The sequence below is a fragment of the Rhopalosiphum padi genome, chromosome 2, assembly GCF_020882245.1.
Source record: "Rhopalosiphum padi isolate XX-2018 chromosome 2, ASM2088224v1, whole genome shotgun sequence".
NCBI classification, from domain to species: Eukaryota; Metazoa; Arthropoda; class Insecta; order Hemiptera; family Aphididae; genus Rhopalosiphum; species Rhopalosiphum padi.
Window position 1 is genome coordinate 1,779,228 of NC_083598.1, and position 119,432 is coordinate 1,898,659.

Consider the following 119,432-nt stretch of genomic DNA (forward strand, 5'->3'; position numbering starts at 1 on the left):
GTGTATGTGTATTTAATGACCGAGAAAACGATCGAAAAGTGGTGTTTTTGTTTTTGAAGTGTCCTCGATTTTCACCCACTGCGATGAGAAAACACTACAATCACCACAGTCCGTTTAAATTACTTATGTTTTCTTTTTCCTCCATTCGTTACAATATTAAGTTTTAATGTATAATCATTAGTCTACGACTCTGTGTACACACGGTAAACGTTTTATACTAATAACGTTATTATAAGGTGTATTTTTGGTTGACGATACTGTTATTTCTTAAATTCTTAAATGCCATTATGCACATAAACAATATACAATAGACGGCCGCAGCGTTCTCTCAATACTCAACCTATATAAGTAACAAACATCTTATAATTAAAGCATCACTTTCGCCAGTCTTTTATGAAAAACATTTTTAACCGTATTTAAAATGAATACTCATTAAAACTTGTTTTTGACTCTGAGGAATGTTTTTGACCGACCGCCTGATTATAATAAATATTTTAAGAATACAAAAACAAACTATATCCGTAAGATCGTAAAATGTAATTGTACATTGTATGAAAAAAAAATAAACAACAAGAGAATAAGTATCTATAGGTAGTAAACATTATTCCGAAAGTTTAATCATTTAGGCAATGAAGGGCATTCTTATAGAACGAAAATAAAATTCTTTCAAATCATAGCTATTATCCTATTTGAATAATTATGGCTATATAGATACATAATATACTTTTATTTTAGTTAATTTAACTTAAACTCATAATAGTGTAATAAATCATATTATTATGATCTATATGACTATATAATACATACGCACACAGTATTGTTGTACTATTGCTTCGATTCTGGTTAGACAATCGCAAATAGCAAAAAAAATAAACCAATAACAAAACATAATTAATCGGACCAAAATATCCGATATAGCAATGTCCTACTGTAACTATACATGGAAAATTGGAAATACTTTGAAAATATCAACACCTGTTTTTAATGCCATACTTTCGTAGACTTTTTTTCAAATCATTATCAGTTATATTTTTTTATTTATAAAAGGTAGGTAAGTACTAAATAATAAATATTACTTAAATCCTAGTCGTTAAATATTTATAATACATAATACAATTAAACCATTATTAAATAATTATATAATATATAAATACTAAAGATGTTACAAACTGTTTGATTTTTAGCATTTTAATAAATCACTAAATTCTAAAAGGCTTTCTACGAGTAATTTCTTATTTTAGAGCCATAAATTTGAGAATTTCTTAAAAAAAATCGGTTTATCGAAAAATAAGTATTTAAAAAATATATGTTGTATAGTGTATACTCTACATGTACCATATGCGCGTACTGAGAAATTTATAAATTTGTAAAGTTCTTACAAGAATACATTGACAAACCAACGTAAATTGGTCGAGAAGTGTTCTGTCTTATGTTCTTATTATTCTGTGGTTCTGTCTACATCGGCGATAGCCATATATGTAGTGGCGTAGTGCACATTGTAGATTTTATGTATAAGTGTACAACAATGAAACCTCTAATAGTAATAATAAACAATAGCGGACACTATAGAATAATTAAATAGGTATAAGTTCGAATTGCACTGATTTATGTCGAATTGTACTTAAAAAGGTAATGTTTAAAATAAATTCGTTTCGATCATTATATATACATAAAACATATTTAGTATTTACTAAAGAACATAAGCGGACGGTCGTAGAATAGGTATTTAATTATATTTTTAATACCTAAAGTTCATTGTTTTTATTTTAATAATTACATATATAGCTATAATTTATATAAAAAAAAACTGTAAAGTAAAGTATAGGTAATCGCTCTACTGTACAGTAGTTGTCAAAATGTACCTCGTCATTGAGTAGGTCATTGTAATGGATGTGTTAAATTTGAATTCAATGATAAATCATTGTACACGATGAAAAACGATTTAGAGCAATTGAGCGAACTAGTAAACAGTTTAACTTTTTGGTAATCAAGGTTACCTAACAATTAATTTAATAATAATAATATTAAAAATGTTTCCAATTTATAATTATATCAAATTTTTGTGTTTTCTTTTTTGTAATTCCCGATTAATTTTAAATGTATAGAAAATCTTTTACTTTTGACTCCAATTAGTACTAATTAAATCTAATTTTCTATACCAGAAACCACTTTCAGAGAAAAAAGTTAAAGTATTTTTTCTACTGTTAAAAATGCCTTCAACCACAAGAATAAATTAAAACCCACATAATTGTAAAATCAATACATTCAAGCATTCAACGCTTAGCTCATTATACATAACAATAAAATTAAAAAATGTTCATTTTTTCAAAATTTGTGGAATATATATAATGTAGCCGTTTTAATACTAAATTAATTATCATGTCATACGTCTTGCAATATCGATAGCTAAAATTTATAATACCCATGGAATGAACAGATCGAATCGAATTCGAACATTAGCGGTTTTGTTCTAGATCGACCACCCTTATTAGTTATTAATACACATCCACTTTTAAAGGTTATTCTAACATCTAACTTAAGGCATACTTATAGGCTTTATCATAAGCTCTGTTTTTGATGACTTGTTCGAAAAATAACTAATAAAACAACTAATACAGAAATCCGTAACAAACCCTATACTTATATTAGATAAATTTTTTTCGATGTAAAGATGTGCTGAGAATATTTTGCTTTAGAAAAATTATAAAAATACTGACAACTATTGTCGATAGTGGCCACCGGAATTGTTTAAAGAGCTATCAAATGTATAGGTACTATATATTTATTCTAACAAAGTGGGATTGACTTTAAAATTACACCACTCAGAACAGAGGCAAAATACCTACTAGGAAATGATAAAGAAGCATTTTTCCCTCCTCAAACTTTATCAATCATAACTCAATATTTTTTAATTTTGGAAATTTGATTATAATTACTGAATGATCAAGAACATAATCTAAGAACTTTGCAGTGTGAAATGCAAAAAATGTACCAATAGCCAGCCATAACATTAAGGATTATTGCAAAATAAATTGATACTTTTTGACTAAAAATGATTATAGAAAATAACAATTAAATAGTTGATAGTTTTTTCTTTAATACAAATTTAAACGAGTATAATTCAAAAACATTATAACAATTTTTTCAATCAAAAATGATTGGATAAAAGGAAATTTAGAAAACAAAACAGATAATATTAAAATACTTAAAATGTTCAAATAGTTCAAGGAAATTTATAATTCAAAAAATGATCGCTTTCGACAATACATTTTATTAAACGTATATCTTATTTTCAATAACAAATCTGTAACATGTAAAAATCAACAATCGGATGCAATTGCACTGCGCTCTTCAATTCCCCAAATTACGTCCCTGAATAATAGGTAATAAACGTTGATTACAGCTATTTTAAGCATATTGAGCTAATAAATAATAATATTGACTTACTGTTGTTAATCGATAATCATAATTCACAATATACTTAATTATATTATGTTTATAGCTATAAAAGATACTATGGTTTAAGTATTTTGAAAAGTTCCATAAGTAATTATACAATTATGTGTAAGTTATAAACGTGGTATTACTAATTAATGATTCTTCATTGTTCGCCTTATTCGCTAGCAATATCGATCCTAACAACCACATTATTTAGTTAGGTCTCTTCCCCTCACCTATCCAATCAAAACAGTTTGAACTTTGGATCCCCACCATTAAAGCTGGACTGGGACGCACGGTTTATCCGAACGTGACAATATAACTGACAACCGCCATAATAATTTCCGGTTTTAAATTTAAACAACAGTGACATCATAATTCACAATATTGTAATTTATATCAATATTTTTCTATTATATAAAAAAAGGTTATGTATGATGTTTATATCGTTCACATAATAAATCATCATGAGGACAAACAAATAAATAATAATTATTATTATTAATTAAATACCTACTATAAAAAAATGTTTATAATTAAATATTTTAAATTACATATATTAGACTTCAAGATGTAAAAGAGGCGATCCTTATATCATGCGTGCGGTGGGTGGGACCCCTCTAGGGGTATACGAGCGAAATTATCAGGGAGCAGAGCCCAGTTTATTATAATATTAATTTTTATTTAAAGAATAATATAGCTATGCACCGGAAACAAATGTCTACATGATCCATATTATGAATTAAATCACATGTCCGGTTTTTGGTCATTTACCTCGTTCGTGTTCGTCGATCGGTTATGCACACGCGTTCGTTTTATTATCACGATGACTGTAAATATAAGCGAACAAATTCATAAAATTATTTTTAGCCACAGTGCGTTGCTTCTTCTATACAATACAACCTAACCTTTAAACTTCTGAATTCTGAAAATATTACGCAAATTGTAATACTTATTAAGAGGACGTCAGCGCAATATTTGTTTTTTTCTATCATAGATCCACGAGCAATCTATAGATAAATAAAATGTATTCATGTTTTTTGAGTAATCTTTAGTAAGCCAACTTTTTACAAAACATTTTACAAAAATTAAAAAAGGATTTATACTTTATTATTATTTAACTATTTATAATCGAATTAGAAAAAATATTTAATTTATATGAATAATAATAGATCGTTTTGACAATATTTAGATAAATCGATGAATCATAACCTTAAAAATATTATTCCTTACAATTTTTGTTATTAATTATTTTACTCTAAAATCATTCAAAAGCATAATAAAATATTTTTTTCATTTCTTGTTTTTTGTTTTACTCTATATTGCGCTTGGGCTAGAAAGAAAACAGATAGTGCTCTGATATCTTCTTAAGCGTTTGAAATGCATACTAAATTTGTGATTTTATATAGGTACTTAAATGTTAAATTATATGGGAGTTTCTTAATATTTCTATATTTCTCTACACACCAGTACACCACACTGTTCAACTGTTGATATTGTTAGCAATATAGGCGAGGTATATCAAAAAAACAAAACATATTTTAAAATTACATAATTTAAGAATAATTACCTACTTGAAAAAACCTACCTAGTCTAATTCCAATACCGCGAAGAACATAAATAAGTAATGCAATTTATTTGAATTTTTGTTACATATTTGATATCTAATATCTATATTTGTAATAAAATACCTAAGGAAAATAATTATAAGCCTACTTTAAAATGCACTATCAACACATATAATTATATTTTAACAAGTATACAGTCAAGTAACATGGGCACATGGCCCTTGTTACCAACTATGTAAATCGTAAATGTATCGTGTATTTGTGTCTTGTGTGTGTATATGTCCCTAAAAGTAACGCGGACAACGAATAAATAAAAACACGATTACCTCGAGCGAGAAAAACATTTTATCTCTAAAAAACGATAGTTAACATCGCGCGCACGGTCATATTATAGTAGGTAATACGAACGATCGCGCGGCAATCGGTGACGATGACAACAGTCAACAACGTCGAATGTATTTTGGCATTATAATTTATAATCTATAGAGTTTTCAACCTTGGAAATTCGGCAGCACCGACGGGTCGTCTTTGGGCGTTATAATATATAGCTAGGCGGATACTTCATTTCATGTTAAGAATTTTTAACGACAATTCACATCGTAAATAAAAATTTAAAGAATTGTTGTTTTGATACAACGTAGGCGGACAGAGTGGACAGACCTATTGACCATCATCGGTGCGTGTCTGTGTGCGACACTACGTGAAATCCAAAGGGATTGTATTTTTGGGCGAATATTACGATTACCACACGGAGACATAATATAGAGGTATACGTAAGTTCTTACAGAACAAAAATATTCTCGTATTATGAGTCATATTATGTAAATTCTTGTATACGAATAATAAGAATGTAAAATATGTAGGTTCTTATAAATGATCCAAAACTACGATGCTCCTACGTGTAAATTAAAAATTTATGAAAATATGCAAATTCCCTTTCCATATTATTCAGATTTAGGACAGAATCAAGACCAAGCGGTTGTAAGTAAAAAGTATATTTAGATTACATTTAAGTTACATATTGAATATTCTATTATTATAATTAAAAAACCAGAGAAGTAGCTTTGCTGTGTATAGTAAGTTTCCAAGTACTTCGTTATTGAGAAGGTCATTGTAATAACGGAAGTATTAAATTTGAATTTAATGATAAATCAGTGTATATGATGTAGATATACCTACAATGAAAATCCATACCGAACTATCCATTGCATACTATTATGCAATAGTTAAATTTTCTATTGGTAAATAGTAAATAGTTATCCGTTAAAAAAAATATCAGGTCAACTTAAACCAGAGAACATTTTTATCGATTCGGGTCGATTCGGATTAAATACCATCATCAGATCGGGATTGGTCGGATCTCGGATTGGATCCAGTGAAGATTTGGGGAGGTAGATTTCCATTCATTTATATGTACGCCACTATTCTCTCATAAATATTTATCTTTACATTTTTATACATCAGATAATTATGTACCTTCTACATATCAAAAGTCTATTAATTGGGCTTATATTGTTAAACAATCTCATATAAATATAAAATATATATTTGTGTTGTATAAATTATGGTATAATCACTACAATATACAGTATAATATAAATAATATAACAAACAAACCAATTATAAATTTCAAAAAAAAAAAATAGGTAATTTAATAGGTGTATGTGTGATGTATCACTAGGAGGTTTAGCCTCTTGGCTCCCCTGGACAGGTTAGTGAGTAAACTAAATAAATAACAAGTTATTTAAAAACAATAAAATATAAAAATACTAATGACCCGGTTTCACAAAACTTATTAGACAAGTAGATATAATTTTATTTTATTTGAAAAATAAAACAAGTAATTTCTATGTAAGTATCTTATCTTACTCTTAGATAACATAGGACTACCTATGATATTATAATTTATAATACACAAATTAATCAATCAATTTTGAAAAAAAATAATCAAAAATTACACAAAAATAGCTCGGAAATTTTAGGTTAAGTTAGTAATTTCTACATGTTTTCAATTTATATTTGACCATGACTAAAATCCATTACAATGGTAAAATTAAAAACTAAAATTTAAAATTCATCCATTTTTAGAATTTTGTATCTACATTTTAGGGTAAAAAATGGCATTTTTTAATTTATAGGTAAGTATATAAATTTTTTTATTTATTTTATAATTTTTATATATTTCTAGTGGTAATACACCGTTATCTCTTAAATAATTTAAAGGTTTTATATTATGTTTTGTATATTTAGTGGTGCAACTAGAAAAAAATTTCGAGGGGGAGGGTACATAATTACAATATATTATATACATAAGTTATTATATTAGGCCTCGATGAAATTTCGGAAGGGGTTACAACCCCTTAACCCCCCCCCCCCTCTGGTTGCGCCACTGTGTATATTAATAAATTGTTTGCGTGTTTTAGAATTTTTATTTACATAATATTATTATATAATATAAAGCATTATATTATTGATTAATTCTATAACTTTCAAGACCCCTAATTATATTACCATGTAAAATATTACAATTTTAAAATGCTCATAATATTCCTCAACAATTTAATTATCAACAAAAGGTTAGGTACGGGATACTCAATACTATTATATTCTTACCTTTAAATTTGATGATTGAAATTCACTAAAATATTTAGCTAACAACAACACTATTTCTCAAAATTGTCGAATCATATAGATTTTAATAAACATTTATAGGTGCCTATACTGATTATCGTATACGGTATACATACACGATACACGATTCCGCAAATTTTTTTTTTTTTATAGGTATACGGTTCTAAATGATTTTAAATGCAACGTTGCCATACCAGAAAATATAAAAATAAATATATTATTGCTAAATGCTAAGTACATTACTACATTAGTGCATATAGTATTTTGTGTAATAGACATTTATCTATTTAATATTTTAGTTTAGACTTTATATATTGTAGAACTTATCGTATTATAATTTATAATAATGAGAGCAAACAAATGTAATGGCAACGTTGCACAAAAAATCATGTGGAATCGTGTATGTACTATGTAGTACTTAGATCTATATAAATATTAAATATGCAGTTATTAAAAACTTTAATAACCTATCGAATCGATCACTTTCGATTAAACCAACACAAAATTTATTCTGCTGAATGAAAATGTATTATGAATGTTTGAAAGACGGGACGACACATCATGCTGCAGTACCTTCCTTCCTCCCAACAATTTGTGTGTACCATAATATGTGTTAATATAACTATAATAGGTACGTTTTAAAAGACAATTTTTATACATTAAAAAAATATATATGAATCGTTTAAGGCAGGTTAGATATAGCATGAAGTATTCATGAGACACACGTCGTTTTCACTTTTACAAGAAAAATAAATTTTTTTATCGGTTAAGTTTAACAATCTTAGTCAGAATATTTCAAAATGCATACAATTTTAATTGAGTATAAAGTACTGAATAGTTTTTTTTATGCATTTACAGTTCAGATAAACAGAGTAATATGGCAAGGAGAAGGGGAAACAAGTTTTTGTACTCGACACAATATTATAATATATATTTTTTGTAAAAATGTTATGTTATTTTTAATTTACAAATAAAAATAAAAAAAGAAAGATCCTTTAAAGGCAAAAATTGAATTGCAAAATAAATGTATTTACTATTTACAGTAATAGCAATATAATATTTTATAGTTTAAAATATAGAAGTCAATATTACTATTATTTTAGTAATTTGTTTCGACATGATCAGTTCATCAAGTCACGCGATTTGAGCCCCACGCCCCCACCACATATCTATCAAACCTTTAAAATCCAATACTGCAGTGGGTAGGAAGTTGTTGTTGTTTACTTTATTTTTTAATAATATACAAGTTTGATATAAGGAAAATTAAATTTATATTTACCCATCTATCTAAACTTATACTGCTGCACTACACGATAATTTGGTAAACACTAACGTGGCACCCACTCGCTAAAAAAATATAAACGTTTAGTAGAGGATAAAATATTTATAAACGTGTTGAAATAACACGAATTTGCAAGCTTTAGGTACTTAAATATAGAAATGTAAGCACTAAATTCTACTAAACCTCCGCCTATGCACACCGTATACTCGTATACAGTAATTCGGAATTTTCTTGCGTGGGTTTACCTTCATTCCGCAGACGATAAAATAAATAGTTATAACACTTATAACTTACAAGATATAATAATATGCGCTTCCTCTCCATTTCACACTTGTACAAGTAGTACCTAGTACCTACCCGATAATTTCAGCGGAGGATTTAACGATTTTCTGGCCATATATTTTTTCGCTGACCAAAGACTGAATTCAATATCTTGAATTCATGATACCACCCTTAGATCGGGCCACACAAAAAAATGTGTTTCGTTCTGTTTATAAGACCGATACAAAAACACTATACCTTTTATAACCGAAAATCACGGTTGCGCACGATGACATGAAATATTAGTTATTATTTTAGAACAATACGTAGGTATACAAGGAAACATATATAAATGTAAAATAATTCAATAAATCAACAAAAAATAATTATTACACAAATAAAATGGTTTATTTTTTATTTAAAATATTATTACATAGTACACTAAACAAAGACTATCTAATAATAATTAAAATATTCTTTTTTATTTAAAAATGATTTAACGCTAATGGTTTTCTTTTTCGTAACAATATTTTGAATATATGTAAAATATCATCAATATACTTTTAAATTTTTCATTAACACATAATATCGTAAAAGAGAAAAACTTAAAAAGACGTCAGCCTTATTATTTTTATATAAACATTTTTTTTTTTTACAAACAGTGCGTATTTTTGTGGTTTCACTCTAAACGCCAATCTGGTAATTATATAACAAAAGAAAAAGGGAAGGGTATCAATTATAATAATTATATAATATTATTATTACTGGAAGATGTGTACCTATAAATTATAGTACGTACGTACTACGTACAAATCTCGGTAGACGGACAATAACCGAGAATATATCGTCACAGACGATAATACAATAAAAACATAATTTAAGAAGAAAATTACATTAAGTTTATAATAACAATAATATATAATAAGAATAATATATATTTATATAATAATAATATATAATGATGATTATAATATAATAATTAATAATAATAATAGATTGACATAATAATATCACAACATTGTATAACTCTAGGACATTCAGAATTGCTCGATAAAAAGACGTTAGATGAATATATTTAAAATAATTTTACATAGTTTTTTTTTAAAGTTTTAATACTGAACAAACACTGGATTGGAAGCTTTATATATAAAAAAAAAAATATATAAATAAACGATTATTATGTTATGCATATTTCATATAAAATAAATTGTAATAACTTGCGGTACACACGTGATATTATATGGATAATATAATAATTATATTATAATCCATATTTATCAAGTAGTGTACGCGCTTTAAACGAAAAACTGTTGATGTTTTTTTTTTAATAATCGTGTGGTTTACAGACTATAGTAGAGAGATGGTGCGTGCGCGCGTCAAGACGATGTTCATCTTTTTTCGTAAATGTGTTTCCTCGACGTAATATTATAATATTTATAATTATTTACACGTTTTAAAAATCGGAATGTTTATTACAAACAATGCAATGTTATAAATAAGATGTTTAATTTAATTAAAAATTTTTTTGTTTTTTTTTTTTTTTTAATTTTTTTTTGAGGGGGGAAGTGGAGAGTTTAATTAATTAAAAAAGATTAACTTCACACACAATATTTGTAAGGGAGACAATTAATAATATTATATAAGAATGATATATTATAATTATACGATTTAAAAACTTCGGCTTAATACAACCGGTTCATATCATTTATTTTGTATTTTTGTATTTTTTTTTTTTTTTTTAGTTTAATGTTTTCCCCGCAATACGCACAATCTCACCGATCGAGATATTATCACAAACGCGTGATATAATATTATAACATTTTTAATTTCGAGTAAAACAACAAATTTTTGAAATTGCACGGAGTATGCACGTGTTGGTGTGTTTGTATGTGTGTATATTATATATACAAATATATTAAAAAGAAAATAATAAGAATAAGTCTCTCATACTCGAGCCCAAATATTTTTTCTTAGGATATAAAAAATTTAATCATGATAGAATTTGAGGATCGATTTGAACTCTATTATTACAAGACGTGTGCGATAAAATGCATACAATATTATTAACCGTCTAGTGTATTACCAAATTATAGATACATGTATGAATATATATTAATATTATTTTGTTTGTAAATTTAATATTGGATTAAAAAAAAGTAATAATATAATAACAAATTTGGTGTTTCATTTGTCGACCGTTCCGCTCTGTATACTGCAGAATGTATTTCCTCTTTTAGTTCATACGATATAAATATATATAATAATATGTAATAGTCAACGATGGCTGCCAAAACGCAAAAAATAAATTGTAGCCAATTAAGTACGTAATGAAAGTAAGTATAATTTTTTTTTTTTTTGTTCAACTTTATAAAGACTAAAAAGCCTAATACATTTTTATTAACGGAAAACGTACGTAAAACTCGAATGCGTTATCATAATATATTAGACAACAATTTAAATAAATTAACAGACATTTAAAGATAAATCGTTCAAGTCGTACGTACAATATACAAACGTGAAAATTTGTTCACTGGGTCGGCGCCGTTACGCGGGTGTCAAAAAAAAAATTGTTGAGATGGAGGGGGCGGCTTGCGGGCGAGGCAGAGTGCGAGAGACTTGTTTTTTAGAGATCATGTATATATATAATAACATAATATGATGAACATTTTGTTGTTAAATTGTTAAACGTATCATTTTTCTAAAAAAAATTAATAATAATAATAAAATTTAAAAAAAATCAAATTCAAACACACTTATGAAGGGCAATGTAGTTGTGCCGGCAATTGGCTGTGGTGTCCGATGGACATGGTCAGCTGCGGTTGTGGATGTGGATGGTAATAGTAGTACATGCCTTGACCGGCCATCAGTCGCCACGATAGTTCGGCGATCAGCGACAGCGTCTGATGCCTTTCATGTATCATCAGGCACACGGTGCTCTCCTCAACCACCTGTTTCAGCACGTTAAGGTACTGGAGCTTCATATATTCCTCTTGAGGCGCGCAAAAGTGATTTTTCAAATAGTTCTCCAGCTTGGCGCGCTGCTGGTGTATATCAGAAAAGTCGATGAAGAACCTGGAGCACATATACCGCTCCAGCTTTTTGGTGCCGTCACCGTCGTAGTCAGGCGCGTAGTTGCGCAACAACAGGTTGCAGTACTTGAGCAGCCCGCCGCCCCGGATTTCCTCGGGGTTCCTGGTGACTATCAGCTTGTTCTCCAGGTGATACATGGCATCCCGGAAGTCACCGTACACGGATTCGCCGACTACGGTTGGGTAGAAGCTCTCGCTAATCGGCACACCGCTGGAACACTCGTAAAACAGCAGCAGCGAGTCGAGTACGATCTGAAACGAATCGACGCTGAACTCGAACGGCCTCTTCATTCGGTCGACGAACTTGAGCTCGACGTTCCGCTGGCCCGGCAACGTGCCCAGTGATATAAGCGACCACCGGTCGCCGTCCTTGTTCACCTTGACCATTTTGCTCACGTATGCCTCCTTGATGCTGCACGGCGTCATCCTCTTGCGGCTGACTCCTTCCGGTAGCAAATCGACCAGTGCCCGGAGCACAGCCGACTTGACGCGGTCGAAATCCCGGTTCCCGGACAGGCTGATGTTGAATATCAGGTCCAGGTCGTTGTATGGCTGGGTGTCTGTGGTCAGCACGTGCGAAGCCGCCCCGCCGTTCAGTCTAATACTCCGTACTTGAAAGCACGTGTCGTCGGCGTCCGGCGACGGTGCCGCAGACCGTTCGGTCGGGAACGCAACGTCGTCGTCCTCAGGAGCTGCTTGAGCGCGCAGTCGGTCGCGTACCATCGCCACCAAGTCGCGAAGGCGCACCTCGAGCGTGGGGAAATTTCCACGGCCGTGGATGCTGACCGTCTCGTCCATCACGTCGTTTAGTCGGGCCACCTGTTCGTAGCTCAGGACGGCCAGGCGGCTGAGATCGGTTTGTTGTGCGCGGCCACCCGGGGTGGCGGCGGCTCCGCGATGGCCACCATCGCACGTGGATAACATGGCGGCGGGTCGCACGTGGTTGAGGTCTGTCGAAACGTTTAGACGTCCGTTCTGTAAAAAAAAACACACAGTTACGGTTAACCGAATCGAATAGAAAACACCTATTTATAAAATATAATAACATGTAATTGCGGTGTGTAAACCTTAACCACACGGCGACAACGGCTTAAAGGCGATTCACATAAGTAGGTATGTTACATCATTGAACAGTGGGTTGTTCAAGGGCAAACGAACAAAGGTCGACGTTACACTATTGTAATATATACTACTGTAAGAAAGGTCGATTTCGAAATCATCGCCCGAGTGGAGCATGTGCGTTGCCATATGTGTCGAGTCGTCGAACCTCACACAACACGTACTAACTACAGGTACAACAAACAATACTGGTGACGTATTAAACTGAAACCGACAGGTGTAAGGCGGGTTCACGGGTATGTTTTCGTCTAACGTGTCCAAAAGTCAAACTCCAAAAAAAAAAATTCAATTCGGAAAATTCTCCGATGGACCGCATGGTTAATGAATAATACCATATGATTACCACGGCCAATCAAAATACGAAAAAAGCCACCCGACAGAAGACGTAGCTATAACCCCGGGCTAGACGAGCGTGAAAACTGTAATACGCGTTGGTTCACATATTTATTAACGATACGTGTTTACGCACGTCGTGTTGACAACGATCGGCGTTGAGTCCGCGAATGACTATAGGCACAGCAGCTGTGCACACTGCACACCGCCGGCGACACACGGTTAGCGGTGTAGGTTACCAACAACTATAATACTTGTTACGATGACAGACCGTGACGATCAAATACGCAGAGAATGATGCGCGTGATGACGTTACAGCAACGTCAACCGAAATTTGCGTTTGCTCAGATCGACGAAAAACAAAAAAAAAATACGATCGGTCCGGTGACGTACCGATCAGTCGACACGCGTACAGATTTGGCAGATATTTTTTCCACCAACAAATCGTGACGAGTGGTGCCCGACAAAACGTCGAAGCGATTGCGGAATCATAAGATTATTATTACGTCGAAATCATGTATTGTTTTTTTTTTTAAATGCAATAACGCATAATATAGGTACACTATAAAATATTATAAAAATAACCAATATAACAATACGCTGCAATAATTCATAATTTTTTCAGCAAATTGTTTACTTGCCATTTTATTGTTTAGACCGACAACATCGTAAACAATACGATTTTTAATTTATAAATAACAGACAGGTAGAGGTATTAACGAATATTTTAAACAACAGTGATGTTTTTACCAACATTGAGGCGAATTTTATAAAATTATAAATCGAACGGAAGAATTACGTTGACAAATCTGGACCATTGTGCTCCATCGACCTATAGCGAGCACATTAAGAGTCAAGGACGACAATAATACAGATTTTATTTTGGTCAACGTTTGAATTATTGATATATTATCACGATCGTAGTACCTACCTAAATATACAATATGTAAATTGCAGTAAACAACCTTATGTTTGCAAAATTACGCAGCTAACGAATTAGGAATACAATCTGCATACTCGCTATAAAAAAAAAGGATTTTGAACAGAATAAATGCCTACCTAATTTAAATCAAGACAATATATTATACATCTATTTTATACAGTATAAACGTTTTTAATAATTATAATAATCGATGGGCTCTTCTAATCAAACTTGTTAATTTATTTTTTTGACATTTCAACGATAGATAACGGAAAAATCACGAAAATACAAAAAACATGGTAAGGCACTTACACGCGACCTTCGCATATGGTCCGATTATATTATCGCCGTAATCGAATTTCCGGTAACCGATAAAATAAAACACGGGAAAAAAAATATCGACCATTCACGATCCGTTTATAAAACGAAACATGTCACACACACGTAGATAATGTTAATATTATTATTCAAGAATACTATAGTATCAAGCAGCGAGATATCAATACTGCTGCAAGTATAATATTATTGTTGTTATTATTATCGTGGTGATAAACCGACGAAAACGAAAAAATTCACGGCAGGCGGCGAGGACGAGGTTTTATCCGAGAGCAGCAGCTGCTCGCTTACCGTGGGCGCGGCGGCGACGAACCTTCTGGAACATTCTATACGCGGCGCGTCCTGCGGGGTAGAGGGAAGAGGAAAAGCCCTGTGGGAACGGTACGAATTCGCGAACGTTCGACGGCGGCGGCGGCGGAGGGACACCGCGTGCGCGGATATTTCGATGAATGGATGCATATCAAAAATAATATGATATTTAATTACTTTGTACTTAATTTAAAATTTGCAAGAGACGTGAATATGAAAATGTAAAAAAAAACAAAAATCGTAAATCGTCGTACTTTGAGGTATAAGTCTTTTTCCATCATACTAAGCGACCCAGTCCCTGTGGCGTCGTCTTTGCGGCTTCTGGCGTGCGTGAACTGCACGATTTCGAGAAGAAACAGAGTAATGTTCTCAAACTCTACCTCCTCCTGCACCGGTGCGCGGTGGTGAGCTGTTTTTGATCGGCAAAAATAACGTCTATTTGATGAACGCACCACACGCGGCTCGGATCACTGACGGCGGCGGAACACGTAAAAATACGAGTCAGCGACGACACGGCAGCGGCAGTAGCAGCAGCAGCGGCTACTTGGCGACGAGCGGACCGGAGGGCGCACACACACAACGCAACGATCGGCCACCGCAAACGAAACGGAACTACTGCCGCGGTACGGCCGATTCGCGATCAGTCGTCGCCGGCGACGACCCGCGCGCTGATCCCCACCTCCCACCAAATGCAGTGCCGACGACAGCGACACCACCACCGCACTCGGTCGGGTTACCGCCACCGACGCGTTTGGTATTTACCGTGTGGACCGGTAATTATTGTACACGAATCTCTGCCGGCGACCGAACGGTGCCGGCCACGCGGGTGTTTACCGCGTACGGTCTAAAAATATCGTCCAAAGGGCAAGGCGAAACGGTAGAGCGGCGATGCCAGAAAAAATAAATACCAGCCGTATATCTAATTACTAGATAAGTCTTACCGTTTTATACGCCAACGGCAGGCACTGTCTAGTACAATACAGCTGCGGCTACCCATCGTAAAACGCGGCGACTATATAATAATTATCTATCGTGGGCGTGGGTGTGAATAGGGTGGTTGAGGGAGTAAAAACGGGTTAACGGGGTTAAGACCAATTGATCTGTGAAACTCGACTTTGTATATAAAATAATTAGAATTTCAAAATGATATTATAATGTATTATAAATATTTGTATTGCTTTTTTTGAAATAAAACTTCTACCAGGGGGAGGCCCTTTGTAAATCTATTAACAAATGCCGCGTAATCGCACCGATTATAATTTATAATTTATCATAAACGCAACGACTTAAACGTAGTTAATGATTTAACGATTTAGTATTATTCGTCTTCGTGATGAGTCTACTTATAGGTACCTATATAATTAAAATAAAATGTTTTTAAATCAAAACAAGTAGGTAAACTATAAAAAATTGTAATAGGTAGTTATTATAGCTAAAAGCAAATTTTGAACATTAATTTACGTCACAACTTTATGTCAATACAAAATTATTTATAATATTTTATGTAATTTAGTATTATATATTAAAGATATCCCAATTCATTTTTTTTTTAACTCATAAACAATTGATTTTTAATTATACAAATTGTATTATTGGGATTAAAACAAATTTTGAGTTATGTAATCTAAGATTATTTTGGATAAAACTTGGTTTGTTACTTATTTCAGCAGTCAATTTATGTGGTATCGTGGTATTAGGTTAAAAAGGTCACACACGGTTATTTTATAATTTATCAAACCATCATGGTACTATTAACCAACATCATATTGTATTCATGTGTATTATATTTAAAAAAATTGAATCATTACCTACAGTATTTTTGAATACATATTACAAAAGACGGAATATAGGGAAAATAGTGACGTAAGCATAAAAAATGCGCTTCGTTTAATGAAGGAGGAACAGGAATGAAAAGGGATGAAGAGGGATAGTGGTGGTTTATGTATTCCTTCCTTTTTTTTTTATTATAATCCCAAATGGTCTGACGCCAACGGGAGTAGCGTGGGCGTCAGGCGATATGACGTCATTTGAACGACGAGATCTACGTCATAGTCCATAGGCAACACTAACATTCGGGTCGGGAGCTATATTCCAAAATTCCTTAAAAGTGCATTTGCATTAATTCTTTATTATTCAACTGTTATCTCTATATTATAATCATTTTGAACTTGATTTATTATAATATTGGTTTTGTTGAATTTCTTGATCAGCGATGAATACTTTATTGTTTTTTCCTTTGTTTAATTTACACAAAAACCCAAAATGCTACTTTTTTTAAATAAATAAAATATATATTATGTTAAATATCCAACATTTGTCTAATTAATTATATAAAATAATTATAATCATTTTGTGGCTGCTGTAGATCCCCTAAAATTATTTAAACCCATATTATTTAATTAAAAATATTTCTTCCATAGCTCATGTTAGTGATACATTTTACAAGATCATAATAATAACCATTAAAAATACGGTAGTTTATATAGATTATAAGTACTTTAGTACTACTAAAAGTAATAAGTTAAAAATAAATGATAATAATTTCAACGAATAATTAATAGCCTCTTAATCTAATAAAAAAAAAAAACACTAATTTTAAATGTAATATTTTTGATAGATACTTTATGAAATATTTAATATCAAACACAAGTGAATATATTTCTAAATTGAGGGAGGGGATAACCAATTATTATATATAAAACGTGTGAATAGACAATTATTTAACGCCTTACGAGTACTCAAAACAAATTTGATAATTTTTGATATATGAATAGATTTATATTTAAATTTATTGGTAAACATTAAATCATCTGTTCAGAATTTCAAACATGAGATATTTAAAATGATTTGTGATGATACTTTTACACGAGTAATCAGGCCAAATTTAATTTAATTAAATCTTCAAACGTTTCATAATATTACTGCTACTCATTATATTCGATAACCCTAATTTAAAAATGTCTTTGTAGAGTAATAATGATTAATCAACGAATATTAGCTATTCAATTCAGATTTGTTTATATATAAAAATTGTACCAATTTTTATTCAAAAATGATTATTTACAAAAAATTTCTGTACAGCTATTTGTATGTTTAATATTGGTATTACTAGGATTAATTTACAAAACATACCATTAATATTGCTTAAGAGTTTCAAAAAGTCCTAATGTATTTATATGCAATTATAACTGAATTAATATAAAATTATGTAAACATTTAACAGTGTCATAAAGCTCTAAAGCAATAATTTGATTTGCATAAAGCAAAATGTATACAATTTTTTAATGTGGTACACAATTACTTGAATACCTATTTTTGTTACATTTTGGTACACTTATAAATATGAGAATAAAAATCAAATAATAATTGGTTATCTATTATAAGTTTTAAAATCAACTACAAACATTAAAATTCGAAATTCGAAACGAAATAGTAAATTCTTGTAAGATTATAATAAGATCAAATTCTATAATGTAACTGTAGAAATTTCTTTATTATAATTTATATTATGTAATGTGAACATTTTATTTAAGTATTTTAGAAATATACTGAAATTTAAGGAAATCTAAAAAGCATATACCTAACAATTTTCCATGTAATATATGATTCGAATTTTTTACTAACAAGTTAGAAATATCAAAAAAAAAATTTTAAACATTAAAAATTGAAGAATATTGGACATCAAAACATTTCACAGACTAATCAGTAATCATAATATTAATAATTTGTTTTCAGTTAGTAACCGTTGCATAATAATGTTCTAATATAGTTCTCAAGGTTGAAATGTCAAACACAAATTCTTTTATCTCACCTAGTGAACTTCACTCACATATTTATGAATTCGACCAAAAATAAAACCAGGTTGATAGTTACCAATAAAATACCTAGGAATAATAAAAACAATCACATTATTTTTTGAACTACTCTTAAGGGGAAACATAAATTTGGGTCATTTAGATTAGATTACCTTTAAATATCTTTCAGAAAAAAAAATTAATTAATTGCTTAACTAATATTCCTAACGCTAACACTTTTCTTAACGATTGTTTTTACTTATAAAAAAGAATTTCAAAGAAAATAAATAACTTTAATACTGATAAAACAAAAATGGTTTTATATTCATACTTTTATCACTGTCATCTAATAAGCACATTATAAAATAATTTTTTTTTTGAGTCTAACAAGTTTTTAAAATAAAATAATAAAATATGAGTAAGTAATAAAAATATATTAGTGAATACTATTTTGAAATATTCAGATATTTTTCGAATGGTAACAGATTGTTTATTTATTAGCTTAAGAAAAATCGAATATTGTCCTATTCAGTAAATCGTTTAGAATCTAAATTATGTTTGTCAGATTAAATAAAATAAAAAGAATCAACCAAAACATTCCTCTAGGGATTGGAATTCCTAATGGGATTAAGAATCTTTATTATTTATTAACGTAATATCAGTTTCCATATAAATAAATCCAATCTGCCAGTAATTTAAATTTTAAATGTAAAAAAATGGGTGATCCACACCATACAACATTAATAATAATAATTAATATAAGTAATAACACACGGTTGAACAAAAATAAAAATGCATATTAATTTTACACTTTTAAGTTTTAATGATTTAATCCATATCTTAATACATAATGGAAACAGTTGATACTTAATACATACATAATGGACAAAAATATTTCTGAAATTTAATCGAAGTGCCTTAAAAATAGATTTGGAAATATTAAGTGGGATATGTTCTATAAGACTAAAATAGATATTAAATAATTTTAATTGTGTATATACACTAATATACGTCTATATAGTGCATATATATATATATATATATTACACAAAAATATAGTTTTAAAGTGCAGTCCAAACTCCCAAACCAATATGCCGGAACAAAATTTATAATATAGAATTTAATTTAAATTTATTTTCATTAAAATTATATGTACGTTTTTACACAAATATGTATTCTACAAAAATATAACATATTATTAGTAAAAATTGCTTTAAAATAAATTAATGAGTATAAAAACTTAATATTATGCTTGTTTGTACATTAAAATATTTAAACTTATTATTGTTTAAGAAGAGGAAGATTATTAAAATACCTAATCATAATAACCCTATATATAAGCTTGTTTTCTCAAAATTAAGACATTAGATGAGAACAATACAATAATAATCATTGTTAGTAGTCACATGGCAAAGGATACGCGGAGTGCAGAACTTTATTAAACTATGAGAATTGAGATGCTTCAGTTGATGACATGTACAGTAATACAAATATTAATTGATCGATTTCCAATGATGAACATATTAGAATCAAATAGACCAAAATATTAATATTTAATGATTATATTTGTAAGCAATAATACATTTAAATAAAAGTACGTATATAATACGTATTTAAACATTAATATTTTATTTTTCGACAAAGCATGTGTATTATCTAAGTAAAATTATTAATTAGTATAAGCGTCAAAAAATGTAATTTTATTAAATAAATAAACTTATACCCGTATAAAAATAATTTTGCAATATTTTAATGTTAAAATGTTTAATTTCTGATTTTTTAACCAGTATAGGTATCATTATTAATTATTTTAAATTGTATATTATATCTATTATCCCATATATTTAATAAAAATACATCAGCAAACCTAAGATTGCAGAACAAATAAATTACTAAATAGGTAGGTGGTAAACTGAATTATTAGATTCAATCGAACCTATTGTCAACAACTAAAAAGTGACTCATGCTAGGTCATTTAAAGAAAACTGTTTGGTATCGTCGCAACGGTAACATTTAAGGTGGTTCTCCTCCGTCGATTAATTGTGGGGGAGAGTGTGTCCACCAAGGTCTTCGGGAGAACGTGCGTTATTACACAATCATGCGTTCGAGTTAATATGCGAACGGTTTATTAATCTGAATCTCCGATCACTCCCAACTTAAATAAACATAACGCATTAAATATTGCATAGAATGTATTTTGAACTTATATATATGATATATGATATTATATTATAATATAGATTATACATAATACACGTAATATATATATTAATATTTAAAATATACCACTAATTTTTAAGAAATAGAAGAAAAACTAAAATATATTATATTTATTTTATTATAATATAAAGAACCAATGTCAGGGTAGTGGTTTAGTCTTTCAAGAGAGAATGGCCACGGCCTCGAAATACCTGAACAGTACCCGTGTATAATCGGCGGTTAAACGCATGCTAACTATGCGGCTCAAAATTGATGTAATTGGTGGTAAAGGTTTTTATTATTGCAACTATCTCCTATGAATATTTAATGTTGCATAAGGATATTCTATAATTTAAACATGAAATATTTAATTTCATGAATTTGAATTAAAGAAAAAAAAATTCAATAGCAATTAGCCACGTATTTTTCCGGATATATTTCAAATTACATTATGTTTTTATATCGTCATGCAATTTTGTTTATATTATGATTAAGTACAATAAATATAAAGATGAGTTAATTTATGTTGAATATTTTAGCTTAAATCGAAAATGTTATCGTCGAACATTGTTATCAAATATGGAGTTGGGTATCTAAAATATGCGTAGGCGTCATAGAAAATAAAACTCATTTAAACCTTTTGATGATACTTTCCCCGTTGTATTTTCATTGTTAATATAAATTTAAGGAACTGTATAAGTAGTGGGTGGAAAACTTGTATGGAACGTCAACCGGAAGGAGATGACCCGTTTTCTTTCCGGTGGCGTATATCCTAGTTTTAATAGTTTTGAAACCATCAAATTATATAGTATTATTTTTATAAATGAAAATCGCAGAATTTATTTAACATTTAAATTTTAATAAATAACCTCAGGTTTTATTGATCTATTTTTACAAAAACTGATTGATTTAATAAGTATTTTTGTTCTAGTAAAAATTTTATCTTTGAAATAATTTTGAAACTTTCGATTAAGTATACGTATTGCAATAAATCAACTCTACAGAGAATGTACTATATACCTGATATTTACGTGCATTTTATTACAATCGAGGTCCCGCGAATAAAAACGAATTTCTGAAGGAATGACCTTACTGCGTCATTGGGTACAACACAGATCTGCCAAAAACAACGTGCTATTACGTTTTTTTGCCTAATGTGGAACGTCTCGAACGATTCAGTATAATAAGTATACAAGGTAAACAATCAATATAATATGTTTATAGGTGCGGTTAAAATTATAAAAGCTACTGGGAAAATACAAAATTAAACTTTCTTTACAAAATGAGGATTTATATATATTTTTTTAAACAATATCAATCATAGCTGATTATAATATAAATCATATAATCATATAATATAATGAATTTAAAAGTGATTTATTTTATATCAATAATTATAAGTTGTAAGTTTATAAGTTATAACTAACCAGTCGTCGTCAATTTTAGGTTTACTTCAACTAAACACGATGGTTGGCGTTTATGTAGACTATAGACAGGATAAAATTGTGTAGACTACCACATTTCATAACATAGATGAAAAACAAAAACTACAAATCAATTTTTCTTTTTAACACTTAACAAATTATTATCTCAAATTCATTACATAATGAATTACTTAAAAATTGAAAACAATTACATAAGTACTAAATTTTGGTATTGGTTCAAATTATACCTATTTCTTAGACCTTAAGCAATAAAAATGAATAGTATTAACATAGGCGAAACTTTTGTACAATGTTATAGAAGAACTTACCTATATATTTTATACAATTAATACTCTGAACAATGTTTTTTGTATTAATATTTAATATACTTAGAAATTAGTAAATGTTTTTACGTATACCGTGTTACTGCAACGAAAATACGGACATAGTACATTATATTAAAACAAATATAGACAAATAAATTTAATAGAAATATAAATTAAAAAATCTATTCTTATTTCTTAAAACGTATTTAACTTATATTATGCACCTTATAATATTATGTATCATTATTGTAAATAGTATTAAAAATATATATGTATATTGTTTCAAATAATTATAAAAACGGTATTTTAATTTTTTTAAATAATATATTATTTATTAAATTATTATGTACCCCAACCCCATCTGTATCATTTTTGAAGCCGATAACCTCTCGGCATTAGATCAGGCTATTGTCTGACCCGTAGTTTTATGAGTATTAAAAGTGACTCGTGTTAAGTCAAGTATAGTATACCACAAATCGTATAATAATATCATGTTTTCAAATTATATAAAATATGTAATAACTATTTATAGATATGAACAATAATGTACAATGTACTAATATTAGATTTTGCAGATTTATTTTTTGATGGTGATAATCGAACTGAGCCACTAAGGTGGAAATGAAAGCAAACTTAAGGTTACTGTGGTTAATAAATAATACTTATAATATACTAAAAAAAGTTAAATGTTAAAATAAATCCACTTTTTATGCCTTTTATCTTATCAATTTTGAATACACCAGATAAAATTATAATTAAACTATAAACAGTACAAACTAATGGAAAAAAAATGTAGAAATGTAATACTACAAATTTCATTTGTTTTTTTTTATCCGGAGTAACCTCAGCCAAATACTTAGGGTGTATAGATGATGATTATTTTAAATGGATTTCATATCGATTGATCAACTAACAATCTAAATTGTAGGTACTCATTTCCCAACACAACCTTTTTTACAGGGAGTATGTGATGAACTATAATACATATAATATTATGTTTAAATTAAAAAGTAGAAATAAAAATATAAAAAATAATGTTAATACTAGTTATTATCTTATATCTAAAAATATTGATTATAAAAACTTAGTAGGTATTACTTCTATCTCCAAGATTAAACTTACAATGTAAAATAACTTATACTTTAAACTACTGGAACTTTTTCAAGTAGGCAAATACAATAGAGAAAATTATTAAAATGTTAAGAAAATATCGATTAACTCATATTATTGAGCTAAATTAGAGGTCATGGCATTTGATGAAATAGTAGTTTAAATAACATATGAGGTATGCTTAATACATAATATTCATAGCTGTCCCTCGATAATTTGCCAATTTTACTATAGCAATATTGGTTAAGTGGCATACCTAAATATACGTATTTACAGTTTACACTAACGTCTATACAGAACAATCTATAAAAATAGAACTGAGAATAATTCAAATGTTTTTTTTGTTTTCTAGTATGTTATGCCTGGCCTACACCAAACTGACTATAATAGATTCCATATAATTTGAATAGTATAAAAATCAAAAACTTCAAAATGAAAATATAAATCTATTAATAGGTATTACAATTATCCTCCAAACTAATTTAACAGTTGCATGTAAATTCATTAAAAATCAATATTTTGTGTTTTTAATAAATAATAATATATAGTATTTACATGACTACGTTGATAATACTTTATTGCTGTATAATATGTAAAAGTTAAGTCTAATACTAATCGTAAGCAAAATTTTAGATTTTGATTCAAGTTTTTTAATAAAATATATATCATAATAATTTCTTAAGCGAACTATTTTTTATTGTATAACATTTTTATATTGAACATTTTTGTGTTTTTAAAATAGATAAATGAAACTAATACAACCATAAAATCACGAAATCTTGTTTTTACTATTATGCAGTATAACAGTAACAGTACCCTCTACCCTAAACAAACAATAACGTTGTTAACATTAACATTTTATATAGTAAATATTTCCATTTAACATTCTCGATGTAAACGCAGTTTCCAATTTGTTGCCGATATTCATATTATACTAGTCGCTAAATTAAAAAAAAAAACAACAACAACAAATTGCTGTTGTGTTGTTTTTTCAGCAGATTCTAAACCTATTATATTAGCAATTACGTGGCAAATTTTAGCTTAATTTTTATTAGAAGACGAAATAAGTTATTTAAGTATATTTTCTTCTTAAAGTTTAAAAAATTAATTTAATTTAATATTTTTTAAGTTATTGGCTAACCAGTAAATCAAAACTATTTTTTAAAAAATAATCTAAGAAGTTATATTAATTATTGATATGAATAGCTAGACTACTAATAATTATCAATACTGTCTTTATTTATTCAGAATAATCAATATTACAAAACTCGTATTTGGGAATATTCTGCCAGCTTTGGTGTACCTAGTAATTACTAATTATACAAGAAAAATTATTTTGATGTATAACGGTTGTTGGGATACTTTTGTTGACGATTTTTAAAGCTAATATTATACTATTTAATAAAATAAAGAATGATATTATGTGGATAGGTCAAGAAATCTTCATTTTTTTTACTACGTATTTTTCAATGCAGATGAATGACAATAATTTTGAAAAATATGAGATACTTACTACTTTTTTAAAATTAAAAACTGTTTTGTAAGTTTCGTTATATTTTGTTGAATTAAAAAAGATAGTAAAAATGTGAGTCTAAATTTTTTTACTACCTAATTTGAACTATTAAGGAAGAACAAAAAATAACCAATAAAATTATGACATATTGAAAATATTAAATTATATTTTATACTTTTTCTTTTTTCCAATAATTATTTTAATCAACTTAGTTTACAAGGTGTTATAACTGTTATAAATATATATTATCTGACTATTAAGTATTACTTGGTAGATAATAATCCTTTTACTCGTGAATAAAATATTAAAATATAAATCTTCACAAAAAAAAACAGTAATAGGCATTAGTAAACATTTATAATTAAACCATTACAGATACTCATATTATATCTTTCAGGAAGTAGTGCAAAATGTCCAACGAGTTTCCCCACGTGTAGTAGTTTATCATTAAAAATGTAATCTTCTTTAACTACCTATGTGGCTATGTAATGGTAATTTAGTAAATAAATTTAACAAAACTGTCAAGTAAAATAATTACAATATTAGTTCCAATACAAATCAAGAATCATGAAATTAAACCATAACAAACATTACTCAATACTTAACATCATAGGCGTGCGTAGATTGGATTTTAGTGGCAGCATGAGATTAATCTAATCCGACTTATTATCCAATAGAATATTGGAAAAATAAGGCTTTTGGCGTACGTTGTTGAAATAGGTTACGTAAATTCACGCTAATTACATGCTAATATTATTGTCGTAGAAAAATATTCTAAGTTGAATTTTTAACATATTATGGGGTAGGACTAGCTTTACTTTTTATTGGAAAAAAAGACCCCCATAATAATCCAACATTTCAGTTAGTAAGGAGAGGGTTGTAGAAATGTTCCAACATTTTTTTTAAAAATTTATTAATATTGTTTTTATTATAATGTACAATTTACATAATTTGTAAAAGTAAAATATTAAAACAATATGGTTGATATAAATAGTCTGCTTATTTAAAAATAAAAGTTGAATTTAAATTAAATAAAACACATTAATCATAGTTTAACAATAATTAAAAATATGTCCACTTCCGAGTTGATAATTTCACCTAACCTTCAGATATCATTAGCGGTGCATTGTGCACCAGTTTAAAAGTAGATTAAGACAGGCAGTCCCGAGGTAAGAATTTGGTAAGGATTCACAGCAAAGTATTTTTATTTAAATTTGTGTAAGTACCTAGACTGAAAACAATTTGACCTATTTATAAATAACTTTTTTCTTTTTCAATCAAAAATGACCTAACCATGTATAGGATTTCCATTGTGAGTGTATATGAAAACGTATACTCGTACAGTATATTATTATTAGACTACAACTTATATAATATTGAAACATAAATATTAAATCGAGCACGATGTGACTCATACTTTCTTATCACATTTGAAATACATCAGCTGATATCAGTGAGTTTTGCAACGGTATTATAATATGAACTATGAACGAACCACCAACCGGCAACCACCGAGAAGCAATAATTTCAAATTATTAATTGTTGATGTATAGGTATTTAGTTGATCGTGACGTTACTAAACGTAAAATAATATAATTAATTCTTATTTGAAATGTATTTTTTTTAATAATTTATACATTGTCTATGAAATCGGTGAAGGTCTTAAACGGTGACCGGTCGTAGTCATTGTGACCTGTTGTTACTCGATAGGGTCTGACTAGATTTCTAGACGTGACACTCGAAAATATAAAATAATAACACAAAAGAATATATTCTTTCGTAACGACTGAAAACTACGGTAACGACAAACAAACAATAATTCAAAATTAAAATATCAATCTATTATTCACTTGAGAACGAACAACGTTAGCATATTATTGAAGTGGCGATTAAAATAATAATCAATAAATAATAATATAGGAAAACACGTGAAAACCCGGACTTGCAGGACCACAAATAGAACTTGTAAGCTAGAAAAAGGAGAAGAAAGCGAAAACTATTCACTAACGCCTACTCCTACTAACCTCCCACCAAGTAAATCGCAACACGACCCGGTCACCGTAACCGGTCCGCGGTGGTCTGCCCCCGGACCGAACCAAACTTGGTCATGCCGATGGTGTACGACCGACATTTATACAAATATGTTAATACATTACGCGACAACAATACTCCACCCGCCGGCCATTCACATATATTTTACTGATTAGTAATTAATAATTATCCTATTATTATTGTCACACGTCACACTGACCTGCATTATAGGTAACGGCGTGCCCTGTTCGACGGATTTCATTTTCGACTGAAAGTCTCTGTAGATATGCCTCCTTCTGTAGAAGGAACAGATACCGTTTCTGTTGCAACTGTGATGATGATAACCGTCGTTCCACATATTATTATATTCTTATGGAAATGATGCACGTCGGTCTGAGGGGAAAAAGGCTTAAGACGGCCGACGATTACAGTTGTGTGGTTCGATTATATTATCAAATAAATTGAATTTATAAAAGTATCGTTGAGCGATTTGGAAAAATAAAACAACAAATACGAAAAAGGTTAACTAATTAAAACATAAAAAATAATTTTTGGGATGAACACGGGTTTTGTTGCGACGATAACGAAAATTAAAATTGCAATGAAGTACAACACTCCGAGTGTTACGATCGTCACTCGTCGATCGGCAAACTTTTATCTTGGATGTCGATTTTTTTTCGTTTGAAAAAAACGTCCGGATTACTCGCACCGCGCTGTTCACCGGCGGCGACGGCTTCGATTGGCGCAGCTTGTGGTCGACCTATCGTTGTCGCGTTGTGGTGGAGGAGGATTACGCGATGTTGCCGGTTTTCCAACGGAGGCCGTGCGTTTGTGACGATAGATAAGGGAATTTACTACTCAATGCCGACTATCCATACGTGACATTTGAAGATAATTTCAAAAATTAGTCACCGTCTGCGATCGCAAACAGAATAAGCCAAAACAGACGGCAATGTCGTAAAAAATGTACCATTAGGTTGTTTAACAAAAATATGTTTTAAAAATATTTTTTAATGTGGATTATTATTTTTTCATCCACGATCCCGCGGTTTGAATGGAGTCTGATAAGTGTTATCAATAGTTTCCTGTTATCGTAAGAAAATAAAATAATCAATCCGAAATTCGAGTGGACGATAACGAATAACGAAATAAGAAAAGTGAATTCACACTCCACCATCCGTTGCCGTAAACGACTCTGAAGTCCGAAGGCTAAGTCTAGACTTTTGAGGCTTAGGTTCGGAACAAAAGTGAAAATGTGAGGCATTTGGAAGCATGTTGGGCCGTAAGCAAAGCATCCGGGCGGATATAATGGCTCCGGACTATGTTCAGGATGAATCTCTAAACGAGAATGCTGAAATTGATTGGGTGAATAAGGTAAGTACATTAGTCCAATCGAACATAATATTTTCTGAATGAATCCAATACGTTTGTTCTCTACAGCTTTGGGTCCGGCGGTTGATGCGTTTTTGTGCGCTGCTGAGTTTACTCTGCGTCAGTCTCAACACTCCAAAAACTTTTAAGGATTTTCCATTTCTACAGTATGCAACGTTCATCTGCGATTTTGCCGTCACTGGTCTGTATACTGCCGAAATGATAGCAAAAATGCACATTCGTGGAATATTAAAGGTATCAGTGATTTTCTTGACATTCTTAGTAATTTATATTTTATTATTGTTGTTTTTATCCAGGGAGAATCACCGTATATGAAAGACCATTGGTGTCAATTCGATGGTACGATGGCATTTTTTCTTTGGGTGTCTGTAATCTTACAGATTTTTGAAATTGTGGAATTTTTACCCGAATTTAGTTACTTATCAATACTAAGAGCACCAAGGCCTTTTATAATGATTCGATTTATACGTGTCTTCCTAAAATTCTCTATGCCAAAATCTAGGATAAATCAAATTTTCAAGTACTTAACCTTTATATATATATATATATATATATATTTATTTATTTTCTAATTATTTTATATTTAATTCTAGGCGATCAAGTCAACAAATCTACAATGTAACACTGTTCTTCCTGTTTTTTATGTCTTTATATGGTGTACTTGGTGTTCAACTTTTTGGTGAAATGAAAAATCATTGTGTTCTTAATACAACAGATCCAAAGTATTTAATTATTTTTAAATATATTTATTTAATTATGTAATATGTTATTAATTTCTCAACAGGCGTGTAACTCTTAATAATTTAGCCATACCAGACTCATTCTGTTCTAAAGAACCAGGTGCTGGATATCAGTGTCCAGAAGGTATGAAATGTATGAAATTAGAGTTATCAAGGTACATAACTGGCTTCAGTGGATTTGATGAATTTGGTAAATTATTATACTATTAAATACTCTTAATGTCTAAACTTGAATATCTATATTTTCTAGCAACAAGTATTTTCACTGTATATCAAGCTGCGTCACAAGAGGGTTGGGTATACATAATGTTCAGAACGTTTGATAGTCTTCCAGCCTGGAGAGCAATTTTTTACTTTTCTACATTAATATTCTTCTTAGCATGGTTAGTTAAGAATGTATTTATTGCAGTAATAACAGAGACATTTAATGAAATGCGTGTACAATTTCAACAATTGTGGGGAAGTAGAAGACATGTTGGAAATAAAACTTCTACTGAAGTAAGATTATAAACATTTTTTATTAGTTTTACATTTTAATTTGTATTATTTAGACAATTTTAAATTTTTATTAAATTGATTACATTTATGCATAATAATGTTTTTTTAGATTTTAGTTAGTGATGAAAATGGTTGGAGATTAGTTACTCCCGAACAGAATAAACATCGAACTTTAGCATCACCATTAGGACATAAAATTCTTAATTCTGCTTGGTTTCGATTACTTGTCATGTGCATTATACTTAGTAATGGAATTGCTATGGCTACAATGAATTTTAAGCATGATGGACGACAAAGAGAAGAATTCTATCAACAATACTATTATATTGAAGTAATAATTTTAAATATTTATTATAAGTAAATATTTAATTTTCTATTTTATTCCAGGTTGTATATACAATAATATTTAACTTTGAAACATTATTTAAAATGGTTTTACTTGGATTTAAAGAATATTTCAAACATTCATACCACAAGTTTGAACTAATGTTAGCTGTTGGAACTACATTACATATTTTTCCACAGTTTTATTTATCAGGGCTAACTTATTTTCAGGTTTTAAATTCTTTATCATTAAAGTAGATAATAAGATAACTGTATTCAAGTATGCATTTTAATCAAGTTATTTTTAGGTTTTAAGAATTGTTCGATTAATCAAAGCTTCACCTATGTTAGAAGATTTTGTATACAAGATATTTGGACCTGGAAAAAAATTAGGTAGCCTTATCATATTTACTTTATGTTTATTGGTCATTTCATCAGGAATTTCTATGCAACTATTTTGTTTTTTATGCGATTTTCCAAAGTTTGAAACTTTCCCAGAAGTAAGTCTTTTATTATAAATTATTTAAAATTGTAATATGTATTATATATTTATGTAATTATATTTTTATTTAATAGGCCTTCATGTCCATGTTTCAAATTCTTACACAAGAAGCCTGGGTTGATGTTATGGATGAAACAATGTTAAGAACTCCTAAAACATTAGTACCATTAGTTGCTGTCTACTTTATTCTCTATCATTTATTTGTCACACTTGTAAGAAAATGATCTATTTTGGAAAATCAGATATTTTTAAAAACACCAATATTTTTTATTAGATTGTGTTAAGTCTTTTTGTTGCTGTAATTTTGGATAACCTTGAACTTGACGAAGAATTAAAAAAATTAAAACAATTACGTTTTCGGGAACAAAGTGCTGAAATCAAAGAAACACTGCCGTTTAGACTAAGAATTTTTGAAAAATTTCCAGATCGCCCTAAAATGACCTCCATACATAAGCAACCATCGGATTTTAATTTGCCTAAAGTAATATTTCGAATTAAACTTAATTATGTATAAAAAAGAAAAATTATAATAATAATGCTATTGAATGCAAATTTTTTTTTTAGGTTCGAGAAAGTTTTATGAGACAGTTTGTTTTAGATAAAAGTGATGAAGAAACTTCTTCAGATAATATTAATAAAGCAAGTGAAGTAGTTAAACCTCCCTTGATCACTCGTAAACAGCATCCTATGCGACTATTATCCAATCCACCAAAAGTGCGAACGGTAACACCAGAAATTCGTAAATCAATTATTTCAAACATAATTAAGTAAATATTTTAGTATTACAACTAAAATTTAGTTTTTAGTTATAATAAAATAATTATTTATTAATCATTACAGTGATTCTAATAACCAACGTTTGCTTTTGGGAGATTCAACATTTTTACCTCCAAATTCTAGTAATAAAGGTGGTTTACATGCTCAAGGCACTGTTAATAATATGCAACATACACGCATGGATCATAAAAAGTACTAATATTTATAAATATTAACTTTTGAACTATTATTAATTATTATTATTGACAAATTTATATTTTTAATGATATCAAGGTCCATGAGACATAGTATTCGTCGGGGATCAATGAAACTCAAACAGACATATGAACACCTTATGGAAAATGGAGATATAGGTGGTATGAATCGTTTAGCTACAGCCACAAGAGCTAGACCTCATGATCTTGATATCAAGTTATTGCAAGCTAAACGACAGCAAGCAGAAATGAGGCGTAATCAACGAGAAGAAGATTTACGAGAGAATCATCCATTGTTTGACACTCCCTTATTTATTGTTCCAAGGGAATCCAAATTTCGGAAATTATGTCAGTTAATTGTATATGCTCGATATGATCTAAAACTTAGAGATCCACTCACAGGAGAAGAGCGTCAAGTTAAATATAAAGGGTTTCAGTAAGTTATATAGTTTATTCTTAACTTGCTAACCAGGGCCAGATATAGGGCAAGACAAACCAGGGCACTTGCCCTGGAAGTCTTGGTTGGAGGGCACAAAATTACTATTAAATTGTGGCATAATAGAGGAGGGCGTTAATTTTATACTTTGCCTCAGGTAAAAACTATGCTAGATCCAGCCCTGTGGCTAACATTTTTAGTTACACACTAAGTTTTTTTTATACAGTGTCAAATTTATCGAATAGGTCAGTGGTTTTCAACCGGTGTGCCGTGAGCGCTCTTGAAGTGTACCATGAAAACATCATAATTAAAGTTCGGATTTTATAGCAAATGCTACTTTCTTTTGCACTGTGTTAGAAAGATAATTCTAATGTATAAATACATTTTGGATTATTCTAATTTCAATGAATTTTATTTTATTTTGCTTTTTTTCTTATTCTACTTAATTTTGATGAAAATTTTAAATTTCATATATTTTTATAATATTCTAATATTATATTATTATTGCCAAAAATAAACTAAATTGTAATAAATTTACAACATAAAATTAAAGTTTTTATCAAAATTATCGGAATTATATTTTTATTATTACCTTAATTTGTTTCATTTAAGACAAAATATTTAAGTAAGATACAATTGTAATACAGTGGACGCCGCTTGTAAGATTCACAGATATAATGTCCAGTCGCTTATTAGACTTAAAATAGTCTGGAATGATCCGAACGTATTCAAATACATTATAAAAAATTTGGTTATAAGACTCAAATTTCGTAAAAAATAAAAAAATTTGGTTAAACTTTAGAAATAAATTGTTTTTCAAAAATTACATATTCTTTTGGGTTATTTTTAGTTTCGTTTCATGCTTTATAATGTATAACAAATTTTATCGCATTTCATATTTTTTGCAATTATCATTATTGTATATATGACTATATAAGCTCGAGAAATATATTTTGGTAATATTAGTTTATAGCTCAAAACAAACCAAAATTACAAATTTTTTTCATAAATTATAAATACATTATACATCTTTTATAATTTTTTATTAATATAGAATAATTTTTATAATATGTATTATAATTTTAATTATTTTATCAGAATTTTTAAATTCAATAATAATTATGCAATATGTAATACTATGTATAAAAGTAAATTAAAATTAAAGCAAAATATGTAATAAAATAAAATTCATAAATATATAATTAAACTTTTTTTTTTCCTACTTCCCCTGTAAGATTCACTTTGTGCTGGTCCCAAAGTAAGTCTTATAAGCGGCGTCCACTGTATAAGGCTATTTTCAATGTAAAAAAATATATTAGCACCCAATAGGATAAGTTTTAGTGAAAATAACTTAACTAAATATATAATAATTTTAATAAATACTTTTTTGCTTTTTTAAGGATTTCTTTTTGCTACAAAATCCAAACCTTAGTCATAATAAAGTTATTTATCTTAGTCACTCATTCGGTTATCTAAGTATTGTTTTTAAGTATTTTATATTAAAATATTAATTTAATTGTCTTTGCTGTAAAGTAATTATGAGACATGTGTTTAAAAATGAAAAATAATAATTAAATAAATATACTTAATTGCATTTTAATTGTTTTTAGTAACTTTTTGGGATTAGTAACTTACTTAGATTGGTTAATGATATTGGTGACCACATTAAGTTGCATATCAATGATGTTTGAAACACCTTTGTATCGTGTGATGGAAACTCCAGCTTTGCAAATAGCTGAATATGTATTTGTTTGTTTCATGAGTATGGAATTGGCTTTAAAAATTTTAGCTGATGGAGTTTTTTTTACTCCTAAAGCATATATGAAAGATGTTGCTGCTATATTAGATATATTTGTTTATGTAGTAAGTTATACATTAACATTTTAAATAAATTATGTTTTTATATTCAATTTGTTATTACTTTAGACAAGTTTAGTATTTTTATGTTGGATGCCAACCAATGTAGCTACAAATTCGTCTGCTCATTTACTAATGATTTGCCGATGTGTACGCCCACTTCGAATATTCTCGCTAGTTCCACACATGAGGAAAGTAGTCGATGAACTTTGTCGTGGATTCAAAGAAATTTTATTGGTTAGTACAAATTATATTTTTATAATCAAGTGGAATTAAATATATTTTTGTTTTTAGGTATCTGTACTATTGATTGTGCTGATGTTTGTATTTGCCAGTTATGGTGTTCAAATCTTTGGTGGTCGTTTAGCTCGATGTAATGATCCAGCTATTAAAGATCGTGCTCAATGTACTGGAGTTTTTATGCGTCAAATTTATGTCACAAAAATGAAAATACAACCAGGAGAAAATGAAACTTATCCTGCCATCTTGGTACCAAGAGTTTGGTAAATATAAAATTGTTATATCATATGCTACCCATGGGTACATTTTGATAAATTTCTAAAAAAAAAAAAAAAACAAATTGAGGAACTATGTATTCACGATGAAGGGCGAACCCGAGGAGGTTCAATTTCGATAATATAGGCTACGCAATGCTGACGCTGTTTGAAGTGTTATCATTCAAAGGCTGGCTGGATGTTCGTGATATACTGATCAGCGCTTTGGGACCAGTAATGTTTGATTTGTTTGCCATGATCGGGCATGCATCTAAGAAACTTGTCATTACAAAAGCTTAGGGGTTTAGCCCTAATATAGAATCAAAGCATGGCTGGAACTGTATATTACTCATATATTTTAAGCCTTAATTTTTTTTTATATTTTTAGTGTAATAAGACAAATAGCTTTTAATGTTATAGCTGTGAACAATTATTTTTCCAATATTTATTGACTATTATGACAGTCTAAGGGAACCTAGATTTGTTAAGTTTTTGAGTTAAAAAGTCAATACCTTTGTGGTTGGATTTTATTTTATTTTCATAATATGCGCTTTCTAGCTTCATTTTTCTTTCTATAATAATTATTTGTTTTATGCTCAGAAAAAGATTGAATTCTTTGTTTTTCATTTAGTGTGAAAGCATGATATTATTTATTTTCATGAATACATAATATTATAAAATTATAAAATTAATTATTTTCTGTTTTATTAGATTCACGCAATATACATTCATATATTTATATTCTTGGGATGTATGATTGGACTCACTTTATTTGTCGGTGTCGTAATTGCTAACTATTCTGAAAATAAGGGAACTGCATTACTTACTGTAGATCAAAGACGATGGTAATCCAAAAAATAAGTTGCAAACCAAATGAATATTTTATAATTAATAATTGCAGGTGTGACTTGAAGAAAAGACTGAAAATTGCTCAACCTTTACATTTACCTCCTAGACCAGATCGTAGAAAGTTCCGAGCATTTATTTATGATATCACGCAAAAAATACATTTTAAGAGATTTTTTGCAGTTATTGTGTTAATCAACAGTTGCTTACTATGTGTTTCGGTAATTTATTATTTTAATATAATTATTACATTGTACCTTTGTTATACAATATAAAAATTAATTTTTGTTATAGTGGCGGGCCGTAGACAAACATACTGAACCTTTATCATTGGTTAGTGCATTTCTGACTTTAATATTTGTAGCTGAAGTAATTATGAAAATGATAGCATTTACTGCTCGTGGTTATTGGCAGTCACGTCGGAATCGATATGATCTTTTAGTTACTGTTCTAGGAGTAATTTGGATAGTTACCCATTTTGTATTCCATGTAAATATTTGAATACATCTATGTTAATATTATTTTAATTTTTAAATTGTATTTACGTTGAACTTTTTTTAATTTCAGAACGAATTATCTTTTTCATTTGGCTATATAGTAGTTGTATTACGGTTTTTTACAATCACAGGCAAACATGCAACACTTAAAATGCTCATGTTGACTGTTGGGGTTTCTGTATGTAAAAGCTTTTTCATTATATTTGGTATGTTTCTTTTGGTGTTTTCATATGCATTGGCTGGAACTATTTTATTTGGTACTGTAAAGTATGGCGAAGGAATTGGCAGGTAATTATTATACTGAAATATATTTAAGAATATATTTTTTTTACATTTTTATTTTTATAGACTTGCAAATTTTGGTTCTCCTGTTACTGGTGTAGCTATGCTATTTCGCATTGTTACTGGAGAAGATTGGAACAAAATCATGCATGACTGTATGATTTTACCACCACAATGTACACCCGCAGATAATTATTGGCAAACAGACTGTGGAAACTATGTAGCTGCTTTAATTTATTTCTGTTCATTTTACGTAATGATCACATACATTGTACTTAACCTATTAGTTGGTAATTTATTTTTACAATATTAATAAGACAACCAGTGTTTATTACAAAACAATATACTAACTTTTTTTGTAGCAATTATTATGGAAAATTTCTCCTTATTTTATTCAAACGAGGAGGATGCTTTGCTTTCATATGCAGATATTAGGAATTTTCAACACTCGTGGAACATTGTCGACGATACACAAGCTGGAGTCATTCAAGTATACAAAGTAAGTTAATAAGAAAATAATGATTACTTTGTATATTTTTTGACATTGCATATTTTGTCCATAATTTAAACTGCATCTGCTAACTGTATACATGGGCGGATAGGCCTACCGGGAAACCGGGCTTTCCCAATGGGCCCCCCTTCGTATTTTGGTAATGGGGCCTTTGGTAATTAGACTGTTTTTTTTGTGTGGGGGCCCCTTTTTAAAATTTCCCGGTAGGCCAAAAATGGCCTATCCGCCCATGACTGTATATGAAATTAACATCTTAAACATCAATAAATTTTTATGCAATAATTTTTTTTAATATTTTTATTAAAACTAAAATGTATTTCTTAAATTAGCAACTACTTAATGTTGTTTTTTTTTAAATGTCAATCACAAAATATTTAAAATGTTTTGTATATAGGTGAAGTTTCTGTTACGCCTATTGAAAGGTAGATTAGAAACTGATCCACAAAAAGGCAAAATGTTATTGAAACACATGTGCTACGAATTAGAAAGACTTCACAATGGACAAGAAGTAACATTTCATGACGTTTTAAAGTAATGAAAAAAAAAAATTAAATACCATATAATATGTATTTATAATTTATTTATTTTTACATAGTATGTTATCGTACCGCACAGTTGATATAACAAAGGCTTTACAACTTGAAGAGTTAGTCGCACGTGAAGATTTTGAGGTCAATATTCAAGAAGAAGTCGCTAAACAAACCATACGTAATTGGCTTGAAGGATGTTTACGAAAAATGAGAGCAGCTAATGTAAATTGAAATGCATTTCACAAGGTATAATTATTAACGTTGATATTATTACAGAGGCAACAAGGTAGTCTATTAGCTGGCTTACGTGCTACAAATGAAATGATGCTTAGAGATTTTGAAGAAAAACAAGCTGCCAACAATGAAAAAGAAAATGAAGAAAAAGATTTAAAAGTATGTTATTTTAGAGAGTTTTAAACAATTCATGTTGTGTCATTATTTGATTTCAGTCTGATACAAATCGTTCAAAGCTTAAATCAACTTCAGGAATCACACGTTCAGATAGTGTTGGCAGTGGATCTGGACGCAAATTTTTGACGCCAACCTTATCAGATCCTTCGGATAAAGAAAAAAACCGTAAAGCATCATACAGGAACTTAAAACCATTGAATATGTCTAATCTGAATGTTTCGACTTCTTCGAGAGAACAAAGAACAAATACTCCTAAAGTTTCAAATGCAGTGAAGGAAATACATGAATGGTGGTTAGATCAATTAGACCACTATTCAGATATTTCATCTAGTGATGATGATAATTATTAATAGATTAACTATTCTATTTAGTTAACTTTTTATTTATGATACTGGATTCACAGCATAAGCTTCTATCATTCGTATATTCAATAATGTACTATCTTGAACTATTTTAGTGGTACAATCGAGGTTAGGGTATAATTATAAATTTTGATCATATACTATTTTTTATGTATTTATTCTTTAGTTTAATGTAGTGGTCAAACATACTTTATTTTTATACCACAAAAATACTCGTTTTAGAATGATTTTTGTTTTATAAATTGGCAACTAAAGCTAATGCTATGAACTCCACATGGATCTTTTATTAATTTAACACAAATTACATACAAATATTTTTAATACTAGCAATGATAAATTAGTAAAAAAATGTATTAGCAAATAGTTACAAAATAATCTATGTCTAGTTAACAAGTTATAAACTAAAAAATGCAACAAATAAAAATGTTAAGTTTTTAAAATTAAAGAGGTAACTTTTTTAACAAAAAAACTGTTTTTTTATTATAAACTCCATTTAGAATTGAATATTGACTGTTTACCAATTATGCTCCAGTTTTGAAACTTCTTAATATACTTAAAAATTAGAATATTAATTTAAAAGAATGTATGAATATTAAACTCCTCCCTTAAAATATTTTATAATTCTCATAATTAGTTAGTTATTTTCTGATTGTCCCTTTTCCAAGTAGTTGACAAAATCCAAGTACCGTCTACGTCCATCAATATAAAGCATTGAATCTAAAAAGTAAATTCATTTTATTATTCTAATGAATCACATAATTTATTATTTTTACCATGATAGTTCTGAGGTAATACTGAATCAACATCATTCGGAGCAACATAAACATGGTAAAAGGAGTTTGAAGTTAAACTTTTTTTACTTTCAAGTTCTTCAACTTTTGCAATAATTTCTACTATCATTACTCTACCACTGGTATAACATATCTAATGAATTAACAAAGAAAATGTAGACATTATTATAACTTAAATAATATATTAATAATTAATACCTTTCCATTTAACTTTAATTTGCTACCAATTGGAACTGGTTTACGAAAAGTAATACTATTAATTGCTTGTAATGTTACTCTTGTTTTGCTGTGCGCACTTGCTACTAAAAATGCGAGTTCAGTAGCAACACGCATCAAATAACCACCAAAAACAGTATTATGTAAGTTCCGATCCTAAAATTGTATTAAAAATTGTTATAAATAACAGCAAAATAGTATTATATTACTTGTTGTTTGTATAATATACTTCAGGATGACAAAGAATGTTAGTCTCAAGCATAGTATCATCCATCCACACACTATTTTCTGGTAGTAATTTATTACCAATTATTGGCTCTTTTCTATCAACTGTTTTCATAAACGTATCATATATAAGTGATTGTTCTTCTGGCGTTGGCATTTTATTCAATATTGAGTTTTGGCGAGCCCTTTTTCTATCCTCGTTTTTTTCTAAATCACAAATTTAATTGATTTTGTCTATAAAACATGAAATGTATTTATATTTAAAAACGTTAAATTTTGTATTTACTTGCAGAAAGAATCATTAGATTTTTTTCACGTTCCCCTGCTGGTACTAAATTATTTACCATGACAGATGACGTATTTGTTGGATCTCTAGCAACAAATACAAAATGAGCTCTGGTGATTCGCTCAAATTTATCATCATTGAATTGTTCTAGCCACAAAGTAACCTCTAATGAAGTTTTGCCAACATGAGTTACTTGACCACTTAGAATTAAATCTTTATCTGGCTGAAATAAAAAATCTTGATTATTATATTTTAATTTTTTATTTTAAACATTAAAGCTATTAGCTTACAAATCGATTAGCATTTATGACAACATCATCTACCAATAATGTTACAACAACATATGGTGTTGGAACATCCAGTGGTTGCAGTGGATTATAAATGTGCTTCATAACAATCCAAACTAAAATTAAAAATAATAATATGATTAATTATTTTTTAACATTATTTTTTTCTTATTTTTACCTGCAAAAAGATCCATATCTTCTAAAAGGCGTCCTATTCGTAAACCTTTGAATGTTGTAGTGTACTTATTTTGCAATGCCAAATTAGTGCTCAAAGGAACTATAGCTCTATCAAAACTGTCCTATAAATATTATGTAATAATTTATTAATAATAAATTATATAGTATCTAATGAAATAATGTATTAATTATTAATTAAATCATAGATGCACTTAAAGTATCAATTTTATTGTATAAATACTATATCATAACTTATTATTATCTTACATTCATAGAGCGAGGGGGTAGATCATTTTGTTGCTTTGGCAGATACTCAGATAACCAACCTCTATCTTCATTTTCATATTTTCCAGATATACCCATTATATTGGATAGTTTTAGTTTAACTTAACAAAATTGAATTGTACTTTAAGTTATTTAATCCAATTATAATCAAATAAGTATTTAAAATAATATAATAATAATTACTATCTTGCATAGTCTGTAAATTAGAGAAGTCTTTTGGCGGTAAATTTGTTTCATTCTTCCAGCGCTTATATATTTGTTGAACATATCCATGTCTTATGTTTTTTTTAAATCTAAAAATGAATACAACCATTATCAATATATTATGTTACTTAAATAAATTTAAAATGTTGCTAGTATTAATTCTTGTTAGTCACAAATGTTTATTACAGATGTTCTTAAACCAATGTGATAAGCTACAAAAATTAGTTACATTTTATAAAATTAAAACTATCGTCAAAAAATATTTCAATATTAAATTTATAATGAATGTATCTACAGGTAGTTGCAACTTTATATAGGTCTGTAATTTATTAAAAAATAAATATTAAAATACATATTTTAATGTAAAACTTTATGATTTAAAAAAGTCTATGTTTAATCAATTTCCATCATATTTATGTTGTTAGAAACTAATACGGAAACACATCTTTTGATAATTAATGTTTATTTTTTATAATTTTCTATTTATTAAACTATTAATATTAAACCAAACAGTTACCTACAATGTTTCTGATTTCTCCTCGTGTGTCATAGGAAGTAACATGATTGTGTATAAATGATATTATCAGAAAGAAATTTCCTAATCTAGACTTAGCTTTACAGTGACCTAATGCAACTCTCTAAAATTAAATTTGTCTACCACTTTACAACTAAAACTAGTTATACAGTTGCTATGTATTATTTTCTATGGTTTCAGATTTAAATAAAGAACAAATAAATGTTCAATAATTAATTAATTAATTATCAATAAACCAATACCTAAGTAATAACTCTCTTAGTCAGTTTAAATATTTAAAATCTTGAAAGCACATTATTATTTATTACAAAATCAAATTCTTATTATCTACCTAGCTTATCTCAATAATATACAATAAAATGTATATAAATCAAATAAAAGGAAACACTTATTTCCGATTATTAGTAATCTGGTTAAAAGTGTATCATTAAAAAATAATCCTAAACTAATTGTTTCCACTATTTTAATTTACAAAATAAGCAAATTTTTTTTCTATTAATATTTTACCATCTAGGTATAATTCTCTAATTAGTTTTTTATCAATTTAATTGTATCTTTATTAGTTCATTTTTATCTACTATTAAGAATATTATAATAATGCCATAATGGTATTAATTAATAAGCATTGAAAAGATATGTTTATTAACAATAAATTATTTAAAAATGCTTTATTTAAATAAGGTCATTTTTTTTTTTAAATGGGCATAAACCACAAGTATATATTATTATGTCAATATGGCATATTAATTAGTCCTGACCAATTTTTAATACATATCTTGTTATTTGACATAAAGAAAATGTCATGGAAACATTATGTTCACACTTTTCTAAATACTAGAACAACTGTTTACTAAAATAATTGATTGGGTAATAAATAATTATTGTAATTAGGTATATACAAATCAGTAATATTATTTATAATCAATGGTATAAAATTATTTTACTCAGAATAAAATTAATAAATTATTTTACTACAATTAATAACTAATAATAGCAGTTGTGTTATAATTAATAGTGTTTGGTAGTTTAATAAAATTAAATAAATTATTAAAAATACTTTTATTATACTTACAAAGACTTTGGAGAAGTCAAGATGTTAACAAATACTTTAGGACTCATTTTATTTTATTATTTTTTTTTATTACGAAGTTATTGATTTACCAATTACTTTTTGCGTAATGATCATGTAAAGGATGAGATAATAATAATCTGTATATCACACCACACCTACTTACAACTTAGGGAATAAATCATGAATCATTATAGTTATACAGTTCAAAAGTTTTTTAATTAGGCAATTAGCCAACACTTGTTAGTTTTAAGTTAAGAGATTATTAACTAAATATTTAACTATAGATTGTACTTTGGTAGTTTGGTTTGTAAATGACGAATAAAATATCGAATGCAAGACTACTTAAAAACGATGGATTGAAAATTGACATAAAATTGCAAATGAAAATTTGTAATACCTACATAGTACATAATATTATAATAATGTATTAGAAATTTTAGAATGTTATCTACAATATGTGCGTATAACCACAGAAATATGACAGTCAGCAAGCTCACAGCTGTACTATACATACAGATATAAGTACTATGGTGTGTAGATCACGTAGAAGTAAGTACTATAGCCTAATATCTACTGCCATAGTATGTTATCAGCAATCTTTGTAGTTTGTTGTAAACATAGATAATAAAGAAATGTATTATGTATGGTTATAATAACATATAATTAATTTATCCATAGTATTGGCTATAGAGAGGCAGAGAGCGTTGATAAAATTGTCATGTGAAAGAGAGTACGAGACCTGCATTTTGCAAGCAGCTATGCTCTATGCTGTCATACAGATATTGAGATATACATAAGTATATAACCATTAACTACCTATGTCCTATGCAATATCATGCATAACTGCTATGTAATGCAAGTAGGTATCGTGATTGCAAGTATACTGAATAGTATTATTAATAAACTTTAGACTTCGACTACAGTTTATAATCACAAAGGTTTAAATCACGTCTACAAAAATATTTTAGGACTGTATTGTCAGTTCTAAGTGTTTTAACTAAGACGCCGCGATGATATTATGATAACCGATGATCAGCGTTCCATAGTTTCCCGGTTGATCCTCGTAAATCGTAATGGTGGCGCAAATTGCAAGGAGGAGGACTTAGATTCCCAAATATGCAATGTATTATGTATATCATTTCAAAAATACATGTACGAATATGTTTATGTTTGTTAAATTTGTTAAATGTTAATGAAATAACAATTATTATTATAATATTTTTTTTTAATATTTTCATAGACATTATTGATATATTATCAATAATAATGTACACGTTTTATATAAGTTCGTCGTACTAAAAAAATAACATCTTTCATTTAAAATGTTTTACACTTGATAGTTGATATTTTTTATAATTTTTAAATTATGATTCTTAATTACCTATACTTTAGTAGGTAATACATTTTATATTGATTTTTTGAAATTTCAGTGCATTGATAAAAGTTTTTGATGCATTTTATATTGCTTTTTTTGAAACATTAAGGATTTTTTTAATGCATTAAACTTGATAGCTCTAATGCAGATATAGTAGGGGCAGCTTTTAGGGGAGTTTAGGTGCCATGCCCCCAAGACATCTTACTCTTTATTTTGTCAAATATTTTCATTAATTTAATTATTTGCCAGAATGAAAAATAGAAATTTAGATTTTATATTATAAGTAGGTAGGTAACAACAATTAAAGTAATTTAAATGTATAATATAAATCTTATGACTAAGGCTGGGATTTCGATGCACTTTTCATTTTTCCTAGAGGTTGCTGTACGATGCTCGCCTGGTCACAAATCCGTAACGTGTAGCCCGTGTAGGTACATTTGAATGAGAACAAGAAAATTTGTTATGCATATTTTTGCATTTTTTGACAATTTTTTTTTTTATTTATTTATTATAATTAAAGTGTTTCAGCATAATTACATGCCATTACAAGTTTGTTTACAAACAAGTTACAAACGGTATTATTTATTTAGTTAGCTATTGATCTTCGTTTTCACTCGAATCTGAGTCTGAAAGAAGGAGATCTTGCAGTAAACGAGGTTTTAGTCGTCGAATTTTTGTTTTGTTTCCCAGGTTGTAGAATCGTGCGTCTTCGGATGAATTAAGTTTTTTGTGGAAGTTTTTGAACTGGATTATTATCCATATTCCAGTCTCGGAGTAGAAGGATTCCAGTATCGTTGTGAATTTGTCTATTCCTCATAAACCATGGGGCTTTTAGACAAATTCTTAAAAATTTGTTTGGAGTATTTGTAATTTGTTGATTTTAGTTGAAGAAGCTATTGGGCAGGCGTAGGTTATCAATGGCCGAATTATGGATGTGTACAGTAAGATGGATGATTTCATTTGGAGGGTTGATTTGTAGTTAACTAATGGGTAGAGAGTGTTCATTTTTGCGTAGCCTTGGGCGATTTTTTATTAATATAAATTTTCCAAGCAGGGGCGGCTCCAGGGAGGCCCTAGGGGCCGCGCCCCCTCTCCAAGACCATATTTCTAAAAAATTACTATTATATAATAATTTTATATTGTTAAAAAAAAAATATAAACAAGTAAACTAGTAAAAATTATAACTAAGCCCCCCCTAATCAAGTCTTTGGAGCCGCCCCTGTTTTCAAGTCAGTTTTTCGTCTAGAAACACTCCTAGGTACTTAACTGAATCGTCTTTATCATCCCATTGTATTGGTTGGTTATCAATGTGAATAGGCTGGGGATCTTTGTATCGTTTTAAGGAAAATATTTTTGCTGCACTTTTTGTTGGATAAGGTTTAGCTTCCATTTTTTTAATTTTAACAAATTTTCTTCATTTTTTTAGAGTATTATTGGAGTTTTTGGGCCCAAAATTCCAACTTTAAATTTTATTTTAAGATTTTACATGCAAACGCGAGTTTTTAATATAATTTTATATATTTTTTTTGTATAACGAGCAATAAAGTAGGTACCTACTCCGTACTCGTACTCATATCTCATATCGGAGAAGAACTTAGATAACGAGTTTGCAAAGTATATTTAGAATTAGGTACTATAATATATTAATCTGTTTAATTATCTGCCGGAGCAATAAAATAGATACTAATATCTGACGATATCGTTCATTACAAGTTATTTTTATTAATTAATTTAAACAAATATTATTTAAAATGTATACTAAATTTATTAAAAATAAAAACAATTTACCTGCATTTTTTAGTGCATTATTTAGAATTTTAGGGTATACTTTAGAGTTTCATTCCCAGCTCTTCTAGTCTTTTTATTACAATCGTCAATCAAAACTACAAAAGTACCTAATATTACAATATAAATTATTTTATTTAAAACTTTTTTGGAACTTTCCAAAAATATATGGTCGATAGTCAAGATTATATACACATTACACCTATTTTTTATTTCAATAATAATAATCTAATATATAAAAATCTCGTGTCACAATGGAAAATATATGTCGCCTAACTCCTCCGAAACAGCTTTGTCGATTTCCATGAAATTTTGTGTGTATATTCATATTCAGTAGGTCTGAGAGAGTGATATGTAAGCTATTTTTCATACCTCTAGGTGTAAAAGGGGGCTCTCCACAAATATTTTTTAACATTTAACATGTAAATTGTATACCTTTATGCTTTAAGTAATATATTGATAATACATAAATTAAAGTGATATATTTATTTTATTATTTTTACTTGCTTGATTTTTAATCAAGTAAGTATGGTAATTGAAATTGAAATGAAAAAAGTCTGAATTTTTAAAACTTTAAGAATTTTTGTAAAATAGGAAAATGATAAAAATGTAACTCAGTTGTAATGAGTAGGTGGATAATTAAGCTAGCTTTAACATATAAAATATTAATGAGAGAGATCTGATATCACACGCAAGCGGTATAACGATTTGAATCCACAATAACGTCAGCGTGAACACTGAACAGTCCCAACATTTCTATTTTTTAACTTTTCTCCAAAAGACCAAAAATATTATAGCTAAAAAATTGGTTGATAGCTTATAAAAAAGGGATTATCAAGTAGATACAAAATGTGAGATTGAAAATTGTCAAAAAAAAAATATTTAATTTTTCACAGTTAAAAAAATAGTTATTTTTTTGCTAGATTTTTATTTAGCGTGGTAGATTACCCAAACTGGAGAACGGATTTTGTGATTTGGGGTTTTGTCAGATTCACATTGTCTAGGAGAAGTGCTGTGAAGATTTTCAGAACTTTATCTTCAATCGTTAACTTACTACAAAGCTATAAAGCTGAAAAACATAAAAAAACGCCCAATAAAATGTGTTTTAATTTTTTTGAAGCTCTGTATAGTGAATTAATTATAAAAGATAAAATTCTGAAAATCTTCACTGCACTTCTCCTAGCCAATGTGAATATAACAAGACCCCAAACAACAAAATCCGCTCTCCGGTTTCAGAGATCTATCTCACTAAATGAAAATGAAAATAAAATACATTTACATTATACATACATGTTGCCATATTGTTGGCATATTGTATACAATTAATAAATTTCTAAAAATTGAAAATCATGAAAGTTAACATGCCGATCTCTGACTTGGCAAGCGTTTTTATTATTATTTATAACCCCAATTGCATTGTTTGTCACATTAAATCTAAGTTATATTCAATAAAAATAGATACCTACTAATACGAAAATACCTAACTAATATATTTAAAAATTTGGTATTCGACGAGTATGATGTTCTCGATGCATTCCGAAACTACTCAACCGATTTTAACGAAATTATGACCAATGTGTGCGATCTTCGTCATAAGATAGGATAGTTTTTATCCCGGTTAATGACCTCTTTACTATGTTTGGGGATGTGCGATTATTTAATCGATTATTCGAATAATAGATTATTTTTAACAAATGATACATAATCAGTTAATCGATTGGAAAAATTCAACTCTAGGTGGGACAACTTCTGTAAAATTGTTATTTCAGAGATATCATCTATACGACTATACTCCAAATCAGAAAACCAAAAATAGTTTTTATCCTTACGCTAAATGTTAGCATTGTGAGCATGTTATATAGGCAACCAAACTCAACACAGTTGCATTTTGTACGGGCGACAGCTAGTATATTTATATATATTATTTATTATATAAATAGTAAATACACTGTTCATTTTTACTCTAAATAATAACTTAATACACTAATTTTTGCTACATTATACAAATACTTTCTGACTATTTTTATTATAGTTTAAATATATACACACCAAAGACTGTCATCTTCTAAGACCGTGGTTAATAATAATCATAAAAATAGATAACGTATTGGACATTGCCCATTAGTTATTGAACAGCTGTGATATGTTTTTTGTTTCATGATTTTAATCAAAGATAATTTCTTATCATTCCGTTTTTTTAACATTCGTTTTACTTCAAAGTTATACTAGTTGTAAATTATAGAATATAGATAATTTATTTAACAATTTTACATGTTATTTTTCTTTAGCTAAAACTATCTTTGTATATTAACGTTTTGCGATATTGTAGTTATGGGACACACTTGGTCGGAATATGTCGCTCCAGAGACGACCCCGTTGAGAGACAAACCATCGCAGTTTGAACCTCATTTTGGTTTTTCGACTGAAAGACGGGAGAAAAGTAATGTATCAACCACACTTTGACGATATAAGTTTTGTCGTGTGTATTGTACAATCTATTTAATATCTAATTTGTTTCTCCTTTAGAAATGATCGCTTCACTAGCAGAAATGGAATCTGCTAAAGTTCCGTTGGATGCCAGAGACTTTTGTACACACATGCTATTGAATTTAAGAGGTTGTATCAGGGAAAACTTCCCATTCAACCATCATTGTCATCACGAGAGAGAAGAATATTATGAATGCCAATATCACGAGTAAGTCATACAACAGCTCTCAACAAAGTTATAAGATTAGAGTTTGTATTACTCTATTTTGCCCTTTAGTTCTTCATCAAGCTATCTGCTTCATGATTATACAGATAAAACATATTAGAAGTCTGATCTGTACTTGTTTAATTTTTGTAACAATTATAAGATACAGTGAGTTCCGCTTAATGTGATTACTGGTTTATAGAATCAACTGTTTATTGGAATTAAAATTGAAAATCCTAAACCAGATATTATGTTACTAATGTTAATTTAACCTTTAATTAGAATCACCAAGTACCGGATAATTGAATCATTTTTAAGAACATTCTTATATCGTTTTAGTGGTATTTTAAACTTTCACTAAAAGAAAAAATAATTGTTTTGAAAAAGTTAAAAGGAGCTATTCAAAAATATCTCAAAAACTATACTTTTTGGTTGTTCCAAAAGTTATAGATACAATGTACAATATGTACATATATTATTATTTATTTAATTTTAAATAATTAAAAATCATGTATATTATATTAACTAAATATGGATTTTAATTTCAGGCTAATATTAAAATGAAATTAGTTGATTCTCAAGTACAATCAAAAAAAGATAGTTTCTTTACTTTACTTTATTTTATTTTAATTCAATTTTAAACATACATATAAATATAAACTCATCAATAAAAAAAAAAAGTGTTTTATGGAATCAACCGATTAATAGAATTAAAATGATCTGAACCAATGTGATCACATTAAGTGGAACTCACTGTACATGAGTTGATGAAATATTGTTTCATTTTGATAGCAATTGTATGATATCTTTTCTGATTTTTCTACTTTTGGATATATTTCTATGAGAATTTAAATATAACTAATTTAAGTGTTTGTAATTATAAATTTTAGTTATTTGGATCGCATGAAGGATTATGAAAGAGAAAAGCGATTATTACAAAGGAGATATCAATTGAGACAAGGTGGTGCACCAAATGCAGAAGAAGGCACTGTCAGTGCTTAAATGGTATTAACATCATTTAATACCTAATTTAGGTAATTATAATTTCTATTTAGAATATAGACTATAGTTACATTTTGTTAGATTTAAGTGTTTATTTAAACTTTAATTATATCGTGGTTGAAAAAATATTTAAATCTAGTGTTTGATATTTAATTTGTTTCATAATAAAATTATTGTGTCAATACGTTTTGAGTATTTTTATATTTTATTTAGTTATACTTATATACATTCTGTCTCAAAAGAGAATAATCACTTTTCGCATATACCGACTGACCACTTCAGCTGTGGTATGGCAAATTTTTCTTCACCTCGCTAACCAATATTTCCCAAAGACAACGTACAGACGTTTACAACTAATATTCCTAATTGAAATATTATCATTACTTCATTTGGAGACTGTCCAATAAATGGTGAGAGATGCGCAAAAATGGACAAAAATTGGTTGGCCAACTGATAATTCTCTTATGAGTGTAGTTTCATTATTTTTTTTTATGTAGTAAAATACATTTATTAGTATTTAGCAATTTTTCTACAACAACTATTAATTTTTAAATGTCACTATGTTAATATTTTCATTATTTTATGAACGGTTTTATAGATTCATATACATAATTAAATATTTTAGGCTGGATGTGATAAGACACTGTATTTCAAACTGATAATTTATATATTTCCAATCTTATATTTGGTAAATGTGTTTGCTAAAACTAGTGCTGTGTGCAAAACATTGAAGTAGGCTATAATCATAAATATAAAACAAATTTTTCAATGTCAAATATCGTTTTCATTATAATGTGGAAAAATATTTCAATCCGTGTTAAATTGTTACTATATCAATGTCTTCTTCCAGTTTTTTTTAATATATTATTATTTATTTTTTTTTTTTTTGTTTTTTGTGTTTCTGTTAAATCAATCAATCTGCAGTTGGATTTAAATCATTAATGTCTAATTCTGTAGCAAAATGTATTATTGAAAACAACATAATTTACGAGTACATTTATTTTTCTTTAAAAATTTTGCATTTTTTTGTTTGTGTAGTGTTATATATCTAATGAAAATTAAACTTCTTAGTTTTCTTTTTTTTTAAAGCATTCATCATTAATCATTATAAATAATAGTGGTTAAAATATGCTTAAAATTTACATTTACATTTGAGAACTATATTTTAGTAAAATATCAATAATATAAAAAAAAATTTCTTTTTATCATTAACAGATAAACGATTTAATTTTTCAAACATTCAACACTGTGTTATTAATACAAACTAAAAACTACCCAAATTGGAATACTTACTATTATTATTTTATAATACTATAGATTAATAAATTTTATTATAATATTTGCCTAGTCAATTAAATTTTGTTGTTTTATGATATAATATTTACAGTTTTTTTTAAAAATTAGATTAAAATTTCAACAAATTTAAATAATTTAATGTATAATGATAATATAAAGAATTTATCATTAAAATTATAATTAAAGAGGACATCGCTTCCGCATGTGTTGTCTCCATCTTCTTACACACATACGACATAGTAAATTTTTGTTCATCAGTTACAATAGCGTGCTTTTAGCTTTGATATTAGAGTGAATTTACTTTTTATCAAACTTTTACGTAAGAAAATTATCTGTGTTCTCTCGTTGGTTTTTTCAATATTTTAATTTTTAGATGAGTTATGAGTATGAAAAATATTAAATATTTCAAAATACTCATAATTCACTTAAAAATTAAAATATTGTAAAAAACCAACGAGATAACACAGATAATGTTCTTACCTTAGAGTTCAATAATAGGTGAATTCACTCTAATATCAAAACTAAAAGCATGCTATTGAAACTGGAGAACAAAATTGTACTATGTCGTACGTGTATAAGACAGAGACAACACATGCGGGTGCGACGTCCTCTTAATACCATCTTTATATATTTACCTACCAGAAATTAAATTTTTGCGCTAAACTAAGTGTATAAAACTAGATTGGTTTGAAATATGAATAAATATCATGAAATTCTGTCTTTAAAAGACAATGAATAATATTTAGAAAGTTGATTTAAATTATTATCACAAAGCTTCTGAATAACATTGAGTTTTATGTTCCAACATTAAAATGCTGTCTTGATCAAATTTCTACTTTTTATTTTTATTTCATATTGTCACAATTGTATTATAATCACATTATTCACTTATGAGCTATGAGTTATGACTAATACTGTCTTATATACCATTTAATATTGAGGATAGTACTAAATTTTAATATTTATTATTATCATTAAAGTATTTGACATTTTATGTTACCAAACATAAAATAATAAGTAAACAACATTATTATACTTTTCTTGCTATATTTACAGTATAAAAAAGTTAAATATTATATGGCAACCTTCACATTTTACTCACCTTCAGTCTTCACACAAGATTTGTAATATTAAATTATAAATAAATTATTGATTGCTTTAAAAAAATATTCTGAACAAAGCTTTATTAAAATCTTAGTTATTATTTATTCAAATATTATGGTCAATTCTATAATACTAACTTTTCTTTATGCTTGTATACATTATTTCTAATAAATAGAATATTTTTATGAATTTAAAGCTCATTATTTTAGCTCTTATAATTATTTTATAAACATGTACAAATACATTTTAAAATAAAAATATGTATACATTTATAAAAGGTTATATTTTAATTTTTAAATTTTGAATTATTTTCTATTATAGGTGCAACACAAAATACACTAATAATATATTAAGTATAACTTTTTTTTAAATATTAAAACAAAAATTTGACTATGTACATTTTAAGTTAATACCTTTTTAACGAACTAATGATATTTATTTATCTACAAGATTAATAATAAAGGGATAGTAAACATTAATTTATAATCAATTAGAAATAATTTAATTTAATCATGGATAAAAAATTGATAATTTAAAATATTTTTTTATACAATTTTATTTATATCCTGATAAATGAGAAAATAAGAAATATCCCTTCGAAATCTAAGGGTTTTCTTACTAGTATGTTTAATAAAAATAAAAATTTATAAAATAAACAATAGATTACTTATAAATGAAATAATCTTCATAATCGTTTCCTATTGGTTTGGAGAATAATTGTATTTATAATTTATATTATTATTATTTATATTTAAGATATAGATAATTTAATAAACATTTTTGGAAGTATAATAAAAAACTTATATAAATTAAAGTAAATATTTTTACACTTCCAAAAGAAAATATAAAATGTATTTATAACAATTTAATAGTTTACAATTGTAAATTATAACATAAGTGATGAAAATTAATTTTGTTTAAACATAAATACATAATACAAATTACACAATATATTATAATATTTATTAAAACTTTTTTTTTCCAGAGAAATATTGAATATTATGAAGAAATCCATGCAAATATATGAGCTATAGGTATGTTTAGAATGTGGTATAGATATTTTGTTCTGATTATAAATGTTATATAAAATGATAAATAAAGCTCACTTTGTATTGATATAAATGGAATATGTACTTCTTAATTTTTAACTGCATCATGAGAAAATAAACAAATTACAGTATAAAATAATAATAATAAAAAAAAATACAAATATATGCATAATATATAGCTTAATAGGTACCTCCACTAAATGAATAAGTTCTTCTAGAAGACATCCCGTCAATAAGTACTGGTTTCAAATGGTGCTAGACAAGTTCAAAAAATACTTCTATGCACCAATACGAAACCAGTATTCACCGACGTTTACCAATCTGAATACACAGCTCTCGTCTTACAAACCATACATAAGATACACTTTGATACGTCCAAAAGAAGAGTCTTGTGAGTACTGTGCTTGTCCGCCTGGAATCCTTTGACTTATATACGCAAAATCGTTTTGTTCTATGATGACCTATGGTCTATTATTGCAGAGGGAAAAGGCGTGCAGCAGCGACGTTGCATAAAATATAACAGTAGGTACTCATTTGTTTCCGTCTGCTTGATTCATAAAAATCATATTATATTCTTGGGTTTTATTATTGTTTTAAAATATCTGTCCTTAAAACTCACCATGCGAGTACAATTTCCTCAGGGTTGATGGGTGGGAACACGTGGTAATGCAAGACGACTGTCGAAACCCGATACCTGGTGGCTTACGGTCTCATACCACCGGTGTCTGGTAACAATATTATAAGGCTTCGTGTGTTGGTCAATGAATAAAACTCGTTTTTCTTTCTTTTTTGTTTTAGTTAAATCTAGCGAAAATTTTTAACTGAACGCTTATTTTCATTGTTCTAATCTTGTGATAGGCGATTCGTCTAACTGTAAAATATAATAAAATATAATAGCCTTGGAAATATGTTAAATAGATTAATAAAATATTAGTATTTTCTGTTTCTTTGTTAAAAAGAAATTCGAAAAGAAAATTTGTACTCGATTTAAGAACCAACATATAATATTTAGTTTTGTTTCGTAAGTCTCTATATATATCAACTGTTAAATTAATTTTATAAAAAAAAACATTAACTGTCAGCTATTTATCTTTAGATAAATAAAATGAATTAGTAAATCTTTTAAATATTGTACACTCCGTATCAAAATTGAATGTAGTTACGATGACGATATAATTGATATGGTTTATTGATTTGAATTACAGTATTACTGACAAAATTAAATAATATAACGCGATACGCGTATATTTTGTGTGGACGTTAAATTCATGGCACACACGATTAACCAAGAGACAACTAACTATTTATTGTCGTCGTTTATAAAAAAAAAAATGTTTGATGTAACGCGTGTATGTCATATTTTGTAGTTAACTATGTATATATGTGATAGGTATCATGTATTATATGTATATGTGCCTATATTTTGTAGAAAAATCGCCAAATTTTCTTATTTCCATTGGATTTGATCATAAATATATATCCATATATACATTTACAATGACCTTATAACCTAATATATACAAAACAGCATTAAACCAATTATGTCCACTGAAATATCTCAAGGCCATCGGAACTTATTTAACGGCTAATATCGATATGTATTTATGTACTTTGATATGTACCAATGTATTTCAGTATACAATGACTAGCCGTTTCTGTTTAAATAACTTTATTCCGTAGAATAAACGTATAGTACGATTTGCTAAAACAAAAACCTATAACGCCGTTTTACAGTGATGGCAATAAGGGTATATAGTTTGATTTTACGATAGCTCTTAAATAACATTAGCTAACGTAGGTCGTTTATTTATGAAAGTTAAATAAAATAATAAGATTAGATTGATTATCTATTCACATAAATTATTTGGTCCGTACGTTAAAATTTAAAAATAATCTATAAATAAATATAAAAAAAAAATTTTCAGTAGTTTCTATAGTGATCTAAAATTCTAAGTATTAATTAAATAGGAATGTATATAATTGTTATTAGTATAAGGATTTTATTTGTTTGGTGTATATAAGACAGTTTTCTTAGTACAACGTGTTCAATATGAAATTTAAAACTTAAAATTCACGTTTTTTCGTATTTTAAAGTCCTTTTTCATTCGATAGCTTTAGACATTTACGGCAATTTGATCAATTTTGTGTACCTATTGAATAAACTTTTACGATAATATAACAAAGATTTATTTTAAAGTGTTTTTTAATTTTACATTTTTTTAACCTCTCGTGTATAATATTTAGATAAAATCTCAGCTACAAGTCTACAAAGCACGTTGTTAAAACTTAACGCGTTTTATTTTTACAAAACATAAACAATATATATTTATATGAATAAAATATTTTGACACCCACTGCAAATGAACGTCTCTTGTGTGTTGATTTAACAATACTTATTTTACGCGTTTCACTATACTCTACACGCGGAAAAACTAAATTATAGCTTACAAAAATAATAATAATAATAATAATAAAACGTATGTGGCGCTCAGGAAAGAAATAATATAATACATTGCTCCACTTCGCTCCGCAGGTAGGACTATAATAAGGTACCTACACACATCACAGACTGCGGTGCTCTCGCGACTTCCCTTATATTATTCTATGTAGGTATACATGTATGCAATTTACGAACCCACCCCCTGCGGGGTTTTTTTATAATCCACAACATTCCACCGGAGCATCGGGCCATTATTATTATTATTATTACTATTGTTGTCGTTGTTGTTGCATGCACAGCGCCGCTCAGAGGCAAGCTCTTCCTACCACCTTAAAATATTAAAATATATTTACCGGGGAAATTATACACACGTACAATAATATAATATGAATTTTTGCTAATAAACTAAACCATAATATTATATAATTTAAAAACTACGTAGTATAACATGATGGGTAATAATAATTTAATTAATAAAATATTTACAATATCGTAGATTTTGGTTCGAATTCGCAACGATGTATTAATTCGCGATCATAAATTATATTATTACTTATTAGTATATCTAATATTTTATTATGACGTTATCTATTTATATTGTATCATGGATATATTATATTATAATAAATCTATTTATATATTATTTTAATATTACCAATGATAAGCGTGATATCCTATGGCCGTCTTTCTTCGGGGGGTGTAAACGCCACCACTAACGACAACGCCGCCGTGAACGAATGAACGATGAGTCGAGGGAGAGAAAAACGGCAGACGACGACAACGACGGAAACGATCGGACTACGACTGAACGGCACACACCGCGGGCGCGCGCACACTCACGCGCGATCGGTTTTTAAGGTTTTTATTCTCCTCTTCTTTTCTCGCTCGCTTTTCCTTCAGCACACGCCGCCGCCGCCGGACGACTCGCCCGATCGGTGCCGGGTGCCTGATGAATGAACCCACACACCCGCCGGAGCGCGCCCGACGACGGACGCATTTCGGTGGGAGTTTCGGACCAACGGGCAACGGCGACAATCGACTGGCGGGAAAATAATGTCGATTATTTTTTTCATCATCATTTCATTATTATTATTTATCCATCGCTTCTTGTTCTTTGCGCGCGCACACACACACACACACACTCACTGAAATATGCGATCGCACGCATATCATATGTTATACAGGTTGATTCATCAAGCGTGCTCACCCCCTTTTTTTATTTAAATAATGCATTTTTTCGGATTATACAAGAAAACCGCACTTTTAATTAGGTACCTACTTTGATTTTTATACTACAGTCTACAAGCAAGGAGTGTCCTGCGTGCATTTATTTTTCAAATGAGTTCAACCGCTTTTTTATTGTAAATAGCAGATGATGTTTTTTAGAAATTTTAATGTACCGAAATTCAAATTCAAATGAGTAGTTATTATACGTTATACTCTAGGTAATAATAAGAATTAAGATTATAGTTCATACTAATGGGAGTAAGTACTAGACTAAATATTACATATAATATGTAAATATATTATGTTTATACTTTTGTAAACCATTTTTAAGGATTATATAGTTTTAATATATCTAATAAATATATATTTAAAAAAATAAATATTAAATATATATTTAATATATCTATTAACAATTCGCTAAAAAAGGGATGTTTTCATTTGAAAAACAAACAGATGATTGTGTTGTCACAGGACACTTTCATGGTACGAAACATTTGAGAATTTAAAAAATGTCATGTAGGCTAAAAGTATTAAGTATACTCGAAAATTCCAATCAAATTAGAATTTGAATAAATGCGTTATTAAAGGAAGAAAGAAGCGATGAGCTTGCATGGCTGATCACCCTGTATATGAGAACCCGCCGAAAAATCGTACGCCGCTTACACACGGGTCCGCGCGCGCGCGCATATTACACAATATATATTATTATTATTATTATTGTTATGGGGGAGAGTATGTGTGTGCGCCGAGATCCCTTTTGGCAGACCTTTTGTTTGCAGTGCGTTCCGGAGTCGTCGTCGGTGGCGGGGATATTCGCAGCTATATTATAATACACTATGTATAGTGACGCGCGTGTATAGTGTTTCGGAGTTCGCTCGCACGAGAAGCCAAAAAGGGGTGTGGAAAGGGCGACAGCGAGAGTTAGTGAAAAAAAAATAAAACCGGTAAAATAGCAGCACCCCGCACCACTAACCTTTTGCGTGCTTATATAAATTATGTATTAAAGTATTATTATTTACATACATACTATGTATTATATATTATATATACATAAACTTATCACTACTGCTGCGGCGAGGATCGTCGGTTTCCAATATATCTATTTAGATTCTAGATCTATTGACTATTTGTAATTCACGGGGGAGAGGAGATCTTAGAATATTATAATTTTAAGTTTCTCATTATAAAATATTATACTAGTTAGTAATTTATTTTTATAAATATATTTCAGCAAGACGTTTTTATAGTACCCACAAGTATTATGGCTCTATCTAATAATAATAGTAATGCATTATGCATTACATGATAAATTGTACATTCAGAATAATCTATTTTACTGTGTTGTTTTTAATATTTTATTGGTGACTAATTATTACACTTGAAGGTAAAAATATTTTTTAAAACCTTTTATGGGCTTTTGTGATAATATTATTTTTATGCAAGTTTATGAGTATTTTAAAATTTTGAAATGCCTATAATTAGTTTTCAAATTAAAATATCAAGCAAATCATTGGTGGAGCTAGAGCTCTAAGTAATATCTTTACTATTTAATTTCAAGTAAAATTACTGTAATTTTAAAGACAAAGTAAAATGGATTATTCGAAGCGTAAAATGTACTATTGTGCGTTATAATATAGACAGTGACAACACATGCGGGTTCTGGAGTACGACGCCCTGATAAGAATTATGAATACGTAACTTTAACCACCTATATTTTTAAGAACATAAAAAAATAGTATACTCATACATTTATTAAAATGTAACCTTTTTTATTAGTAGATACACGTAAATGTAAATATATGCGAAAATCATTCATATTATATAATTTTATTAATATTAATGTAATCAGAAATAAGTTCACAGTTTTAGAAAAATGAAGTACCTACAAAGAACGGAGAAAATTATTTTGGTATAGGCAGATTTACTATTTAGGTATGTGGTAGCCCCTGGACAGAATACATTATGTGGGCCCCTTACACACATAAATACGGAAATATATTTTTTACTTATTAAATTACATTTATTATCATATTAATTAGTAGTAGTAACAATTAACTACTTATTTAATAATAAATAATTACAAAAACAATCAAATCGAGTATAAATAGTATAAGTAATATCATCATAATATTTTTCCTGTATTCTAATTTAAATATCATACAATTTTGGGGGCCCCTGGGCTGCAGCCCACTCAGCCTCCCCTAAATCTGGCCCTGTATATAGGGAGCTAGCTCTCTTGAAAACTATATTGAGATATTCACACGAGATAATATATAATTTCGTATTGTGATGTAGACAATCATTTTTCAGAACTATTTTCAACTCACCACCACAAATTGTTTGGTTTTTAATTTTGGTACATGTTTAGTCAGTTGGTAATATACCACGTATTTTTAAAAAATTGTGCACATCTCTTCATTTTGAATTATGTGTGATGTGTCGATATAAATAACTCATAGTTGACGAACTCGTACTAATAATTAATAAATAAAAAAATCACAATAAAACCATATATGATCGACACGACTCACAAACACACACTAATTTTTTTTCGTATAAATCCTATGATAAATTATAAAGATGTATAAATAAAATACAATTTGGGATTTTGATAAAAGCTTAATCATTTAATTGCAAAATGATAAAGTATATATAATATATCTAAGTTTATTATACCATAAGATTTATGGTAGATATCATACTAAACTATCATAAGATAACGCTAGATAAAATATTTACGGTAGATAAAGCATATTGGACGAGTACCGACCGACAATTATCATACCTGTACATACTCTATATTTTACCTAAATATATGTTTATTATTTCAAATTTTAGCTGACGAAATTTCGACGGGCATCCGCATTGATCCCGCATCGCCCCCCTCGTATCCGCTACTGCGTGCCTATGTAATGTTTTCAAAATGTGTAAAAAGTTTATTAGATGGAAATTAAAAAAATGTAGTAAAAAGTTTACATTCTTTCGATATTTTCGGTAATATTTCTATATTACCAAAAATATCGAAAGAATTAATAAAAAATTAGATAATGACAGATAAAAATCAAAACAAACCTAATATAAATCAAAAATGCAATGAAAAAGTTAAAAAATTGAATTCATTAGTACTTAATTCAAATTTTTTGTTAAAGCTATGTTTTACAATAAGCTAAAAATAATACCCTATAATTATATATTTTTGTGAACCACTTATTCGTAATATTTTATTACCGATTACTGCACTCGCAGAAACAGGCATCTACTATTTATTCATATTCTTCCATGACTCCATGTTTCTACTGTGGTTGTGTATGTGTTAATGTACACTATACATTAAATAATTCACCAAGCATGCTCACCTCATCCCCACTTTTTCATTTAATATAACTTATTAAAATTCCGATTTTTTGAAATTTTTAAATATACGTATATAGTAGACGATATTTTCAAATTCTTGAGTTAATTTGTACTTGTAATTTATACATACAAGTATAATGTAAATCTATACAAAGTTAAATAACTCAAAAATTGTTGGAATTTTGATTTTTATGTATAAAGATTATCAGAAACATTATTAACTAAATAATTTATAGTACAAAGGGTATCATTTGGAAAAAAAACAGAATTTAGTATTTTCACTGCAGGACATTTTGAGTAGTTTAAAAATCTCACGAATTTGAAAATATGGTCTGTGTATATATATTTAAAAATTCCAAAAATTAGATGTTGGATATAACTACCTAATTAAAAATGAATAAAGAGGAGTAAGCATGCTTGGTGGGTCAACATTTATATTGCATACTAATGCTATAGATTGGAATATCACTATGGGTTTATGTCTGTTTCTTCTTTTTTTAAGTGTTACGATCAATCCACAGCTTCTATTGCACAAAATTTCTTTGTTTCTTTGTGTTTTTATGCTTCGCAATCCTTTAGCAGTTAAATTTATTTTAACCAACTACGTATTTACCATACATACAGATATATTATATAAATTCAAGCCCCCTTCCTTCCCGCAACTATAATGAACTAACCTATTATAACACACATATTATAATTTCCATTATTCGTTAATATTAATTCGGTAGGTACGCGTTTCGGGAGTTTAATTAATTGTAAGGTGACTATTTAAATGTTAAATCCTATACTTTGATATTTTTAAATTCTTATTTTGTTGTAATAATTCAGAAGAAAATAATTGTAATTACATGAAGTTTTTATCAAATATTTTAACTAGAATTCCTCGATGTAGAGATGACATGATTATACACATTGTATAATTTTCAAAATATTTTTACTCTTTTGATCTATATAACATATAAACATTAAAATTTTCAATTTTTTTATTTTCTATAAATATTGATAAAAAAATTACATTCAGTTAAAATTCTTGAAAATGAATAGGTACGTTTCTTTTTGATTATCATTATAGTCATTTAAAAATATAAAGTTACGTAGACACAACATTTTGAAGTCCGTGAACAAACTATGACAAAATTCGTTAAATTCACGAAAATTTCAAATTATTTTGTAGTTAAAAATGTATGAAATGTTAAATTTTTATAGCTATTAAGACTTGAATATTTAGTACATGATTTATTATAAGTATAATTCAGACTATTACCACATACATATAAACACAACTTTTTTTTTGTGTATCATTTGAAGTTAAATTTTGTACAATATTAGATATTTAAATGAAGAATATTATAAATTACAATTTTAGTTAATTTGTTGTAAATTAAAAATATTATTCGTGAGTAATTTAACATATTTAGGGTACCTATTATTAATTACTATTAAATACTATTAAAATACATAGAATCGGCAAAAATTAAATTAACCTATTGTATTTCTATTGATTTTATAATATTATCAAAGTTATTAGTAAATCAATGCTATTAGTAAAATAAACTACTTTCTTTGCAATATAAATATATCATGAAATATATTTAGTTATACAGATAGGCTGGTATAGACCGTCTTCGCTCGGAATCGTTTTTCGTTTGCAATGATTTATCATTGAATTCAAATTGTACACATACCTACATAATTACAGTAAATTATTTAGTTATGAGGTATACACTTGACAGCACCTACTGTGCAGCAAAACTATTATTTGAAATTTTAACCAGCAAGAATAATATATACTATACCTACAGTACATTTCCTGTGAATATTTCATATTATACTCTCATAAAATCTAACACTTTTTTTACATATCATCATATTAATTTAATAATGTATTTAAGCATAATAATATTATATTACAGTGCCTATTGCCTATTATAGGTATATACATTTTTTTACTTTTATTATTCCATGTTAGCTGTTTACCTATTACCTTTAACCTTAGATCATACATGATCTAAGCCTTTAACCTTGCAACTATGTTTTTTTAATCGGCGTTTTCTTATCTAATCGACATAATATATAAGCTGTATTTGTTTTTGATTTATATTCATACACGTACTTGTATCTATACGGTGTATATTATATTTTTATTATAATTTTGAACTCGTATATTGTACTTAATATTTATATAAAAAATCTTGCTTGGCTAATAATATCTCCCTATATTTAGTGATTAGTCTTAGGTTTAGCAATTCAAATATGACGTGTAAAGAAAGATTATTAAATAATACCAGATATTTGTTTAATATCTAAATAACATAATAAGTGTATATAACAGCTATACACTCTCTCCATGTCCTATACAATATTATAGTACAGTTTACTAGTTATATTTATCTTTAATTATACTTATAAATAATGTATAGTACTCTTTCCTTTACTGGTCGAAATATACAGTATATGAAGTATAGTAGTATACAATAATTGAATTAAATGCATGCATTTAGAATTAAGCGAAAATAATTTAAATAATATCCGTATTTGTTGTCTCTGTCTTATAGATAAGTGCACAACAAATTTAAGCTCAGCTGTTCTCGTTTAACTTTGTTAGTTTAGTTACTAGAGTGCATTTACTGACCAAACTAGTTAGGTTAAGTTAGGTTAGGTTTCAATTTTTAATTGAATTATGTAATTGCATTGCGTTTATGTTAAATATAATAGCGACATAAAAATGTTCAGAATTTTCTTAAAAATTTAAATATTGTAAAAATTCGACGTACAAACACAAATAATGTTCTTACCTTTAAGTTTGATAATAGATTACTTCTCACTAATATTAAAACTAATGAAGCTAAACGTGTTAACTGCTATAAGTATACTAAATTTGCTACGACAATATAATATGTTATGCACTTGTCGGGCGTGGCATCCTCTTTACTACAGTGTTATAGATTTGTAGTTATAACTTATGTGTACTATAGTACCTATGTGAATAAATAATATATAATATACATTGTTATATTATATTATGTATGTATATTGTATACAAACATATTTATTTGCAAGTTGTCATCTTCTAATTTTATTGAAATATAACACGTGAAATTGTGAAATTGTGGAACTATGATGGAAGTATAGAATGAATTATACTATTATTATTATGCATAATATCGTATTTCAATAATATAATATACATTACAATATTTAGGACATTTAACATTAAGAAATACTTTTACAGTGATACCTATCTGGTTATCCATATTGTTAAAAATTATAATTTTATAGGTACCCACTTGAATTATATAGAATTAGAATTTAAGAATCAGTTTCTAATTTTTTGAAGTTATCAAAAACATCAACTAACAATTGACATATTATAAATAAATAATAATTTGCAAATAGCTATCGTTTTTAAACAATCAACATGTTTATGAGGTCACATTATAATGGGTTGTGCAATATTCTTATATCAACTACACGAAACACTTCAAAATCGAGGTCTATATTTCTAGACTGCATACCAAAACAATAATTATACAAATCTACTGTAGTCTGTAAGATTTCAAGATATTTATGCGTATTTTTTGTAGTGTTTGCATTTTTATTTTCTTATAAGAAGACAAACCTAACTCCTAAGGTATATTATATTTATATTCTAATAGATATACTGCATTATTATAACTATATCTAACTCCATTCATGTATAACCAAGTATTATTTTAAGGTTTATTAACTATAATATATAATTTTGAAGAATATATATAGTTTTAAAAAAAACTTTTCATTCAACTTTTCAAGTCATTTTAGATGTATTGGTTTTCATTTTTCTATAATATGTCTGTCGTCTGTGGTCTGTCTTATTTTTCGTATCTATCGTCTGAATGTTTAAAAAAAAATGTTCTTCAATCTCCAACAATAATTATTGTTTTTGTTGGTATATTGTATCTACTTAGTATTTTAGATGAGGATTGACTATGTACCTATATTATAAATTACACACAATTATTAAACTAAGTAGAACTATAAAATCAATTGGGTATTAATTTAAAATTTTTAACTATATTTTTAATCACTATCATTATATTTATGTAATAATATATTATATGAAAAGTGTTAGATATTCTAAATTTCAATCAATTTGTTTTGATTTAAGAATTTGTACGTAGGCTTAAACTATACACTATACAGCTATAAATTATTTAACCTGAATATTTCTAATGCTATTTCATTTTTATTTTAATTGTTTCTACATTTCCGTATTGAGGAAACCATAATCTATATAGATTATAATATATAATCTTCGTAATAAGTGTAAACTGTATAAGTGTATTAATATAATAATATGTATAACGTATTAATTATACACATTTATATATATTCACAATATTATATAATATTCTGAATTATTCAATCATTTTATTTTAAAATAATATTTAAATAGTAAATATAGTCAGTAGTCACGCGTACCTATTATAGTAGGTACCGGTACCTATATATAAAATAATCAAATAATATTCAGCTTGCCTAAAAAGTATCTACAAATTATAAACTGAGTGATTAATTTATCAAACAACACTTATTATTTCAAAATATACCTATTAACGTTTTTTTAAAAAAAATTTGTTTAATTTCCAGTTGAAATGGACAATTTTTAAAAAAAATTATATTTTTTATCATTATAATAATTTTCTAAATTTTTGCTTTTTTGAATTACAAAAAAAATTTAATTTCATATTCTGAAGTAAAGTATTTTTGAAGTATTTTGGTACATAACGATAACATACCTACAAATTAAAATTCAGACGAGTAGTTTACAATTCATTTAAAATTTAGATAAGCGTTTTAGTCTAACATTTTGGTGATACCCCCTACCTCTTCCACACAGTTCACCTAAACTTTAAGATACTTAAATATATTTCGATTTTGATGTATCGGAATACTTTGAAAAATATTCAATTAAAAATGTTTGTTATCATTCAAAACAATAAAATACTAATAAAATTATAATAATACAAAATATTAAAAAAATATATATTTTTTTTTTTAAGTAGTTTTATTTTAACTGAAAATTATGTAAAAAAATATTTTCAAAAACATTTTGAAATAATCAGTGTTATTCGATAAAATAATCATCCTGTAGTATATAGGTAAATTGTATGGCCGTATGTAGGTAGGTTATTAATATTTTTTATCCCTGCATTTTATTAATTATATTGTATACGAGTATAATTATTAATAATTGTTCAATAATATTTAGAATAACTTAATAAATATTAAATCATAGTTACATTCAAAATATTATTCATAGTGATCTAGTTTTCAAGTAATTTTTTTTTTGGTATTGTGTTAATTTAAACAACATTCAATAATTCAACATTATAATATTATAATTATTACTTTGTTTAGTTTTGAATTTTTGATTATTGATTAAAATTATACGCTACTATTAACGTGTAGATACTATTTATAGGTACATAATGTAAGGTATAAATTCAAAATAATTGTTTTATGAAAAATTATAACATAAGTTCGTAAAGTTAGTTAGGTATTCTTATAAATTATAATAATGTTAGGTTTAAACGTTATATTGGAAAATGGATTGTATCTATTGAATACATATTATAATATATCTTATGATATTTATTATTTATATAGGTACACACAACTTTTGAGTTAAAATAATGATCGATAGATTAAAATTACTGTTACATTTCTGTTTTCTAGACGCGCAGTTTATAAAAAGAATACGCACATCAAGGGCTCTCGGATATTTCCCCCCAAAATTAAAAGACCCCCAGTTTTTATTTTATTACATTCGATGATGGTGGAACAAAAGAGGGCAGATGTTAGCTAAAAACTGGTCCCATTCTATTTGATTCTTCCTTATGTAACGTCTTTCACAGGAAGGAACATAAGGCGGCGGCCCAGTGGATTTAAAAAAACCAGGTGTAAAACGGAACTACTGTGGTAATACCTTTACTACCTATAAAAATCCATGGGTTCTAAAAATTGTACTGTAGGTATTAGAAGAAGTAAATCATTGGTTCCACAAATTTCTATATTTCGTGCTTTCGTCGTATAATGTTAATTATACCCAACATTGGACAATAGATTCTCTATACATTGCGTTCCACCCCTTTTTTTTGAGCTGTACATATTATTGCACATTATATTATGTAGGTAGATAGGTATAATAAGTATATAGCGTGGACCATGTGATGGTGGATGTTGTAGTGGTGGATGGTAGTGGTAGTGGTGGTGATGGCGATGGTGGCAGACCTCTATAGCGCGGTGACAGGCGCATAAGTGGCGGGTGCTTGAAGCACGCACAAAAACGCTCCTCATTATGATGTATAAAAAAATCCCTTACGTGTGTTCTAACGACAAGGCGGAGGGAGTTGGCTTTTGTCTTATAGTTTGGTGAAAAATAATAATAATTGGCGTAGAACAGTGCGCGCCGTGGACAAAAGTAGTGGGGAGATGCATAACAAAAATGAACAAAAAAAAACTTCTTTTGTTTAATGTACACCAGCAGCTACTATATATATATCCCTCCCCTCTTCGACATTACGGTCGCACCCTATGTCACCGCCGTCAGTGCATACTTGAAAGCCACTCTTTTCATGTGTCACCCAGTTGCATTTTTTGACATTTTCTAACACACATATATGCATTTTACAATGAAATTTGCAGCCATTGGTGTAATTATTGTGACTATGTCTACATCCTTCATCGAATAGAGCATTTACTTTAGTAGAACATCAGAGAGGATTTTACTTCTCTGGTAGGTACTTTTTCCCTTGATGAGACAGCATACCGGAAAAGTGAAAAAAGTGCATAAACTAGGAAAATGAACTTGCCAGATTTCACTCAAACATAAAATTGTTAGTGGCTCCCAACTCAGTCCCAAGTCCCAGAAATAATAATGTCTTTATTACACCCCATACTCGTATGTACAATTATACATAATTGTTGAGTGTTTTTTATTTTTAATATAAGCGTACCTAAAACAAATTATAAATTATGTATATATAAACATATCATGACGTGTGTAATATGCAGTATATATATTTATCAGCTTCACTGGAGTGATTAATATTTATTAAAATATTTTATCTATTTATTATTTAAAAAATATTTTAATTTAACAAACTATATTCAATATTCATATAATCGTAAAACCTCACTATTTAAATCGTATTAAGAGTTTTATTGTCTGATAGCGTATAGACGTAAAAAGGCTAGTTATTCATATTCTATATTACACTACGACGAGTACGAAAGTTCATGAACAAGTATAGGTAAATTTATAAATCTCGCTTTGTAAACAAAACATATAAAAAATAAATAAATAAAAATCCAAAATTTTAACTACAACAAATTTAAAAAAAATAAAATTTTAGATAATGATTTTGATTAACTTCGTCAAAATATGTTTAAAAAAAATTATTGATTTTGGCATATTCAATATTTTTTATTTCTGTAAAGACAACTTATAAGAGGTACCTACGTTAATTTTAAGTTAAAAGTTTTACATTCACGAACAAAAATTATATCATATACTAGTAAAAAAAAATGAGCCTAACATTATTATAAATATCTATAATAAATAGCTTAAGAGAGTGAAAATATTTTGAAAATTTTATCATGTCAATAACAAATGCAAACATAAATATTTTGATGAAAATTTTAAGTCTCTGATGTTTATAGATATTCATTTTTTAATTACAATACAATTTATTTTATCATAATCACTGGTGTGACATACAAATTATATTCTACTTTGTTTCTCTTATAAAGTAGGTATCCCTTAAAAGTACAAATCAGATAAAATGTACCACTATTGATACTGTTCTTAATATTTGAGATCAAAATAACTTTTTCTATAAACAGTGTCTATAAAAATTAGTGCCATATTTCGTTCAAAATGCAAAAAGGTGTTTTTTTAGTTAATATGTACCTGGAGATGGACAAATGTATGGAAAATTTGATATCGAACAAACAAACGTTGGAATTGTATAAACAGAATATATATATTATGTAGTGAATTCTGATTAATGTGAATACTAGTTTATAGAAACAACTGTACATAATATTATTCAATCAAAAAGTGAAAATCCAAACAAAATCATTTATCTCAATATTTTATGTTTGTAATGTTACGAGTATTATTATTATTATTATTAATGCGTTCCGTTAGGGCAATTTTAAAAAGGTAGATTTACAAAAGAAACATACATAATATAATTATTATTATAATACAGATAACATAAAATAGTTTGCAAAATAATACACAGAACATAGTATAATTTGGATTAATAGTGTTGGTGCTTTGGTGTAGACAGAACTATCCTACAGATTATGAAGAATGATAAATGGATCATAAATTATTCACTGCACTTAGCGAATTCACCAGGTGTCAATTTTTCGAGAAAGATTAGCCAAAAATTTATAAAGCATAAAATTGTTAATTTTTTGAATAAAGAATAAATTATTTAAATTATTTTATACATTTATATATAGGTACCTATAATAAATATTTAAAACAATAAATAAAAAAAAAATAAGCGTCCAACAAAAAAAAAAAGTTATCCTTAATAATAATTAATACCTACCCTATTTCAAATATTAAATAAAATAGATAGGTACATTGAATTGTAGCACGGTGAATTTATTGTCCAGATAGGTACAATCTAGATTTTCAAACATTACATAAATCATTATTTATTTTTTGAGTTAAATAAAAATGTTATAAATAATTGTATCACCTATTGATACAAGATCTAGTTACTTAAAAGTTAAAACTTACAAATACTTTATCGTTATGTCATTAACAAAATTAAGCAAATACGTGTTATATCGTTTCTTAATTATTATTATTAGTTATTTAAAACGTATTGACATTATATAGAATCCTATATACTACTCTTTTTTGGCCGGTTTCATCAATTACCTTACTTCTGTTGACTGTTACCATAACTTTCAATAAATTATTGTAATGAATTGTTAGATACTAAACATGAAATGGTAAAAAAAATGTATAAAAAAAAAAATCAAGATTAAGTTTCTAAGTTAATTCCATTTTAATATCTACGTACATCTGTAAGTAAGAATATATATACATCTTTATATATATATTTTTTAATTCATTCACTTAAAAATCATAACCCTGTTTATAAATAGGTTAAATTTATAATATATTATAATTATTTATTATATAATATTATACATATAACCAATGTAACAATCAGTTACGTCTAGTCTTTATTATAATATATAGGAGATATAAATAATTACAAAATAAATTTTTTTTTTTACCGTAATAATGAGCCAATCGGGTACGTCAAGTAGTTCTTATACTTTATATTTGAATGCACTATTGCAATAAATATTAAAGTATTAAATACGTCACTGTCGTCACTGATATCAAAGAATAAATTTGCATTGCGTATGGGAAAAAAATATTATGTTATGAAAATATTTTAATAGAAAAATCGTTGATGGGATTCTAAATCCGTGGTTAATGGTCTTGTATTTCTACAAACTGTACTACTGTAACAGTGTAACGCACACTGCCTCTATCTGGGTGGGGTCCAACACTTTTTTTAAAACACAAATACAATTATAATACAATATAGGTACTTTATTTATAATTTAAACATTTTTGCATAAAAATAGGTAAAGGTAATCAACGTAATAAATAAATTATTGATTATTTGATACATAAAACGACAATATGAAAAAATAAATTTAGATTTTAATAGAAAGAAATAATATATCTGTGGGGGGCTAGGTCACCAGAGACTATAGCTCCCCGGATCTATCCTTGATCTGGCCCTAGATAATATTCAAATACACATAAAAATTATAGTTATACATTAACATTTGAATAACTTAGGGCTATCGGTATTTTTGGTACATTGGTAAAAAACGATATGAGTTAATTACTGGTATCCGGTATTTTCAGTATCTAATACCTATATTTGAGAAATTACCAATTTCTCAAAATGTGTTTTATAATTTTCTAAAAAATAAAATATTGACATATCTAGTTATTGTACCAGTGCATTTGATTTCCGAGCCATAAAAGTCTTGTACAAAACATAAGCATAACCAATTATTTTGGAATAACTCCAGACAAATAGTTTTTCTAGAAATTTAATTTTCATAGTTCATACCAAGAGAAAAATAGCTAACTCTAGACTATATTATAATATTATTTATTTTCTTTTAAATTTCAAATTAAATCTCAGTACTTCACACTAGGTTGTATCCTATAATTAACCCAGTTTGGTAATATACGTATACATGGCGTACTTACAAATTTGTGGTCCAACTAAACTTACTAAACCATCTAACATCCATCCAAACTTCCAAAATATATCGCTCCATATTATGGTGTCTCGTGATATTTTGTTAACATAATATATTATTAAATATTTACGCCATTATACAGAGATTTACAAACTATGAATGTTAATGATCTTGTAAAACTTTATTAGACATTTTTTTATTATAAATTAATCATCAATATTAACCCTTTAATAAAAAAAAACATGACCTCCCTTTTTATTCCAGATAACCCTCCTCGCCAGTCACCAACTGATAAACTAATAAATAAATAATTAAGTAAGGTATATCACAATGCGGGAGGAAGCTTTCTTTCACGCTAATCATATTATGTCATCATATAAATATATAATCTTTAATATTTAATGACAACTCTGTATTTAAATTGTTTGATCACGTTGAGCCTGATAATCAATTAAGTAGCTTTGATTATTGTTAATAAATGTCTAGTTTATCCGACTATCCGAGTAGGTATGCTTTCATAAATGTGACTTTGATAAGACATTTCTTCAACAGAATTGGTGTTATTTGTGGTGAGTGATAGTGTCAGTGTTCTATTCTAGGTAAAAAAAAAACGGAGTAGCCTAACGTTTTAAAAGTAAATATCCTTTGATATTTATATAGTTGACATTGTATGAACCATCGAAAATAGCTATAACTGCCAATGTTTCAATACAAAATATAACTGCTACCAATAATTTTAAAGAATGTAATATAATATATAGTCTATAGGCAGGTAGTATTTATGCTTTATATTTATACATCAGATTGCCAAAAAATCAAAATAAACTAAAAAATATAAGTGCTTAACTAGGTGTCTAGGTAATAGGTATAATATTTTTGAAAGTTAATAGAGTACCTACTAGATTTTAGATTAGTGATCAGCAGCTAAAGAATAGTTCAAGAAATTTAGAAAATATTTGTAGTTCTATATAACTATTTATATTATGCTAATAAAAACTCGATTTAAGAATATCGGTTTATACATTAGATTTGGAAATTATGTGTATATAATTATATTCTCAAGAAATTGTCTTATTAATTTATAAATTTCAAAATCATATAATTAAATTATTACAAGTAGATTAATTTATTAAAAGTACTAATAGTGCTGTTGGAATCGTTCAAAACTATAAAAATGAAGAACATATTTCAGAAACAAAGGAGGCTCAAATAAATACGATTTTCTAAACAATCACTTTAACCAATAACTTTAAATTAAGTTGTATTAACCCAAATCAGTTGATAACTAATTTATATAAATATATAAAAATCAACATTTCTGTTTACTTGTTAGCGATGGAAATTAAACGTTTTTATCAAACGATTTACAAATTTTAAATAAAAAATATGTCAAGGAAATATTGAAAAAAACATGAGCTGTAGTTTTTTATTATACAACTAATTAAATTTGTGACATGAAAAACTTTATTCATACAAACAAAATTAATGAAAATATAAATGAATTAAATATTATTTTTGTGTCTATAGTTTCATATTTTATCTTTTTCCCGCCCAATATCAAAATGTTATCAATAAAACATGTTTCATCCATGATAATAATTCCCGCCAATTTGTTCAATGTATTATCATAATAATAAAATTATTTATAATAGTAATTGTCTATAATAAATGTATTCTTTATAGTTTATTTCAATATTTTTTTTAGCTAATTCAGTAATTTAGTATTTTAATATTGTGTATTGACAGGGCTTGTATCGTTTAAATTGTAATATGCAAATATGGCTCCTGCAAATACAGGTCGTTTTGTTAAACCCTTAGAGAAGTCATATTTTAAGTATGTACATAACTATGGATCTTATAAGTCATGTATAATAATATATTAATATGCATTTAATTTTAATTTTATATTTTTAATATTTTTTTATTAAGTCAATTTAAAGAAGATTCCAATGACGTTCGGTTGAAACAATCCATAGAAAATGATTTAATTGACAATAAATATGGTTTTGTTCGTGTTAAAGATTACCAAGAACATACTGGTTATCTCATCAACATGCATAGCGTAAATAGTATTTGTATTAAAAGCATTATATTTTTTGATATAAGTTATTACTGATGATAATTAATAATATTTTTTGTAGACGGAAATTGTTGATGAAGATAAACGTTTGGTAGCTGCTGTTGATTATTATTTTATACAAGATGATGGATCTCGATTTAGAGTCACGCAACCATTTCAACCTTATTTTTATCTTTTAGCTAAAAAAGAATATGTTCAAGAAGTTGTTGCTTATATAAGTAAAAAGTTTGCTGGTAGTTTTACAAGTATTGACACTGTAATGAAAGAAGACCTAGACTTGGTAATTATTGGATGAATGTATATATTATAATTCATAGCCATTTTATCTTTATTTATCGTTTCTAATATTATGTTTTTAGCCAAATCATCTTATTGGTTTACAACAAAGATATATAAAAATTTCATTTGCGACAGTTACTGAAATGAATAAAATGCGCCAAGCTATAATGCCAGCAGTACGTAAAAATCGAATGGCACTAAAAAATAATTCCTATTACACAGAAATGTTGACAGAATCTTTAGCTAATTTATCTGAAGTAGCCACATCAAAGAAGCAAGTTGATCATATGGAAAATATAATTGATATCAGGTTATACATTAAATTATTTTATATTTATATGTATAATAAATATGATTGATATATTATTAAGAATTTACTATTATACTCACAAAATTTTAAATTCATTTTATACTTCACTTATTAACTACTAATTATATAATTTTATCATATAAAAATCGTAATATTTTAAATAAAAAATGTTTTTATTTCAATTATAATCAATTGATTTTACAATATTTTTTTTTAATTGTTATAAGAAAAACTTGGTTTTATATGAAAATATAATAAAATATTTAGTATTTTTCTAGAGAGTATGATGTTGTATATCATGTCCGAGTATCTACAGATCTAAAAATATTTACTGGATTGTGGTATACAGTTCAATGCCGTGGACCTTATAACCAAGCTATATTTACTCACCGTGATGATATTATAGACCGTCCTGATATGATTGTCTTAGCATTTGATATTGAAACCACAAAACTTCCACTTAAATTTCCTGATGCAAATACTGATCAAATTATGATGATTTCATATATGATTGATGGTCAAGGATATTTAATTAATAATCGGGAAATTATATCTGCAGATGTTGTTGATTTTGAGTACACACCAACGCCAGAATTTGAAGGTAATTCACTAGCTTCACTGTAAATACTGTTATTATGATTTCTAATATATGTAAATTTTAGGTTTATTCACTGTTTTTAATGAACCTGACGAAGCTGCTTTGATAAATCGCTTTTTTGAGCACGTAATGGAGGTTCGCCCTCATATAATAGTAACATACAACGGTGACTTTTTTGATTGGCCATTTGTAGAAACTCGAGCAGCAGTTCACGATTTAAATATGTCACAAGAAATAGGATTTTCTAAAAATCCAACTGGAGTATATAGTTGTCGCCCAGCTATGCATATGGATTGTTTATGGTAGGAAACAAATTAAGTTTATGTTTAATTAAATATAGGTAAACTATATATTTGTTTTATATTATTTTGTAAAAATTATTTTTTAACATGAATAATGTCTTTAAACAAGGTTAGGTTAGATTAAACAAGGTTTCTAAAATTTAAAATTGTAATACATATAGAAATAAAATATATGAAAGTATTTTAATAAAACATCCAATTTTTTTTACTACAAGTTAAAACTTTGATGTTTGAATTCAATATTAAGATATTTAAGAGTATTTTTGTAGGCGTTATCAATAATTTGTTAAGGTTTTATGTTATAATATTGACTATTTTAATTTTTCAGTTGGGTAAAACGAGATTCTTATCTTCCAGTAGGATCACAAAATTTAAAAGCTGTTGCTAAAGCCAAATTACGTTATGACCCTGTTGAGCTTGATCCAGAAGATATGTGTCGACTAGCAACAGATGAACCTCAAGTACTTTCTAATTATTCAGTGTCAGATGCTGTTGCTACTTATTATTTATATATGAAATATGTTCATCCTTTCATATTTGCTTTATGCACAATCATCCCAATGGAGCCTGATGAGGTATGGATTTTAATAAATATTACATTTATATAATAGTATTTAAACTTTATTTAGCATTTAAAAACATTTAAATCTATTAATCTTAGTTAGCACAATAAGTTTTTAATTCAGCTACTAAACATGGTCTGCGACAGCATTCATCAATGATAGTTCTTTTAGAAGAGCGTACTATACGTGTGGGCATAAATAACATTGCTTCTTGCCTTGGTTGGTATGGGTAGTCAATTGCATTATAGTCTTCTAGGTCTTTGTAATCCCATGCATCTGAATCTATTAATAAAATATTAAAGTTATTATTTTAATAATCAAATGTTGAATATTGTACTTAATAAATACATTTTTTTCTCTGTTACAATTCTATTAGAACAAAATCATCTTAAAATGTTTTATAATCTTCTCAGTGAACTAAAAGTAAATAATTGTTAAAACCTTTCACTAAGAAATAATTTTTAAATAAAACTTAGTTCTTTCATTTTAAGTTATAAGACATTGTTTGAGGTATCATTTATCATTTGGTTTGATAATATAATTAGAATACAATTCACAACAATACTGAATAATCAATAATTTTTGAAATATCATAAATAACATTATTATAAATATTTTGTGTAACAGCAAGTATCAAAGTAACATTTAACAATATATTGAAGTGCATAAAAAAAAGTTAGTAATAATATTTTACATAATATTTGTATTTAAATTTATATTTAAAAAGCTAAAATATGCTAGAATTTAATTATTTTTTTTACAATTATATTATGTTTAAATTTATATGGATATATTTTATTTTATTAAAAGTTTTAAAAATTTGTACGTTTTGTACAATAACTCATAAATACTTGAATTAACAAAAATGACTTTATTTTGAATTTAATTACTTATTATTCTTATAGGTTAGTTTAAATACATATTATGGACTTACCAATCTCATTTCGTTTTTTTCCATTTGTTGGTCCATTGTACTTTTTATTACATACAATTTGCATTATGTCTGCCAATTTAGAACCACAATATTGTTGTGGTGGTAGTTGTAGGATAGAATTGACCATTACAGTTTTGATAACTATTGTCAAGAGGAGTACACTTAAGTATACTGTGATCTTCATTTTATTCTAAATAGTATAAAAAAAATTGTTTAAAAGTTGTAAAATCTAAGTAATAATCAAATACAATTTTTAAATATCAAACTAAAGTACCATCCTTATAATACTATGGCTTAAAATTAAAAAAATTACATACCTTGAATGAATGTTTAAATTAGTGTATATATGGTTTGCAGAAAGGTGGTGAACTGATTGGTGTCAACTGTTGTTGGTCTTTTATATAATAATTTTGTCCCCATTTTAAAATTATGTAGGAGTTTTAAGTAAAGATCCAATAATTATAAATAATTAAATGCATCAAGTAACATTAAGGTGATGATTGAACAAGGGTTAAAATTATTAATAATTATTGATAGAAAATTAATTTAATTTTTGATTGACATATTAAATATTGATAGTTGTTATTACATTTTCCTATTACCCAATTACAACTTCTAAAGGTAAATAAAATAATATTAATGACATGTCAAAATGTCACATGTCTTCTGTTGTAATAGCTAAATTTTAGCAAATTATCCATTATGTTTTTATGATGGGTATATTTTTACTACTTATTTATAGGAAAATCTCTAAATATGGGTCATTTTAAATAATAGACACTTTTATGGCTAAATTTTGATACATTTTATCGTAATTATTATCTACATATATTTTATTTCAATGTACATTTTAACATATTGTTATACTAGTACAATTTATATTATCCGTCATAGGTAATGATCATCTTATTCGGTGTATCTGTTGAAATGTTATCAAAATATTATTATAAATAAGCTAAAGTTTTAAATAAAAACATAAAAGTATGTTCATACACATAAATAATATAACTATATACATTGTACATACCTTTTGTTTGATATATTTTGATATTGTTCATTTTTTCATTCCCCCACTTCCTCTAAATAGTGGACCAAAATTCGGTAAACAAGAATGACATATTGCATTGTAACATATTTTAACACTGTTTAAACTAATTAATTTTTAATTTATCTGTGTAAGATTTTATTTTTAGTTATAACTTTAACAATGTTGATTATCCCAACACAAGTGTATTAGTCTTAAATTAGTAAATTAATTCTTATATAACAAAAGATTTAGTTTTAATCTTACACTTTTAAATTATAGTTTTTATAGAAGTTATTACAACACACAGTTTTTTTTAATTTATATAAAAAACTCCCAAAAGTAGAACTAATAAGTAATAATTAGTCTTTTATTTATTTATTTATTTAAATATTATCAGATTTAAACTAACATTTAGTACTTAAAATATACATTGTTTATTATTATCGGTTAAATTATTGAATAAATATTTAATTCAATTAATATATTACACAATAAAAGAACTTGGAATAATAATTTTACTTTTAGAATGAGTATTTATGCAAGATGTATTAATTTTAGGTTTTAAGAAAAGGTTCTGGAACATTATGTGAAAGTCTTTTGATGGTAGAAGCATTTCATGCGAATATTATCTTTCCAAATAAACAAGAACAAGAACTAAATAAACTTAGTGATGATGGTCATGTATTAGATCAAGAGACTTATGTTGGTGGCCATGTGGAAGCATTAGAATCTGGTGTATTTCGAGCTGACATACCTTGTAGATTTAGATTAGATACATCAGCTTTTGATATGCTTATTGAGAAATCATCTGAAATATTTAGATTTGCAATTGAAGAAGAAGAAAAAGTTCCTATGGATAGTGTAACAAATTTAAATGAAATATTAGAAGATGTTGTTAAAAAGTTGGAAGCCCTAAAAGCAGATCCTTATCCATTATTGAAACCATTAATATATCATTTAGATGTTGGTGCTATGTATCCTAATATTATACTTACAAATCGATTACAGCCTTCGGCTATGGTTAATGAAGAAATTTGTGCTGCCTGCGATTTTAATATTCCAGGTGCTAAGTGCCAAAGAACTATGACTTGGCAATGGAGAGGAGAACTTAGTATGTTATAATTTATTGTTAAACTATTTAATGATCATAATATTTACTTATTTTATAATTAGTGCCTGCCTCAAGAACCGAGTTTCAACGTATCCAACAGCAATTAGAAACTGAAAAGTTCCCTGGTCAATTTCCTAATGACCCTCCTAGAGCATTTCACCAACTGAGGCGAGACGAAAGAGCCACTTGGGAAAAGAAACGTTTGACTGAATATTGTCGCAAAGTCTACAAAAAAACTCATGTAACCAAAATTGAAGAACGTTCTACAACTATTTGTCAAAAAGAAAATTCTTTTTACGTTGATACAGTACGAGCATTCAGGGATAGACGTTATGAGTATAAAGGGCTTTGCAAAGTTGCTAAAAAACAAATATCTGAAGCAATAGCAATTGGTGATCCCGTTGAAATTAAATCAGCTAAAAACCGTGAAATATTATATGATTCATTACAGTTAGCTCACAAGTGTATCCTTAACTCATTTTATGGTTATGTCATGAGAAAAGGGTAATTAGTTATGGTTTATTTAAAATAACTCATTAATATAACATATCACTTTTATTTTACTATTTATTTTAAATAGTTTTTTCATAATAATGTATGTACTTTAAATATTTAAAAAGTTTATTTTTTAAAGAGATCTCTTACAATTTATGTTCTTGTCAAAAATATTGACAAATTTTTATTAATTATAATTTAATATGTATTAAAATATAAATTTATAAATTTTCTCCCTTCTCTATAATCAAATTCGGGGTATACCCCTGAGATGGGTTTTCAATTCAATTTGATCTTAAGCTACAGAGTTAAATAAATTTGTTAAAAAAATTATTTGTATTGTTTCATTAATAGTGCACGTTGGCATAGCATGGAAATGGCTGGAATAGTGTGTTGTACTGGTGCTGCTATAATTACAAAAGCTCGTGAAATAATTGAGAAAATTGGTCGTCCTCTAGAATTAGATACTGATGGTATATGGTGTATACTTCCATCAACATTTCCTGAAAATTTTAATATTGAGTCAACACATGCGAAAAAACCTAAATTTACTATATCTTTTCCAAATGCAGTTTTAAATTCAATGGTCAAAGTTAGTGGAACTTATCTTATAATTATATTTACTTAATTAATAAATAATAAACACAACTTTTTTTAGGATCATTTCACCAATCATATCTATCATGATTTAGTGGATTCAAAAAATCTAGTTTATGAACAAAGAAGTGAAAATTCTATTTTCTTTGAAGTCGATGGTCCTTATTTAGCAATGGTCTTACCAGCTTCTAAAGAAGAAGGAAAAAAACTAAAAAAGCGTTATGCTGTGTTCAATTTAGATAAATCACTAGCAGAATTGAAAGGGTATGTAAGACTAAATTTTTTAATTTTAATTTTTTAAATGAGCTTTTTACTTTTGATAGATTTGAAGTTAAAAGAAGGGGAGAACTTCAAATTATTAAGATTTTTCAGTCATCAGTATTTGAAGCCTTCTTAAAAGGTGATACATTAGAAAAATGTTATGAAAGTGTGGCAACTGTTGCTGATTATTGGCTGGATGTTTTATACTCCAAAGTGAGCATAAAATAATTAAACTTTAAAATTTTTATTGAATAAAAAAATCAAAAAATATTTTCTTATAGGGTAAAAACATGCCAGATTCTGAATTGTTCGAACTGATATCAGAAAATCGTTCTATGAGCCGTAAACTTGAAGATTATGGAGCTCAAAAATCGACTTCTATATCTACAGCTAAACGTTTAGCTGAATTTTTAGGCGATCAAATGGTGAAAGACAAAGGACTTGCTTGTCGTTTTATAATTTCCAAAAAACCAGAAGGTACTCCAGTTACACAAAGAGCTATACCATTAGCTATATTTCAATCTGAGTTAAGTGTGAAGAGACATTATTTAAGAAGATGGCTTGGTGACCATTCAATTGATGATATTGACATTCGTGATGTTCTTGATTGGGATTATTATATAGAACGTTTAAGTGGCACAATTCAGAAAATCATTACTATTCCAGCAACTTTACAGGGAGTAAGTGATATTTTATTGCTTTATAAATTAAAAATAAATCTACAAGTAACCGATATTATTCTCAAATTTGTTTTAGATTGCTAATCCAGTTCCAAGAGTTAAACATCCTGATTGGTTACATAAAAAAATGTTGATGAAAGCTGATCCATTAAAGCAAAGAAAAATAACAACTATGTTTCAAGCAGCGCCAATGCATGTGCAAGAAAATTTAACTGAACAACACGCACTTCAAGATATAGAAGATTTTGGAGAAAACGAAGATAATAACCATGTAGACATTAGACCAAGACCAATGGTAACCAAAAAGCGTAAACGTGATCCTTCTCCGATTGATGCTAGAAACTGGAAGGAAGCTTTAGGACCTCCACCTCCAGCTAGTGATATTCAGGTTCATATACATTTTAAAATAAAATATTGCTTATTTTTTCTAGGTATAATTAATTTAAAAACAGTATTATTTAAGTATTTTATTTGTTTACCTAGATAATAAATTATAACAATAGAAAATATTAAAAATATTCAAGTAATCTTCTCTATTTTATAGTTAAATATAATGTTTTTAGAATTGGATTGTGTATCAAAAGAAAAAATGGAATTGGCAACTTGAAATGAGAGCTAAAATTATTGGTAAACCTGGTAAACGTTTGCGAGACGATCAGATCCATGTACCTAAAGGACGAGCTGGTACGCTAGGAGGATTTTTAAGACGAGCACAGCAAACATTACTAAGTCAACCCTGGCAAATTATACAGGTGTGTCAATCTGGTGAACCCGGTGTTCTAAAACTTTGGGCCATGATTGGAGATGAGTTACACAATATTCGAATGAATATACCTAGATTCTTTTATGTGAATCAAAGGCAACCTGAGATTGATGACAGTGAAAAATATATTGGATGTATTAAAGTGAATATGATATTGCCTAGGGCCAGACCAGTTTTAAACTTATACCAGTACACGGTTTTGGAAAAAGATTTTGGTGAAACCAAAGAGTAAGTGAATTTTATATTCTGGTCTTAAAATTATTTTAAACTAAATATTTGTTTAGTAATTTTATGTGTAACCTATCCAAACCTGGCGTTGAAGGAATTTATGAAACTAAAGTTACACCAGAATTAAGGGCTTTATTAAACCTTGGATGTGTGTGTTCTGTAACTTTGGAAGCAGCAAAAAAAATGGCCGCATTGCCGGATCTTGGAAATTTTTCATTAGAACAAATGAAACAAGTGTCTCATAAATATTTATCCAACGTTTGTATAATTTTTTTCTTCATTAAATCAAGTCAATATATCAATTGATTAATACATATATTTTATTTTAATAATTTATTTAGAGTTCAATAAAAGATATATTTTTGTATTGCAATAAAGCACCGACTGGTTTACGTGCCATGTATGCATTGTTTTTAACACCTAATAAAAAAGCGTTTGTTTGGGTCACAGATACTGTTCGTACAAATCGGATGGCAAATTTAAACACTTTGTATAGCAAAGAACATAATAACAAGTAATAATTTGTAATAATAATCGATTTAAAATTTTTTTAAATTTAATTTGTTTCTTTAATTTGATGTTTTAAGAATTTCTCGTGGACACAACGAATCAAGTATTCCTCCATCTGATGTAACTTTTGAAGTTAGAATAGAAACAGAAGAAAGGCAAGTTTACAGACAAATACAGAGAACTCTTCAATCGTATAGGGATGAAAAACGAGGACCTACGATGCTGGTGGTTCAGTCCCCAATAGGTAATAAAAAAAAAAACCAATAAAATGTGTTTTTTTAAACCATTAATTTTTTATTCAAATTTAGACAGTCAAGTATTGATGTCCAATATTCCAATAATGACTGAATTCCCGGTGGTAACTCTCCACGTACAAGACTCTACTGCCTCTATGTACGCTCAAATGGAATGGCAACGTTTAGGGTGTAGCTTGATTGTTAACCACTATTTAAATAGTCCAGAAAACATAAATATTATGTTAGAACAATGCAGATACTTACAAATACCTCTTGGAAATTTACCAGCGGATGTAACATTATTTGCATCAGATATTTTCTTTGCTAGACACTTGATGAAACACAATTTTGTATTATGGATTTCAGAAACCGATAAACCTGATTTAGGTGGTCGAGAAACAGATGACAATAGGTAAATAAACCCTATTTGTATGAATAACGTAATATGATAAAGCATATTTCGCATTTTCTTATTGCCTATGTTTTTTACCTATTAATATTGTTTTTTATTTAGAATGTTAATGGACTCTGAAGAAAGTTCAAGTATGCTGGTCAATAATGAAGGCTGTTATACTTCTTATTGTATAGAACTTGAAATTGATGCCTTACCTGTCACAACATTGTTACAGTCACATCATATTCATGATTTTGAAGGTATATAATATATAATCAACAAATTATTCATATTTTTGTTTTATAAAGGAGTCACAGCTATATTAATAATGATTTATTTATTTGAAAGTATTAAATGCCTTTTTTAAATTGTATTTATGTAATTAAACATTTTCTATCAATATATATTTTAGGCACAAGTGCTGGTGTTGCATTTGATCAAATACCTCAAGCTTCTCTTGAAGAAATAATGGATGGTGGAACATATGTAACACCAACTTATGATGAAATAGCATTGTGTTCAGCTGCATTTCGAGTTTTACGGTCCATGGTAAATGTTTGGTTTCGTGATGTAGTGCTGCACAAAAATCGATTTGCTGATTTTCAAATGGTACATTTTTATAGGTAATATAAATATAATTAAATATGTCAAACTACTATATTACTTATTAAACAAATAGCTGAGTTTTTATACTATTTAGTAATGGGTTATCATTTTTTTAAAATTATTCTTTAGGTGGTTAAGATCACCAAATGCATTATTGTATGATCCTGCTTTACGCAAAACACTTTACAGTTTGATGAGAAAACTGTTTATGCAAGTATGTATTATATTATTTTAAAAATCTTTTTTTTCAGTTAGAAAATATGACTAATACTAATACTTACTATTTTTTTATATAGTTAATTGCAGAATTTAAACGACTTGGTTCTACTATAATATTTGCCAACTTCAATAAAATAGTCATTTGTACAAAAAAAAAATCACTTGAAGATGCAATTTTTTATGTGCGCTATGTTGTACAAAACATTACCAACAAAGAATTGTTTCACAGCTTACAAATATCATTAGGACCATGTTGGGAATATTTGATGTGGCTAGATTTGGTAAAGTTAATTTGTTTAACCATTGTTAATATTGTTTAACACCTTATAATTTCTTTAACATTTTAAACAGTGGAATTATTCTGGAGTAAAAGCCAAGTTTTCTGATAAATTAAAAGAAGCAATGGGTGATATCATTGATATGTCAAATGAAGACGTTGAACATCTTCTCAAAGAACACAAAGCACCTGGACCTGACATTGAAGAAGTAATTTTGAATTAAAAAAAAAAAAAAAAATTCATGTAATTTATTATTTATTTTAGGTGGGAATTGAAATGAATTGGAATATATCTGAGTTTTTACCCAATGTTTGTCATGCTCGTAAACATTTTGAAGAAACAATTGCTGTTTACATGAGTGCAATTTATAAACACATGCGATCAATTGATTCTGTAACATTGAAACGTATATCAGAATCATTATCACAAATTACCCAAAGTAACATGTTAGGTGTTGCGTCATGTGAAAGTGTAGCAGAATATGCAAAAACTGTAATTTCAGATGAACTAACAACAAGATTATTCTCGTAAATAAAATGCATTTATTAAATTATTCTACCCTATGTAATTTGACAATAATTATAAAATAATGTTTTAAATAGAATAACACAAAAAATTTATAAAAAATATCCAGTGTTGGATGTAGAACTCCAAGAAACCCTTTCACCATTCTTACAAAATAAAGGAAAACATTTAAATCCAGCTCTGCAATTTGTGAAGACTGTTTGCAAAGTGAGTTGTTTTCTTTCAGAAGTATTTAATTCAATTTAATTTACGCGACAAATATATTTTAGGTACTTTCACTGGATTTTGGAATTGAAGATGATATCATGAAGTTAAGAAAAAATCTTTTACGCTTAATTGGTGTTGGTAATTTTAGTGATGAAGCTGATTGGACAGATCCGTGTCTTTCTTGGACATTACCTGAAGTAATCTGTAAAAGTTGTAATCATTGCCGAGACATAGATTTGTGTAAAGATTCTCATCGAAGTGTAGTTGATGGAAAGTATGTTAACTGTTTAGAATTAATACCAATAATATTAAATCAATTAATAAAAAAAAAAATGAGTACATAAATTATATTTTTAGAAAAACATGGCTATGTCCTAATTGCAATAGTTGTTATGATAATATGCTAATTGAACATTTTTTGATCGACGCTCTTGGTAGAAAAGTAATGGCCTATACCCTACAAGATCTGCAATGTACAAAATGTTCAGCAGTATGTATATAATAAATATATTTGTTTTTAACTTCTATGAATTATTTTTAACAAAATTATTGTTTTACAGATTAAAATGGAAAATCTCAATGCTTATTGTTCATGTGCTGGTAGTTACACAACAGTAATACCCAGAAATGATATGATGTCATATCTGAAGACATTTAAAGCTATTGCTGATTACTATGACATGACTCTACTACAACAAATATTAAAACAATATTTGGATTAAAACATAGAATTGTTCACAGTAAATTAACTTGTGATTTTTGCGTAGGATTTTAATATAAAAACTTAATGTAATTAATTTTTATTTTTTTTGATTACAAAAACATCATTATTTTTATTAGGTACTAAAAAAGACAAGTATTGTAAAATTATATTTTTTTAATTATTTAATTTTTTACTATTATATAATTTGTGTATAATTAATGTCCACCAATTTTTGAGTATTCACTTGTATACATCCCAGGTACAGACAATAATTGAGACAAAGTTAAATTCCTTGAAATGGATATTGGCATTTCAACAGTATTCACTAATGTTGATGTATGAAATGGTATTTTATATGATGCTCTCATCTCAGATATGAGAGCACTAAAACAAATAAAACACAATTTACATAATAAATTTAATTTCAATAATAATTTGCAAATTTTATTTACTTGTGTGGAACATGTTTTAAAGTGTTTGGCAGTAAACGTATAGTATTATGTCGATTGAATATTGGTTCATCATAAAATGGCTCGTATGCTGGTTTAATGTGTTTTAATTTTGAATGTTTAGAATTTAATTGTTTTGCTGTATCCTAATATTTTATTTTATTAAATTTATAAATGTAAATCAATGTATATTATATTATAATATTATTTCTTACTATTCTATTAATTTTAACTGTTAATAAAATACACAACTATGACTTGGTACTTACTGGATTTATTTCAATGTAATCTAATTTCTGAGTGCTAACATATGGGTCTACTTTTCTAATTGCTCCTGCATCACTAACTTTTAGCGTTTCCATTGTGTCAAGAAGTTTTTGAGCAACCGGTGTTGTTTGACCCTATTTATCAATAATAACTAAATTCCAATGCCAGGTTACATAAAAAAAAATTGAGATTTATTAAATGGTTTACTAAAATTTGAAAGACTAATCATGTTTAAGTGATTGTTAGATGACTTTTGGATTTATTAAATGTTTAACGACTATATTATTTTAATGTTTATGCAGCCCGGTATTAATTTCTTAATGTATTATTTAATGATGTATCTTACACAAATCATTGTTGCAGGTAATTGTTCGATATTTGACATCAATTTTGGTTGTAGATAATTATCATTGTATTCAGTTGGTGGTATGTACATCAGTTTTGGAGGATTTGACAAATACTGCAATAAAAATTGTAGTTTATTTTCAAACATTGAAAATAGTTGATGAATTATTATGTCTTGTACTTTTTCGAACTGAGGCATCATGTACAGTGTTTGGTTAACATTTAATTTCGTAGATTTCTGAATAGGGTCCATTGCGTTAATTTTAAAACCATGATGAACATTTGTTGACGTGTCATAATTCCATTGTTTTAACTCTGGAATATTGGGTTTCGATTCAATTCCTGGGTCCAGTGATGATACCTAAGTAAAAAAAAAAAAAAAATGATTTGTTGACCCTTTTAAAATATACTCTTGTTAAGTAACAGTGATGGCACGACAGAGACATTTCGGATTAATTGTCCAAAACAAAAAATTGGTGGGTACAGCCTTACTGGGTAGTTATGAATTGTTAACAAATGCTTTGTATATTTTATTTTTTAACTACTTAAGTTAAAAAAATGTATTTATGTGTATTTCTGGGATAGATTGGTTAAAAAAATGTTATTGTTCTATGGATACATACAATTTTTGTAAGTCACCACTGCTAATTAAAATTTTATAAATATAAATTTCACGTATTAATTGTACAGTTACAGTTACCGAAACGAATTATTATTTAAATAAGCTTCACAATAATTCGATTTCGATACATCAAAATGCTGAGATATTGCAATAGGTATTTAAAAATTTACAATTCAGTCGTTCTTACATTGCTCTCGAACGGTACGTTAGGTATCAATTTATGAGCCGCACTGTAAGATGTTAAATAATTATTATTTTTCTTAACATTCATTGTGCAAATCATGTTTAATTTGTATTTTATAATTTCTGATTAATGATTACTCAAGGTATGAGCAAATAAAAAAACAAACAATTTTCGTTCCCTAGGTAATATTGTTTTTTAATTTATTTACCTATCTGTTCAGATAGGTAACTAAACTTGTGTATCCATGACAACCATGTCCATCTGCTGTAAGTTACGGATTTTCATTTTTCCACATGTTTTTTGGATCTGTCTTTATCAAAAACTGGAGTGGAAGCGTCGGCAACGAACAATGACCTCATTTTGGCTAGTCATTATCGTTGGTCAAATTTCAGTGTACTCATTCAGATTTACTAGATATGGCTAGAATATACAATTTTTTTAGAAAGAAATGTTGATCGACTTGGTTTAGTTGGTATTTATATAGTTAAAATGTATTATTCTTCTTTATAGTTTATAAAAATATTACTAATTAATTTAAAAATACTACACCACATCGTAGGATATTTGAAACCTTCATGTTTTCTGATTTTCATATAAAATCGATATCTATATTATACATTTATACATAATGTGAAATATTAATGAAAATTAACCCTTTAACCATAAGTTAAATAAGAGTACTTGTTTTTAATCTGTGCTTTCATTAGTTTCACTGCAAAACTAATTTTCAAACTACAACATGACCACCTATTACATAAATTTGGATTTAATTGAATTTAATTATTAATAGTTTATTATGTATTTATTTTTACTTATAAATAAATAAAATCATAATAACTAGATGGAAGTTACAATAACCAAACTAGGTATACAGTTAAAACATTTTAAAATCATAATAAATTTAATCCAATTTGTTTTGTATACCATAGTCTCGCAAAATATATTAACGTAGTCCTACATTAACATAGGGGTCTAGGTAACATAGGTGTTTATGGCTAATTACTGAAATTATGAAAATTTACATAAATTTTAAAATTTGTATATTCCGTTCATAACCATTTTTTTTTTTAGAAAAACACATTGAATAAATGATGAAATACTTAAATAATAGCTATAATAATTAAAAATAATTCATTATATTTTTAAAAAAAATGTAATTCATTTAAAAAAGACTTAACATGAATAAAATACAATGAGCAAATGTAAAAAAAAAAATTAGGGTTGTAAATTATAGTTATTTAATTTTTTGTTTTTTAACAACTTTTATTTTATTTTTATGTTTTTCTTGTAACATTCTACTTCGTTTTCCAGGTCTTTTTCTTTTTTTTATAATTGGGTCTTCTGGTTCTGGTTTACGACTCATAACAGACCCGGGTCTTTCTACAAGTTCCACAATTGAATCGCTATAATTAAATAATTTATTACTAAAGTTTTACACTATCTCACTTAAGTAATAGAGTATTTAATATTTATGTATATTTACCTCTGACTATTTTCTAATATATTATTTAAACATTCAGGTAATTCAAAATTTGATAGCCATTTGATTTCAGACATTTTAAATTGATTCACTAGAGGTCTAAAATGTTCATAGGATCGTGAAAACGATTTGTGCAACGATTTGGTAAGTATCCACACTCTACTAACCATAGCAAGTGCAAGGTTCATTTCTAACCAACATTGGCCATTTTGGAACACTTTCACTATCAGTTGAGCTGTTCCTTCACTGAATTGCTGTAATTGATTGATCAGACTTAGAACTGCTATTATACGAGTACCAACCCATTGACAAGCTTGTTTTGTTGGCATACCATTGTCAAATGTTGACAGTAAAATTAATATAACCTCAGAGATGTTTAGTTGATGGATTTTTTTTATATAAATAGTGATCTAAAATATTAGAAAATATATTGAGTAATAATTAAATTTATACCTAGCTAGTGTTTCTAGAAAACTGATAATTACTTGTTTAAGGCGTCTAAAAAGTTTCTCTCCACGAAATTTATTTTTTACTTTACAGCACATTCTTGAAATCAGAGCACCTTCATCAAATAGTTTTTTTAAATCGTTTATAGCTTGATTTGTGATAATATTTTTACACATATTATGTAAGTTGTCTAATTTCTCTGAAAAATAAAATGTCATTAAAAAAAAATTCAACAATTAAAAGATCAAAAATCTATAGACATATTACTATAAATTATAATATCAAAATAATATTTTGCCTATCAATCTATTACATAACATCAATTTACTATTTATTATATTATTAATATTCTTTTTTTTTAATATTATATTTAGTAAAAAATTAATAATTGAAATTTAAGTCCTGGAATTTAACAAACTACACTGTAAGGAGATCACTTTGAGTGCAGTTGATCTTAAGTATAGGATTTTAGTTTATCATACACCATGAACATGGTGTAGTGAGATAGTGTTTGTTTTGGTCTGTCCTTTTATAAGGGTTTATTGAAATATGTTTAATAGATACATCTAACACATTTAAAATTGCATAAAAACTGAAAATAAACAACAATATATTTCAGTTTCTAGTGATTTCCAGCTGATGACCTTACAAGGCTTTAACAATGGATCACAGTTAATTTATTAAATAGGTACAAAATATAAAAAAAATTTAAAAATATATATTATTTAATATTTATATTTTAAGTAGCACAAAGTTAAGATTTTACTAATTATGTAATAACTAATGTAGCTGACGGGCAAAATTAACAAGACTATTTAAAACACCTTTTTTTATAGACATTAATGACTATATTCTAACCTTTGCTGATGGTAGCTTGAAGTTTCATTTGCTTTGGTTTGGGAAGATCTATCCGATAACAACATTTTAACATTATTAAATGATATTATAGAAGAAGAAAAATAGGTACTGTTCGTTAAAGTTCTTCAGTTTTTACGTCTAAGTGGTAATAACTAAGTAATAACCTAATAAGTATCACTAGTAACAGCAATTCGTTTTTAAAAACTTATATCTTTCGATACAATATCATATCATGAGCCATAGTATCACGTGGTATAATAACTTTTATTTAATCTTATCGGAGCATTTATTTCGCTCCAATTTGTCTTAATCGACTTTTGTTCCACAAAATACTTGTTCCAAACGTTGAATTGTCTATAGACCACGAGCTAGTATCTAATATCTATTCTGTGGTTTCATTCATTTCTGTGGACATCAATATTTATTTTCGTTTTACTATTCTGTGGTTATATAATTAATAATAATAATAATAATAGTGAGTGATTACCGGTTGATAATTTCGAGTTTGATACTTAAAATTTTCAGTATTAATAATAATAATATATATTAAATTATAATAATAATTTTATATAAAATTATAATAATGGTGTTTTGGCGGTTAAATTGTTAACGTTTTATACTTCTCACACGGTTTTGTTTAGTTCAAAACTCATTCTACGAACCGTCCCAATGCTTATTAGTTTTAATTATCTACAGAATCTCCATATAGATATTAGATAGTCGTGACTTTACTCGTAACATTATAGTATTCCGTACTCGTAGTGTTTGTCTCAGACAACATGTCTAAAGTAAGTATAGTCATATCATCAGTTGTACACAATTTTAATATTTTGCTTAACACACATGTACTTGTATTAACTACAAATTGTGTTTTCCAATATCTCACCTTTTAAAATTGAAATATTGTTTTCACTGTTTATCAACAAAATACTTGAGAATAAAATTAATGTTATAGGATATAAGATCGTATTTAGTAAAAACTGGCACGGGCAACAAAAAGGGAGACTTAAATAAAACAATTTCACCAAGTCAGAAACCAAAATCATCGAAAAAAAAGCATGTACTATCGAGTGATGATGATGATGATGTAGTACCTCCTACACCAATAGATAAAACAAAACAAAAGTTACCTGAAAAACGAAAACTCATTAACCCAGCAGATGTTTTTGGTTCAGAACCAGTAAAACAAAGCACTATCAATGTGGTTAAACAAAAAAAAAAAAATCAAGTGCGTATTTTATTTGTATAAGCCTTTTTAAAAATGCACAACCATGGTAATAGGTAATCTTTACCTATATAATTAATTTTTAATATATTATGTTTTTAAATAAAATAGGTTTATAGTTGTAAATATAATTCATCAACGATTATTCCATTTTATACTATACATTGCGATATTTTCTGAAATAATGGAGATAACATAATTCTGGTTTTCTAATAAGATTCACATGGACATGAATTACAAATATTTCATGTTTTAATTTACTTTAATGTTTTGATAAAAAAAATTAAAAAATTAATTTTTTTATTTAATTATTTTCAAAAAAATTGAAAATAGCCATTTTGTAGAGTTCATTTTTCTGAAATTATTGACATTTCAACATTTTAATTTCATTAATCTCCTGGTTTTTAATATTTTTTCTAGTTTCAAGAAAAATGGTGAATTATTGCTGGCTGTACGAACACACAGGCCACATGTTTGATACAATAATACCACTATTTTATTGAATAATTCGCAGTTTTTTTCGAAACTAGAAAAAATATTAAAAATAAAACTAAAATGTTGAAACATCAATATTTTCAAAAAAATAAACTCTACGTGATAGTTGTCTTCAATTTTTTTGAAAATAATTAAATAAAAAAAAATATTTTTTTAAATTTTTTACAAAACATTAAAATAAATTAAAACATGAAATATTTTTAGTTCTTGTCCCCGTGAATCTTATTAAAAACCCAGAATTATGATATCTCAATTATTTCAGGGGATATCGCAATGGGTAAATGGGATACTGTATATTTTTTATGTACAGATATATTAACTTTTAAGTAGATCATTTTTCTTAAAATGTAATATTTGTGCCTTAAATATCCATGTTTGAGTTAAATAAAATATTGTTTTTTATTTTTGTTTGTTTATTAGTACTACTTAAATTTGAAAAACAAATTTATTTATTTATTATTCAGGTCGATCTGCTTGAACAAGATTTTGATTTTGAATGGGGAGAATTAGACAATATTGAAAAACAACTCAATGACTCAAAATCGAGTGATGTAGCTGCATCGCCTAAAAAAACTCCTGTTAAATCAAATCAAATTACACCAATAAGCTCTCCAGATAAATCTAATACTTTCAAAACACCCACAAATTCACCAATTAATAAGAAAAATATAGTTGTCACTCCCAAATCATCATCTAAATTTATTTCAAATCTTACTTCATCTCCAAAACAAACAGTACAATTAACAATAATACCTCAAAAAACAAAAAGTCCATCAATGTCACCATTAAAATTGGGACCTGAAAACAAAATATCCAAGTTAAAATTAGAATCTCCAAAAAAAAAATTAAATTTTGATGAAGAAAAAACAATTATTGGTAAATCAGGTTTTAAAAGAAAAATTTCACCTACTAAAACACCAGAGAACAAAAAAATTAAAATAAGTTCTATAGATTCACCTGACACCCAAGTAAGTAATATTATAATTTATTTACATATTGCTTTATTTAATGTATCATATTAATTAATATTTAGGAAAGTGGATATACAACAGAATCATCTTCATCCCAGCCAATTGAATCCACTGTTCTTGCTGACAATATTGAATCAAAACTCTGGGTAGAAAAATATAAACCGTTAACTTTAAAACAGATAATTGGTCAAACAGGGGAAAAAAGCAATGTTAATAAACTAGTAAATTGGTTAAAATCCTGGTATTCAAACCATGGAGTAGGAGTCAATAAAAAATTAACTAGACCAAGTAAGGTTGAAAAATATTACCAAATTTGTTAATTATAATTTATAACATATAAATGTATCAATATGTTTTTTTAGGTCCTTGGGCTAAGGATGATAATGGAGCTTTTTTTAAAGCCGCTCTACTTTCTGGTTCTCCTGGTGTTGGTAAGTACTTGTAAATAAATTTATGATTTCATGACACTATAATATTGTTTATATTTTGATTTTAGGAAAAACAACAACTGCACATTTAGTTTGTAAAGAGTTGGGTTTTGATATTGTAGAATTTAATGCTTCAGATACAAGATCCAAGAAACAATTGCAAAATCACGTATCTGAACTTTTATCTTCAACTTCTTTAAGTCCTTTTTTGGGTGGGAAATCTGTGACTAAAAAACATGCATTATTAATGGATGAAGTTGATGGTATGGCAGGCAATGAAGATCGTGGTGGTGTACAAGAATTAATAATTTTAATTAAAAATGCTAAATGCCCAGTAATATGTATGTGCAATGATCGAAATCATCCAAAAATACGTACATTATCTAACTATTGTTTCGATCTTCGATTTCATAAACCGAAGTTGGAACAGATTAAAGTAAAAATACTTCTTCACTTAAATAGCCAAGTATATCAGTACTTATAATGTATAATTTTAGGCTGCTATGATGAGTATATGTTACAAAGAAAAATTGAAAATATCTCCAGACACTTTATCTTCAATTATTGCTAGTACAGATAATGATATAAGATTAACACTCAATCATTTATCAGTTGTGGCTGCAGGAAAAGATAATTTAAACATAAACAAAAAATATATTAAAATGGTAATGTATAACTGATATTTAATTCAGTTATTCATATTTTTTATGTAATAATTTTGTTTTAGGGTCCATGGGATGTTGTGCGAAAAGTTTTTTCTGCTGAAGAACATAAATCAATGAATATTACTGATAAATGTGACCTTTTCTTCTATGATTATAACATATCTCCATTATTTGTTCAAGAAAATTATTTAGCTGCCGTTCCTCATGATGTCGAGTAAATTTCTATTTACATAATATTTTTTCTTTATGTTACTGGTTATAATTTTTTCAGAGGTCCTAAATGGAAAACATTTGAACGTTATTCATTAGCAGCTGACAGTATACGAATAGGAGATATAGTTAGTGCAAAGATTAGATCTACAAATAATTGGAGCTTACTTCCTGCTCAAGTAATAATTACATTTTAATTTTTTTACTTTTTTAATATGAGAAACAATGCTTAGTTCTTCATTTTCTGTAGACATTTGTAACTGTTACAATTAATTAATAACAACTAAAAGTTTAATTGAAAAATACAATTTTATTCTTATACAAATAATGTAACTATGGACTATTTTTTAATTTTTTGATTAAATTTGTTTCTAATTCCAAGTCAAAATTGTCAAATAATAATCAAATACAAATAAAAAATTGTACTATGATAATTCTTTTAAAATTAATTTAAATTATTAAATATTTGTGTTTTGGTTTAGGCTATATTTTCTAGTTATTGCCCTGGAGAATTTCTTAGAGGTCATGTTAGTAAACAAATTAACTTCCCTGCTTGGCTTGGGAAATTTTCTAAGGGAAATAAAATGAACAGACTTTTACAAGAATTACAAATTCATACGAGAATAAGGTTTGTGTGTATAATAAACTATAAATTTGTTATAAAGAAATTTGTTAAACATATTAAATAAATAATTTAGATTATCTGCCAGTAAGGAAGCAATAAATCTTGATTACTTAAACACTCTTCGAGATAAAATTCTCAAACCTCTTATTGACGAAGGTAGTGATGGTGTTCATAAATCTTTAGAGTTTATGAATCATTATCATCTTGTGAAAGATGACGTGGAATCTCTTAATGAACTATCTTCATGGCCTGGACATAAAGATCTCATGTCCGACATCCCAGCTAAAGTGAAAAGTGCCTTTACTAGAGCGTATAATAAAAGTGCACCGACATTCAACATAACAAAAAAGAATAAAAAAGCCATTGATAATGTTGAAGGTTTGGGTGATGAACAAGAGATTGATGATATTACTGATGATGAAGATGATGAAGATATTACAAATGATGCCTTGATAATGGTTGTATGTATATACACAATATAATATATATTAATTATTATTTATGATATACATTATTTTAACTATCATGTGTCTAGGTGAAGAAAAAAGCCAGTAAAAAAGCAGCATCACCTCCTCCTGATAAGAAAACCAAGAATAGTGGTAGAGGTAAAAAAAAGAAATAGTTTATTTTTTATCATTGCAAAAATTGTTTCCTATTTACTTAAACATTATAATAATAACAGTTGAGTATGAGAAATAAAATATCATTTTTTTATAACATTTTTTTTTTTTTAACTGCATCATATTTAATATGTTCTTCAATACATTTTTTTTATAAGATTCATTAGTACAATTATTTAAGTATTATTTTTAGAAATGTTGTATAATTATTATAATTTCTTAACTTATTTTTCATTAATTGTGGTATGTGATGTACTGATGTTGATAAATGTTGAATGATATTGCTGTATTCATATGATTTTTAATATTAATATCAATGATAATTATTCTTTGAGGATGATTTTCCATGTGACACGTGGTTGGAAACAAGTTTACAAAATATGTCTTTGAAATGTTATCCAATAAAATGGCTATGTTGGTGGTCGCCACTGATTAGATGAAATAAAACATCAATATTTATTGTTTTGAAAATAAACTTAAAAGGGAGTAAACAAATTTCTATATGAAAGAGTAGCAATTAAAAATAATATAATATTAGAAACTGAAAAGTAATTTTTTTAATTTAGTCCTAAAACAATATATAAAATATATTTTTTTATTTACCATTTTATGTCCATATATATATATATATTTGTATAGCCAAAAGTCAATAATGTATATTTTTGAAGCTTGAAGGCATTAAAAAAAATTAAAAATTAACTGGTTCTGCTATATAGTTGGTGTTGAATGTACCATACAATTGAGTATGTCTTTGTAACAAATGTGTTAAATTTGAGGTTTTGTTAATGAATTATTAATATTATATTTACATCATGTATTATTGGTATTAATTTTTTAGCCAATATTAATATCTACTTACCATAGAATGGCAAGTTAATTTTTCATATTTTTAAAGTGTATGGTATAATAAGGAATAGGTTGAAATTAATCCATGTCATAACTTTTGGAGTAGTAATAGTGATTTGATTTTTAACTCTCTTTGAAAAGGATAATGAATTTAGTTGGTACTTTGGGGGTTAGGTTTATTATATGTTGTTCTTATTGTAGTAAAAAAAAAAATCAAAAATCGTTGTCACAATTTTTGTTTATAATCATTTAAAGTTCAAATGTTTGCGAAATATGTCAAAATCCCGAAAATTTGCAAAGAATTTTGAAGTTGAAAATTCATAATATTTTTGTGATTTATACCTAAGTTTAAAAGAACCCAAACAAGGTTCTCCATAACTTTTTCTTCAAAGAACTGTAAAAAAAAATTCAAGTGTCAATAAAGAAAACATTTTATGAGCGTGTGAAATTTAATTTTTTACGGAACCGCGTAAAATAACGATATGTTACAAATTAAATATAGGTAATAATATAATACATCCTACTAATTATCCTAGACTAGACTGACAGATTATCTCCTGTCAGAATCGTTTTTCGTAAACCATGATACCTATCATTGTATTCAAATAAAGAGCGATACCCACTTGCCCACTCTTTTTAAATTTATAATCTCTATCCTCTATGGTATATTGGTAGGCATCTATGTATAAAATAAACAATTGTCTTTTATTATTGTTTATTTAACAGTTCATTTCAGGTTATTCAGTTAGTTTTATCAATACAACTCACTCATACAAGCATTTTCGGATTCAGATACACCAAACGTTATGTATTTTGTATGTATCATTATTGGAATTGTACTTGGCGTTGTTTCCTTGTATAGAATACTCATCATATTTCGCAAAAATACTGGAAAATGGTTGGGTATGATACCGAATTAGACATTTCGCCGCAGACCCATGTGAATATGTGATATTTATTTAAGACTAAAGAAGTCAATATGAATAAGCCAGTGCAAAATACTGTATCTGGTGATGTTGAATTCGAAGTTCTGTCTGTTCGAAAATCTGTCCGTGAACACCGTGACGAGGACGGCTGGCTGGACTGACCTGTCGTGTGTGGCCAGAGGTAGGGACACCGATGGTGAAGAAGAGGACGGAGGTACAGCTGGCGGGGAACTTCCTGAAGAGTAAGAAGAAGCATAGGAAGCTTGTAAAGCCAACAATATCAGCTAGCGAAGCACCCTAAGCCGCCAGCACACCGGCCTTAACAAGGAACTAACTCGCATTGTGGTGCATATTATTGGGTCGCGTAAGCTTTAAAATTGGGTCGTAATTAGTCTATTCTTTTTAAAATAACAATTAAATTTATAAAATTATATAAAGTAAAAAATAATTTTTTAATTATTCAACTTAGAAAATTAATAAATGAAAATACCTACTAAAATGTAATTTTTATTTATTTAGCTTTAATAGTACTACTGCAAAGCATTAAGCAATTTTAGCTTTTTACAAAGCTTACGTTAGTCGCGAAAATGTAGGCCTAAAAAAGTGGGTCGTTAGTCCAAAAAGGTTGAAGACCACTGATATAGACTATGTGTCATGTTAAACTATTTCGTTTGTTTTTCCCATCAATTATTTTAAATTGTGTACGTTGCGTCGTCGTAAAAAATTATGTATATACAAAAAATATGATAATTTTTTCCCTCTCCACTTTATTATTATATGATGTCTCACACAACTCAAGGAATAGATATTAATATATTATATATTAATGAATGCGTTTTATGCAAATAAAAGAATAATACACGTATAGGTAAATATGTTTGTTAAGTATTATTTTATACATGTATTATGTATATATAATTTATCCTATACTTTTTTTAATTCCATATTTTGAAGCAGAATTTTTTTCAGATTATTTCAATACATAGGAATCAAAGTTCGGACAAGTAGTAGACCAACATTTTGTAGGGTATACCTGCAACTCACCTATAAACTTTAAATACTTATAAACTACTTGTCCTAATTGGGTTTTATGTATCGAAATACTCCAAAAACTTTTTAACAAAATATTAAATTAAAAATGTATATTGTCATTAAAAAAACTTGAAAAGTATATTACGATAAAAAATATTAATAACTATATATTTTTTAAAAAATTTGATATTTCAATTCGACTGGAAATTATATAAAAACTTTTTTGCAAAACCATCAATAGATTTTGAAACAATGAGTAGCTCCATAAAAGAATTGCCCTATATAAACATTTAATGATTATATTTTTTATGTAAACCGGCATTAGTTTTGTGGCACGATTAGACATTAGTGTAAAAACTAAAAACATGATATAGACATAAGACAAGATATTTTTAGTATTTTTTACCTTTAAAAACATTAGACAAGGTGAATCCACCTTGATTATTACCACTTATTAGGTTATTCTGTGATATCAAGCTCAGCATCAGCTGCTCTAATGCTCTATTTCAGTGTGCCCAGGCCTCTTCACAAATATAACCTTAAAATATATTTCATAACCTGCGGTAATCTACAACCATGATTAAATAAAAAAACTGATTGTCAACTTCAACATCAACATTTTAAACTCACTTTTCAACTCGAGTTCAGAGCATTCGTACGTCTTGTGATTGACTGGTTGAGTCATTACATTTTCACCGCATATAACCACATAACATTTTCGTTTGCGTCAACTTACGCAACAATTTATTGAATTTTGAATCTATCCCAGTATTTTTTAACGTTCAAAATGATGCCCTTGGTCAGTGATAAATCCATTGCACCATCGTCAGAGAATAAGCCCGCCGAAGAACCAAAAAAATTAAAAGCTTGTTGTGCTTGTCCGGAAACGAAAAGAACCAGAGATGCTTGGTAATATTATTTTATTAATTTTGCAACTTTGCAGCTATATTTTAATTTCATTTTGTGTATATGAAGATCTTATTTAATATTATCTACATATTTGTAAAATTAATTATTTTCTGTAATACGAATTAACAGTAATTAAATGTTTATCAGTTTTCCTATATTATAATAGTAAATCAGGCACTAAACCTTTTTTGGGTTACCTGCTAAAATGTATTGATCAGTTAAAAAAATTTAAAAAAAGTGCACCTGCCAGTAATATTTTCATTAACTTAAAGCAATTTTTCTCCACATAACACATTCTTTACCCCTTTAAAAATGTCTATATTTTAAATTATTAAATGTTGTACAACTATAATCAAAGCAGTTCGTTAAGCTTTATTTGTATATAAACTCAAAAATACCAATATTTTTGTTTTGATTCAATTATATTATGAATTAAATCAAAAGATTTTTAACATGTTCATACATAGTGTATAATAAATAATAATTCAACTTAACTATTTATTTTACAATCTTGAGAAAATTCTTGATCAAGTTGTAGTTTTACTATTTTGCGGTACCTATATTTATAATTTTTATATACTGGTATTAAAACTCTTAAATGCATAGATATTAACTTTATTACTGATGGTATCTTAATTTACCAGTAAAAATAAAAGTTTCTATCATCTGTAAATCTAAAACCATTTTAACATAATTATATAAATCTGGGGTATAATTCATTGTTTTTTATGTAGCAAGCCAATTATTAATTTTTTCAAATCTCAAGGTTTGCATTTGTAATAAATTATTTAAAAAAATATCTGATATGCTTTAAATGTGTTTGTGGGGTTCAAATAGATAAGTGGGCCCCAGATTAAAGCATTCTGACATAAATACAGGTACTTTATGAAAGTACACCTCTTTTCATCAACAATAATTATGGTAAATTTTTAAAATCAATAACAATTAATTAATTAATTTTAAAAACTTATCTAATATCTGGATGTATCTGAGAATTTGTTGGAAAAACCTCATATATTTTAAGATTATTAAATCAAGTTGTTTATTAGAAAAACTTCAAATTAATAAAATATTGATTACAATTTAACCTCATTATAATGAATTTCATTAAGAATAGAAATCTCCTCGTAGATAATAAATCATTTGGTTACTAGTGACTATGATAATAAGTACGTTCTAATATTTTGTGCATGACATATTTACAATGATTATATAAATTAAAAACATTTTCTGTTTAGTTTTACTAACTAAAATATATATTTATTTGCGTTTCAAGTTTAAATCATTTTTGTAATAGGGAAAATTTATGAAATAAATATATTATTTGAATTCATCTCATCTGTTTATAAAAATATATAATATAGATAAGACCAAAATATTATAATTTATCTGTATTTTTAAAATTTGATTTGGTATTATGAATACAGTATATCATATTGGAATAATGTATATTAGTTATTTGGATGTTTAATATTTTGTAAAATTCATACAATTCCATCTCAAAGATGTACTCTAATATAATATTTTGTATACTTCATGATTTATCAATATAATAACATTTATTATAGATCATTACTATTTATAATATAATATATAATATATAAATAAAAAAAAAAAAAGACAAAACTAAATCAACAAAAATCTAATAATATTTTAATTTTGACAGTATTCAAGTATCATTATTATACAAGTAAAAAATATATCTTAAATCTGTTATTTCTAAAACTAAACTTGCACACACACGCATAAATATATGTATACATATATATATATGTATACTTTATGGAAACTCAAATTATTGACATAATCTCTAATAATTAATTACAAAAAAAAAAATCCAGATTCATATACCATTACTTATTATTTACTTATTTGATTTTTACAGTATTATGGAAAACGGAGAAGAAAATTGTCGACACCTAATTGAAGCACATAAGGAATGCATGAGAAAAATGGGTTTTAGTATTTGAATAGTAAGCATTCCTAAAATCTGTTGTAAATGTTTTTTTTTTGTACAAATTTACACTGTAGATACATTAATTTTGTCTAGTCTATTAAATGTATTAATTTAAAAACCAAACTCTATTTATTTTATGAGTTCTTGTTTTGACAATAAATAAATTAAATTACAAAAAAAATATATTTATATTCTATAAAGTACAGTATTTTATTAAAATCACTACCTGTAATGATGGATTTTAAGTGATTATATTATAAACATTAAATAAAGTAACTTGTAATGTAGATATTCTAAAAGTGTTAAACATTATAGTTTGCGTTTGGGCTATAATTATATTTTACAGAATTTTAGAATGTATAAAAAGGAAAATTAAAATACAAACAACATTTTTAAGCTCTGCAAAATCAATTTCTTAATAGTTGTTATGAACCACGAGTAGATTTAATCGTTTTGCCACTCTGGAACAATTAAAAACATTATTAAAAATCATTTTAATGAAACTAGCACATTGACAACGTTTTAAAGTATTTCCAAACTACTGAAATGGAATGTTTAAGGCAGGAAAAGTTATATAATTATGTGAGAAATGTATTAACAACGGTAATTATTATAACTTCTTTACAAAATTCAATACAACTATCTGCCTTCAACTTAAAACTTACTTAGATTCTTCTAAAATATGAATTATATGTTATTGTCAATTATTTATCACCAGAAATCAATTTAGATATTCAACAATTGGTAAGTAAGTTCAAAACCCCAAATATTTAAATATTTTTAAAGTAAAAACCAAATTAAAAATTGAAGTTATTTTATGACACAAAAATATATTTCTATGTACATACATACATAGGTTTTTTTTAATCATTTATGTAACAGTGAACTTAAATAATCAGAAGGGTTCAGAACTACCAAGGGTCATAGCTCTAAAAATAAGAATCACTGACTTGTTTAATAATGAATTTATTTACAAACATATGCAAATTATTCAAGAAAATTGTGTTATGAAAATAAAATATTTGGTTATGTCTAGGTTAAAAAAAATTAGCCTATTTAATGACTGTTATATAGATACTAATATCATGACATTGTTAAAAAGAAAATAACATTATTTTCATTGTCTAGTTACCTAGGCTAAGAATAGAAACTAACTTAGTAAACAAGTCTGCAATACACTAGACAAATTATCCAGAATTAAATGGTGAGTGAATTTTACTTACTTCAAATTCTGAATCACTTGTGATTATGCCACTGACTGTGACTAGTTGATACTCTCTTGCCTTGAATGTGTACATAGATTTTCTTATATGTGACATAGTTGTCATCCCAGCTTCTGTTCTTAATTTATCATAATGACCACTTGGATCTAATACTAACAGCAAAATTGTACCATCAGATAGTTTTTCAACACCGACTACAGTTCGACTATGACCTAAAAAAATACAATAATAATATTTATTTATTTATTAGCTTTTACCTAAAAAAAAAAAAAAACAATACAATTACCTTCATGTTGTATATAAACCGGAGGAATAAATTGTTTTTTTCTATTGCTAAAATGTTCATACAACCAGAGAAACATTTCTGGATGAGTATTTTTCGAACCAGTTGGTTTTCGAAAGTCAATTAATAATGTTCTAAACAATGGAATATATTCAATTATTATTTAGTTAATACATTATATAATTAAATATTTTTTTCATTCAATGTATGTAAAGACTGATTAAAAATGTGTCTCCTATCATTTTTTAACACAAATATAAGTTAAATCTACCACATTTATATTGATGAGTTAAAATGCATTCAATGACATTATTTTTTTCTTCATACTTCAAAATTAAACTTACTTAATTTTCAAAGCTGTTAGCATAGTAACAACTTCAGTGGCTCCGATCCATTTTTTCGTGTTATACACAGTACCACCTAATTGTTCTCTACCAGGTTCATCAATACCCATGCTCCAGGATTTTTCTAAATGTTGCTGTAATCTTGATATAGATGGCATCCATGCCCGTGGTAAAGGTCCTTTCTCAACTTCCCACACTCTTGATATATGTTCGTTATAATCCATTTGTAAAAGCATACTGGACATTAACATTTGCATATTCCTATATCCACATCCCCAACCTTTGTCGCCATAAGTTGATCTATAATGATCGGTTGGAGAAGCCAAATGTAATTCTATTACATTTGGTGATGAAGCACTGAAGTGACGAATGTACTCAATCAAGTCTAAAAATATTTAAATAAAATGTACGTTAATAACACTAAGTATAAAATTATTATTTAAAATTTTTCAATATAATATAATCTGCACATTATACATGGTAAGTTATGCTCACTGTAAGATATATTTATGCAGGTAGAATCATTTTGAACATTTCTGCCATACAAACTTATAAAGGGAGACTTATCATTGTATTTAATACCCATTTTATTTTTTACATTGGCAACATGCATAGAATTAGTATTAGAATTGCATTTTATTGGTAAAATACTTGGGTTTAAAGATAACAAACTATTATTCGAGTGATTATCAGTTACTTTTAGTTTTCTTAATACCAAAGTAGGAACTACATAGTTTTGACTAGTACTGGGTAAGTTCAAATCTAAATTACAGCTACTCTTTTGGACAGAATTTTTTGTTTTTGGTATATTTGAAAGGTTTTGATTAAATTGATCTTGAAAAGAAAATGTTTCATTAATCAGCATCATATTTTTTGAATTTAAACTTGATTTAGTTTTTTCAGCAGTATAAGAAGCTGACTTTTTAATTTTCTTCAAATTTTTTCTGCATATAATTTGATGACACATTAGATTATTAAAATCTATAGGAATCTCACAAAACTCGCATGGAAGCAAAATATTATTATTTTTTCCATCACATTTACTTAAGGGGTCATTTTTTGTTTGACATTCAGCTTGATGAGTATATACATTTATTAACACAATCATTTTGTGGCAAAATTCGCATGGTAAAAATACTTCCTCCGAAGCCATTTTGTAGAATACTTTAATTTTCACATTTAACAAAACATACAAGAAAAACTACAAAATTTTAAAGTAATAAACATTATTTAAAACAATAAATAGAATGTTTTATAAATCATATTTTGATATTACTAAAGAAATAAAAAAAATAATGCTTTATCTCAATTTAATATTTATTTATGTCATTTGTTTTAAATGCACAATAAAAAAAATGGCTGACAACTGATAAGATAAAATTATCATATATAGTTGTCAATGAAATTATAATGCAACATAATCAATTCATAATGTAAAATTATTAACCATACTTGTTTTATCTTTTACAGAAATGATAGAAATAAATCCCAAATCACAATACAAATTTTTTACCATTTATGAAAATATCAAAAATCATCAACAATAAGTACTTGAATAATAAAAACTGAATATAATTGTTCTTTTTTATAAGTGTATTTATCAATCACTTTACTTTCAAAAATTATTTTAATTGGCTAATTTATGTTTCACCCTAGATATTTAGTAATTTTTTTAGAGTATAAATGTATGCTTATTTTGAAGTTTTAAAAAACATGTGAACATAAAATTAATAATTTGTAAACAAAATAATATATTTAACTTGATGAAAATAGAATATAATACCTACCTAATTTTAAAATAATTTAAGCAATTTTTATGTTTTAATAAAAACAACTAATGAGATACCTTGTAATACATTTTTTTAACTCTTTTACTCAATAACAAATATTTTATTATACTTTTGTAGATAAATTATATAAAAAATATAGATTTATATGAAAAGTTGTATTGTATGTATATAAATCTAAGAAAAAATTATCAAAAATATTGAATATTATATATATATTGTATTTGCTAAAAAAAAACTTCAAACAATAATTTCATTTACTTTAAATCTCTTAAATATATCAAAAAATGATAGTTATTGGTAGAGTTCGGATGTCGATCAGATATAATGGTTATAATTTTATTGAAATATGCACTTACAAATGTCAAAATATTATGCATTTTAAATTATTAAACATGATTAATTTTACTATAATACTGCTTTGGTGACTTGGGACATTAGTTACAATAATCTTAATTTATCTTATTTACAATTTAAGGATTGTTTTGCTAAGTGACATGAAACATATAATATATAACAATATGAAAATGTGTTATGTAATTAAATAGCATTTACACGTCATGCATACGATTAAATAAAACGCGCTGGATTGCAAGGTTAGAATATAAATTCAAAAAATTGATTTTACATTATAAAATTGTTTTTGTATATGTTAAAAATAATAATAAAATGGAACTTTTTTAATTATTTCTAATAAGAAAATTAAAAATATACTACTAAACCTAGAAATAATCACTATTTATAAATATATGCTCAAATATGTCAAATGTGCAAATAAATTTAAAATCTAATCTTCATAAATCAAATTAAAATCATATTTTGGTATAATTCTGATTTCTTTAAAAAAACATGCCAAATTATAAACATTAGAGTTTAAGTTACTAGTGTTGAGGAAACAATGCTGACTAAAGTTTTTTAAGAGTTAAATACCACTCATTAATTATCTAATAATAGTTACATTTAAATTAACTTTTTATTTTTTTCGTGTTTGAATTGACGACGTCGTGGGGACTGCTTTCACATTACTTCTACGATAATTTAAAACAACTTACTTTATTATAAAAGATACGTAAATTGCTAACTTGAAACTGAATTATATATATTATATAAGATTGAGTTTGGATCATTATAACTTAAGTAAGCCAAGTAGTGGTGGGCATATACGGATTTAAAAAATCCGAATTTTTGGAATAAAAGTCATATAAAAAGCAAATCCATAAATCCGGATAATTCAGAAAATCTGGATAAGAATTTGATTCAAATCCGGATTTAGATATCTGGATAATTAAGATATTTGGATTTCATGCCCATCTCAAAGCCAAGTTAGTTGCTAAAAAAATGTATTAACTACATGCCTTATTACATAGGACTATATTATACTAATTAGGTACAAATAATTTGTACTTTAAGATTGATTTTCGTTATTTTTTGAAAATTTTTTGTTTTGTTACATGTGATTCTTACAAAATATAAATTTAAAGTATACGATGCTAAAAAATGTAAAATTGCTCTCACATTAATTGTCTATATTATCTCATACCCATATACACATGACATACGTTTCATATATACATAATTTGTCACTGAAAATTCTTATTACATTTATATAATAGGTTAGGTTATACACTTATACCTGTGTATCACAATGAATTTTGTAAATAAACCATAAAAAAAAACATTAGAGAAATCAGTATGCCAGTTTTAGAAGCAATAAACCAAGCTATCTAGATACTACTGGTGTTATGGGAATTTATATTAAGTAAGCAATAATTTTATGAATGGACAGATTTAAAGAAATTAACAACTAAACTAACCTCTAGTAGCTGATTCACCAGTATCAAGTCCTTTACTTTCAGCCATTTTTATTTCATATATTTTATCGTAATAATCATAAACAGTTAATTGGCCACTGGATACAGCTTCTTGTAGGTTAGTCATAGTTTGTTGATTATAATTGCCTTTGTTATCCATGCCATAAGCAGATTGTAATTTTTGAAAATCTTCTTGTTCTTTTTGTTTCATACGTTCACGTTCTTGTTTTTCCAATTGTTTTGCCAATAGTTGATCATGATTGGATAAATGATCTTGGGTAGGTGGTGTTGAACCTTAAGACAAAAAAATTGTATTGATACATTTTTGATAAACAATGTATTGTATTACCATGACCAGAATTTCTAATTTTTAAGAGTTGAATTTAAAAAACTGTTTATGAATAGCTCTTGAATTTTACTGTTAATAAGATAGTAAGATGGGAAAGATTGTATAACAAAGAACACGAAAATTGTGTTTAATTTCTAGAAGAAAGATAACTATTGAATATTGTAAGTAATTAATAAAGCTAATATTTTTAAAACATGTCTTTTGAATGTAGTTTTTTTTATTCGGATTACAAATGAGCATGTTTCATAAAAACTTAAATAAAATAAAACTGAATTAAATTAAAATTTTTTAAATAAATGTATTTTTTTTAAAATATTTTATAAAAAAGAACATTAAAAATGTATTATTTTATATATACCTTTTCATATATATATTTACGATAATCATAATTTTGTGGAAAATACATTCAATCTGTTATAAATTGTAATGGAGAATAAATGTCGTAATAAATAATATAAAATATATAAACAATTTTTAATATTACCGTATCAGTTAAACAATCAATTACTCTAGTAACATGTTATTCTCGTTAATCTATTTTTTTTTTATACAATTTTTCAAAATTAATGTTGAACAAACACTATTAAATATTTCATATTTTTTTTATACTTATTTTTGCAAAAACATAAATATATACATAATTTGGTTCTTTTATAAGATACATTAAATTCCCAGTAATAAATAAATAAAAATTGTAACTGGTAAAAACTCAAAAGTAATTACAAGAAATTGTTAATTTAATTTTGGAAAATTGTGCTGAAATATAATACCTGATCAAAAAACATCAATCTAAATAATTGTAATATATCTAGTAATACAAATTTCTTAAAAATGTAGTTCTTCAAAAACAATTATATTTTAATCTGTATGGTTTTTTTGATTAGCCTAGACCCAGCCCAGATCATGCAGATAATCCTATTTAGTCCTTATGATCATACTGTTTATAAATGATAGAAAGAAACAACAATATAAGTGTACTATAGTAATTATTTAAATTAAAGAGAATAAATAATTTGACATCATATTAAATAAATATAGTACATAATGTGAAGTAAAAGAATAGAGAATAATCAGTGCTGTAGTCATAAAAAAAACAGAAAGTATACAATACAAGTTATAAACAATCCTCATTAGGTATTTTGGTAAGTATATAATTTTATATTATTTCACTACAACATAGAGTATTTGACCATAACTAGAAGATATATGGCATATATCTTCATATACTCTCCTCTATAGCATCGAGTATAATAATAATAATAATATATAATAGCCAACAGGCAATACCTCGGTAATGTTGCTCAATGTGTGCATCCAAATCTCTTAAGCTATCAAAATTTTTCATTCCACATATCACACAACCTTCGTTGATATTTTCCAACAACGGTATCCTCTGACTATCACAGTCCTATATATACAGAAAAATACATACAACATAATTAATTATAACGGTAATAAAAATATTAATGGGGTACAGTAGTGACAAGATACTGTGGTGTATTTATATTACCGTTTGAGGGCTAACAATATCATGGTGTTCTTCATTTATGTGAGCTTCGAGATTATCACAGTGATCAAACGCCAGCGGGCATATCGGACAAGGGAAGTCTACAGTACCCGGACGTCGGGGACTGCCGGGGTCAAAATGCATGCGATTAACATGTTGCTGCAGACGGTCAGTGTCGAGATCTACGTAGTCACAGAGCGGACACCTGACATCGGAGTCGGCGTCCAGTTTTCGGCGCTTGGACGATGAACCGACGCTTGGCGACGGACTCGTAGACGAGTGGACGTGTCGTTCCGTTATATGGTTGGATAGTTTGTTTTCAGTCAAAAACGATTCGCCGCATATCTCGCACACAGTCTTCGATCTTAGTGACATCTTTCTGCGGACGCAATGCGTTCGGAAAACAAAACTGCGATCAAACCGAAGACGGGGCGGCGAACGGTCAGAGCGAAAAAGGAGTATCCACTATTCGTCGCTGTAGTCAATGTTAATCGTTGTTTTCGTCGTCGCCGTCGTCAGAGAGAGTAAAACAAACAACGAAATACGGAATGGAGAAAAATAATGAATTAAAACAAGCCAGAAAAATTAATTTTAGATTCCTCCTTTATGCTCTTCGTAGTTCGTGTGTGTGATGCGTGTATAATAATAATAATGTATAATGCAATACGATGTGTGTATATAATAATATCACATCGAGCATAATCATATAATATTATTATTATTATTATTATTATTTTACGAATTACGACAATTCGATTATCAATATCCCAGAAGCAGATAACAAAGGTACGGGGCGACGAAGGTTGGCCAACGCTACGAAGAACGGGCCAGCTGCAGCAGCCGAACAAGGTCGACACGGCAGGATAAATACGGTTCGATTCTTCTTTATTCTGACGACCGTGTTAGACGGCGGACCGTGGACGGATCAGCAAAGCTGTTCACTGCTGTTGTCTTCGTTAGTTTGTTCGCTCTTTTACTGAGATGAACGACGTGATCGGTGGTTTTTGCGACCACCACAGGGGACGGATTTACGCTTTATGCGAGTAGTCCATCGGAAAAAAAAGACCCAAAACGACCATGGTAACACTTACTTACCAGCTGCTGTTCTTGATATCGTTGCATGATTTTTTTCCTCCCAGGCAAAAGTACCCTCCCCCCTTCAAACCATTCCATTGAATCATTTATCAGCGTTATCACTCAGAACTCAATAATATTATTATTTGTTAAATAATAAAAATAAATATCACTTATCATTTCTTGCCTGCACGTCGTGCACGTGTGTGAGGGTTTTATTTTTTACACCTAATCTATGCTTTTCCTGCATGTTAGGTGAATATTAACTATACATTTTTAATACTTTGTAGCGCAAAAACCCTCAAATTTTAGTACGCCATGTCAACGCACAACAGACCATTGAGAAAAATCCAGTCCACCAAGTCCACCTCAGACAACCGAGAGGTGCGCAAGGTTCCCGTTCCGTCGCATAGGCTTACACCGCTCAAAGAACACTGGTTAAAGATTTACACGCCTGTTGTCGAACACCTCCGATTGGATATCAGATTCAATGTCAAATCCAGAAATGTTGAAATCAGAAATCCCGTTCCAGATGATGAGATCGGCTCGCAACACTTGCAAAAAGCCGCAGACTTTGTCAAGGCATTTGTCTACGGGTTTGAAGTGGAAGATGCACTGGCATTAATAAGACTGGACAATTTGTTTGTTGAATCTTTTGAAGTATGTATCTCTAAGTTATAATACATTAATAGTGTACACTTATATGGCATCAGTTAGAGACCAATGGAGATACTTATAATCTCATTATCAATTTTTTTTTTCATTCATCATTGTATCATGACTGTTTGATTTAGCACGAGTATCTGCAACAATGAAATAATGTATATTTTTGATACTTGATTTTTGTTGTCCTCAATGTAGATTATTACTAATTTAGGAGGTCAGATTAAGGTTCAGAATAATCAGAATGATTTTTACATTGTTCTAACAAAAAATTTATAGTTAACGTAGCTAAAATTATCATTTGTTGCTACTTAAATCCTTATGTTATATTACAAACAACAGCTATTATATTAAAAGATTCATTTATTAACTATATACAAACACAACAGCCTTTAATATATTTTATAAACAAATACTGTAACTGTATTAATATTATATACAAAACTTTCTTTTAATCACCTCGTTATTCACATCCCATTCAGTGACCAGATATCTGTAATAACTGCCAATTTTCAATACTTTATTTATAGATTTTTACAAAATATATTATATGATATAAAAGTGCTGAAAATACTAGAAAATAAGTGATGAGTATAAGTAAATAATAAATAAATGAATTATTTAAGAAAATGAAAAAAAAGGAGCAACTTAGTATTGGCCTGTATTTCAATAATATTGTGTTAAAAATGTAAAGTTTTAACACAATATAACGAATATTTTTTGGGGAATTAGCTTTAGTGTTTTCATGTTACAAACAGTAGCATCTCAACCACTAGATATAAATTTGATATTCGTATAAATACCTCTATATTTTGTAATGTATCACTCACTCCCAAAAAAATAAAAGACAAATAATTTAATAATAATATAAATATAACTTATATACTTAATTATAGACAATTTTAATATTACTTATATTTTTATTTAGGTTAAAGATGTTAAAACATTAAAAGGAGACCATTTATCTCGTGCAATTGGTAGATTAGCTGGAAAAGGAGGACGAACAAAATTTACCATTGAAAATGTTACAAAAACCAGAATAGTATTGGCAGACACAAAAATTCATATATTAGGATCATTTCAAAATATACAAGTAGCTATGAGAGCCATTTGTAATCTAATTCTTGGATCTCCACCTTCTAAAGTTTATGGACAACTACAACAACTCTCCAAGAGTAAAGTTTTATAAATTTGTATATTTTAATATTAAAATAAAAATGTTATTTTCTATTTATAAATAATTAAAATGTATACAAGTTTATGTACAATAAATAATTTTGGTGACAAATAATTTAGATTAGCTTAATGGAAGATAGGGAAGTAACAAGTAATGTTACTTAATATGGTAATTGTGTAATTTTATCATGTACATTACACAATTTACAAAATGTTTAAATATGATATACTGATAACCTTTGAGTAATGTGAGTTATTTAATTTTTATTTTTGAAATCTATAAAAAAAAAACATTGATTTTAATATTTAAAAAATGTAGGTTTAAAATAAGCATTTATTTATTAAAAATATTATATGATATAACATTTTCAAATATCAATTAGTCATTGATAATATTATGGTAAATTTAAAAAAAAATAAGTAAATATCATTCATATGTAATCATAAAAACAATTTAATTATGTTTTCATCCATTAATTTAATATAATACAATTTAAATAATTTATTAAGGATTTTGAGTATAATATAATGATATAAGATATATTTTTGTCGTTAAATAAGCCGTCTTTAGTGAAGAAATATATATTTTATTCACATATAGCCTATAGACATATTATAAAAATGTGTTGTAACAACATGTCAACATAGAACATAGAAAAAAAAACTAATAATTATAACTTATAGGTTGTTGTTTATTCTATTATTCTATTACTTTTTATTTAGTTTTCATTATTATTTATTACAAACTACAATATTGAAAGTTTAGTGATCTATTAATCTTTTATTCTACTCATGCTCAGTCAATTATTGTAATACTAAAAATAAAATAAGTTATAATAATGAAAAATATTTAAAATTAAAACTTTTAAAACCTAGGTTTTTGTTCTAGATATACTTAACAAATCTATCAAAATTATGTATTGAATTAAAAAAATTAGCATTTATTATTTTTTATTTAATTAAATAGTTTTAAAATAACTTCATAATATTATATTAGCATACCCTGCACGGCCTAAATGAGGAATTTTTTCAATATTTTATTCATCTTAAATTATATTTAACAGTTTTAAACAGTATTCAGGTTCTGATTTTGAGAAATATTATTTGAATTCCAAATTAAAAAGGAATATTCAGTATGTGAACTGCAACAGACTAATAAAAAATATAAAACTTTTAATACTGAATTATCATTAAAATATTGTCATATATATTTTTTTAATAATATACTGTAGTGAGTAATAATCTAGCAATCTTCTAAGAAATTGTAATGATTAATAAACAATGTAATAATCCGCGCTAAAATATTTAACAACTCCATTAGTAGCAAGAAGAAAAAAAATTAGCAACGTCGGAACCGTTAATTTACTGTGGCCAGTGACTACTGTGTAGTGAGTAGTAAGATTGTAATTTAATAAAATTGTTATACTAATACACATGGACGCCCATTGGTAACATTTTAAGGCTAAATAGAGGTGTAATGTTATTACTTTATTTTAATTATATGCCATTTTATATAGGTAAAGCATGTATGTATTGATAATATTGATATATTGTAGTTAATTAACATAAATTGTAATAATTATATATTTTTCCTATACTAAAAAAGAGAAAATACAATATAACATATTATTCAGTATTGATGAATAAGAACTGCACATTTCTTCGTTTCAATCATTTTATCTTAATGTATAATAGTTAAAAATATTTTATGATGTCTAAGTCATTAGGTAGAATATCATTTTAAATAGGTAGTTAATAGTTATAGACTATAGTAACAACTAACAAATTAATATTAACTTTCCATGAAGAGGGGCAAGTGCCCCGTTTGCCCCACTCCCTCCCACAATAAATGTCTATGCTAAGTAGTAAGTAGGTAAAAATGTAAAATATTTTATTACTATTTTAAAGTCTAAGTTTTGTACATTTCGGACTTCGGTAAACAAAATTTTTGGATTTTTTATTGATAAGATGTTTGGTGGTATTGTGACGTCGTGTTAGACAAATGCGTAATGATAGTGAATATTGGTTTGCTAGTAAAAGACTAGAGAGCATTCCTATTTACTTTCGAATGTGGTCGACGAGTAATGGGTATGTTGTTGACATGACCTGCCATCTGGTTGTAAGTTTGTAATTTGTATTTTTTTTTTTTATAGTTGATGTTCTGTGCTTCCCCTACTATTATTATTATGATTTAATATTCATAGTTAAATTAAAGTTCTACAACAGCAGAGACCAGTGACTACTTACTACTCAGTACTTTTAAGTCATAAATTGTAATCAGAAAACGTTTAATCACGAATAACATCTTACGACAATAAATAATAATAATAATAATTTTATTTTAATACTGGCAAGTGGTGATAGATCGGTCTCCTAGGTCACGGTTTGTATTGCTAAACATACGCACAGATTTGTATATAATTTATTAATAATCTTAAAAAATATCTACCAAATCATACGGTTTTGGCAGCGATAAAATCGTTGTTTGTATAATAAATTGTTCACAAACCAATTTGCACGTTCAAAACTACACGACTACTATCAATGGCGGACGAGCTGATCAATTACAAATTGCAACTGCAGCAGGTAACTATTTTTCATTATTTGCATAATGCTGTTATAATATGGTTACAGATTATATAAAATAATAAATGAACGATATTGTTATTCAATGTATGTAACATTTATATTTTGTTAGATATTTATAAAAAAAACCATCTGGATGTTGTGCATTTGTTTCACATTGATGATTGATGTTATATTGTTATCCATATGTTAGTATCAAAATCCATTTGATTTTAAACTGAGTTCACATCTATGTTGTCTATTGTATAGGTTGTAAGTGCTTTTTATAGTATTCTGATTGATCGTTGTAATCATGGTTTTATTCACTAACCTTGATCTACCGAGAGATTTCCAGAATTGGGCCGAGCTCTACTTTTAGACATGACACGATAAACAACGTAACTATGAACCCAGCTTAAATATTGTATAGTATTTACATAGATATTAAAAATATCAACAAGTAACTTATCATATCTTTTAGAATTTAAAATGCTTTTTACAAGTGGTACCTACCTCAATCAATTAATTGCATTTTAGTGTACAACATAATATTTGTTAACCCGAAATCACTAATGGTAATATTATGATTAAGTTACCTGACAAAATTACACATTTTTTATGTACAAAAATTGAGTATCTACTTATTTTTTTAAATTTTCTAAAACATTAACAAATACATTAAATAAAATACAAAGTATAAGTGTTTTAATATATTAAAATTAACTAATTTAGAATGGTTGTTGAAATTAACCAAAGTTTTTGAAAATGAATATTTTATGAAACATAAATATAGGTATGTACTTTGACATGTTTTTTCATCTTGATCTAATGTAGCAATTTATATTAATAAAAAAAAATATATATGTATATATTAAATTTTAATTAATTTATCAAAAATTAAATGTTTTGATTAAGGCTCAATTAATTGCCATTATGTAAAATTGATATGATGTTAAACCCCATTTAAATTATATAGTTAATTATAAGTTGAAAATCAACATTTTTTAAATATAACAAATTAGTGTAATTTGCATTATCTATATATATTTATGGCTGACTTAAAAAAATTAGTGTTTGCTTTAATTATAATAATATGTAAAGATAATGCTATTATTATTAAAATACCTATTATATAGGTACTTCAAATGTAGCCATGTAGGTATTGTCTAAATCATCAAAATCTACATGTAAAATTCTTTTGTTTAATTTTTAGTTTCATTCCATTTTTTTTTTTTTATGCCCTAATTCTATTTTATCTCATATTAGTTCTCAATATAAAAATGTAAGTAATTATTTGCTCATTATTGAGATAAAATATAGCTTCACTCATTTGAGTTCAATTAAAAAAAAAATGTATAATTATTGCAGTATTAGAAAATAGGTAACAGTTTATAGTGAAAATCCTTCACCGTAAATATTTTTTTTTGTAATAATAAATAGATGCAGCATTTGGAAACATTATTAGCACCATCTGTATCTTACATCGGCATCATCCAAAGTATCAAGGTATTACAATTAGGCAAACAACTAATTAAAATATTTTATAATTTCTCCCGGTTTATAAAATTGTAGAGAAAATTTGCTGTTCATAAAAGTCTTCAGATTTGCTTTACCTGCATTATACCCAATTCACCTGGCAACTGCAGTTGGAACAGTTTTAGCTGATATTTATTCACCAACTGATTGGTTACTGTAAAAACAAATAACCATGGTCTGTATTTAAATAAAAGTACTCCTGGTTGAGATTTTAGTAAAGATTTTTAAAAGATTTTCGGAATTTTTAGGATTCAGCCATGTTGAACATTCTACACCCGGATGTTATCGTTTATACGCACCGGTAAGGTTTGTCTGGCAAAGCTATGGTCTATTGACCATAGTATATAATATATTGTATCAATTCTATACACTTTTGTTTTAGGCCCTAATTAGCTTACATTGGGAAAATCTTTACATGTTTGTAATATTTGTGTTGCTTTTATTTTATTCTACTTATAGGTAGAAGCAGCATTGACAAATAGCCCTGATGACCCAGAACTTATAAAATTGAAAACTGATTTAGAAGAAGTTATTGAATTAACAGCTGAACTTGTAAGAACGCAAACTCAACCAAAAAAAGAAATTGGTATGTAATTTTAATAAAAATGTAAAGTAATTTAATGATAATATTGAATAATGATTAAATTGTAAACATTTATTTTTATTTTCCATAGTTCAAACAAAAAAAGAATCATCGTATCAACCTGATATATTACCATCTGTTGCAAAGACGAAAGGTGAATGGAAATCAGGAGACAGATGTTTGGCACAGCTAGCAGATGATGGTAAATTTTACGAAGGTACTATTGAGACTATTGATGGAGAAGCGGTAGCAGTTTTAATAGATGGACAAAAAGCTGCTGCTGTAACAACACTAGATTTTATTAAAGATTTGCCCAGAACTCATCCTAATGAAATGAAACACAAGTAAAACATTTTAAAATGCTCTATTTTTTTTTTTATATAATTGTAAAATTATTGTTACCTGTTGATAGAAAACAACCTGTAGCCAAGTATAGAGAATATCAAAAAAAAAGAAAACTTGCTAAACAGCAGAGATTTAAACAGTTAGAAGAAGAACGTGAAGTTGAAAAAAATAAATGGCTAGCATTTGCTACTAAAGTAAGATATACTAAATATTTATAAATCCTTTTAATCCACAAGTTTCTATTTACTATAATGGTTAATTCAATAAATTTACTGAAACCTAAACTAAATTATATATAAATATATTTATATTATTGATACATATCTGTATAGTATACAGTGCATACTGTCACATCCTTAAACATGAAGTATAATTGTTTATAATAACATTTCCAAAGGTCAAGAAAAATAACTTATAACAACCAAAATTTAAAAAAAGTCATTATAAAACAGTTTATCATATTATATTTAAATTACAAAATGTTCATTCTAATAATGTATATTATCAAAACGTAAATTGTATTTTTGTTAAATATTAGTAAAATTTATTGAATTTTAAAATAATCTGTTTCTTTTTTTTGTTATGTGTTTTTTTTTTAATACAATTCTTGTTTTTATACTATTCTAAATTTATTTTTAATATTGTATTAATTAAAGTCATAATATATAATATTACCCTTATAAATCTATTTGACTAAATTTTCCAAATATAAACATCATTACATCCATATGCTTATACAAGAAAGTCATAAAAACCAGTAAAATTAATCATAATATATAACAAGTTGTTGCAACCATAAATTATAGGTCATTAACCTAGTATGTCACTACAACATTATAAACTATTTCTATAGGATATTTTAAAGAAGTACATTTAGTGAAATTTTTTCTGTGGTTTAAAGTAATTATTTTTTTCAAGCTATAAATATGATTGCCTACCACTTCTGTGACCATAAATAATTTTTTCTAATTATTAATAATAATAATAGTTTACAATAATTGGTTTTAATTAATTAAAGTAAATATTTTTAAAGTTAAATTTTCATTAAATGGACAAAAAATTGTAGAAGTTTTAGGTATTGGTATGAATAATATAGTTGTTATATTATTGGCAAAGGATAATAAACACGTAATAATATAGGAAATATTCACAAGATATATTTATCTTTAAAACCAATGTGTTTAAAAATAATTTAATATTATTTTATTTTATTTATTGTCTAATTAATTAAAAATGTATATTCGCATATGTTTAGGGTGTGAAAAAAGGCATACCGAAAAAAAGTATATTTGCCTCTCCTGATAATGTTAATGGACGAGTTGGTATTGGTACCTGTGGCTTGGGTGGAAAAGGTATGACAGAATTTCCAACCGCTGAGAAAAGAAAAAAATAAGACTGCAATCAATGCATTGTATTTTAAATTTTGTAAAAAAAATTAAGGCTATCATATCAACATGCTTATTTTACCTTTATTAATTGTATTCTTTTTTTCACATTTAATGTTTTAATGTATATTTTTCATGAATATAAATTATGTGTAATTAAATTAAAGTTACTGCTTATTTTAATATTAGCATATAAATAAAAATATACATTTTATAGTAATATATAATATGTATATTATAATACCATTATTTTAAATTGAAATAATGACAACTGATTAGACAACAAAGTAGTTCTTTGAAAAATGAAGCAAATATTCAAACAAAAATAATCTAATACATATATTAATTCAGTACACATTGTTAAATTGTTCAAGTAGATATTTAATTTATTTGTTATTGTATAATTCCTTTTACATATAATAATGTGTGGAATATATAAACTCTTGCTAAATATTATATGCTAATTGTTCAGCCACAAAGACTTAAACAATGATAGTAATAATTTTAAAATGAGTATATTGAATACTACTCAGGTACCTACTATATATATTATATCATATCTTAACTAAACGAATTGTTTACTATTTAAAATAAAACAAAGGTAATTTATCATTAGCTGAGCAATTAATTAATAGAAGATAATTATATATCCAGTACCATTAATTCAATATACATAATATATTATAATATTATATCTAATCAATGCCAGTAGGCAGTAATAAGAATTTTTTTAAGAAATTTTTATCTAATATTTATATTAAATACAATTGTCATGTATAGAATAATTTTTTGGTACAAGAGTATTTTATATTTTGTTGTTTAATGCAATATTTATTTGACACCTCTAAAAATATTGATATTTATATTATGATATAGTGCATTGTGAACGCTGTTATATGTCTAATACTCTCTTATATGAATGGTATTTCATAAAAAATATTCTGTTACAAAATCACAATTGTTTCTTGAACAAAACTTGAAAACCAATACAATTAATATATATATATATAATATTTAATTATCTAAGTATTGACTGGAATAATGAGTGTTATTGCTTTTTCAGTTTAAACAATATGTCTGTATATTTCAATGTTGACATTATTGTCATTTGTTTATAAATATGTACGTAATGTTTTATGGTTTTATCTGCTTAATATAAATTTGTTAATCAAATTTTGATTTCCATAACTTGAGAAGTACTGTTGTGATCAAAATATATTATGTCTATTACCTCTCAGAATTCTAACCTCTATTAGTATGATAATATGATATATTACAGGGGTGGCCAACTTTAATAGACTTGCTATCTACCTCCGAGATTTTCTAGGTTGTCAATGTGTGTTACAGTTCTTTTATTCGATATCTGTGTATAATCTCGTTTTATTTATTGCTTTTTTTCTAAATATAATTTTTATATTCCTGGGATATACAAAAATATACAAATTTACAAAAAAAATAAATATTTTAATTGTTTTCTGAAAAAAATTCAAAATTTTATGAAAATGGGAAAAGGTGTCGCGATCGACTCAAATTCATCTCGCGATCGACTGGTTGGCCACCCCTGATATAGGACATGGGTACATACAGTGCACAAATTGTTATTCATTTTTTACAGTATTGTTCAATATATTTTATGTTCTGGATAGAACCATTATGATCTTGTCAAAAAGTATAAATTTAGATACCTATTCCTACCACTCATTATTTTTTTTAATACTCTTCAGTTATCAGCTATCTTAATTCTAAATCTAGGGTAATCAGATTAATTACTCGGCTGATATCAAAGTTAAAAGATATTTCCAAATTATGATGAACATGATTAATGACATGGATGACTACGATTTAAATAATAAAATATTATTGCTACTTGCTGCCAACAATGACACGGCTTAACTAAATTTATTTAATTTTCTACTTGTTGTGCCATAAGTAAAATCTTATAATATCGATTTTTTAAACTTGCAACATCTTTAAATCGGTTTTACAGAATACAGTTAAAATAATATCATATTGTTTTATTGCTATGAATTTATTTTAAAATAATGAATATCCTCATACTTTTATTAATACAAGGTGCAGATTGTGATGTTTTAAGAAAAATTAAAAACGCCTTAAAAAATACGACTAATAAAATAATAAGTATATTACATTTTAAAAAGTGCCATTAAAATCTTTTAAACATTTAAACATAATATTTAAATAAAAATACAAAAATCTATTTGTATTACTTAAGTTTACTTAATTTAACATTTATACAGTTGATGTGAGTAGCGAGTCGTAAATAAAATTATCTATCTATATATTAGCATAATAAAGACTCATATATATCTACCTACACGTGACAAAAGTTATGTTTGTCCGTGTTTGGTAGGTACAAAGATAAAATCGTAGTTATTTTTTGTTAACTAATAAGGACTTTTACAACTTCTGTTAAGTTCCTCTATTTATACTGTTTTATTCTTATGTCTGCTTCAGTACTTCCACTTTATCTATGTAGTTAGGTACCTAATAAAAATAATATGACGTACCTAGGAAAATAAATAATACCTATTTAGGTATTTTGTTTAGTGGTATATAGTTTATGATAAATTGTTATCAAACTGCATCCGTTCTATAAAATATATGATAAATAGTTCTAAAATATAAAAAAATGGAAATAAAATATTCAGACAAATATTTTGATAGTTTTTGTTGTATGAAACACATTTTATGGTATGAACTATATGAATGTTAAGTTTTCGAAGTAGGTCGGTACCCACATTGGCGTATTTACAATTGATTATTTTTTTTTTTTTTTTGAGGGGAGGAGTGAAAAGTTAATATTATATATTTATATCTTATATGTATCATGTATGAATTTAGTAAAATCATAAAATAAAATACAGCTTTCCGTTCTTATTTCCTAAATCATCAATCTTTGGGGGACCCCCCCCCTCCCCGTAAAAACACCATTGAGTGGGTGCCAATAAGTTAGGTTTATAGTCATAAAGGATTAATGGAATGCAATTTACATTTAAATCAACTGTAGTCTGCTAATCATAATATTTCAGCCGGTCAAACATCTATTTAAATTTAGTTATGCTATACATATCTTCTGTCAGGTAAAAACAATAATATTGTGTACCTACTGCGTGTCTGCAATCTCTGCATGTCATAATATTATTGTTTCAAATACAAAATACATCTATAAAAAAATAACACCTGTTTTAGATTAATCATATCCGGTAGGCCTTACCATTAGGTGTTCTAGACGTTTTATTGTTTATTATTAGTGTTGACGGTT

At 27.2% G+C, this 119,432-nt stretch overlaps 11 protein-coding genes across 17 annotated transcripts; 6 read left to right on the forward strand and 5 right to left on the reverse strand.

Moving 5' to 3' along the window:
• Positions 1-9,566: 9,566 nt before the first annotated feature.
• LOC132920544 (terminal nucleotidyltransferase 5C) lies at positions 9,567-28,417 on the reverse strand. Of its 2 annotated transcripts, none has more exons than XM_060983018.1 (2): positions 27,906-28,417; positions 9,567-13,244 (listed from the first exon to the last, which is right to left on the reverse strand). In XM_060983018.1, the coding sequence occupies exons 1-2, from the start codon at positions 28,041-28,043 to the stop codon at positions 11,934-11,936; spliced, it is 1,449 nt and encodes a 482-aa protein (XP_060839001.1). In that variant the 5' UTR covers positions 28,044-28,417; the 3' UTR covers positions 9,567-11,933. The 2 variants fall into 2 exon arrangements, with proteins under 2 accessions (XP_060839001.1, XP_060839002.1); XM_060983019.1 differs by lacking the exon at positions 27,906-28,417 and adding an exon at positions 15,543-15,922.
• Positions 28,418-28,794: 377 nt separating this feature from the next.
• LOC132920543 (sodium leak channel NALCN) lies at positions 28,795-38,807 on the forward strand. The gene is made up of 28 exons (XM_060983017.1): positions 28,795-29,059; positions 29,126-29,311; positions 29,374-29,597; positions 29,671-29,799; positions 29,862-30,007; positions 30,068-30,315; positions 30,425-30,646; positions 30,703-30,870; positions 30,948-31,139; positions 31,216-31,353; positions 31,416-31,622; positions 31,706-31,908; positions 31,982-32,110; positions 32,192-32,548; positions 34,159-34,411; positions 34,475-34,642; positions 34,700-34,908; positions 35,013-35,133; positions 35,611-35,744; positions 35,801-35,966; positions 36,040-36,234; positions 36,313-36,530; positions 36,591-36,814; positions 36,887-37,023; positions 37,430-37,566; positions 37,631-37,787; positions 37,842-37,958; positions 38,015-38,807. Exons 1-28 carry the CDS (start codon positions 28,958-28,960, stop codon positions 38,324-38,326), a joined length of 5,199 nt encoding a protein of 1,732 aa, XP_060839000.1. The 5' UTR covers positions 28,795-28,957; the 3' UTR covers positions 38,327-38,807.
• Positions 38,595-56,085, reverse strand: LOC132920545 (acyl-coenzyme A thioesterase 9, mitochondrial-like). Of its 3 annotated transcripts, none has more exons than XM_060983022.1 (10): positions 55,815-56,085; positions 40,789-40,898; positions 40,588-40,706; positions 40,322-40,442; positions 40,147-40,259; positions 39,857-40,079; positions 39,575-39,777; positions 39,328-39,501; positions 39,112-39,262; positions 38,595-39,055 (listed from the first exon to the last, which is right to left on the reverse strand). In XM_060983022.1, the coding sequence occupies exons 2-10, from the start codon at positions 40,796-40,798 to the stop codon at positions 38,973-38,975; spliced, it is 1,197 nt and encodes a 398-aa protein (XP_060839005.1). In that variant the 5' UTR covers positions 40,799-40,898; positions 55,815-56,085; the 3' UTR covers positions 38,595-38,972. The 3 variants fall into 3 exon arrangements, with proteins under 3 accessions (XP_060839005.1, XP_060839003.1, XP_060839004.1); XM_060983020.1 differs by lacking the exon at positions 55,815-56,085 and adding an exon at positions 42,417-42,943; XM_060983021.1 differs by lacking the exon at positions 55,815-56,085 and adding an exon at positions 41,331-41,450.
• Positions 47,774-52,792, forward strand: LOC132920547 (NADH dehydrogenase [ubiquinone] 1 beta subcomplex subunit 7). Of its 2 annotated transcripts, none has more exons than XM_060983024.1 (4): positions 47,774-48,016; positions 48,103-48,271; positions 49,159-49,273; positions 52,656-52,792. In XM_060983024.1, the coding sequence occupies exons 1-3, from the start codon at positions 47,908-47,910 to the stop codon at positions 49,268-49,270; spliced, it is 390 nt and encodes a 129-aa protein (XP_060839007.1). In that variant the 5' UTR covers positions 47,774-47,907; the 3' UTR covers positions 49,271-49,273; positions 52,656-52,792. The 2 variants fall into 2 exon arrangements, with proteins under 2 accessions (XP_060839007.1, XP_060839006.1); XM_060983023.1 differs by having other exon boundaries at positions 47,775-48,016; positions 49,159-49,302.
• Positions 56,086-71,708: 15,623 nt separating the features above from the next.
• LOC132923438 (DNA polymerase epsilon catalytic subunit 1) lies at positions 71,709-84,186 on the forward strand. The gene is made up of 29 exons (XM_060987428.1): positions 71,709-71,885; positions 71,981-72,113; positions 72,193-72,411; positions 72,491-72,720; positions 72,999-73,321; positions 73,383-73,620; positions 73,949-74,195; positions 76,703-77,255; positions 77,318-77,759; positions 78,105-78,342; positions 78,409-78,611; positions 78,671-78,821; positions 78,890-79,288; positions 79,365-79,676; positions 79,852-80,279; positions 80,336-80,537; positions 80,621-80,793; positions 80,867-81,033; positions 81,098-81,437; positions 81,540-81,679; positions 81,832-82,042; positions 82,155-82,239; positions 82,322-82,525; positions 82,596-82,730; positions 82,787-83,049; positions 83,125-83,254; positions 83,317-83,528; positions 83,612-83,744; positions 83,815-84,186. The coding sequence occupies exons 1-29, from the start codon at positions 71,830-71,832 to the stop codon at positions 83,974-83,976; spliced, it is 6,729 nt and encodes a 2,242-aa protein (XP_060843411.1). The 5' UTR covers positions 71,709-71,829; the 3' UTR covers positions 83,977-84,186.
• Positions 74,220-75,535, reverse strand: LOC132921132 (insulin-like). The gene is made up of 3 exons (XM_060983984.1): positions 75,435-75,535; positions 75,118-75,307; positions 74,220-74,465 (listed from the first exon to the last, which is right to left on the reverse strand). Exons 2-3 carry the CDS (start codon positions 75,299-75,301, stop codon positions 74,278-74,280), a joined length of 372 nt encoding a protein of 123 aa, XP_060839967.1. The 5' UTR covers positions 75,302-75,307; positions 75,435-75,535; the 3' UTR covers positions 74,220-74,277.
• On the reverse strand, positions 84,173-88,835 carry LOC132923440 (uncharacterized). 2 transcript variants are annotated; one of them, XM_060987431.1, is made up of 8 exons: positions 88,610-88,835; positions 87,790-87,950; positions 87,472-87,714; positions 85,200-85,379; positions 85,020-85,133; positions 84,676-84,807; positions 84,410-84,552; positions 84,173-84,341 (listed from the first exon to the last, which is right to left on the reverse strand). In XM_060987431.1, exons 1-8 carry the CDS (start codon positions 88,680-88,682, stop codon positions 84,173-84,175), a joined length of 1,215 nt encoding a protein of 404 aa, XP_060843414.1. In that variant the 5' UTR covers positions 88,683-88,835. The 2 variants fall into 2 exon arrangements, with proteins under 2 accessions (XP_060843414.1, XP_060843415.1); XM_060987432.1 differs by lacking the exons at positions 87,472-87,714; positions 87,790-87,950; positions 88,610-88,835 and adding an exon at positions 85,828-87,034.
• Positions 88,836-89,017: 182 nt separating this feature from the next.
• Positions 89,018-93,947, forward strand: LOC132923439 (replication factor C subunit 1). The gene is made up of 12 exons (XM_060987430.1): positions 89,018-89,397; positions 89,565-89,837; positions 90,794-91,297; positions 91,363-91,588; positions 91,663-91,731; positions 91,797-92,164; positions 92,226-92,393; positions 92,456-92,607; positions 92,665-92,782; positions 93,086-93,231; positions 93,302-93,689; positions 93,764-93,947. Exons 1-12 carry the CDS (start codon positions 89,389-89,391, stop codon positions 93,848-93,850), a joined length of 2,508 nt encoding a protein of 835 aa, XP_060843413.1. The 5' UTR covers positions 89,018-89,388; the 3' UTR covers positions 93,851-93,947.
• Positions 93,948-99,188: 5,241 nt separating this feature from the next.
• On the reverse strand, positions 99,189-107,909 carry LOC132919744 (zinc finger-containing ubiquitin peptidase 1-like). Of its 2 annotated transcripts, XM_060981555.1 has the most exons (7): positions 106,826-107,909; positions 106,603-106,723; positions 104,970-105,260; positions 101,369-101,753; positions 101,028-101,158; positions 100,742-100,953; positions 99,189-99,979 (listed from the first exon to the last, which is right to left on the reverse strand). In XM_060981555.1, the coding sequence occupies exons 1-7, from the start codon at positions 107,195-107,197 to the stop codon at positions 99,944-99,946; spliced, it is 1,548 nt and encodes a 515-aa protein (XP_060837538.1). In that variant the 5' UTR covers positions 107,198-107,909; the 3' UTR covers positions 99,189-99,943. The 2 variants fall into 2 exon arrangements, with proteins under 2 accessions (XP_060837538.1, XP_060837539.1); XM_060981556.1 differs by lacking the exons at positions 104,970-105,260; positions 106,603-106,723; positions 106,826-107,909 and adding an exon at positions 101,864-102,615.
• Positions 107,910-108,061: 152 nt separating this feature from the next.
• On the forward strand, positions 108,062-109,850 carry LOC132919745 (RNA-binding protein PNO1-like). The gene is made up of 2 exons (XM_060981557.1): positions 108,062-108,556; positions 109,488-109,850. The coding sequence occupies exons 1-2, from the start codon at positions 108,215-108,217 to the stop codon at positions 109,746-109,748; spliced, it is 603 nt and encodes a 200-aa protein (XP_060837540.1). The 5' UTR covers positions 108,062-108,214; the 3' UTR covers positions 109,749-109,850.
• A 2,065-nt stretch (positions 109,851-111,915) lies between these two features.
• LOC132921549 (survival of motor neuron-related-splicing factor 30) lies at positions 111,916-116,315 on the forward strand. Its single transcript, XM_060984621.1, has 5 exons — positions 111,916-112,321; positions 114,296-114,422; positions 114,511-114,763; positions 114,832-114,958; positions 116,020-116,315. The coding sequence occupies exons 1-5, from the start codon at positions 112,280-112,282 to the stop codon at positions 116,155-116,157; spliced, it is 687 nt and encodes a 228-aa protein (XP_060840604.1). The 5' UTR covers positions 111,916-112,279; the 3' UTR covers positions 116,158-116,315.
• The last annotated feature ends 3,117 nt before the right edge of the window (positions 116,316-119,432 follow it).

Bases quoted from the DNA above. Each gene is read 5' to 3' on its own strand.
- LOC132920544 (XM_060983018.1), bottom strand. From the start codon at position 28,043: ATGTGGAACGACGGTTATCATCATCACAGTTGCAACAGAAACGGTATC. The intron at 13,245-27,905 runs GTCAGTGTGACG...TTTTTTTTACAG, and splicing joins CGCCGTTACCTATAATGCAG to AACGGACGTCTAAACGTTTC.
- LOC132920543 (XM_060983017.1), top strand. From the start codon at position 28,958: ATGTTGGGCCGTAAGCAAAGCATCCGGGCGGATATAATGGCTCCGGAC. The intron at 29,060-29,125 runs GTAAGTACATTA...TGTTCTCTACAG, and splicing joins AAATTGATTGGGTGAATAAG to CTTTGGGTCCGGCGGTTGAT. The intron at 37,788-37,841 runs GTAAATTGAAAT...ATATTATTACAG, and splicing joins GAAAAATGAGAGCAGCTAAT to AGGCAACAAGGTAGTCTATT.
- LOC132920545 (XM_060983020.1), bottom strand. From the start codon at position 42,463: ATGAGTCCTAAAGTATTTGTTAACATCTTGACTTCTCCAAAGTCTTT. The intron at 40,707-40,788 runs GTAATTATTATT...AATTTTGTTAAG, and splicing joins TTTACAGACTATGCAAGATA to TTAAACTAAAACTATCCAAT. The intron at 39,056-39,111 runs GTAAAAATAATA...TTTACTTTTTAG, and splicing joins ATTACCTCAGAACTATCATG to ATTCAATGCTTTATATTGAT.
- LOC132920547 (XM_060983024.1), top strand. From the start codon at position 47,908: ATGGGACACACTTGGTCGGAATATGTCGCTCCAGAGACGACCCCGTTG. The intron at 48,017-48,102 runs GTAATGTATCAA...TTTCTCCTTTAG, and splicing joins GACTGAAAGACGGGAGAAAA to AAATGATCGCTTCACTAGCA. The intron at 48,272-49,158 runs GTAAGTCATACA...TATAAATTTTAG, and splicing joins TATGAATGCCAATATCACGA to TTATTTGGATCGCATGAAGG.
- LOC132923438 (XM_060987428.1), top strand. From the start codon at position 71,830: ATGGCTCCTGCAAATACAGGTCGTTTTGTTAAACCCTTAGAGAAGTCA. The intron at 71,886-71,980 runs GTATGTACATAA...TTTTTTATTAAG, and splicing joins TTAGAGAAGTCATATTTTAA to TCAATTTAAAGAAGATTCCA. The intron at 82,731-82,786 runs GTAATTTTGAAT...TATTTATTTTAG, and splicing joins CTGGACCTGACATTGAAGAA to GTGGGAATTGAAATGAATTG.
- LOC132921132 (XM_060983984.1), bottom strand. From the start codon at position 75,301: ATGAAGATCACAGTATACTTAAGTGTACTCCTCTTGACAATAGTTATC. The intron at 74,466-75,117 runs GTAAGTCCATAA...TTTTATTAATAG, and splicing joins AAAAAAACGAAATGAGATTG to ATTCAGATGCATGGGATTAC.
- LOC132923440 (XM_060987431.1), bottom strand. From the start codon at position 88,682: ATGTTAAAATGTTGTTATCGGATAGATCTTCCCAAACCAAAGCAAATG. The intron at 85,380-87,471 runs GTTAGTAGAGTG...TTTTTTACTTAG, and splicing joins TGAACCTTGCACTTGCTATG to GTATCATCACTGGACCCAGG. The intron at 85,134-85,199 runs GTACAAGACATA...TTTTTATTGCAG, and splicing joins TGATGCCTCAGTTCGAAAAA to TATTTGTCAAATCCTCCAAA.
- LOC132923439 (XM_060987430.1), top strand. The intron at 91,298-91,362 runs GTAAGTAATATT...ATTAATATTTAG, and splicing joins TAGATTCACCTGACACCCAA to GAAAGTGGATATACAACAGA. The intron at 92,165-92,225 runs GTAAAAATACTT...GTATAATTTTAG, and splicing joins CGAAGTTGGAACAGATTAAA to GCTGCTATGATGAGTATATG.
- LOC132919744 (XM_060981555.1), bottom strand. From the start codon at position 107,197: ATGTCACTAAGATCGAAGACTGTGTGCGAGATATGCGGCGAATCGTTT. The intron at 106,724-106,825 runs GTAATATAAATA...CTGTATATATAG, and splicing joins ATATTGTTAGCCCTCAAACG to GACTGTGATAGTCAGAGGAT. The intron at 105,261-106,602 runs GTATTGCCTGTT...TTTTGTCTTAAG, and splicing joins CATTGAGCAACATTACCGAG to GTTCAACACCACCTACCCAA.
- LOC132919745 (XM_060981557.1), top strand. From the start codon at position 108,215: ATGTCAACGCACAACAGACCATTGAGAAAAATCCAGTCCACCAAGTCC. The intron at 108,557-109,487 runs GTATGTATCTCT...ATTTTTATTTAG, and splicing joins TGTTTGTTGAATCTTTTGAA to GTTAAAGATGTTAAAACATT.
- LOC132921549 (XM_060984621.1), top strand. From the start codon at position 112,280: ATGGCGGACGAGCTGATCAATTACAAATTGCAACTGCAGCAG. The intron at 112,322-114,295 runs GTAACTATTTTT...TTCTACTTATAG, and splicing joins ACAAATTGCAACTGCAGCAG to GTAGAAGCAGCATTGACAAA. The intron at 114,423-114,510 runs GTATGTAATTTT...TATTTTCCATAG, and splicing joins TCAACCAAAAAAAGAAATTG to TTCAAACAAAAAAAGAATCA.